Below are 144,179 nucleotides of genomic sequence, written 5' to 3'. Positions count from 1 at the left end.
CTGTTGAATCGTGGTTGCATCGGGCGGAGACTCAACAGACCAATGGGTTGTTTCGTTTGAAGTACGTTGAGTTAGTATCGGCGGTATAGCGATGACTAGCGCACTTGAGCCGGAATAATTCAGGCGGTTCTACCACAGCTGGTATCAGAGCTGTAGGTTTACTTTTACAACTGCAGCAGCTCTTAAAAATATTTTCAGGGTAAAATTTGCTTAACAGAAGAGTTTACAAATCACGTTGGATTCGTTAAGGTTGGTGCTTAGATCGTAAAGCCCTAGGGGTTTATATGGGAGTAATCATGTGGCTACTAGTATATATATATGTATAGTTAGTTCTAAATTGCAGCACGACTTTCTGTTAAAACTTACTTTCGAGCACAACCAACCCTAGATATCTATTGGTATTATCCGTTCCTCAAGGTTGAGACAAGAATGTAAGAAGGTAAGGATCCTCAGCCAACTAAGGGAGATTGGCCTTCCCGTCGGTGATGCGAACCGAACGCTGTTTCTCAAGCAGTGGCTTACTTGAGATACTGCCAATATATCAACGATTAGTTGATTATATTGGGAGTATATGGTTCGGCACAGGGTATGGTGATCGCTGTTCATACCCCGTGTTATGCGGTACCCCCGTGAATACGTTGCGGATGTAACGTATGCTAATGTCGTCCATACAGTGGAAATTGTACGGATACTGTTTCTATAGTGGCCAGTACTGTTTGGGGTGCTTTCATGTCGTGCTGCCATAAAAGGTTCATGTTATATACATATGGTTTTCTGCAGGTACACTAACCATGATTAAAAGGTTAAGACGGATAGGACTTATCGAATAGTTATTAGGGAGAGACGTATGTATTATGCCACCGAAATTAACCACGTAAGTCCAAAGATATTTGGCAATTGTTTTGGTTGTGAGGTCAAATAGTACGTGCATGCATAATCCATTATCAAACAAAATGAGTGCATTGAATGTGTTGTTCTTTTAAGGACAAATAGAGTGTTGTCTATCTTTAGTGTGGTTTCAATAGAATTCTTGTGGTAGTCTTAGTTGGGTTTTCAGCATCCTTCAAAATCTTACCATCTGAATTCTTGTTTCAGATGGTGGCTCCTTCAAACATCTTTTGGGATCATGCAGGGCATCTCCATACCAATGCCTTGCACTGGGAGGGTTTTCCCCGTCTCTTATGGGAATCACTTAGGCTATTCTTCTACACCGAGCCCCCACAATACGATGGAGTGGAGTATAGAGAGGAAGGTGTTTCCCGGTGCAGAGTCAAGATGACCATTCCTCAGCACACTTTCCGTTCTCAGTGGCAGCCCATCGAGGTCGATGTGGTTGGCTACCGTCTCGTCGACACCATTGAGACCGCAGCTCTTGAGGCCATCCATATTTTCTGCAACCAGCATCCAATGGAAGTTGCAGGGCATCTTATCGGCCTCTTCCCTGCAATAGATTCCAGTGATCCCGAGTGGAACTTCCGGATAGCTCATTATGGTCATATGCTAGGAGATTTAGCCGAAGAAACACTCCGTGGTACTATGAGATTCCTGAATGTTCAGCACCACTATCAGATTCTGCTACACCATGGTATGAGTCAGTTGACCAGTATAGCTCAAGGTCACTACAGAAATGCTGATCGATAGGTCACTCAGATAGAAGAACTTCAAGCCTTGGTCACGAAGAAAGAAGAAATTATCGCAGAGCGAGAGGAGACCAATATTCACCGGGAGGATCAGATCAATGAGAGTGATGCCATAATCACTCAACACGACACAATTATCAAGTTCCTCCAGGAGCAAGTCCACGACCTTATCCTTGAGGTTGATGATGCCCATGCTCACATCGACGAACTTCAGCAGCAGCCAGTACCTCCAGTTGTACCTGTAGCACCTGAAGGTGAAGAAGAAGAACCCGAGGAGATTGAGGGAGTTTCCGATCTTGACTCCGAGCATGGAAACCCAGAGCCTAACCCTCAGCCAGATCATTGCTCTTCTGGCAGCCAATCCTCTGTAGGCGACCTCGACGATTTCTAGGCTATTCAAATCGCCGATCTTTCAGATGTAACTAGTGTAGAATGTTGTGACATAGGTACCTAGACCCAGGGCCATTTGCTGTAACATAGATGGCATGTGTATGTATGACTTGACCCGTAGTAATCGAACCACCCTGATGTAATATATTAAGGATAACCTGTTCCTGCTTGACATCTAAGCTTGAGTCCTGTGGTTCATATCGAAATTTTTGCCTTTTGATTGAGTTGGTTAAACAGAATATGTCATCCAAAAATGGGAGCAAGAATATGCTGTTAATTAAGGACACCTCCTTTGTTTCAGATGGTTGGAGCTACACGTGGAACCCCGGAAGGTTTCCGGCCAGACCAAGCTAGCGGTTCCCAACAACCGCCACCAGCCCCGCCAAATCTAGCAAAAGTCATGGCCTGACAGACAGAACTTCTGAACCAGCTAGTACAGGCTCAGATGGGCCAATTTCATCACCAGTCCCGGGGTCGTGATGAACCCCCATCGGCCAGTTACCAAGATTTTCTTAGCACTCAGCCCCCACTGTTCCATAAAGCAAACGAGCCCCTTGATGCTGATGCATGGCTCCGCACTATAGAGTCTAAGTTCGCATTGTTATCTGCACCATGCTCAGACATGAACAAGACACTCTTTGGGACTCAACAACTTCGCGGCACTGCCCACATATGGTGGGACCATTACTACTCCATGCAGCCGGCTGGTCATGTTGTCACATGGGACTTATTGAGCGAAAGCTCAATGAATTCCTGACCTTGACTCAGGGAACCCGCACAGTTCTGCAATATGCATAGGTCTTCAATCACCTGTGCCAATACGCGGGTTATCATGCGGATACTGATGCCCGTAAGCGAGATCGCTTCCATCGAGGCCTAAACACAAAGCTGAAAGAACGGTTGAACCTGGTAAGGGCCGACAACTTCAATGAATTGGTCAATATGGCCATTACTCAAGAAGACTGCATATCAGCCCATAGGGCAGAAAAGAAACGGAAAACACCCACGCGACCCTCAACTGCGCAACCGCCAAGGTATCGGTTGGTCCAGAACCCTGCTACACGAGCACCGCCCCGGAACAATCTATCAGGTAGATGGGTAGCCAGGCCACCTCAGCAGGCTTGATTCAATCGGCCACCGACACCACAACCCCAGCAACAACAGCAGCAAGGCCCACGACCGAGCTTTCCGCCCTCCAATCAAGGAAACAACAACTATCATTGTTTCAATTGCAGCAGCCCGTCCCATTTCAGTAAGGATTCCCCTCAACCCAGAAGATCTTTCCAAGGGCAAACATTCAGCCAAACCAACAAGGGCAAGGGCAAGAAGCAGATGGTACAAGTCCGCCAGGGGAGGGTGAACTTCACAACTCTCTCCGAACTCCCCAAGGGTGCTCCAATAATGATGGGTACTTTCTCCATAAACCATCAACCCGTGATTATACTTTTCGATTCTAGTGCAACCCATAGTTTTATCAGTTCAAAGTGTGGAAGAAAAGTAGGTCTGGATCTTTATCCTACTAGGGGAACCTATATGATAAGAACTCCTGGCGGTAAAATTTCATCAAAACAAATCTATAGAAAGGTGCCAATTCAGTTGGGTAGCAATCTGATAAAGACAGATTTACTGTTGTTGGACCTAGAAGGAATGGATGTCCTCCTAGGCATGGATTGGATGACTAGGCACCAAGTAACATTAGATATCTCTACCCGAGCCGTGGAGATAGATTCACCTGAACATGAACCTACTATTCTCTATCTTTCACAATGGGAGTGCAATAACTCTTGTGCCTATGCTATAGAAGGGATTAAGTTAAAGGACATCCCTATTATTTGCGAATATCTAGAATGCCCTCGGATCGGGATATTGAATTTGTCATAGAACTACAACCCGGCACAACCCCCATCTCTAAGAGGCCCTATCGTATGCCCCCCAATGAGCTGGCAAAATTGAAAATCCAACTCTAGGACCTCCTTGATAAGGGTTACATTCGTCTAAGTGCTTCACCATGGGGTTGTCCAGCCCTATTCATGAAAAAGAAGGACAATAGCTTAAGGCTATGTGTAGATTATCGTCCCCTCAATACTGTTACAGTTCAAGTACTTGTAAGCTAGGCATATAATTTGTTAGTGTGAAGTATGTGCTTGTTAGTGTAAAGCTTGTGTGTGTTTATGTGAAGCTTTTGAAAATTTAAAGTGCAAATAAAAAGGGTATTTTTGTAATTATGGGAAAATTAGGATTGTTTTTGCAAAATATTTTTGGATAGGAGGTAACTTCAAAATAAGTGAAGGGTGGTTTTGCAAACATGTTTTTCTTACTTTATCCCCTGTAAAAAATATATATATGTTTATCCAAAAGTTTCATTTGAAATGTATGTGTTGAATTGGGTAAAAGTTTGTGTAAAGTGGTGAAAATAAGGGTATTTATGTAATTTTACAAAAATACAAGTCCTTTTATGCAAGTAGTTGAATTACAAAAGTAACTCTTAAAGTTACTTAGGGCTAAAGTGTAAAACGTGCAAGTCATCATGACATGTCTATCCAATCATTATGACGTGTCTATTCTGTCATCATGACGTGTCATAAATACTTGCATTTAGGTCCTAAATATTATGAAGTTATACTCTGTAGGACAAAAGTCATTCAAATCCAACCTTTGTTCAAAATTTCATGTGTAAAGATATAAGTTTTGAGTTTTTGAACTTGGGCCCTAAAGCAATGTTGTAGAGTTTGAAAAACTCTCCAACTTTCATTTTGGGCATTTCTTTATTAGGTTTTAAATTAATGAGAAATTATGCTTTACAGAAAGGTCCCTGCAATTTTCTAGATTTGTGCATAAGTCCTTGGGAAATCCCTTTTCTCCTTCTCTTCTGTTCTTCTTCTCTCTGACGCTTCTCTTTTCCTCCACCGGCGGCATCTCTCTCTCTCTCTCTCTCTCTCTATTGCCCTTTCTTTCCTCCATGCGGCAGCAGGCGGGCCGGCTCCAGGCGGCGGCGCAGCGCACACGCGGCAGCCCCGAGCAGAGCGGCTCGGGCGTGCGCAGGGCGGCTGCGGTGGGCGCAAGGCCGGAGGCGGCGTGCGGGGTGCGCGGCGGGGGGCTGCGGCTCGGGCTGCGGGAGCTGCTGGCGTAGGCGCGGAGCGGGCGCTGGCGCAAGCGCGGAGCGGGCGTTGGGCAGCGGCGGCGTGGCGGCCTGACGTGGTTCCGCATGGGGGCAGCACCGGGGAGCAGACCCGCACGCGTGAAGACCTGGAGGTGGCCGGCGCCGAGCCTGCGAGGTGGGAGCGGACCAAGGGCGCACGCGGCTCGGGCATGTGCAGGTACGGCGCGGCAATGCCGGAGCGAACGCGGGTCCGGAAGTAGGAAGAGGAGGAGCAGCTGCGCGGCGTGCAGGACGACGGTGTGCAGGGAGGTCACACGCGGTGCGGGAGGAACTGCAGTGCGGCGGCTGCGGGCGGATCCGCACGGGAGCAGCGGGACCGCGCGTGGAGGACGTCGGATGCCGTCGAAGAGAAGGCAGCGGAAGGCACGGCCCTAATGCAGGCAGACCACGGCCCTCGCGGAGGAGGAGAGGCGGTTAAGGCGCGGCGAGCCGGAAGGAGAGGAGGCGAAGCGAAGACGCGACTAGGCGCGACGGTCCTGCAGGAGGCTACGCGGGTGTGCCGACCGTGTTTCTGTAGCACACGCGCGTGAGCAGTGGAGGCTTAGCCCGTGAGCAGGAAAACCCTAAGGTTCGCGGAGGAGTTGGCATAGCGAACCATTCCGGCTCCATCATCTCATCCCTTAAGTCCACAACATCCAGCAGCTCCTATTCCTCGTCAATCGCCCGAGCGAGACCACAACACCTCGAGGAAACTCTTGGACCCCCCCCCCATCGAGCCTCTTCGATCCCTGTATACCGGAACATCATCGCCATGGCAAAGCCGACTACCTCCACCATGGGTCACCGTGAGAAATACCTCTCCGGCCATTCTTCACCCACTACAATCCCCAGCAAGCTTCTTCATCACCCGATGAACCTCTCCAGTTTCACCTCGCCATCCTTCCCACACTGGAACCTCATCACCGTCGAGCACTTCTCATCGCCGATCCTGTTCACCACGGGGATTCACTTTCCACCCGTTCCTCTCCACAACCAAGGCTACCCCAAAGTTTGCTCTGACCCACTGAATCTTCCTAATGCCGGCGACCCCCTTTGCTGAAACATCATCGTTATCTTCCGATCCTCTGTTTTTCCCGACCAGGGACTTAAATTGCTTTGATTTAGAAAGTTCTAGGGTGTTCTCTGTAAATTTTCCAGAACCTTCTTTATTTCAAGTCAGTGAACTTCTACATTTCATAGGAATTAGTAAGAAGTTCATAAAAATACAAAACCAGTTTTGTTTAAATCCTTAGGTTAAACTCTACAAGTTTTATGTTTTGATCTTGAGTTGAAAGTCTTTGATTTGTGGTCTAAGTTAAATATTAGGGAATGAGTGCTTTATTTGTACCTTATGTTATATGCATATGTTGTAGCTGAAAGGTAAATCATAAGATGTATGTCTCAAGTGGAGATGTGTGATATCTAGTTAATCCTTTCACACGAGTGCTCATATCCCTGCCATTAAGACTTTGTCCTTGTTTTGATTGCCATTTCCTTAAGGTCCTTTTCGTATAAGGATCCTTGTTAGTTCATGTGCATCTGCTGCTTAGCTAATACATCTCTGCAGCTATACTTCAGTGTCGGCTATCAGCTCAGCCGCTAAGCATCCGTTTCTTTTGAATCTATGATGTTTCTGTGTAACCGCTGTCAGCCGATGCATTTCTTTTCATATGCTTCTACCATCAGCTGATTAGCCGATCCGGTTGTTACCCTTCTGATATCGGCTACTACCGATACAATCCTTTGGTTCTATCCTACATCGGCTACACATAGTCGATGTATCAAAGATGCACACATGATCTTAGGGTTCTTGCTATCGGCCGATCCAAGCCGATTCTAGTTGTTTTCCATATCGGTCAAATATGGCCGATCAATCCTTAGTTTTCTCATCCTTATCCGCACACTTCTATATCAGCCGATTTATCGGTTAGGAAATCGGCTATATATCTATCGGTCACAAACCCTCAACCACATTCCAATCGGCTGCACATCTGTAGAACATATCCCCATCGGCACAAACCTATCAGCCACATCCTCTTTAGTCTAATTCCGCACTTGTGGTCTCATTAGCCTAGTCCGATATTAGTGTTCTGTTCCACCTAGTTCTTGAAACAGGTCTAACTTAGATAACCCTATCGGCTGTACGTCACTCAATTGTTGGGCTGACATAATCGAGCCGATACCACCACACCTAGTTACCTAGGATAACACTTAAGCACATCTCAATTAAGGCACAACTGCTTTAGGAACCACCCCTCTGCTAAAGTAATCGATGCTTTCATCGATCAACTAGGAACCCGATGCACCTATCAATCGGCTACACAGGCCAAAGTACACCACCCTAGATCAGTAAGCTAACACAGTAGACACGCCTCTGTTAGGCACGACCAAAACACATCAATCGGCTAAACCTGATGCATCTTCATCGTTTAAGGCCAAGACCAATGCACCAACCAATTAGATATACCAGAAATATGCTGATAATCCAATTGGCAAGATCCTTCCTTTTTTTGTACTTGAAGTATTGTACCTTCAACGTTCCTCTCCATATCAGCCGGTTTAACCTCAGGTGAACCCAAATCGACTAATCCCATTGGATCATACACAGAGACCGCTCCTGCCGATTTCTCTTTCAAATGAAAACCAGCCTATTTCCTAAGGCAAAGTAGACAGCTCCATCCTTTGCCGATTCCATCGGCTGAACCCTGTTGTTTCCAATCAACTCTTTTGTAACCTTCAGCAAAATAGCTGAGTTTAATTAGTTGTCCAACTAAAGCTCTACCCAAGTTAGTTTTTGATCTTTTTTATTGTTATGTGAGTAGTATGTTAAATGAGTGTTGGATTACAACTTTATTGTAAAGTAAGATAGTTTCGTATGCACACTTTGAATGAAATGTCGCATTACATGTAGATACGACTACTTCCGCAAACGATACCCACAAGATCTCCCAGAAGTCTGCAGAGGATATTTTTGAAGACCAAGGGAACGTCACCAAGGGATTATCGCAAGCCCCGAACCAAAGTTTGGAAGATAATAATACTAACATCCTTGACTCCAGCCCCACCAGTAAAGGCAAGTCCCGGTGCATAATTCAGTATTTCAAATTACTACATTATGCAATTCTATACCTATATATTATATCTTGCATTAGGTCTATGAGTTGAAATGGAACCCTAGATGCATAAATCCTAGGAACCAATGTACTGTACCTGAGTCCTTATCGTATAGATGCTCTGCTAATAGGACCGGTAGAAGTCGGGTGATTTCCTATCACTCGCGCGATATAGGAATTGTAATATTTACATTCCTATAATCACTATAAGGATGACGGACGGGAGTTTGATAAGGTCGCAGTGTGTGGTAGTGTGGGTTAAGCATTTGAAAGTACTAGCCACATGCCGTGAAATATGGTAAGCGGTAAGCCTAGTAACCAATCGACCTGAGGAGTGGACATACCTCCCACCACTCGTATTTTGGTTCTTCCTGTTACTCGATTTGACATGTGGGAATACGTGTTGCTGGGCAACCAGGAGTACAGTCATGTAGTCGCGCTACAGGCGTACGTCCTGCACTTTGGAAGTGCTTATGGTCCTACAGTCGCTTGTGGTGGCTCTGATCCACGAGTCGGAATGAAAGACAAACGGTTGCTTCGGAACAATCGTTGGATGTTCCAAGCGTGTGAGTTAGGTTTACCCTTGCAAGGCTAAAATTCGATTCAGGAATCGTCCATTTCTCGCGGAGATTGAGACTGCTTGATCCCTTTACCACATAGAGTAACAAGAGCAACTTTGTGATTATCAAAGATGATATTTGGCTAAAGATTCTATCATGCTTGAATAGCTATAGTTGCTTACCTAGAATGGATAATCAACTAGAACCGGAAAGCTAAAAGTTGAAATTAAGGACCTACTTTTTATTGCTTTTCAGCTGAAAACTAAACCCAGAACTATTACAAACCTTCATAAGTCTAGTTACATGGCTAAGTATACCATGAACGGGTAAGCCTTGCTGAGTATTAGTATACTCAGTCTTGCTAGTTATATGTTTTGCAGGTATAGTCTTTGAAGACCCCACTCTTCCCCTGTCTTGGCCCTATGCTCTTCCGGATGGTTGGTCCGTGGAATGGGATCCGTCCCCGGCAAACACTGATGATATTGAGTGATGTCATGCCCGGGCTTAGCATGACATCCATCTTGTCGACGTGTTGTAAATCGTCGCGTTTGTTTTCCGCTGCCAAGAACCTTCACTTTAACAGTTGTAATAATTTTTCTAAATTTGGAACTTCGTACTACTTTTGGGAAACTCTTGTAATGTAATTTTCTGTGATGTAAAATATGATGGTGACTGTATCTCTGGACTCACCTTCGTGTGAGGTAACCTTATTTGATCCTGTATTCGGTGGTTTATCGGGACGTTACCCGACAGGCCAAGAGATTATACCGTTTGAAGCACGTTGGAGCCCTCAGGAATGGACTCGTGTACTTGAGCCGGTATAATTCAGGACGGTTCTGCCACAAATGCGGTGACCATCAAAAACAAGTATCCTCTGCCCCGCATTGACATTCTGTTTGATCAGTTAGCCGGAGCTAAAGTATTCTCTAAGATTGATCTTCGTTCCGGCTATCATCAGATCAAGATCAGGTCTAGTGACATTCCAACAACAGCTTTTTCCACCAGATATGGACTCTACGAATTTCTGGTTATATCATTTGGTCTTACCAATGCACCAGCATATTTCATGTACCTTATGAACTCTGTCTTCATGCAAGAACTTGACCAATTCATAGTGGTGTTCATTGATGACATTCTGATTTATTCCAAAAATCCGGAAGATCATGCAAACCACCTCCATATTGTTCTTCAAAGATTGAGAGACCACCACTTGTATGCCAAATTCTCCAAATGTGAGTTTTGGTTGGATACTGTAAAATTTCTAGGACATACCATCTCCAGTGATGGTATATCCGTTGATCCCAGTAAAGTCCAAGAAGTGATGGACTGGAAACCTCCTACGTCAGTCCACCAGATCCGCAGTTTTCTTGGTCTAGCTGGCTATTATCGTCATTTCATTCCTGACTTCTTAAGAATAGCCAAACCTATGACCGAACTGCTAAAGAAAGGAGTTAAATTCTCCTGAGATCAGAAATGTGAAGATGCATTCCACACCCTCGGAGCACATCTTACTACTGCCCTAGTTCTAGCTCAACCAGATGTTTGAAAACCTTCTGACATCTATTGTGATGCTTCGGGAATCGGACTTGGTTGTGTGCTTATGCAAGACAACCGAGTGATTGCTTATGCATCGCGAGCACTCAGGACTCATGAATAGAACTATCCTACTCATGATCTTGAACTCGTAGCCGTCATCCATGCACTTAAGATTTGGAGACATCATCTAATGGGTACAAAGTGCCATATCTATACTGACCATAAAAGCCTGAAGTACATCTTCACATAAGCAGATCTAAATATGAGGCAAAGATGCTGGCTAGAGCTTATCAAAGATTATGATCTAGAAGTACATTATCATCTAGGCAAGGCCAATGTCATCGTGGATGCACTTAGCCGCAAGGCACATTGCTCTTGCTTATCTGTTGAGGCTTTCAACGAGACACTTTGTTGGGAGATGAGGAAGCTTAATCTTGAAATCATTTTCCAAGGTATCTTGAATCATCTCTTAGTTAAAGCTACACTTAAGGATCACATCATTCTAGCACAACAGCGTGACAAAGGGGTCAGAATCATCAAGCAGAAGTTAGCACACAGAGAAGGAAAGTACAAGTGTTTTCGAGTAGATCATAAGGGGATTTTATGGTTCAACGAGCGTATCATTGTACCCAAGGACCATAAGCTTCATAAGCAGATATTGGACGAGGCCCACTTGTCCAAATTCTTTATGCACCCTGGCAGTACCAAGATGTACCAAGATTTGAAATAGAACTTTTGGTGGACTCGTATGAAGCGAGAAATTGCAAAGTATGTCTCGAAGTGTGATAATTGCCAAAGAGTTAAGGCGAGTCATCTAAAGACTGCTGGTATTCTTCAACCTCTACCTATTCCCTCTTGGAAGTGGGAGGATATCAGCATGGATTTTATCGTTGGCTCACCCAATATCTCTCTAAGGCATGACTCTATTTGGGTAATCATTTATCGATTACCCAAAACTGCCCATTTCCTTCTAGTGCATAATACTTACAACGCCAAAAAGTATGCTGAGATCTATTTAGATCAAATCATTCGTCTCCATGGAGTGCCTAAGATGATCATTTCTGATCGTGGAGCACAATTCATCGCTCGGTTCTGGGAGCAACTTCAATACACTCTTGGAACTAAGTTAATCCGAAGCTCCGCATATCATCCTCAAACAGATGGACAAACAGAAAGGGTAAATCAGATTCTAGAAGATATGCTTAGAGCCTGCGTATTTCAATATGATAAGAATTGAGACAAATGTTTGTCATTGCCAGAATTTTCTTACAACAGCAGCTATCAAACCAGTCTCAAGATGGCTCCGTTGCTGAACTCCTTTGAGTTAGTCACAAACCGGCGAGCGTAAAATTTTTGGACCCGACCTTGTCACTGAAGTAGAGGAAAAGGTGAAGACTATTCAGAATAATCTGAAAGCCGCCCAATCTCGATAGAAAAGTTACGCTGACATACGAAGGAGACCATTACAGTTCCAAATCGGAGACTTCGTATATCTTCAAGTATCTCCCCCTCGAGGTATTCAACGATTCGGTGTAAAAGGAAAACTTGCCCCTAGATATGTCGGACCCTTTGGGATTATAGAAATCTGTGGACCCGTAGCTTATCGTCTTCAACTTCCTCCTCAATTAGTGGTCATTCATGATATATTCCATATATCTCAACTTAGGAAGTGTCTCAAAGTTCCTACCGAGATCATCGATCCCCAAGCCATCAAAATCGAATCTGATCTAACTTATATCGAACATCCAATCAGAGTGCTAGACACCAAAGAGAGAAGTACTAGAAGAGAAACCATCAAGATGTTCAAAAATCAGTGGGATCATCATACTGAGGAAGAAACGACTTGGGAAACCGAGTCATATCTTCAGCAAAACTTTCCAGACTTCCTTCAAGCCAACTCCCAAATCTAATTGTCCAATTACATTCTATTTCGGAATCTCAGGACGAGATTCTTTTTAGGGGGAAAGGCTGTGACATTCAGGTATTTAGGGTTAAGACACACTAGATTCTAGTATAAAGTGTGTATGTTTGATTTTATGTATGTGTGCTAAAACTTTAATGCAAAGGCAAAAGGATCTTTTGGTAATTCTGGAAAATTTTGGTCCTTTGGTGCAAAATGGGTGAGAATGGGAGGTAAAATCAAAACATATGAAGGTTGTTTTGCAAAAAGTCAAGAACTTACTTTTAAACCCCAAATAGAGGTGAAACTACCCAAAGGATGCAAGTGTAGTGTAGATTTTAAATAGGATTTCTTTAAAGTTTAAAACTTTGCCAAGTTTTAGGTTAAATTCAAATCTTAACTCTTTTGAAACTGAACCTTAAAGCAAAGTTGTAGATGTTGTTAAACCCTACACTTTTGCTTTTGGGCACATTTCCATTTGAGCTATGGTTTCAAAGTTAACTAGGCTTTACAGTGAAGTCCCTGCACTTTTGACAAATTGCAGATGAGTCCCCCTTGGTCTACCTCCAGTCCCCTCTCTCTGTTTTCTCTGAGCCCGACCCCCACCGCCCTCGCCGGCCATGTGCCGAGCACTTGCTGCCCCCGCGCCGCTTCCCTCTGCGCCACGTGCCGCCCCAGCACCTGCGCCGCCGCTCTCCACCCCGTGCTGGACCCCTCCCTGCCTCTCCACTTCGCGCCGCCGTCGCCCAGTGCTCTAGCAGCACCACAGCAACCCACTGAAGCTCACAAGCCCGCCCAATTTCGTTCTCCCACGCCAGATCGCTCGGACCACAACGCCGGTGAGCTCGAGCTTTCGTCGCCGCTCGGCCTCGCCATCGTCCCATCGATCCACCGCCTCTTAGCCCCGGCCAAGCATAGCACCAGCACCACGTCATCGCATAGAAGCTGTCTAGCCACTTCCCCGCCGCTCTCCTGCCCTCCGGCCACTGGAACGCCGTCGACGTCCCTCGAAGCTCCGCCGCCCGCCCCTGTTCGCCATCGATACGCCGCCTCGGTCCCTCTCTTCCCCAACACCAGCCACCCCCGTGACCGCCGTGAGCCCCTGAACCTTTTCCCCCACTTGCGCGTCACCGCCGGTGAGCCCCCTCGCCGGAATTTGATCGGCCCCGATCGGCTTTCCTGTGTAACCCGGCCAAGGACCCAATTGCAAAGATTTGAATCTTTCCAGGGGCCTTTCTGTAGAAAATCAGAACTCCCTCCCTATTCAAATCAGCCAAATTGTAAAATTCATAAGAATTTGTAGAAAAACTTAAAAATTGCCAAAACAATTTTTTTGTACTCCAGAAGTTTAACTCTACAACTTTTGTTAGTGGAGTTCAGTTTGAAACCAAATATTTTTAGAGTTATTTTAAAAGTTTAACAAAAGGGTATCTTGTGTGTAACTTTTGCATGTTAACTTTATTTCCTGTGAATTTTGGTGAGTAGCTTGTTTAGGGTATAAGTGATCTTGTGTGAAAAAGTTACCTATAGTACTGAACCCTAGTTTGAATTAATTTAAAATTATGCAAATCAAGCTAGAAATAGTTTAAATTTATTCCAGCATGTTACTAAGGTTTTCATGCTTAGATCTTTTTACCATGTGATGTTCTGCAATAGAGTGGTCCATAGTAAATATTTTGGGAATTTAAAACACTGTTTTGCTTAAGGTTTGCATTTAAACTTGAAATTTGCACTTAATTCAAATGCTTTAGTTTCTGTTTTTAGAAAATTATGAAAAATTCACAGTAAGCTCATCCACTAGAAGAGAGCTTACCCACAAAAATTCAAGGCTAGAGCCTTTGTGAATTTCAAAATAAAAATCAAACTTGTTAACCTAATTCTATTAAATCAAGTAATTTGATATTAAATTAAAGTACACCTAGTAAATTTGAATTCTAATCTCCTGTTTTATGAAGTTATATTTATCATTGGTTGGATGGTAACATTATCGTGAAATAAAATAGTTAAATCAAGAACCACCTAATTCAAATCATTGCATATCATGTAGAGTCAGCAACACTCGACGACGGAGACTACGAGCTAGTCCCGGAAACTGAGCAAGGATTTTCTGAAGATCCTGCGAATGTCGCCGAGATTATAACTGAAGCCCTGAACCAAAGTTTGGAAGACCCTGACATCCCTGCCCCTAGCCCCGCTCAAGAAGGCAAGCCCCGATGCATAACCCAATACTTTAAATTACTACACTTATACAGTTTTATACTTATGTATTTATATTATGCATTACGTCGAGGAGTTAAAATGGAACCCTAGATGCATGAATCCTAGTAAGCTATGTATTGAGCCTGAGTCCATATCGAATAGATGCTCTGCTAATAGGACCGGCAGAAGTCGAGTGATTTCCTATCACTCGCGCGAGATAGGAGTTGAATGTTTACTATTCTGCAATCGCTATAAGGATGATGGACGGGGTCATGTGCAGTATCATGACTTGGAAGGTTACCCCGTCTGTGTTGATAAAAGTTGTTAAGATCGCAGTGTGCGGTAGCTGTGGTTAAGCGTTTGAAAGTACTAGCCACATGCCGCGAAATATGGTAAGCGGTAAGCCTAGCAACCAATCGGCCCGAATAGTGGACATACCTCCCACCACTCGTAATTTGGTTTTTCACACGCACTGACGTGCGGGAGTACGTTCTGCATAGCGGACAGGAGTACGATCATGTAGTCGCGCTACAGACGTATGTCCTGCACATTGGTGTGCGTATGGTCCTACAGTCGCTTGTGGTGACCCTGTTCCACGAGTCGGAATGAAAGGCAAACGATTGCTTCGGAACGATCATTGGATGTTCCAAGCATGTGAGTTAGGTTTACCCTTGCAAGGTTTGGAAATTCGATTCAGAATCGTCCGTTTCTCGCGGAGATTGAGACTGCTTATTCCTTCTGCCACATAGAGTAAGAACAATAACTATTGTTGGAACAATCTTGACGGATGTTAATCTCTACCTTGCTTGTCTAGTATAGGTGCTTACCTAGAAGGGTTAATGAAACTAGAATCTCAAAGCTAAAATATGAAAGTAGATCATACTCTTTGTTGCTTTCAGCAACAGAAAACTAGAGCCTCTCAAATTCTCCATGGTCTAGTTATGGGCTAAGTATACCCGATTCCGGTTAAGTCTTGCTGAATATTAGTATACTCAGTCTTGCTAGTCTACTTTTCAGGTATGACCTTTAAGAACCCCACAGATGGTCCAACATGGCCAATCTCTGTTCCGTTTGGCTGGTCCGTGGAATGGGATCCGTCCCCGGCTGGCAGTGACCCTCCGGAATGACACCATGTTTCGGGCTGAACTTGGTGTCATCCTTCGCGACGTGTGTAGTCACGTGTTAATCTCTTCCGCTGTGACTCTACATAAGCTTGCATAGTTTGTGGTTTTTAAACAATGTTTGTATAAGTATACTTAAGTTTGAAATGGCTTGTAATAATATTTAATATTCTGTGAATTAAAAGTTGGTGAGCTGTTGTGCGATTGTAAACTCGCCTTCGTGCGAGGTAAACCTGCTTCGATCCTGTTGAATCGTGGTTGCATCAGGCGGAGACCCGACAGACCAATGGGCTGTTTCGTTTGAAGTGCGTTGAGTTAGTATCGGCGGTATAGCAATGACTAGCGCACTTGAGCCAGAATAATTCAGACGGTTCTGCACATATTTTTTCTTTATACATATAACCAATGTGGACTTGACCACTCCTGTTTCATATAAAAATCACAATAATTGGAAGAGAAGTGTTCTTAAAAAATCTAATCCCGTTTAGTTTCTCATACCTTCTTTGTCTCTCTCCCTTGCATTCCGCACAGGAACCTCTCCCCCACCTCATTCTCTCATCCGATCTCTGCCGTGTCAATGAGCTAGAGATTGATGGAGCATATCTACACCCATGGCCTCGTCGTGCAAGCCATCTCGTGCCACCCTATCTTCGCACGCTTGTGAGGTGGACATTTGGTGCTCGCAAATCCACATCGTGTACCATTTCATCGACACAGGGATGGGAGGTGCAGCGACACCTGGGCGTAGCATGCCCACTTTGGGAGAGGCTTTGTGCATTGTCTCATCCTTTGTGTGACGGGGCCTGGTGGAGGAGTCATGGGCCCGCTTGGAGAGAAGGTGGTGCTTAGATGCTGACAGCGGCTCTACCCTCCCGCAATGGCGTCCCTAGACAGTGGTGGCTCGGCCCTTCCCAAATAGGATGCTGATGTCGAGGTGAACGCAGAGGTGACAAGCGGCAAGCACACAACTGGGGGTGGGTCGGACGAGCTGGAGTGGGTTTCGATGAGAAAAATTATCCCAAGGGCCAACTACTGATATTTAAATTTACATGACACCACCACCCCCCCCCCCCCCCCCCCGCATATGTGCAGAGCTGTGGTTGACTATTGGGATGAACAAATAGTTATTGGAAAAAAATAGATGTAATGCGAGACTTTTAGAGGATTTCCTTCTCTAATATTGCTAGACTTGTTATATCAGTACTAAAGTTGACTTGCTGCTTTTGTTTTTAATAGTTTACATGTTCACTCATGTACTGAATTCAAGATTAAACGGTTAACTATGTAGCACCCTTCTGGAGCACCTGCAAAGGTTGTCATTACCCATAAAAAAGTCTACATAATCCTCCAACATATACATTATGGTTCACTTCACCCCCCAACCTATAAAACCGGCATTTTACACCCAAACTAGTGAAAATAATTTATCTAATCCCTTAAGGTGGTTTTGCTGAGTTGGCATGCCATGTTGGACAAAGGTGACACTTTTGCATTTTAGGCCCACTTCTCATCACATTCTCTCTCCTACCATGTTCTTTCTCTTCCTTGGATTGTGCTTCTGCCCGTTTCCCCTCCTTCGCCTATGCCATTGTCCATCATCCACCCTTCCCCCCGCCTCAGCCAACCCGTCATCCATCACTTCCTTGCCTGCATCACCGCCCATCATTCACCCGTCCCTTGCCAAAACAAAGAGGGGACAAAGAGTGAAAGGGTGCCGGTCGAGCTTACATAGTGCCTTACATGGTTAGAGCTCATCGGGAATAGTAGGTCGAGCGGTGGCGCAGGGGTGGGAAGGGTGGTTGGCATGCAGCGGCTCAGGAAGGAGAGGGGCCAACAACGGGTGGCGACACATAAAGTTGGAGGGGGAAGACAGTATGTGGCGGCCTAGTTAGGGGAGGTGCGGACGATATGGGGCTGCTGTAGTGGGAAAGGGCAGCATGATGAGCGATGATGGTTTTGGGAAGATAGAGAATGGGTAGGAGAGAGATGTGGGAGCAATGATGAAGAACAAATTGACAAGTGTGCCCAAACGCCATGGTATCATCCTTGTCCAATGTGGAGTGTCAACCCAGCAAAACTAGTCTACAAAACCACCTCAGGGGTTAGATAAATGATTTATACTTGTTCGGGGTGTAAATAATCCTATTTTGTAGGTTGAGGGTGAAGCGTCCAGGGGATAAATAGACTTATTCCAATTACCCGTGAAGAGAATTCAAGCAAAGATCATTAGGTAGCCAAAGAGATTGAATTGAATCGCAGGTATCCTTGTTGTTCATCGACTTGGAATAACATGGATTTGAATTGAAGTTTGGACAGAAGATATACTCTCACCCTTTTTGGTTAGAGGTATTTAAACATTCTTAGAACTGGTTAAAGACATAATGGTTTGACATTCAGTGATGCCATCCTTGTTTTGTCTTTCAAAATTAGATTTCTAACTTATTATTTTTGTCTAATAAAAGGAATGAACGCATGATACTGTTTGCCTAGATATGAATTTGTATTGATGAATCTCATATGTGAACTGCTTAATTATTATTCTCATATGTGAACTGCATCTTTTTTGATGTATTGTGTCCATATTGCACTTTCGGATTAACCCTTTTATATGAAGTGAGGATAAAAGTGTAAACAATATGCTATGTGTATACGAGCCTGCCCCTCAGAAGGGCTGGCTTGTGTGGCTTTGGAAGCTAGAGGGGTTGTGCGACTTGGATTGGGATGGTGATATGGTGCTCTTAAATAAGTATAATGGTTCAGTATGGGATTTAGTGATTGATTGATTGAATTTCAAAATATATCCTGCCAAAATATTTATTGACAAATTGGCAACATTATGCTCGCCCATATTTTTGCTATTCGTACCACACCCTCTCTTATGATATTTGTATTTTTGCATTGAATTAATTGATGGTCAAAATTTTGGCTGCCACATTTTGGCATCTAACCAATTACTATCTTTGCCTACATTTTGGCAAATAATTTTGGTATGCCCACATTTTGGCCTATGTATGACAAATTTTGGAAGCCAACCAATTAGGCTCTCAGTGAAAGAAAATATTAGAGCATCTCCAGCAATAGCCCCCTAAATCAAGACCCCTACTTTCTGAGTACTACTTTATGAGTAGGTGCTCTCTCTATTTTTTGCGGTCCTCTTTTCTACACTCAACTCCAGCAGGGACCCCTAATCTTAGCCCCTATTGTTTTGCTTCTATTTTAAGGTATTCTATATATCCTTCATCTCCCACCATTACAATTTAAATGCAAATATTCTGGAGTATGATAATAAACCATATTCAAATTCATAATTTCAAACATGACAATTTAAATTATTTAAAATATAAAATCACATAGCATATCAAAATGATCCACCCACACCACATGACATAAAACAAACTAAGACAACAAATCATACTAGCTTGAAATTCACCTTGGGGCTGGCGGCCGTAGCACGGCTACAGGGTCCAACGGAATCGGAGTGGCTGCTGGGACAACTCCTGCAGATTTCAGACCATGTGCGTCAGGCAGCCCCATTGCTGGGGACAACGTGATCACGGCCACGTGCGTCGCGGCAGCTGGATCGGCGAGAAGATGTCAAGCGGGCGTAGCGAGGATGCGTCTGGACCACGGAGGCAATGGAGCAGCCCCGACTGGCCGGCATGCAGGAGGGAGTTCGGGGAAGAGGAGATGGACAGTGAGTTGGCTAGGCGGCGGTGCAGAATGGAAAAGGCCATCGGCGTCATGGAACGGAAAAGGCCACCGGCGTCGCGGGAAACAACAGAAGAACAGAGGATAGCCATCCTCGAGAGAGCTCCCAAGTCTCGAGTGGAGGAATAATTTGGAGACCTTCTTAGAATAAAGGCTACAGTAGGAACCCTGCTGGACGTTGTTTTTTTATCATGGCCTCCAAATTTAAAGTAGGAGCTTTAAATAGGGAGACTGCTGTTGCTCAACGATCAAACGGTTCTAGCTACTTGAATTAATATCGATGACCGTTGACCAAGTACTAACCTATCAGAGAGAACTTATATAACAGACTGTTAAAAATACCTGTGGATCTCCCTCCTGGTCAAGGAGCCCAGAAGACCGAAATCGCAACGGTCATGGTTTTATTTCAAGTTTTCTACTCTCAAGTCTCAACTTGACAAACAAATCGACATGTTGCCAGGAGACCGTATTCATGTCCACACAGACAAAAAAGTTGTCTGCTTGCAATAGTAAGTCCAAGTAGATCATGACGTGTCAATTCGCCAACCATTCAGTATTCCTAAAGCTTAGCAGCATAGCAACCACCTACCAGAACCTTTAGTTTTGCTCTTTGCCCGGCGCCACTTCCCATCGCCATGGCCACACAACTCTACCGGCTGCTACCACTACTCTTCCTCCCCTTCGTCCTCTTCCGCCACGGCGCATCGCCGCCGCCGCTGAGCCAGCATACTGTCACTGGAGGCGACCCTGGCCGACACCCGGTCGTGCTGCTGCCGGGCAACACGTGCAGCCAGCTCGAGGCCCGCCTCACCGACGCCTACCAGCCGCCGTCGCCGCAATGCGGCGCGGCCAAGGGCAACGGCCGGTGGTTCCGGCTGTGGAAGAACTCGACGGCGATGCAGGACGCCGAACTGGCGCCGTGCCTCTCCGACCAGCTCCGCCTCGTCTACGACCCCGTCGCGCGCGACTTCCGCAACGTGCCGGGCGTGGAGACCCGCGTCCTCGGCTTCGGCTCCACCCGCGGGTTCCTCGCCGACACTCCGGCCAATCAGTAAGCCCACCGTGTCATCCTACACGTACTGCAACCATGAGCACGCCCTCACATGGTGGAGCAACTTATACCTGCTTTCTATGGCCAGGGATCTCTGCATGGGAAAGCTCGTTGAGGCGCTGGAGAAGGCCGGGTACCGCGACGGCGAGACCCTCTTCGGCGCGCCGTTCGACTTCCGGCAAGCTCCCGCCGAGCCGGGGCAGCCGTGCCGGGCGTTCTCGCAGTTCAGCCGGCGGCTCAGGGCGCTTGTCGAGCACGCGAGCAGGAAGAACGGGGGCAAGCCGGTCGTCGTCATGTCGCACAGCCAGGGCGGTTACTTCGCGCTCGAGTTCCTCAACCGGAGCCCCCTGCCGTGGCGCAGGAGGTACGTCAGGCACTACGTCATGGCCTCCATCGGTCCCGGCGGGTTCCTGCTGTCGATGCAGCTGCTCGCCTCCAACCCGAGCTCCGCGCTGAGTTCCGGCAGCGCGTTCATCGCGCTGCCATCGCCGAAGGTGTTCGGCCCCGACGCGCCGCTGGTCGTCACGCGGGCCAGGAACTACACAGCGCAGGACATCCCGGAGTTCCTGACGGCGATCGGGTTGCCACGGCTCGCCGTGACGCTGTACCAGACGCGGGCACTGCCGGTGAAGCTCAACTTCCGGGCGCCGGTGGTGCCGACGACCTGCATCAACGGCGTCGGCGTGCCGACGATGAAGGAGCTGGTTTACTGGGACGGCAACTTTAGCAAGGCCCCGGAAGTGGTGTACGGCGACGGCGATGATCTTATACTCCTGGAGAGCACGCTGGCCCTTGACACGGTGATCGGCGATGACCCGAGACAGGAGTACTACAAGTCTATCAAGTTAGCCGGCACGTCTCATGCCGGGGTTGTCTCAGATGGGGCGGCCTTGGAGCGTGTCATCAGTGAGATTCTTGGAGTACATGAGTAAATGAATGTGCTAGAGATCAACTTTGTGACCCGTTTTGTCTACCAATTATATTGGCCAATCAACCATTATATGGCCCGTAGATTGATTTTATTACAATTAAATACAAACACACAAATTGTATTTCTAGGAAGAATCAGTCAACAACAGTGACCTTGTTTAGCTAATATAACTCCACACTTTTGCGATCAATGGGTTATTAGTGGCACCACAACAAAATAGCTTAATTTCGTCGGCCAGAAACCGTCAAAAATAGCCAGAAAGCCTTCGAAAATTTATATATTCGTCGGTCGGCCGACGAAAATAGGCCGATGGAATAAAATCGACAAAAATGAACACATTTTCGTCGGCAACCGATGAAAATACATCTCTTTTCGTTGGCCAAGGCAGCCGACAAAAATACACATCATATTTTCATCGGCCAGCACAAACGACGAAAAAGATACAGATTGTTTCATCGGTCTCGAAGACCGACGAAAATAATAGTAGTTAGATTCGTCGGCTTCCCTAACCGACGAAAATACTGGATATGCCCTCTGGCCGACGAAAATACTGGGCACTTGCTAAAAAAAAGAGCTGCTGCATAATAGTTTTTCAGATTTACAAATAGCAGTTAATTAACATAAAAATAGCCATCCATAAGCACAATCATGAAATACATCATCACACAATCATGAAATACATACCATAAATGCAATCATGAAATTCATAGTCTAAATGACATATATATGTCAACCAAACCCAAAAGCACAAATCAATGAGGGGTAATATTATGTCCATTGCCACCGTCACCTGCAGAAATGTTATGCGCTATCGATGGTGGCGTGGACGGGCTGCCAGAAACTCCTCGAGGATGACTACTTGTCGAACCCAAATTATAGACAAAGTTAAATGTATATAGTACATATATATATAAGAAAATTTGAGAATTGCTAGTTATATGAAAGAATTACCACTTGTGGAGATGGTAGATGCATGTGGTACAAAAGTCAGCGGTGGTGGAGGAGGCGAAGGAAGAGGTAGCAAATTCAATTGTGATCCAAGGGTAGCCGCTAACATTTCCTAAAAACCAATAATAGATCAAGTATCTTATAGCAATGAAAAGTGCACAACAACTTGAAAAATATCAAACTTGCATAGTACCTGAAGTTGTCGTTGCTGAGCGAAAAAACCTTGCATGTACTCGTGTTGTTGTCTTGCCCACTCCTCTTGCCTCTGCATCGCCTCTTTATGCTGCCTTATCTCCTCCTGCAGTCGACTTTCCCTTTCGTAACCCCGAGAACTCCGAGAGGACTGAATAGACCTTGCCTCACTCAAAGCACCACTTGTATCAATAACGCCATTCAACATGCTGAACTTGCCATGCTTCTTCCATCCCCCGCTTGAGTATAAGGCACCGACATCCACATCACTCCTCCTCCAATCGTACTCCTCCCCATGACGTGCCACCATTTCATCACCGTATCTCACCTACTATTCAAGCAAGCAATATTAAGATAATATTCGAATCATCGCTTAATTGAAATCAAATTGTTTTACTAACCAGAGTCTGTGTGGCATTCTCACCGCAAAGCAACTCTGGCTACGTAGGATCTGCGCCGTGGTGGCCTCGAATGTATGTCTCAATATAGCTTGGGGCCACCCCATTAGTGCCTCCTGCCAAAGAAGAAATTGTGATATTGCAAGCAAATACATAATAATCAAATTGAAATAATAAACACCTACCATTCATGAGCCAAACGAAGGTGTCCATCGGCCCCATATCTTTGTGTAACCCGTGGTCCTGCTTGACGATTAGCTTTCTTCATCTTAAATTTTTCCACAAAGCTGGGTGAAGCCCAATAAGCACAAAGTGCTCACCAAGCATCTGGACACTTTCTCAACCAAGGCAAACCGCTAATATCAATTTGAAGATACTCATCCTCTCGGAGATATATCTCAGAAGCGCCCAGTTTCTTCTTCATGTCTTCATGTCTCAGAAGCAAACACACTGTATACGAGCATTGGACATCATGTCCCTAACCACCTTCATCGCTGCCTTGTCAAACACAGAACGAGCTCTAGCTTGTAGGCACTGCTCCTCCCCCTCCGGCAAACGATACCTCTCCTAAAAAGAAAAATAAATTAGTTAGACAACTTATAAATGAATCAAATAGATAGTTATACAAGTTATGACAAAAATAGTACCCAGAACTCATTCCAAACCCTCACTGCAGTCGTGACGCCCTGGTCATCTGATTGCAGCTTATAGTGCTCCCACTTCAATGCAGGCTGAAGCACACCTCTAATAGTGACCATTCCAGGGTAGTGAAACAGACAAAGTGTTCCCAATGTTGCATTCAGGGGTCTTAACCTATTTCTTCCCTCCCAACAAATATCATCCCACTGCCTACAATTAGAACACGATACCCATCATGTTTCTTACTAAAACTATATAATATATTGAATGGAACAATCACAACAATAAAATAGATTACTTACCAATCCCCATGTGGCCTAATCTGTTGACGATTTGCCGGATTGGTAGATGCATGAGTCATCACATTGTTGCCTCTAAATCTAAATATATCGTATTAGTTAGCTACCTCATATAAAATTTTTAAATGAGATGATCATAACTATCTGAACACAGGTTGAGCAGCTGTATCCTCCTCTTCCTCCTCCTCTGCATCTCCTCTCTCCTCGCACCCATCTCTCTCCTCGCACCATCTCCATCACCACCTCCATCTCCATCGCCATCCACATTCGCAACATGTTCTTCCTCCTCCACACCCCTACCTTCCTCTTCTTGCTGTTCAAAGACAAGTAGATATTTAGTGTGATTAAAGAAATTAAATTACACATGCAAACTAAATATGACTTACTTGCTGAGCCTCATCTAGACATCGCTGAAGTGTACTTCTTCGACTGAGGTGAGAACTACTACCTCTAAAGAGAGAACACCTATCCGAAGACGTGGAGCCATCATTCTTCTTTCCTTGACTCCTTGAAGACGAGGAGACATCCTTCTTTCCCTTCAAAGAGTGCACAAATGACCTCATCCTGAAAGAAATGGATTATGGATAGTTAATATCATATAAAGAAATGGTAAATAGAAGATAACAAGTTTCATAACAACAATTAGCAAATAATACACTACTAAGAAAAACTAGTTTTTACATCATATTACATGTTAAAAGTCCTTGGGGTCATTTTCTTCGGTTATGGTGTCACCATGACTAGTACCATGCCTCGTTTCATATGTTGTCAATGAAACTTTGGTTGCACGACGTGGTCGTTTTTTCTTACGGACCTCAGAAACTATTATATCACCGGTGTCACCATCTAATTTGTCAAGTGCCATCCTAATATCAACTTCAAAAGGTCCATTACACTCATCTTCCTGATATGCTTCAGGAACAGTACGATCAAGCTTACATTCATCGTAACCTTCATCTCCAGGAATAGGCAATCGACCAGGAGGATATACTTCTGAACAATCCACCATGGTTCTAAACTTTCTGAACGGCATAGATACGACATATAATATATACCATCTCAACTTGATGTGCGAGGACAAATGGATTGTAACCTGAAAGTCGCAATTTATGGTTCACCTCCACTAAACCAAGTTTTTTGTTATGCTTTACCCCAGAACCTAATCTATTATTGAACCAATCACAATAAAAAAACACAACGCTTAAATCTTTTGAACCTTCAAACTTTAGCTCCATTATATTCGGAATGACACCAATATACTCCGTGATAGAACCATCTGAGGCACTCGCGGTGGTTACAACTCCACTATTTGTTGTGGCAGCATGTGGATTTTTTGCTTCAAACTTGGTTGAACGGAACCGAAATCGGTTTATGTCATAACAACCATAACTCCTTGCAGTCGTGCTCCCATGTGAAAGCTGTCTTAGATCATCATGGACACTGCTATCCCTCATGCACTACAAGTTTTGCAATGTTGTTAACTCATAACGAGTTATATAAATAATGTGGTTAGAGTACCAATGCTTACAATTTTTCTAAACCATGTGACAAAATTGGGACCACCAAGTAAACCCTCACGCCGTAAGGTTTCAAGCTGTTTAGCAGTTGGTTGTCGTGCATATCTCCATTCTTCTTGATCAAACAACCTACATATTCTTTATTTAGCACAAGTACATCGCTACATGTGAATCACATATGAGATATATGATGTTACTTACACGAAATATTTGTCCATCTCCTCCATATTTGTGTACATATACAACAATGCAATGTTCCATTCTTGTATGCACATTTCATAAACCAAACTAGCACTGACGGCCTTACCAGTCCACTGAAACAACTTGAGATTGCTCCTTGGTGTCTCATGCGAGGTGTGGTAGCGCGGTATATGAGCATTAATGTTATTTTCTTCTGCAAAATATGTGCTCGTGTAGTATGAGATCTCCTTGAGATAGAATGCCTCAATGCATCCCTCCACTTGTGTTTTATTACCGATGGTTGCTTTAAGCCTCTTTAAGTCTTGTTCTACAAAGTACATCCACTTGTATTGTACAAGGTCCACCGACCTCAGCTTCATAAGGCAAATGCACTAACAAGTGTTGCATTACATTCATGAAACCCGGGGGGAACACCTTCTCCATCTTACATATTAAGATAGGTATTTTCTTACTCAGTTTTGTCATTGTATTTTTGTTAATTTCTTTTGCACATAATTGCCTGTAAAAAAACTTAACTCAGCCAACATTATCCAAATTTCTTCTTCGAAGTACCCACGGAGCATCACAGGCAACAACCTTTCCATGATGATATGGTAATCATGACTCTTCAAACCATTTATTTTTCTAGTTACAATGTTCACCGCCCGTTTCAGATTAACTACGTATTCATCAGGAAATTTTAGGTTCTTGAGCCAGAAAAGAACCTCTTTCCTCTCAGCAGGCTTAAGATAATACTTAGCACGTGGTTGGGTCTCAGATTAAGGGTTGCCTGAACACAGATTTTAGCTAAGTCTTGCCGAGCTTTCAAATTGTCTTTAGTCTTATCTTTGAAATCAAAAAACATACTAATTATACTTTCTACAACATTGCGCTCTTGATGCATTACATCTAGATTATATGGAAGGATCAGAGCAATAGCATAAGGAAGGCACCAAATGGTAGCTATATGAGTCCAATTATGCTCCTCTTTTACCCCTTCAAACCCATCATCGGCGGCACGCGGGGGCGGCTGGGGGGTGTGGGGCGGCGGCAGCACGTGGGGGTGGCAGCGGGGCGGGGGAAGACTCGGGCGCAGTGCAGTGAAAGAAAGAGACCGTGAGCTGGCTGAACACTTAGGGCAACTGTATTTTCATCGGCTCGAATGAGGCCGACGAAATTAGACTTATTTTCATCGGCCAAGGTTAAGCCGACGAAAATGTTACATTAGTTTCATCGGAGCTAACTAGGCCGACAAAAATAAGTGTAATTTCGTCCGCTTTGTTAAGCCGACGAACTAATTTAGTTGTTTTCGTCGGCTTGCCGTGAACCGATGAAAATAAATGTGGCTGACAAAATTGAGCTGTTTTGGTGTAGTGTGGTGGTTTCTCTCCAGAGACAAAGGTTTGCTTCGGCAGAGGGACCTCCTTCCCCTATACCATGATTTTTGGGACCTTTTGAAAAAGATGTGTTTCCGCTTCAATCAATTGATATATAGGTTTTTGCCAATCTCCTACTCCCTCCGTTCCTAACTATGAATTGCTTTGGCTTTTCTAAATACACAAATTTTTTTCATGCACCTACACATAATATATATCTAGATGCATAACAAAAACAATGCATCTAGATAAGCCAAAATGACTAATATCTAGATACATAAATTGGTTTGCGGTGATGGTCAAAGAATTGATGTTGTCCTTATTTGCCAAATAGCGCTACTTTTCACACCAATTGATGTTGTTCTTATTGTTGGTACTTTTAACGTCATTGATAAATCCACAAGCATACAGATACCGTGGTAGCTTTCACCCAGGAGTATTTCAGGGTATCGTTCCACTAAGGAATGTGAGCATACTCTCTAAGGTTCAGGGTCATCCAAGGACACCACACTAGCTAGAGAAAAGGGGTTGAGAGTTTGAGAATCAGAGATAAGATAGAACTGTCCTAGTTGTTTACTTCAGGCTAGTGGCTTCTTCCTGGATAAAACCTGGTCGCTCCAGTAATACGGCTCTAATGATATACCCGAACGGGGAGGACTACAAAGAGTGAATAGGGTTATCATCACCTGCTACCTACCCCAACTAACCATAGGGTATACCACAACCAAAGATAAAGTCTAGTCTAGACACCACATCTACACCATCTTTTACTAACTCTAGCCTCGACCAAGAACATCCATCTCTATCAGGAGTCTTAGACTAGAGCAATCCACTAAACTAGTGAACGATGATCCAGTAAGTAACTAATGAACTAGAACTATTACTTAACTAAGAAACTAAATAAAGCACAAAGGAAGTCACAAACACTTACTTTGATTGATAAGCATCTGTTGAGGTACAAGCCGGAGAAGAGTGCCGACAAACCCGGCACTTCCCCGACTTCCCCTCACTCTCTCCCTATTTTCTAACACCATCTAGGCAGCTCAAGAGAGTGAATGTGTTGTGTGTCCTAATTCTACCCCCCCTCCTCTAGTATTTATAGGCTTGGATGAGGCGGTTTGCAGCAGGTTTGGCGGGTGAATCATGCAGAACAGACTTGGAGGAGAGCTGAGGCATTTCCATGTGGAAGATGGGAGCTAGTGGGCCCACCCTTTTCTCGGCCGAACTAGGGGTTCGGCCGACCTACTAGCGCCGCCTTTGGCAACCACCTTTGGATGAGGGGCTTCCTGGTGGGTCCCACATGCAAGCATGCATGCATTGCTTGTTTTTATGGCGGTTTGGACTGGTTTGTGGGCCCCTTGATCGATGTGCTTGCGCATGATTGGCCGCATGTTTGTCACTTAGATTATGCTTTCTCTTTTCATGCATTTTCAACCCAAATACACCTGCACATATATTTACACCAGCATATGTGGAATTTGTTAGATATATGCCCTATACTATTGTTGGCCTGTGCTTTTATTCCATTTTTATGTAGGATTTGATGGTTGAAATTGGTCCGTAATGAGCGTCAACAAGATCCCCCACACTTAGTCCTTTGCTCGTCCTCGGGTGAAGGCATAGAACTAAGGCAAACATGGCTATCTTAACAAGAATCTTGCACAAACGTTATTCTTGACCTTACCTTTACTTGTGAACTTTGAAGTGCCGACCATGATGTTGCAGGCGGTTGAAGGACATAACGGTGGGTTGACCAGGAGGATGAGGAGAATGAGCGCTTCCCCAAGCGCAACAACAACAAGCAGGTCAACAACAACAACCACTCTAACAAAGGCCAGCAGAACAACTCGGGAAAGTCCCAAAAATGCAAGCCAGAGCATGAAGTCGCAGCTGTTGAGCGCAATCCACGGGGCAAGAAGTTGGAGAACAATAAAACTCAGTTTGAGAAAGTCCTGCACAAGCAATACCCGATGCACCCGAAGTCCAAGCATTCGCTCTTTGAGTGCGTCAGCCTCCACAAGTCACTCAATGCTCTCCTCCCCGATCAAGACAGCAAGCGGAACGATTAGGAGGACGATGATGAGGGACACAAGTCGGGGACCAAAGATTTCCAAGACCCAAAGAACATCATCAACATAATCTTCGGCGAAGACAGCGGCTTCCCCTCGAAGCATGCACAGAAGCTAACTCTGCGCGAGATCCTCTCTGTTGAGTCGGCCATACAGAAACATCTAAGATACAGCGAGGTCCCAATCTCCTTCTCCAGGGAGGACTAGCTGTGGCAGAACCGCCTGAATTATTCCGGCTCAAGTGCGCTAGTCATCGCTATATAGCCGATACTAACTCAACGCACTTCAAACGAAACAATCCATTAGTCTGTCGAGTCTCCGCCCGATACAACCACGGTTCAACAGGATCGAAGCAGGTTTACCTCGCATGAAGGCGAGTTTACAATCTCATAATAGCTCACCAACTTTTAATTACAGAATATTGAACATTAATACAAACCATTTCAAATTCAAGGTTAACTTATACAAACATTGTTTAAAACAACAACCTACACATGCTTGTCCAGGTTCACCGTGGAAGTAAAATTAACACGCGACTACACTCGTCGCGGAGATGAACACCACACTCAGCCTGTAGTATGGAGTCATTCAGGAGGGTGAGTGCCAGCCGAGGACGGATCCCACTCCACGGACCAGCCAAACGGAACAGAGGTTGGCCATGCCGTACTATCCGTGGGGTTCTCGAAGGTCATACCTGAAAATTTCACTAGCAAGACTGAGTATACTAATACTCAGCAAGGCTTAACCGCTTCATGATATACTTTGCCATGTAGCTAGACTCATGAAGGTTTAAAATGGTTTTGGGCTTAATTTCAGCTGAAAAGCAACAAAGAATATGAACTAAGTTTCATATTTTAGCTATCAGGTTCTAGTTTCATTAATCTTTCTAGGTTAGCACCTATACTAGACAAACAATGTAGAGATTAACATCCATCCAGATTATTCCATAATGATTACTGTTCTTACTCTATATGGCAGAAGGAATAAGCAGTCTCAATCTCCGCGAGAAACGGACGATTCTGAATCAAATTTCATAACCTTGCAAGGCAAACCTAACTCACACGCTTGGAACATCAAACGATAGTTTTGAAGCAACCATTTGCCTTTCATTCCGACTCGTGGAACAGGGCCACCACAAGCGACTGTAGGACCGTACGCACACCAATTGTGTAGGACATACGTCTGTAGCGCGACTACATGACTGTACTCCTGTCCGCTGGTCAAAACGTACTCCCGCACGTCGGTGCGTGAGAAAAACCAAATTACGAGTGGTGGGAGGTATGTCCACTCCTCGGGCCGATTGGTTATTAGGCTTACCGCTTTACCATATTTCACGGCATGTGGCTAGTACTTTCAAACGCTTAGCCACCACTACCACACACTACGACCTTAACAACTTTTATCCAAACAGACAGGGTAAACCTCCAGGTCATGATGCTGCACATGACCCTGTCCATTATCCTTATAATGATTGCAAAATACTAAACATGCAACTCCTATATTGCGCGAGTGACAGGAAATCACCCGACTTCTGCCGGTCCTATTAGCAGAGCATCTATACGATAAGGACTCAGGCACAATACATAGGATTCCTAGGATTTATGCATCTAGGGTTCCATTTCAACTCCTAGACTTAATGCAAGATATATTATATATAAGTATAAAATTGTAGTAAATTAAATATTGGGTTATGCACCGGGGCTTGCCTTCTTGAGTTGGGTTGGGGTCAGGAGTGTTAGAGACTTCCGAACTTTGGTTCGGGGCTTCAGTTAATATCTCGGCGACGCTTGCAGTGTCTTCAGAAAATTCAAGCTCGGGTTCTTGAACCAACTTGTAGATTCCGTCGTCGAGTGTTGCTGACTCTACATGATATGCAATGATTTAGTCATAGTAGCTATTACAAACCGGTTTCTAGTAGAGTACTGCAAACCTAACTGAAACAAATTTATACAGATATTATTTCAAAACTTCAAGTCTTAACGAACATTATTCAGAGATGGCAGCGGAAAAGATACAACAACGCGGCTCCTTGTCGCAAAGAAGGCACCATACTTAGCCCAAAGCATGGCGTCATTCCGAAAGGGTCATTGCCGGCCGGGGACGGATCCTATTCCACGAACCAGCCAGGCGGTAAAGTGCTGGGCCAAGGAGAACTAGCAACTGAGTCTTCGAATGGCATATCTGAAAACCACATTACTAGCAAGGCTGAGTATACTAATACTCAGCAAGGCTTACCCGTCAATTGGGTATACTTAGCCCATAACTAGACCATGAGAGGTAGAAAGGCTCTAGGTTTGTTTTGCTTGAAAACAACAAAGAGTATGTCCTTATTTCCATATTTTAGCTTTCTGATTCTAGTTCAATTAGCCATTCTAAGTGAGCATCTAGACAAGCATGATAGGTATTAAATCATACATCAATATTATTCCACCAACTGTTGCTCTTGTTACTCTATGTGGCAGAAGTATCAAGCAGTCTCAATCACCGCAAGAAACGGACGATTCCTGAATTGAATTTCATAACCTTGCAAGGGATCCTAACTCATAGGCTTGGAAACTTTCCTTTCCGGGCAACCATTCCCCTCATATTCCGGGTCGTGGATCAAAACCACCACAAGCGACTGCAGGACCATACGCACATACAATGTGCAGGACGAACATCTACAACGTGACTGTATGACCGAACTCTTGTCTGCTATGCAGAATGTACTCCCACACATCAGTGCGTGTGAACCTAAAACAAAAAAATTTCAAGTGTGGGAGATGTCCACTTGCCGGGCCAATCAGGTACTAGGCTTACTGCATACCATATTTACGGTATATGGCTAGTACTTTCAAACAATTGACCACCACTACCACACACTGCGGCCTTATCAAATTGACCAACACAGATGGGGTACCATTCCAAATCATGGTACTGCACATAACCCCGTCCGTGATCCTTATAGTGATTGCAAAATAGTAAACAATCAACTCCTATATCGCGCGAGTGAGAGGAAATCACTCGACTTCTGCTGGTCCTATTAGTAGAGCATCTACTCAATAAGGACTCGGAAACATTACATAGGTTCCTAGGTTTCATGCAACTAGGGCTTCATAACAATTCCTAGAACTTAATGCACAAGATAGATATAAAAAAATATAAGTGCATAATTTAAAATACTGGGTTATGCACCGGGGCTTGCCTTCACTGGTGAGGCTGGGGTCATTGATGTCAGTATCTTCCGAATCTGGGTTTGGGGCTTCAGAAAGACCCTTGGTGACGTTTACTTGGGCTTCAGAAATACCCTCGTCGGGTTCCGGGATTAGCTCATAGGTACCGTCAGCGAGTGTCATCAAATCTACATGATATGCAATTATTTGAAGCGAATGATTATCATTTTACCATCTTATTTTCATGATAAAGTTGTAATCCAACAAAAATACATTCAATACATCACTTCAAGACTTGACTAATTTGTACAAACAAAAAGATTTGAAAGAAACAAACTTAAGTAGAGTTTCTGGTGTAAAAACTTTATTCAAAATGACTATTAGGTGAAGGTTATTGTAGAGCTGATCGGATCTACTTAACAGCATGTTTTTCAAACAGCTTATCTAGCCAATTGGGGTTTGCATCGGCTGTGATTTTTCTTCAGCAAAAGTAGCCTATTGAGGTATAGCCAATCGACGTGTAGTCAATGAGCGTGTGGTCGATGGGTGTGTAGCTAACAGGCGTGTATTGTGCAAACAAGACCCTAGAAAAAAATAGAGACTTGCATTTGGGTCCCTAATCGACTTGAACAGAAGAAGTCGAGCGTCGATGATTAAAAACTGGTGAGGAGGCTCACCGGCGATGAGCGAAGGGTGGGGAAAAAAATTCAGGAGCTCACAGCGAACTTGGGGGTGGCTGGAATCGTAGAAGGGAAGCTCAGAGGCGGTAGTTCGACTAGATACAGAGCCGGCGCGGCGAGGTTCCGAGGGTGGGGACGGCGTTCCGGCGACTGGAGTGCAGGAAGGTGAGGGAAATTGGTCAGGGAGCTTCGGCGTGGAGATGTGGTGCTGATGGTGCTCTTGGTGAGGAAGGAGAAGAGGTGGAACTTTGGTTCGACTAGAATTAGAACGGCGGCGGAGAGTGAGATCGTCGGCGCAACGTTCTGGGCTGCGCGTGCGCAAGAGGAGGACAAAGAGTGGGTCTGGAAGGGGCAGTGAGATGCGGCGGTGCTGGTGGAGCATGAAATTGGAGAGGAGGAGCGGTGGAGATAGCTAACGGTGGTGGATAGAGGAGCTCCGGCGAAGTAGTCGAGTGGGGAAAAGAACAGGAATGCGGTGCGCGCGAGGGGATAGAAGAAAGGAGAAGTTTACTGGGCACGTTCCCAAGCTTAAAAGAGACATGCGGGCGGGTGGCAAGCAGCTGCTGGCGGTCAACGGCGCGTGTGGCGGCTCAGGCGGGCAGTGGCGCGATGCGTCTGCGCGAGGAGGAGTTAGAGGGGTCGATTAAGCGGCGGGCGGGCGAGCTAGGGGCGAGGTGGCGCAGGAAGAGCGACGAAGGGGCAGCTGGCGGTCGGGAAAAACACTGGCGATGGGCGGTGGGTGGCACTACAGAGAAACAGAGTGGGGGAAGCAGGAGGAAGAATACGAGGACCTGTTCGTAAATTTTGCAAAAGCTCAAGGAGGTCATTGTAAAGTAAAATTTCCTTCCAAACTATAGCTCTAATGAACATATACCCAAAATCAAAAGTGTAGAGCTTAAAAAGATCTACCACTTTGCTTTAAGATTCAACTTCAAAACAGTTAGGGTTTTGAAATTATTTTTAAAAGCCAACAAATCATTCAATTTCAAATAAATCCAAAATAAATTTTACCCCTTTCGATGAAGCCTTGGAGTATTTACACTTCTTATAGTGGTTAAAGAGTGAAAAATCATGTTTGCAAATCAACCCTTCATACATTTTTAAAATTACCTCCCATTTATACATAATTTACAAAAAGAACCCTAATTTTTCCCATTATTACAATAATACCGTTTAACATGTATTTAAGTTTTTAAAGGCATTCATCAAAACAAACACAAACTTCACACCAACAAGCACAACTTCATACTAGGAATTAGCGTGCCTAGCTCCTATGTACCTGAAATGTCACAGCCTCCCTCCCTAAAAAGAATCTCATCTCGAGATTCCGGAACAGAATGGAATTGGAATATTAGATACTTGGTTTGGCTCTAAGGAAGTCTGGAAAGTTGTGCTGAAGATAAGACTTAGTTTCCCAAGTTGCTTCTTCTTCAGTGTGGTGGTTCCATTGGATCTTAAACATCCTGACTGTTTCTCTTCTTGTGCTTCTCCCTTTGGTATCTAGTATTCTGATTGGATGTTCGGTATAAGATAGGTCTGGTTCGATTTTGATGGTTTAGAAATTGATGACCTTGGTAGGGATTTTGATGCATTTCTTGAGCTGAGATACATGGAAGATATTATGAATGGCTGCTAGCTGATAAGGAAGTTGAAGACGATAAGCTACGGGTCCACAAGTTTCAAGAATTTCAAAAGGTCCAACGTATCGAGGAGCAAGTTTTCCTTTCATACCAAACCGTTGAACACCCCGGGTAGGAGATACCCTTAGGTATACAAAGTCACCAACTTCAAATTGCAATGGTTTCCTTCATTTGTCCGCGTAGCTGTTTTGTCAAGATTGGGCTGCCCTTAGATTACTTTGAATAATCTTTACTTTTTCTTCTGCTTCAGTGACAAGATCGGGTCCAAAGATTTTACGTTTGCCGGTTTGAGACCAACTCAAAGGAGTTCGGCATCGGCGACCGTATAATGCTTGAAAAGGAGCCATTTTGAGACTCGACTAATAACTGTTATTGTAGGAGAATTCTACCAAGGCTAAGCATATGTCCCAATTTTTGTCATATTGGATTACACAGGCTGTAAGCATATCCTCTAGGATTTGATTTATCCTTTCCGTTTGTCCATCTATTTGCGGATGATACACGGAGCTTCGAATTAATTTGGTTCCAAGAGAGTGTTGGAGTTGCTCCCAGAAACGAGCAATGAACTGTGCTCCACGATCAGAGATGATCATCTTAGGTACTCCACGGAGATGAACGGTTTGGTCTAGATTGATCTCGGCATACTTTTTACCATTGTAAGCAGTATGCACGGGAAGGAAATGAACGGTTTTGGTTAATCGATCAACGATTACCCAAATTGAATCAAGTCTTTGGCAAGTGTTGGGTAAGCCAACGATGAAATCCATGCTAATATCTTCCCACTTCCAAGAAGGAATGGGTAAAGGTTGAAGAACACAAGCAGTCTTTGAGTGACTAGCTTTAACTCTTTGGCAAATATCACACTCAGAGACATATCTTGCAATTTCTCTTTTCATGCGAGTCCACCAAAAGTTCTGTCTCAGGTCTTGGTACACTTTGATACTACCAGGGTGCATAGAGAACTTGGACAGATGTGCCTCATCCAAAATCTGTTTACGAAGCTGATGGTCCTTAGGTACAACAATACATCCCTTGAACCATAGAATTCCTTTGTGATCTACTTGAAAACACTTATACTTTTCTTCTCCCTGAGCTAGTTGTTGCTTGATGATTTTGACTCCTTCATCATGTAGTTGTGCCATAATGATACTATCTTGAAGTGTGGGTTCAACTGCTATATGATTCAAACTACCTTGAGGAATAATCTCAAGATTGAGCTTTCTCATTTCCTAGTAGAGAGTTTCACTGATGGCTTCTATTGATAAGCAATGGCAATGTGCTTTGCGGCTGAGTGCATCCGCAACCACATTGGCCTTGCTAGAATGATAGTGCACTTCTAGATCATAATCTTTTATAAGCTCTAGCCAACGTCTTTGTCTCATATTTAGATCTTCTTGTGTAAAAATGTACTTGAGACTCTTATGGTCAGTGTAAATATTACACTTAGTACCCATAAGATAATGTCCCCAGATCTTAAGTGCATGGATAACGGCTGCAAGCTCAAGATCATGGGTAGGATAGTTCTCTTCATGAGTCCTGAGTGCTCGTGAGGCATAAGCAATTACTCGGTTGTTTTGCATGAGTACACAACCAAGTCTGATGCCCGACGCATCGCAATAGATATCAAAAAGTTTGGAATTATCTGGCTAAGCCAAAACTTAGCAGTAGTGAGGTGTGCTCTTAGAGTGTGGAATGCCTCTTCACATTTCTCATTCCAGGAGAATTTAACTCCTTTGTTCAGCAATTCTGTCATTGGCTTGGCTATTTTAGAGAAGTCTGGGATGAAACGACGATAATAGCTAGCAAGACCAAGAAAACTATGGATCTGATGGATTGAAGTAGGGGGCTTCCAATCCATCACTTTCTGGACTTTACTTGGATCAATAGAAATGCCATCACTGGAGATGGTGTGACCAAAAAATTAACTGTATCTAGCCAAAATTCACATTTGGAGAATTTGGCATACAAGTGGTGTTCTCGCAATCTCTGAAGAATAATATGAAGATGTCTAGCATGATCTTCTGGATTTTTGGAATGGATCAAAATATCATCGATGAATACTACGATGAATTTATCGAGCTCTGGCATAAAGACAGAGTTCATGAGATACATGAAATATGCTGGGGCATTGGTAAGACCAAAAGACATAACCAGATATTCATAAAGTCTATATCTAGTGGAGAATGCTGTCTTTGGGATGTCGCTGGGCTTAATCTTTATCTGGTGATATCCAGAGCGAAGGTCAATTTTGGAGAATACGTTGGCTCCAACTAATTGATCGAACAAGATGTCAATACGGGGAAGAGGATATTTGTTTTTGATGGTTACTGCATTGAGGGGGCGATAGTCCACACACAGTCTTAGGCTATGGTCCTTTTTCTTTACAAACAAGGCTGGGCATCCCCATGGTGAAGCACTTGGATGAATAAAACCTTTATCAAGATGGTCCTGAAGTTGAACTTTTAATTCTGCCAGCTCATTGGGTGGCATACGATAGGGTCTTTTAGAAATGGGGACTGTACCGGGTTGTAACTCTATAATAAACTCAATATCCCTATTAGGAGGTATCCCGGGCAAATCATCCGGAAAAATATCTGGGTACTCACATACAACAGGGATGTCCTTAAGCTTGATCGCTTCTATGGTATAAACGCAAGAATCAATACATTCCCGCTGTGGAAGATATAGAATAGCAGGTGAGTCTATCTCAACCGCTTGGGAAGAGATATCTAATGATACTTGGTGCCTAGTCATCCAATCCATACCTAGTAGGATATCCATTCCTTCTAGGTTTAGCAAAATTAAATTTGTCTTTATCAGATTGCTACCCATTTGAATTGGCACATCTCTATAGATTTGATTTGAAGCAATTTTACTGCCAGGAGTTGCTATCATATATGTTCCTTTAGTATGATAGAAATCCAAGCCTACTTTTGTTCCAAACGTTGGACTGATAAAGCTATGGGTTGCACCGGAATCAGAAAGTATAACTGTAGGTTGATGGTGTATAGTGAAAGTACCCGTCATTATTGGTGCACCCTCAGGAAGTTCGGAGAGAGTTGTGAAATTCACCCTCCCTTGGCGGACTTGTATAGTTTGCTTCTTGTCTCTGCCCTTGCTACTCGGGTTGGAAGTTGTGGCAGAACCGCCGAAATTATTCTGGCTCAACTGCGCTAGTCATCGCTAAACAGCCGATACTAACTCAATGCACTTCAAACGGAACAACCCATTGGTCTGTCGGGTCCCCGCCCGATACAACCACGGTTCAACAGGATCGAAGCAGGTTTACCTCGCACGAAGGCGAGTTTACAATTGCACAATAGCTCACCAACTTTTAATTCACAGAATATTAAACATTATTACAAACCATTTCAACTTAAGTATACTTATACAAACATTGTTTAAAAACCACAAGCTATGCAAGCTTGGGTAGAGTCACAGCGGAAGAAAAAGTGTCACGCGACTACACACGTTGCGAAAGTTGACACCAAATTCAGCCCAAACATGGTGTCATTCCGGAGGGTCACTACCAGCCGGGGATGGATCCCACTCCACGGACCAGCCAAACGGAATAGAGGTTGGCTATGCTGGACTACCCGTTGGGTTCTCAAAGGTCATACCTGAAAAATTGACTAGCAAGACTGAGTATACTAATACTCAGCAAGACTTAACCGCTTCATGGTATACATAGCCATGTAACTAGACTCATGAGGGCTTGAAACGGTTCTGGGTTTAATTTCAGCTGAAAAGCAACAAAGAGTATGAACTAACTTTCATATTTTAGCTTTCAGATTCTAGTTTCATTACCATTCTAGGTAAGCACCTATACTAGACAAACAAGGTAGGGATTAGCATCCATCAAGATTATTCCAACAATAGTTATTGTTCTTACTCTATGTGGCAGAGTGAATAAGCAGTCTCAATCTCCGCGAGAAACGGACGATTCTAAATGGAATTTCCAAAACCTTGCAAGGGCAAACCTAACTCATATGCTTGAAACATCCAACGATAGTCCCAAAGCAACCGTTTGCCTTTCATTCCGACTCGTGGAACAGGGCCACCATAAGCGACTGTAGGACCATACACACACCAATTGTGCTGGACATACGTCTGTAGCGCGACTATATGACCGTACTCCTGTCCGCTGCGCGGAACGTACTCCCGCACGTCGGCGTGTGAGAAAAACCAAATTACGAGTGGTGGGAGGTATGTCCACTTCTTGGGCCGATTGGTTACTAGGCTTACCGCTTACCATATTTTGCGGCATGTGGCTATTACTTTCAAACGCTTAGCCACCACTACCACATACTGCGACCTTATCAACTTTTATCAACACAGACGAGGTAACCTTCCGAGTCATGATACTGCACATGACCCCGTCCATCATCCTTATAGTGATTGCAGAAGAATAAACATTCAACTCCTATATCGCGTGAGTGATAGGAAATCAGCCGACTTCTACCGGTCCTATTAGCAAAGCATCTATCCGATAAAGACTCAGGCACAATACATAGGTTCCTAGTATCAATGCATCTAGGGTTCCATTTCAACTCCTAGACTTAATGCAAGATATAATATATACATATAGGATTGCATAAATGTAGTAATTTGAAATACTGGGTTATGCACCGGGGCTTACCTTCTTGAGCAGGGCTGAGGGCAGGTGTGTCAAAGATATCCGAACTTTGGTTTGAAGCTTCAGTTAGAGTCTCGACGACGCTCACTGGGTCTTCAGGAAATCCCTATTCTTGTTCCGAGACTAGCTCGTAGTCTCCGTCGTCGAGTGTCGTTGATTCTACATGATATGCAATGATTCGACTTAGATGGTTCTCGAGTTAAGAGTTCTACTTCACGATAAAGTTGCAATCCAACCATTTGATAAATACAACTTCATAAAACAGGAGATTTGAATTCAATTTCACTAATTATACCTTAGTTCAATATCGAATTACTTGATTAAGTCAACAAATTTGATTTTTATTTTGAAATCCATAAAGGGTCTGGTCTTGAATTTTTGTGGGTGAGCTTTGTTCTAGTGGATGAGCTTACTGTGAATTTTTCATAATTTTCTGAAAATAGACACTAGGGTATTTGAATTTAGTTCAAATGTTAGGTTTAAATTCAAATCTTAGGTAAAACAGTGCTATTAATTCTTGATACATTTATTATACATTACTCAATTACAGATCATCACATGGTAAAAAGATCCAAGCATGAAAACCTTAGTAACATGTTTAAATAAACTTTAACCAATTCAAGCTTGATTTGTATAAATTCAAATTAGTTCAAGCTAGAGTGCATAAATAAAGGTGAAATTTTTACACAATCTTACATATACCTTAAACATGCTGCATACCAAAAATCACATGAAAATAAGCTAAAATATAGAAGTTATACGTAAGATACCCTTTTGTTAATCTTTAAAATAACGCTAAAAGTATTTGGTTTCAAACTGAACTTACTTAATAAAAAGTTGTAGATTTAGATTTCAGGAGTACAACAAAATTTGTTTGGTTATTTTTGCATTTCTCTACAAATTTCTATCAATTTTACAAGCTGACAGCTTTTGCAAACAACACTAAAAGAGAAACTTGCAGAGAGGCCCTCGGGTTTTTGCAAATGGGACCCTAACATGAAAACCTAGATTACAATGTGGTCCTTGCCGAGTCAAGACGATGGCCGTGGTGTCTGGCCAGCGTGTTCTCACCGGCGGCGAGAGTTTGGCCGAGGGGAAACTGGTCCTACACATCTATAGGACGAGGTGCACACGTTGGTGGGTGGTGGGCACAAAGAAAGGCGGCGGAAAAAGGTCGACGGTGAGGAATGCCGATGGCCATGGCGGCGCGTCCATGTTCCCGGCAAGGGGCCGGTGAACATGGAGGGATGGAGTGCGCACGAGCATCGTGGAGTTGTGGGGATGCTATTTCGGTACCTGGTTCGGCTGGAGGTGGGGCGGAAGAGGGTCGTCGACGTGGAGGTGGCTCGGGTTTCACCGGCGGCAATGGCGACATGGTGTTCTGGTGGCTGGGGTGCCGGAGGGCGGTAAAGAAGCTGTTGGGAAGATTCTACGGGATGATGTGGTGCTGCTGGTGCCCTTGGCTGGGGCTGAGGGGCTCTGTAGCGGCGAGTCGACGGCGAGGCCGAGCGGCGGCGGTGCTTGAGCTCGCCGGCGCTGCGGGAACGACGCTCGGGTGCGGGAAATTGGAATTGGATGGGTCAGTGAGCTGCAAGGAGTCACGGCGGTGCTACTGGAGCACTAGATCAGGGATGGGAAGCAGCAGTGGCGGATGTCGACGGCGGCCAGAGGCTGCGGCGGAGGTCCGGCGAGGTGTGGTGCCCGGGAGAGGAAATGGCAGTGGAAATTCAGACGCGTGAACGCAAGAGGGAGTGTGTGGGAAGCTCCAGGATGTGCTCGGGGTCTAGAAGAAGGCATGGTCGTGCGGGAGCAGGAGTTGGCAAGCCGGCGGGAGTCGTGGCGGCTCAGACGGCGGCGGCGCGATGTGGAGAGGCGAGGAGAGAGCCAGCGCGAGGTGGGAAGCGGCGGCGCAGGTGCTGGGGCGGCACGTGGCGCGAGGAAAGGCAGCGTGGGGGCGGCAGGTGCGCAGCACATGGCCTGCGAGGGCGGCGGGGGTCGGGCACAGAGAAAAAGAGGAGGAGGGGACTCGAGGTAGATGAAGGGGGATCTGTTTGCAATTTCCCGAAAGTGCAGGGGCTCCTTTGTAAAGCCTAGATAACTTTCAAACTATAGCTCAAATGAAAATGTGTCCGAAAGCAAAAGTGTAGGGTTTAGCAAGATCTACAACTTTGCTTTAAGGTTTAATTGCAAAAGAGCTAAGGATTTGAAACTATCATTAAACTTAGCAAAGTTTTAAACTTTAAAGAAATCCTATTTAAAATCTACACTACACTTGCATCCTTTGGGTAGCTTCATCTATATTTGCTGTTTAAAAGCAAGTTCCTTACTTTTGCAAAACAACCTTCATATGTTTTGAGTTTTACCTCCCACTCTCACCCATTTAACACTAAAGGACCTACATTTTTCAGAATTACATAAATATCCTTTTCCCTTTTGCATTCAAATTTAAACACACATACACAAGATCAAACATGCACACTTTATACTAGAATCTAGTGTGTTTATAATCCTAAATACCTGAATATCACAACCTTCCCCCCTAAAAAGAATCTCATCCCGAGATTCCGGAATAGAATGGAATTGGGCGATTAGATTTGGGAATTGGCTTGAAAGAAATCTGGAAAATTTCGTTGGAGATAGGATTCACTTTCCCAAGTCGCTTCTTCTTCAGTATGATGATCCCACTGAATTTTGAACATCTTGATAGTTTCTCTTCTAGTACTTCTCTCTTTAGTGTCTAGCACTTTGATTGGATGTTCGGTATAGGTTAGATCTGGTTCGATTTTGATGGCTTGGGGATCGATGGTCTCGGTAGGAACTTTGACACACTTCCTAAGTTGAGATATATGGAATATATCATGAATGGCCGCTAGTTGAGGAGGAAGTTGAAGATGATATGCTACGGGTCCACAGATTTCTATAATCTCAAAGGGTCTAATGTATCGAGGAGCTAGTTTCCCTTTTATGCCAAACCGTTGAATACCCCGAGTAGGAGATACTTGAAGATATACGAAGTTTCCAACTTGGAATTGTAAGGGTCTCCTTCATATGTCAGTGTAACTTTTCTGTCGAGATTGGGCTGCCTTTAGATTGTTTTGAATAGTCTTCACCTTTTCCTCTGCTTCAGTAACAAGGTCGGGTCCAAAGATCTTACGCTCGCCGGTTTCTAACCAACTCACAAAGGAGTTCGGCATCGGTGACCGTACAATGCTTCGAACGGGGCCATCTTGAGACTTGTCTGATAACTGTTGTTGTACGAAAATTCTACCAATGACAAGCATTTATCCCAATTCTTGTCATACTGAAGTATGCAGTCTCTAAGCATATCTTCTAGAATCTGATTTACCCTTTCAGTTTGTCTGTCTGTTTGAGGGTGATATGCGAAGCTTCGGATTAACTTAGTTCCAAGAGCATGTTGAAGTTGCTCGCAGAACCGAGAGATGAATTATGCTCCACGATCAGAAATGATCATCTTAGGCACTCCATGAAGAAGAACGATTTGATCTAAATAGGTCTCAGCATACTTTTTGGCATTAAACGTAGTATGCACGGGAAGGAAATGGGCAGTCTTGGTTAATCGATCAGAGATTACCCAAATGGAGTCATGCTTTAGAGAGGTGTTGGGTAAGCCAACGATAAAATCCAGGCTGATATCCTCACACTTCCAAGAGGAAATGGGTAGAGGTTGAAGAATACCAGCAGTCCTTAGATGACTGGCCTTAACTCTTTGAAAAATATCACACTCCGAGACATACTTTGCAATTTCTCGTTTCATACGAGTCCACCAAAAGTTCTATTTCAGATCCTGGTACATCATGGTACTGCCAGGGTGCATAGAGAATTTGGACAAATGGGCTTCGTCCAATATCTGCTTACGAAGTTTATGGTCCTTGGGTACAACGATACGCTCGTTGAACCATAGAACTCCTTCATGATCTACTTGAAAGCACTTATACTTTCCTTCTCCTTGTGCTAGCTTTTGCTTGATGATTCTGACCCCTTTGTCATGCTGTTGTGCCAGAATGATGTTATCCTTAAGCGTAACTTCAATTGAGAGATGGTTCAAGCTACCTTGGGAAATGATCTCTAGATTGAGCTTTCTCATCTCATTGGAAGCCTCAACAGATAAGCAAGAGCAATGTGCCTTGCGGCTAAGTGCATCCGCAACGACGTTGGCCTTTCCTGGATGATAGTGCACTTCTAGATCATAATCCTTAATAAGCTCTAGCCAGCGTCTTTGCCTCATATTTAAATCTGCTTGCGTGAAGATGTACTTGAGGCTCTTATGGTCACTATAGATGTGACACTTTGTACCTATCAAATGATGTCTTTAAATTTTGAGTGCATGGACGACAGTTGCGAGTTCAAGATCATGGGTAGGATAGTTCTGTTCATGAGTCCTGAGTGCTCGCGATGCATAAGCAATCACTCGATTGTCTTGCATAAGCACACAACCAAGTCCGATTCCCGAAGCATCGCAATAGATGTCGAAAGGTTTGGAAACATCCGGTTGAGCCAGAACGGGAGCAGTAGTGAGATATGCTCTGAGAGTGTGAAATGCATCTTCACATTTCTGATCCCAGGAGAATTTAACTCCTTTCTTTAGTCGTTCAGTCATGGGCTTGGCTATTTTTGAGAAGTCAGGAATGAAACGTCTATAATAGCCAGCTAAACCAAGGAAACTACGGATTTGATGGACTGACATAGGAGGTTTCTAGTCTAAAACTTCTTGGACTTTACTGGGATCAACGGATATATCATCACTGGAGATGGTATGTCCCAGAAATTTAACGGTATCTAGCCAAAACTCGCATTTGGAGAATTTGGCGTATAAGTGGTGGTCTCTTAACCTCTGAAGAACAATGTGAAGATGGTTTGCATGATCTTCCGGATTTTTGGAATAGATCAGAATGTCATCAATGAAGACCACAATGAATTTATCGAGTTCTTGCATGAAGCCAGAGTTCATAAGATACATGAAATATGCTGGAGCATTGGAAAGACCAAACGACATGACCAGATATTCGTAGAGTCCATATTTGGTGGAAAAAGCTGTTTTGGAATGTCACTCGGCCTGATATTGATTTGATGATAGCCGGAATGAAGATCAATCTTAGAGAATACTTTGGCTCCGGCTAACTGGTCGAACAGAATGTCAATGCGGGGCAGAAGATACTTGTTTTTGATGGTTACCGCATTGAGAGGACCATAATCTACACATAGCCTTAAGCTATTATCCTTTTTCTTCACGAATAGGGCTGGACAACCCCATGGTGAAGCACTCGAACGGATGTAACCCTTATCAAGGAGGTCCTGAAGTTGGATTTTTAACTCTGCCAGCTCATTGGGTGGCATACGATAGGGCCTCTTAGAGAGATGGGGGCTGTGCCGGGTTGTAGTTCTATAACAAACTCAATATCTCTGTCCGGGGGCATTCCAGGTAAATCATCTGGAAAAATATCAGGGTATTCGCAAATAATAGGGATGTCCCTTAACTTAATCCCTTTTACAGCATAGGCGCAAGAGTTATTGCACTCCCGTTGGGGAAGATAAAGAATAATAGGTTCATACTCGGGTAAATCTATCTCCACGGCTCGGAAAGAGATATCTAATGGTACTTGGTGCCTAGTCATCCAATCCATGCCTAGGAGGACATCCATTCCTTCTAGGTCCAATAACAGTAAATCTATTTTTATCAGATTGCTACCCAACTGAATTGGCACCTTTCTATAGATTTGATTTGATGAAATTTTACCGCCAGGAGTTGCTATCATGTAGGTTCCTTGAGTAGGATAGAGATCCAGGCCTACTTTTGTTCCACACTTGGGACTGATAAAACTATGGGTGGCACCAGAATCAAAAAGTATAATCACGGGGTGATGGTTTATGGAGAAAGTACCCATCATTATTGGCGCACCCTTAGGGAGTTCGTAGAGAGTTGTGAAATTCACCCTCCCTTGGCGGACTTGTACCATCTGCTTCTTGCCCTTGCCCTTGTTGTTCGGGTTGGATGTCTCTCCTTGGAAAAATCTTCTAGGTTGGGGGCAATCCTTAATGAAATAGGACGGGCTGCCGCAGTTGAAACAACGATAGTTGTTGTTTCCTTGATTGGATGGCGGAAAGCTCGACCGTGGGCCTTGCTGCTGTTGCTGCTGGGGTTGTGGTGTCGGTGGTCGATTGAATCGGGCCTGCTGGGGTGGCCTGGCTACCCATCTGCCTGGTATATTGTTTCGAGGCGGTGCTTGGGTAGTGGTGTTCTGGACCAACCGATACCTCGGCGGTTGCGCAGTTGAGGGTCTCATGGGTGTCTTCCGTTTCTTTTCTGCCCTATGGGCTGATATGCAATCCTCTTGAGTAATGGCCATATTGACCAGTTTATTGAAGTTGTCGGCCCTTACTAGGTTCAGCCGTTCCTTAAGCTTTGTGTTTAGGCCTCGACGGAAGCGATCTCGCTTACGGGCATCAGTGTCCGCATGATAACCCGCGTATTGGCACAGGTGATTAAAAACCTGTGCATATTGCATGAAAGTGCGGTTTCCCTGAGTCAAATTCAGAAATTCATTGAGCTTTCGCTCAATGAGTCCCTCTGGAATGTGGTGCACTCTGAAAGCGGCCCAGAATTTGTCCCCATGTGACAACATGACCAGCCGGCTGCATGGCATGATAATGGTCCCACCATATACGGGCGGTGCCGCGAAGTTGTTGGGCTGCGAAGAGGGCCTTGTTCTCGTCTGAGCATGGCGCAGACAACAATGTGAACTTAGACTCCATAGTATGAAGCCATGCATCAGCGTCCAGGGGCTGATCCGCTTTATGGAACAGTGGGGGCTGGGTGCTAAGAAAATCTTGATAACTAGCTGATGGGGGGTTGTTCACGACTTTGGGACTGGTGATGAAATTGGCCCATCTAAGCCTGCACTAGCTGGTTCAGAAGTTCGGTTTGTCATGCCATGACTTCCGCTAGATTTGGTGGGGCTGGTGGTGGTTGTTGGGAACCGCTAGCTTGGTCTGCCCAGAAACCTTCCGAGGTTCCACGTGTGGCTCCAACCATCTGAAACAAAGGAGATGTCCATAATTAACATCATGTCCTTACTCCCATTTTCAGAATATATACTGCTGCTAAACAGATATGTAAGATTCACATGCTCCGTTCAATCAACTCATTCCAAGTGCAAAGATATTGAAACAAGATAACAGAACACGAGGCTTAGATTAGAACGCAGATACTGGTGATCCCTAACATCTTACATCAGGGTGGTTCGACTGCTACGGGTCAAGCCATATGTACACATGCCATAAATATATTACAGCAAATGGCCTTGGGTCCAGATAGACTACTCACTACCTATGTCACAATATTCTACACTAAAAAGATCGACAATTTTTTGATAGACTAAAAATCGTCAAGGTCGCCTACGGAGGACTAGCTACCAGAAGAGGAGTGATCTGGCTGAGGGTTGGGCTCTAGGTTTCCGTGCTCGGAGTCGAGATCAGAAACTCCCTCGATTTCCTCTGGGTCTTCTTCTTCGCCTTCAGGTGCTACAGGTACAGCAGGAGGTACTGGCTGTTGCTGAAGTTCATCAAATGTGAGCATGGGCGTCGTCAACCTAAAGGATAAGGTCATCCTCACGCGCTGCGATAATTTCCTCCTTCTCTATGACCAAGGCTTGAAGCTCTTCTATCTGAGTGACCTGTCGATCAGCATTTTGATAGTGACCTTGAGCTATACCAGTCAACTGACCCATACCGCGGCGTAGCAGAATCTGATAGTGGTGCTAGACATTCATGAACCTGATGGTACCACGGAGCGTTTCTTCGGCTGAATCTCCCAGCATATGACCATAATGGGCTATCCTAAAATTCCACTCAGGATCACTGGAATCTATTGCAGGGAATAGGCCGATAGGATGCCCTGCAACTTCCATGGGATGCTGGTTGCAGAAGATGTGGATGGCCTCAAGAGCTGCAGTATCAATGCTGCCACTGAAAATGAAAAGGTTGCTGAGGAATAGTCATCTTGACTCTGCACCAGGGAACACCCTCCTCTCTATACTCCACTCCATCATACTGGGGAGGCTCGGTGTAGAAGAATAGACTAAGTGATTCCCATAAGAGACGGGGAAAACCCTCCCAGTGCAAGGCATTGGTATGGAGTTGCCCTGCATGATCCCAAAAGATGTTTGAAGGAGCCGCCATCTGAAACAAGAATTCAGATGGTGAGATTTTGAAGGATACTGAAAACCCGACTAAGACTACCACAAGAATCCTATTGAAACCACACTAACATAGACAACACTCTATTTGTCCTTAAAAGAACAATATATTTAATGCACTCATTTTAATTATGGATGGACTATGCATGCACGTACTATTCGACCTCATAACCAAAACAATTGCCGAATATCTTCGGACTTACGTGGTTAGTTTCGGTGGCACAATGTTTACGTCTCTCCCTAATAACTAATCGATAAGTCCTATCCGTCTCAACCTCTTAATCGTGGTTAGTGTACCTGCAGAAAACCGTAGGCATATAACATGAACCTTTCATGGCAGCACGACATGAAAGCGTTCCCAAATAGTACTGTTCACTATAGAAACAGTATCCGTACAATTTCCGCCGTACGGACAACGTTAGCATACGTTACATCTGCAATGTATTCATGGGGGTACCGTTTAAAACGGGGGTATGAACAGCGATCACCATACCCTGCGCCGAACCATATACTCCCAATATATTCAACCTAAGTTGATATATTGGCAGCATCTCAAGTAGGCCACTGCTTGAGAAAACAATGCTCGGTTCGCATCACCGACGGAAGGCCAATCTCCCTCAGTTGGCTGAGGATCCTCACCTTCTTACCTTCTTGTCTCGACGTTGAGGAATGGATAATACCAATAGATATCTAGGGTTGGTTGTGCTCGAAAGTAAGTTTTAATAGAAAGTAGTGCTGCAAGTTAGAACTGACTATACATATATATACTAGTAGCCACCTGATCACTCCCATATAAACCCCTAGGGCTTTACGATCTAAACACCCACCTTAACGAGTCCAACGCACCTTGTAATTTCTTTGTTAAGCAAATTCTATTCTGAAAACATTTTTAAGAGCTGCTGCAGTGTAATAATGATTATAAGAGTAAACCTAAAGCTCTAATACCAGCTGTGGTAGAATCGCAGGAATTATTCTGGCTCAAGTGCGTTAGTCATCGCTAAACAGCCGATACTAACTCAACGCACTTCAAACGGAACAACCCATTGGTCTATCAGGTCTCCACCCGATACAACCACGATTCAACAGGATCGAAGCAGGTTTACCTCGCACGAAGGTGAGTCTACAATTGCACAACAGCTCATCAACTTTTAATTCATAGAATATTAAACATTATTACAAACCATTTCAACTTAAGTATACTTATACAAACATTGTTTAAAAACCACAAGCTATGCAAGCTTGGGTAGAGTGACAGCGGAAGAAAAAGTGTCCTGCGACTACACACGTTGCGAAAGTTCACACCAAATTCAGCCCAAACATGGTGTCATTCCGGAGGGTCACTACCAGCCGAGGACGGATCCCACTCCATGGACCAGCCAAACGGAATAGAGGTTGGCACTTCTGGACTATCCGTGGGGTTCTCAAAGGTCATACCTGAAAAATTGACTAGCAAGACTGAGTATACTAATACTCAGCAAGACTTAACCGCTTCATGGTATACTTAGTCATGTAACTAGACTCATGAAGGCTTGAAATAGTTCTGGGTTTAATTTCAGCTGAAAAGCAACAAAGAGTATGAACTAACTTTCATATTTGAGCTTTCAGATTCTAGTTTCATTACTATTCTAGGTAAGCACCTATACTAGACAAACAAGGTAGGGATTAGCATCCATCAAGATTATTCCAACAATAGTTATTGTTCTTACTCTATGTGGCAGAAGGAATAAGCAGTCTCAATCTCCGCGAGAAACGGACGATTCTGAATCGAATTTCCAAAATCTTGCAAGGCTTGGAACATCCAACGATAGTTCCAAAGCAACCGTTTGCCTTTCATTCCGACTCGTGGAACAGGGCCACCACAAGCGACTGTAGGACCATACGCACACCAATTGTGCAAGACATACGTCTGTAGCGCGACTACATGACCGTAGTCCTATCCGCTGCGTGGAACATACTCCCGCACGTCGGTGCGTGAGAAAAACCAAATTACAAGTGGTGGGAGGTATGTCCACTTCTCGGGTCGATTGGTTACTAGGCTTACCGCTTACCATATTTCGCGGCATGTGGCTAGTACTTTCAAACGCTTAGCCACCACTACCACACACTGCGACCTTATCAACTTTTATCAACACAGACGGGGTAACCTTCCGAGTCATGATACTGCACATGACCCCGTCTGTCGGAGGAATTCTCCAGCCGGGTGGCGGAAAGCACCCGCCTAATCCTAGTTAAGGATGGGTTTGGAGGAGACTTAGGAGCGCTCGATCGATGGACCGATGAACACAGGAAGGACACGAAGATTTAGAGTGGTTCGGGCCGCCGGAGCGTAATACCCTACGTCCACTTTGGTGTTGTATTGGCTGTGTTTCTGATTGTTGAAAGAACCTTTTTTTCTAACGAGTACACTCTCCCTTTTATAGTGCAAGGGGAGTGCTTACACCTTGCAGGACCCCGACAGGTGGGCCCGGCCAATAGGAGCTGTTCTACGAGAGATATAGAGGTCATCTCCTCGAGCTCCTCTCCGTAGTCCTCTCGATCGAGAAGTTGACGTGCGTATCTACAGCCAGGATATGGCCGTGTACAGCCTTGTCTTGTACAGTGTCCGGCGTCAGCGTTACCCAACAGTGGAGCCGTGCTGTCACTGTTGGGATGGGACCTTCGGTCAGAGGGCGAGAAGGAGCTGTCCCGTGGCGCGTGCACTGTTACAGCGCACGCCTTGGCTCGCCTGTTACAGGCCATCATCACGCGCGCAGCGCCGTGAAGGGACTGCACACAGTCCGCGTACTGTGCGCGGTGATATGACGCGCCGCCTTCAGACCAGGCGGGCTTACCGTGGTGTCAGCTTACCTGCCCCGTGTGTCAGTGGCAGGCAGCACCTTTTGACCTTGGCGTGCCCAACTCAGCTGTCGCATTAAATGCTGGTAGGTGGAGAGGCGACCCGTAAGGGGCCTCCGGCCGCAGGCACGCGGCGGGGTCAGCCGCGCTCCCCCCGCCGGGCAGCACATGGCGGCACCGGACCCCTTTCCGGGAGAAAGAGGGGTCCGGGGCCCCCGTGGCCGGCCGGAGCGGGCTGGCCTGTGATGGTCTGGCCATCACACGTGGCGGTCCCGGACCTCCCAGGGGAGGCCGGGTCTGCAGGGGTTACTCGAGAGCTCTCCCGCCCACGTGGGTGTGCAGAGGCCCCGGACCTCACGGAGCTCGGGGAGGGTCCAGAGACCGCGGTCCCAGCTGTCAGGTCCGGAGGCCGTATGCCACGTGGCCCAGAGGCGAGGGGGAGCGTGGATTATGAGAAGTCCCAGGGCCTGGACACCCTAGCAGGAGGTACCCTTATCTGTATGTACCGACAGAGGCCCCCGGGCCCACCTCGGGAGAGGGATGAACCCGCAGGTGGGGCCAAATCCCAGCATCGCGTCGGGTGTACAGCTCGTTCCCGCCAGGCGAGGGCACGGATGTCCTTTCGCCCGTAGCGGGATCCCCGAGGGACCCGTCTTCCGCGCGCACCGTGCGCGTCAGACGGTTCAGATTCTTGTCTTATTCGAGCCCGCCGCGCGGCTCGGGCGGTTCAGATTCTGCCCTTCCCACGACCCTCCAGCACCCTCGCCAATGACTGGTGGGCCCGAGCCCACTGGTCATAGAGTGTGAGGGAAGGGGAAGGCGGCGCTGGCGACCGCTCGACTTCTCCTCGGTCGCCGCAGGACGCCAAGGTGGGAGCAGCCTTTTGCATAAAAGGTATGCACCGAAGGGAACAGCTACCTTTTCGCTCTTGCCATCAACAGACGCCGTAGCGCCCCTTCGTCTCCGCATCACTTCTCGCGATCAGCTTCCTTGTGCCCGGCTCCTCTCTCTTCCTTGCCCCTTCGCGATCCACCCCAACAATCTCCATGGCTTCACTTCCTTTCCCGCGCCGCTTCCAGACTCGGGAACAGCTGGATGCGGTACGGCGCCTTCTGGGGTGGACCGCACCGGCAAACGCCGGGAAGATCAGGGCCGGCGAGACTCCCCTCCGCGACCTTGCCGCGGGGGAATTCGTCCTTTTCAATTCGTACATTATGTGCGGGTTGGTTCCTTCGATCTCCTCCTTCTTCCTCCTACTCCTGGAGGAGTTCGGCCTCCAACTTCATCATCTCACCCCCCACTCCGTCCTTCTCGCGGCGGTCTTCACCCATTTCATGGAGATGTTCGTGGGGGTGCGCCCCTGCACCATCATCTTCAAACATTTCTATTCCCTAGTCGGGACCGGGAAGAAACGCGGCGAGATTGGCGCATATTACTTCCAGCTCCGGCACGGGATGGCGGGCTCCTACATCGCCGCTTTCTCCAGCTCCAAGTGGGAGGAGTGGCGTGAAGGCTGGGTCATCATGGCTGACGAGCCTCATGACCGCCTGGAGCTGCCAACGGAGGGCCCCCAGAGCGACCGGAGCACCTGGAAGGCCAGGCCGACAATACCGGCGGAGCTCGACCCAGTGCTGTACCGGATCAAGAAGTTGGCAAGGAGTGGCCTGACTTCTATGATGGTGCTGGGCGACTTCTTGAAGCGGCGAATCGCGCCCCTGCAGCAGCGGTCCCGGATGGCCTACGTGTACAAGGGGCTGAACGACTGCTGCAGGATCGCACGCGGGCCCGGCGGCGACTTCACCAGGGCGGAGCTGGAGGCAGCGGTCCGGGCGATGACCGGCGAGGCGTTCATCCCGGAGTCTCTGGTCCTCCCGAGCGGGGTCAAGGCCCTGTGCGAGGACCAGGCATTGCGGTCATCGGTCCTGTCTTCGATGCCGACCCTGGACGAGGGCGGCCTGGCGGTCCGGCAACTGGGGGGCGACCCCAACCGCGGGCTCCAGATCCCTGGCGCCACACCGGACCGCCAGCAACGCCCCAGCGGAGGTGCCGGGGTGCCGGGACCCAGTGGTCCGGCCCCCGGCGGGAAGGGAAAAGAGAAAGCGCCGGTGCCAGAGCACCGGCAGAAAGACAGTGCGGGTGCGGCCCCGGCCCAAAGGAGCGGCGAAGCTCAGGGGGCGGCATCCGAGCGGCGCAGCCAAGCCGAAGGGAGCAAGTCCCGGAGGCTCCAGCGAGGCGATGGCTCCTTGGTGGGGGAGCCGGCGCCCAAGCGCCAGAAGACAACGGGGGTGGAGAAACAGAGCGGAGCTGCACCACCTCCATCACAGTACCGGCCTCCGCCGGGACAACAGGCTCCTCCGCCACCACCACCAGGGCCGCGGCCAGCGACACCACCGCCTCCGTCCGAGATCAGACCACCGTCCCCAATGCCGCCGCCAGGAGGCTCAAAGGTCGGGGACGGCCCCCAGGGGTCCGGGGGGTCCTCGGCAGGGAGGAAGGTCCCCCCGGCCGCCCGGGGCAGATGGGAGTGGTACGACTTCCCGTAAGTGGTTTTATCAAGGTTTTTCATTTCCTTTCACGGCTTCTAGTGCTTAACCAAACAGGTGGTACGGCAGGCCGCAACCTTCAAATGCTCCAACTGGGGGACCCGGCCCCCAGCCAGCGCCGGAGTCCTCGGCATCGGCACCAGCAGGGCCTCCGCCAGGAGTAGCCCCAGAAGCCTCCGGGCCCAGTGGTCCGGAGCTGGAGGCTACCATGCCACCACGTCCAGAAGCCGCCCCCCAGGAGGAGGCGATCAGGCCCACTGTGGCGGCAGAGGCCCCGGCAACAGCGCCGGGCGTCGAGGTCGGGCCTTCCCCAGCCGAACCGGCAGCTGAGGGGGTCGCTGCTACGGCGGAGGCTGCTGGGCCAGAGGCAGCGGCGACGGCGGCACCGGAGGCGGCGGAGGTGGCGGCTCCGGAGGCAGCAGAGGCTGCGGCTCCGGAAGCAGCAGAGGCTGCGGCTCCGGAGGCCGCCGAAGTCGCCAGTAGCGCCGCCCCAGCAGCGGAGGAGGAGGAACCGGAGGTGGTACTGGGAAGGCATCTCCTCCCGAGCACAGCGGAGGTCCCACTCTCCCGGCTCATAGCCAAATGCCAACAAGCTCAACTGGAGCTAGAGGCTGGCATGCGCCGGGAGTGGGAGAAGCTGGAGGCGGAGCGCCAGCGGCTCTCCGACTGGGAGATCCGCCTGGGGGACCGCATCAAGACTGTCTCCGCCCGCTACGCCGAAGAGCGCGCCAAGCTCGCACAGGGACGCGAGCTCCTGCTGGAGGAGCTGGAGCAGGCGCGCTATCGAGAGGCAGCAGCGCTCGAGCGGGAGAAGGCAGCCAACCGGCGGGAAAAGGATGCCCTCGAGGCGTAGATCGTCACGGAGAGGCTGAAGGAGGCGGCGACGGCCAGGGAGCGGGCCGCCCGGGAGCTGGCGAAGGCGGCGAGGGAGGCGTTTACAACGGCCGAGGCGCAACAGGCCTCCCTCGCAGAACAGGTGACGGCGGCAGCGAAGAAAGAAGAAGAGCTGGCCGCCCGAGAGGCAGAGGAGGTGGCCCGGCTGCAGGAGCTCCAGAAGCGGGAAGAGGCCGTGGAGGAGGAGCTGGCAGCCGGGTACCAGAGGCTCCAGGAGCGCGAGGCAGCGCTCCAAGAGAGGGAGACCAAGGTGGAGGGGCTCCTGGCAGAGCAGCACGCCGGCGCCAACCGATTAACAAGATGGGTTGGCGCGGTGAACCCTCTGCTAGAGGCGCTCGGGGCCAACCCCATCTGGGTACCGGAGGCTCCTTTACCATTCGGCGCCGCACTCCAGCTGCTGGACACCACCGCCAGGCGGCTACAGGATGCGAAGGCCGGCCTCCAGGACCTCCTGGAGACAGAGGGACGAGCAGTCGCTCGGGGGTGGCGGAGTACATCCTCACCAGCTTCCGGAGCCATGATCCTGCCGTCCAGCTGACGCCCGTCCTGGTCGGACCCCTCCGGGCGACAGCGGCCGCCGCGCGAGAAAGTGTCCAGGAAGCGGTGGACATGGTCGCGGCCCGCCTCCGGCGACGTCCCGAACCTTCAGAGAGTGGAAGTGCCTCCGGACCGCCAGAACAGTAGTGCTAGTATTTTTTAGTTATTTCTTTTGTAATATAACTTTTGTCATTGTAAGATAACCTTATAATATTACGCGTATTCAACGCAATTTTTGTGAAAAACTTAGCTGTTTTCCTGTTGTCGGTTTGTAAGGTGTTCTTGTGCATACCGAGGTCCCGTGTGGCCCCCTGGGAGGTAGTCGCGATAGGATGGGACTAGCTGCCATAGAACCGAGGTCCTGCACATGACTTAGATCGACGCTTAGTAGACGTCCCTACGAGGTACCGGTCCGGCCAGCGAAAGCCTACTACGTTGCGTAACGAGTCAGAGCACCGGAGCCATAGTTCGGGATTCTAAGGGGTCCCGGCCCCCGGGTCCATTGTTCAAGGTACAACGATACCCGTCCTAGGGGGCAGGGCGTGTAGGCTTAGGGTACGGAACCAGGCTAAGCGGCTACACAGCCCTGGACCCCGGCAAAGAACGAGCACGCTTCCTTGAAGCCAGTCCCGGGTGCTCAGTTCCTTTTCCTCCGCGAGACAGGGGTCCCGGGCAGAGACATAGTGTAGCAAACTAAGTAGGACCTTCGACATGACACAGACGCGAAACACCACGTGGGGGGTTAGCGTAACAAGATGCGAAAAAACCTTAGAATCGCATAGAGTTCAAGGACGCGTTTGAGAACAAATTTCCCCTTAAATGAATTGGTACAGAAGAGTTGTGCGATGTACGCCAGGGGCCGGATTTACGAGGGCGTACCTCTACCGCCCTGGTCCGCACGGCAATGCTACCAATTACAAAGGAAAATTTCCTCCCAACCAGGTCCTAGGGATAGAACTTACGGAGGTGCTCAATGTTCCATGGATTGGGTAGTTGCATTCCATCCTCCGCAGCCAAACGAACAGATCCGGGTCGGCACACCTTTGTCACCTTGAAGGGCCCCTCCCAGCTGGGGGAGAGCTTGTGCATACCCTCTCGGTTCAGGATCCGCCTTAGGACTAGGTCCCCGACCCGGAGCTCCCTACTGCGCACAAACCGTTGGTGATAGCGCCGGAGCGCTTGGTTGTACCGTGCGTTTCGGACTGCTGCTCGCCATCTGCGCTCGTCGACGAGGTCCACATCTTGACGACGCTCCTGTTCCTGCACTCCCTCATCAAAAGACCGGACTCGCAGAGAGCCCATGGTGATCTCCGGGGGAAGGCACGCCTCGGCCCCGTAAACCAAGAAGAAAGGGGTTTCCCCTGTTGCCCGGCTAGGTGTGGTCCGGTTCCCCCATAACACACTTGGGAGTTCTTCAATCCACCTTGCGCCATGCTTCTCAAGGTCACAGTAGGTCCGGATCTTGAGCCCTCTGAGGATCTCGGCGTTGGCCCGCTCAACCTGGCCATTACTCCTGGGGTGCGCCACTGAGGCGAAACAGAGCTGAATGCCCATATCCTCACAGTACTCCTGGAAGTACTGGCTCGTGAACTGGGTCCCATTGTCTGTGATGACGCGGTTCGGGACCCCGAACCGGCACACAATTGACCTGAGAAAAGCAGTTGCTGACGCCTTGGTGATGTTGACCACTGGGGTTGCCTCCGGCCACTTAGTGAATTTGTCAATGGCAACATAGAGGTACCGGTACCCGCCAACGGCCCTAGGGAAAGGTCCCAAGATATCCAACCCCCATACCGCAAAGGGCCAAGAGGGAGGAATCATCTGCAGAGCCTGAGCTGGAGTGTGTATTTGCTTTGCGTGGAACTGACACGCTTTGCAGGACCTTACCAACTCAGCTGCATCCTGGAGTGCTGTCGGCCAGTAAAAGCCATGCCGGAAAGCTTTACCAACCAGCGTGCGGGATGAAGAATGACTTCCGCACTCGCCTCCATGGATCTCCGCAAGCAAGTCGCGGCCCTCTTCCTGGGTGATGCACCGCATGAGGACGCCGTTGGCGCCACGGCGGTAGAGATCCCCTTCTACCACTGTGTATCGCTTAGCCATCCGGACTATGCGCTCAGCAGATGCTTGATCTTCAGGAAGGTAATTATCTTTCAGGTAGTCCCGGACCTTAGAGATCCATGCATCGGGACCTTTCTGAGAAACTGGGCGTGGCTCCCCGAGGTCTCCGGGACCCTCAAGGGAGCACACGACCCTTGGCGGGCTCCACGGATGGAGCGCCGCCGGGACCGCCAGCTTCGAGGTGCTAGTCCGACCCCCTTCGCCAGGTCGGCAGGCTGGGCGGAAGGCTTCAGCAGACGTCTCTGGAAGATGCCCTCAGGCACGGGTGCCTGGGTCGATGCGCTCGCGGAGAGTGCATCAGCTGCTGTGTTGCCTTCGCGTGGAACATGTTGCAGTTCCAGCACAACGAAGTCCTTCTCGAGCCTCTTCACATGAATGAGGTAGGCCGCGAGCTGGGGGTTGTTGCAGCAACACTCCCCCCGGACTTGCCTGACGATGAGTTGGGAGTCCCCTTTGACCAGGAGCTCTCGGACCCCCAGGGACAGAGCCGCCGTGAGTCCGAAGATTAAGGCCTCATACTCCGCCATGTTGTTGGTGGCCTCAAAATCAAGGTGCACCATGTATTTTAGCTGCTCGCCACGTGGGTCGATGAGGACCACGCCAGCCCCGGCCCTCTTGCTGCGGGCGGACCCGTCAAAGAAGAGGGTCCAGTGAGGCCTGGTGAAGACCGGAGCCCTGTCTTCCGAACGCGGGGGGTTCGTCCCTTGGTCCGGACCCCGGAGGCGTTTGGTGCCGGCGTCCATTCCGCGATGAAGTCAGCCAGGATCTGGCTCTTGACGGCGTGACGCGGCTGGAAGTCGAGCTGGAACCCCACGAGCTCTGCAGCCCACTTGGCAATGTTGCCTGTGGCGTTGGAGTTGTGGAGGATGGCCCTCAATGGATAGGCGGTCACCACCACAATCTTGTGGGCCTGAAAGTAGTGGCGGAGCTTCCTGGACGCAACAAGTATAGCATAAAGGAGCTTATGCGTTTCAGGATACCTGGCCTTTGTCTCATGAAGGACCTCACTGACGTAGTAGACCGGCTTCTGGACGGTCCTGACTCTGCCAGGTGGACTGGATCCTTCAATTTGGGCTGGGGACCCTTCAGCCCCCAAGCTGCTCAATGCTTCTCCGGGTCGGAGCCCGGCCGGACCCTCCGAAACAGAGCCAGTTGCTGGAGTGGAGGAGGCCAGACCTCCTTCTCCCGCAGGGGGGTCCACAGGGGCCCCCTGCGAGGGAAACTCGGACCTCTCGGTGACCAGCACCATGCTGATCACTTCGGTCGTTGCTGCAAGATAAAGAAACAGTGTCTCACCTGGGTCCGGAGCGACCAGGACCGGCAAGGAGGTAAGGTACTGCTTCATCTCTTGGAAGGCACGTTCTGCCTCTTCGGTCCATACAAACGGGCCGGACCCCCTCATCAACTTGAAGAAGGGAAGCGCCCTCTCCGCCAGCCTCGAAATGAAACGGCTGAGGGCTGCAAGGGACCCCGCCAACCTCTGTACATCTTTGAGGCGTGCAGGAGGCCTCATTGCCTCGATCGCCCGGACCTTGTCCGGGTTGGCCTCGATCCCCCGGTGGGAGACCAGGAAACCAAGGAGCCTTCCCGCCGATACACCGAAGACGCACTTCTCGGGGTTAAGCTTGGTGGAAGTCGCCCGTAACTTGTCGAAGACTTGAGCTAAGTTTTCTAAGAGGGAATTCGACTCTCTAGTCTTGACAACGATGTCATCAACATACACCTCGACTATATCTCTAACCAAATCACCTAGAGTGATGTTCATTGCTCGAGCAAAGGTGGGTAGAGCATTAAGCAACCCATAAGGCATCACTATATAACAATAAAGTCCATCCACTGTTACAAAAGCTGTGTGCTTCCTATCATCACAAGCCATCTTGATTTGGTGGAAACCAGAATAGGCATCTATGAAGGACAGCAAATCACACCCGGAGGTGGAGTCTACAATCTGGTCTATACGCGGAAGTGGATAAGGGTCTTTTGGACATGCCTTGTTTAGATTGGTGTAGTCGATGCACATCCGAAGCTTCCCGTTGGCCTTTGGGACTACAACCGGGTTGGCCAACCATTCAGGATGGTAGACCTCCTCGATGAAGCCAGCCTGCAGCAGCTTGCGGACCTTTCACGGATGAAGTTTTGCCGCTCGATGGACTGTTTGCGTGGCTTCTGCCGGACCGGCCTGGCGCAGGGTGGATCTTCAAATGATGCTCAATCACCTCCCTAGGGATCCCGGGCATCTGTGACGGTTCCCAAGCGAACACGTCAACATTTGCCCGGAGGAAGGCGATGAGCGCGCTTTCCTATTTCTCTCCCAGGTTGCCACCGATGCGGGTGGTCTGGGAGGTCTCCGCTCCGACCTGGACGATCTTCACGGGGACATCGTCCGTATCGGACGGATGGACCTTCGGTGCCTTGGCCAGGGCCTTGGCTCGTGAGGTCGAGGGTCGGACCCCTGGTTGCCAGCTGCAGGGGCAAGCCCCGTAGCCAGCGCATGGAGCTTTTCGACCGCTACAACAGCAGCGGCCCGATCGCTTTGGACGGTGAGGACGCCCGCCGGAGAGGGCATCTTTAGGACCAGGTACCCGTAGTGGGCAACGGCCATGAACCGGTACAGGGCCGGTTGCCGATGATGGCGTTGAAGGGGAGGTTAACTTCCGCGACCTCGAACTGCACGTTCTCGGTACGGAAATTGTCCTCCGTCCCGAATGTAACCGGTAAGGTGATGGTCCCTACCGGGTACACGGGATCGGGGCCCACTCCTGAGAATGGGCGTGATGGAGCCAGCTTGGACTCTGGGATCTGCAGGTGCTTGAACGCCGCATAGCTGATGACGTTGAGGCCGGCGCCTCCGTCGATCAGCACATGGTGAAGGCGTACATTGGCGATGGTGGGTGCCGTGATGAGCGGCAGCACCCCTGCACCCGCCATGTTCTCTGGGCAGTCGGATGGCCCAAAGGAGATGGTGATGCCCTTCCACCGCTGGTGGGGCGCTGCCCTCGGCACCCCTGGTTTCACCGAGAGGACCTCCCGGCGAAGGGCCTTCACGTCCCGTCGGGAGACGAGCTCCGAACTGCCACCGTACATAACGTACAGCTTTTTGCGGCGCTCATCCCCGCCGGACTCGGAATCGGACTGCTGGAAGAGTCCCTTGAGGTCTTTATTGGGGGTTTGATACCCCAACTCCCTCTCAGTCGCAGCAGCGTCGGCATCAGAGGCCTTCTCCTTGCCGGACCGCCGCGGAGGGGAGGAGCCTTCCTTGGAGGCTTGGTCACGCCTCTTGCTGAGGCGTTCCGCGAGCTTCTGGATCTCGCGGCACTCAGCGGTGCTGTGGCGAGCCCCAGGATGAACAGGGCATGACCCGGGGTCAGTGCGCTGCTGTCGTGGGCGCTTGCCGCGGGAGTTCTGGCCCCCGGTCGTTGCAGCCGCAACGGCCGGACCCCCGACCCGTGACTTGTCGAAGCCACGGTTCTTCTTGTTCTTCTTCTTGCCGCTGCCAGGGGCAGCGACACTGGGCCCGCTCGTTTGAGCAGGTCCTACCTGAGTTGCAGAGTGCCACGCACGGCCTTCTGCAGCTCAGGCGCATTTGTCCGCCAGAGCGAACAGGGTGGTGACGGCTTCCACCTGGTGGGTCGCCAGCTTCTCTAGCATCTTCTCGTCTCGGACCCCCTGTCGGAAAGCCGTGATAATAGATGCATCGGAGATACGTGGGATGGTTCCACGTACCTTAGTGAAGCGGGAGATGAAGGCCCGGAGGGTTTCCCCGGGTTGTTGCCTCACGGCGTGGAGGTGGGCTTCCACGCCATGCTGTTGGTACGCACTGGCGAAGTTCGCCGTGAACTGTGCGCAGAGTTCTCCCCAGGAATGGATGGATCCCGGGGTAAGGTTCATGAGCCAGGTCCGGGCCGGCCCGGTCAAGGCTACATGAAAGTAACTTGCCATGACGGCTTCGTTACCCCCAGCCGCCGTGATGGCGGTGATGTAGACCTGCAGGAACTCTGACGGGTTGGAGGACCCGTCATATTTTTCCGGCAGGTGAGGCCGAAACTTGGACGGCCAAGCGACCACACGAAGGTGGTCTGCGAGCGCTGCACAGCCCACGCCCGATACCGGCGCCTGGGCTAGTCCTTGCGGCCTGGCCGCAGCCGCATCGAGCTCGGGCGCAAGGTCCCGACCCTGAATGTTGAGCCGTCGGTTGCGTGCTCGCTCGATGGAGATCCTGGCATCCTCTCCCGCATGCCTGCGGTTGAGCTCTGCCCGGAGGTCCCAGTCCGTGCACTCCTTACTGATGGTGAGTGCACAGAACCGGATGCGCCGCCCTGGCGACGGCGCTGCCTGGATACAGACCCCCCCGCTGAGCCTGGGGAAGCCTGTGCCAGGTTGAGGAGGCGGTCGACGTCGTCACGCCATTGTCTGTGTGCGTCTGGCGACGCCGCTTCGCCAGGGGGGTTGCGGAGCAACTCCCTGGCTGCCATGAGGGGCCCGCTGGTGGGAGCACCGATTGGGCCACAGAGGCTTGCATCGCCGCACATGGTGGAGCAGCGCGCGGGCCACCCTGGAGGCGGGATGGCGCGAGGCGTGTGGCGCCGTCGACGCCACTTCTTCACCGATCAGGAGGTCATGGTGACCATTTTCCTGCGCCATTGAAGTCGCGAAGGTCGTCCGAGCGCAAACCAAACTCGCCCCCCCTATCTGGCGCGCCAAATGTCGGAGGAATTCTCCAGCCGGGTGGCGGAAAGCACCCGCCTAATCCTAGTTAAGGATGGGTTTGGAGGAGACTTAGGAGCGCTCGATCGGTGGACCGATGAACACAGGAAGGACACGAAGATTTAGAGTGGTTCGGGCCGCTGGAGCGTAATACCCTACGTCCACTTTGGTGTTGTATTGGCTGTGTTTCTGATTGTTGAAAAAACCTGTCTTCTAACGAGTACACTCTCCCTTTTATAGTGCAAGGGGAGTGCTTACACCGTGCAGGACCCCGACAGGTGGGTCCGGCCAACAGGAGCTTGTTCTACGAGAGATATGGAGGTCATCTCCTCGAGCTCCTCTCCGTAGTCCTCTCGATCGGGAAGTTGATGTGCGTATCCACAGTCGGGATACGGCCGTGTACAGCCTTGTCTTGTACAGTGTTCGGTGTCAGCGTTGCCCAACAGTGTAGCCGTGCTGTCACTGTTGGGATGGAACCTCCAGTCAGGGGGTGAGCCAGCGCTGGCTCGTGCCATGCGCACTGTTACAGCGCAAGCCTTAGCACGCCTATTACAGACCATCATCACGCGCGCAGTACCGTGACGGGACTGCACACAGTCCGCGCACTGTGCGCGGTGATACGACTTGCCGCCTTCAGATCAGGCAGGCTTATCGTGGTGTCAGCTTACCTGCCCCGTGTGTCAGTGGCAGGCCGCACCTTTTGACCTTGGCGCGCCCAACTCAGCTACCGCATTAAATGCTGGTAGGTGGAGAGGCGACCCGTAAGGGGCCTCCAGCCGCAGGCACGCGGCGGGGTCAGCCCCGCTCCTCCCGCTGGGCAGCACATGGCGGCACCGGACCCCTTCCCGGGGGAAAGAGGGGGTCGGGGCCCCCGTGGCCGGCCGGAGCGGGCTGGCCTGTGATGGTCTGGCCATCACTCGTGGCGGCTCCGGACCTCCCAGGGGAGGCCGGGTCCGCAGGGGTTACCCGAGAGCTCTCCCGCCCACGTGGGTGTGCAGAGGACCCGGACCTCACGGAACTCGGGGAGGGTCCGGAGACCGTGGTCCCAGCTGTCAGGCCCGGAGGCCGTATGCCACGTGGCCCAGAGGTGAGGGGGAGCGTGGATTATGAGAAGCCCCAGGGCCTGGACACCCTAGCGGGAGGTACCCCTATCTGTGTGTACCGACAATGTTATATGTTGAAATTTAAAATAGAAACTAATAATTTCTCTTAATCACTTGTGCAGGAGCTGGATTGTTGTGGAGGGGAATAACACACGCCACGTCAATGGCATCCTCGGTCTTCTGTGCAGGGAACACTACCCTGGTCTGGTTCAGTATGCCGGAGTGACGGGGCCGGCTTACACGTTCGACCACAATACCGCCACCCCTGATGCCGAAGATCGGGACGATAGGGTATTCAACAACAAGGCGGAACGGGTGAAGCAAGAGCTTTGGGTAAGTGCTCGATACATCGTATTCTCTGCACATTCTTGAAAACTAGTTACAGACTTCTCTATTTACATGCATTCATTTGTATGCATGACTTCTTCAGATGCCAGGCGGGATTTGAGGACATGGCGGATGTGGTGGCTACCAAATGCTGTAGGAAACTAGTCACGGACATGCACTACGAGGCGCGTGTCCAGGCCATTGTAAGTTACTACGGCACCGTCCTTGGCCAAAGGGTCACCAAAGTGCAAGCAAGAACCATGACGTTGACTCAGGAGCAGTACTTACAGGTAAATGATTCCTTGTTGATGTCATCGTCAAACATCAATCTCTTAATCCATTTTTTTGATGTTATGTAGATGATTCCTTCTTGGTGCGCCTCGTATCCCGAGTGCTGGCAACAAATAGTGCAAAAGTGGTGCTTTGACGAGTGGGAGGAGACGCACAACGCTTGTCGGGAGCGGCGTTTGATGATGCCTGGTGTACCACACCATCAGGGCAGCCGCAGCCTCTCCAGATACGTAGAAGCATGGGTACGCGACTTCATTTATTTAATGCAACACTCCATTATGCATGATTTGTAATCATCTTGCTATTTTTCTCGCAGTCGTCCTCACATGGTGGCGAGCCTTGCTCTCTATTCAAGGCATATGCTTTGTCCCACAAGGGCAAGGCGACGTCCGACGTCAACTACAATCCAGAGGACGGGCCCGAGGCGTACAGCAACCCAACCGTCCACAATCGCCTCAGTGAGTACACATCGATGGCAAGGGAGATCCATGGGCCAGAATTTGATCCGACCACCGAGGATCTTGATGGGGAAGTCATCATGAGGGTCGGAGGAGGTAAGAAGCATGGGCGGTACTGGATTGCCGACGGCACAATCGACTCGTCCTCTACTCCCACTCTATCTCAAATTCGAGCAAGGAGCACTAGCGTGAGCCCAGGCGTACGAACTCGGCTGGACACTTCACAGTTACAGATAGAGACACTCCAGGTTATTTCTTCTTTATCCGTCGTTCATTGATTACTATATACTTTTTCTTTGCATTATTGTAATATCGGCGTGAAAATTTTGCAGGGCCAGCTGGTAGAAGAGAGGAGGCAACGTCAGGAGCTGGAGGAGAGGATGAGGGCCGAGCGGGACAGGATGAGGGCCGAGCGGGAGGCCGAGCAGCACAGGATGAGTGACATTCTTGCTTATATGCAGACTCTTGGCGCCGCAACGGGTGTAGCTCCGCCACCTTCGCTATTCATGACTCCACCTCGACCGCCGCCTCCACCTGCTGATCCGTTTTCTACTCCTGTGAGTATGGATAAGTTTTAGTTATGTATGATCGTCATTTTTCTTGTCTCACGTATGCAATCTCTCCTCCTTTACGCAGAATCAATCGGCGGCCTCAAATGACCCTAATGTTTCTCCGGATCAGCCTAATTGGCCGCCTTGGTGAACTTCGTGGTTGAACTCATTGCAATAACTTCGTGGTTGAACTGTTTGCATTAAAACTATTTTGAATTGCTTGTGAACTTCATCGTTGAATTCTTGTAAACTTTGTGGACGATTATTATTCGTGTTTGTGTGCTAATATATGTATTGCTTCTATGAATTTGGTTGTGTATATATTGCATGCTTGAAATTTGATTGCGTGTATATGTTGTATATACTGTGCAAAATGGAAAAGAACAGGCTGTGTAAAAAAAAATCCCAGCTTTGCCGAGTGCCGCGCAGCAAGCACTCGGCAAAGACTGGAGCCTTTGCCGAGAGTCACTCAGAAAGCGCTCGGCAAAGCTGGTAGCCTTTGCCGAGTGTCTGCTCTGGGGCTCTCGGCAAAGTTTTGAAATTTTGCCGAGTGCCTCCTGCAGGCGCTCGGCAAACCAGCATCCTTTGCCGAGCGCTAAGGCCCCGTCACCGTTCCACGCGCCGTCAGTGCACTTTCGTTTGCCGAGCGCTGGCTCCGGCTCTCGGCAAAGGCTTTGCCGAGCGCCCGTGTAAAGGTTCTCGGCAAAGATGCCTTTGCCGACGGCTCTTTGCCGAGTGTCGCGCTCGGCAAAGGCTTTGCCGAGCGTTTTTGTGGGTTTGCCGAGTGCCTCGGGCACTTGGCAAAGGGGGCGCCTCCGGTAGTGTTGTATGTCTCCGGCGGAAGAACTGTTGGGGAACACGTATAATAAAAAGGAAATCTCAAGAAAATGCACAGAAAGCAATGCGAAAACGTCATCTTTCCAACAGGAATATAAAACAACCGATCGTTTAAACAGACAGCATCGTGTACCAGTCGTAGGACATGCATGGGATCGCATGCAGACTGCTACACTCATTGCAGATCGCCAAGGCTCCTCCGATTGCAGGTATGCACACGCTGTCTTTTCAGATGTTGCTTGATAGATTCACTGTGCGTCTATGACACGGAGGCTCAACGAGGACGTGCGAGAACCCGGCATCAGACCATTTTTGCACGCAGCTTCGGACGTTACATGTCCACGCCGATCGAGCCGATCAATTACGCCAAAAAAATGACGATCAAAAAGAAGATGGGAAATGAGCGACAGATCTCCCGAATAATCTCGTTGTGTGCATGGCCCATGTCATCCTGATCAGGAATCCAAGCATCCGGCCGCGAGGCCTTAGCTTCTTGCAATGTGAAGAAGAGGAGGAAGACCTCTGTAGTCTGTAGAACGAACCTCCAAATTTGGCGTCCACTTGGCTGACTCTACCGCTATAGTGACTGTGAGATCGAGCTAGAGACGCCTATTAAATTTATATACCTAGCACTTGTACCACCAACCGAGGGAGGCAGGCAGGGCCAAAAGGATTCCTGTGATTTTTTTTCAACATTTGGTTGACTGAATAGATCAACTAATATGAGATACTCCGCTCAAGGAAAAAATTATATGAGACACTGAACCTTAGTTTAAGATTGGCGAATTGTGCGATGAACAGTGCAGTGACTAACTGAAACTTCTCTAAGGGATGTGGCTTGGTCCCTGTTGTTTGTAAAATTTGAAGCTTCATCATATGGTCATGATGATGGAACACAAGGGACCCAATGGGAGGCGGAATGCTTCTACAAAGCTCAATCAATTGGATAGTATGTTGCTAAGAAGATCTAGCTGCACATTGGATAGTATGTTGCTCAATGAATTGTAAGAAGATCTAAATACACACACATAGCTCCATTCATCCATTGCAATACTGGTGCTAGGATCGGAGCATGCAGTTTGCAGTCATGCACCAACACGACAGGGCATCAGCACATCGATGAACAGTCGAGCGGTGGCCATCACGTGCAAACACGAATGAGCGAACAACTGCGGGCAGCTTCCAACTTCAGCGATGGCGACGACGGCAAGCGTCCACGGTTCCTAGCAGCCCAAGCAGGCAGCGCCAGTTGCCTCTAGCAAGGGCGCCGGCCGGCGCGCCGCGATGCCACCGCCCGTCCCCGACAACGATTGGGGGGCTGCCAGGCTGGGCAATGGCGAGGGAGGCGGACGCGGTTCGAGAGACTCGGCGGGGTAGGGGACGGAGCGGATCTCCGTACATGACGGCGAGGCAGCGCGGCAGTCGCTGGAGCCGCGTTGGAAGCGGAGGCAGGCGTAAGGCAGTCTTGGCGGATGGACTATTATGAATACAGCTAGGGGTTTTGTGTAAATAACCGGATCACGATTATTAATCGCGATCCAATTTAGGAGGTTTTATGTAAATAATCGGATCACGATTATCAATCGCGATCCAGTTTAGGGGGTTTTATATAAATATCTAGAGGGCTTTATGCAAAACAAGTTGAAAAATGCAGATGGCGCCGGCCGGCGGCCACGGCCGTCTCCGAGTTCACGCCGCTTTGGCCTCGTGCCCCGCCAGCCTGGATCCACACTGCAACCATCCGCACGCACTCGAACAATGAGACTGTGCACCCAAGGACTTCCACGCCGCGAGCTCAATCCAATCCAGGCGGCGCGGCGCGGTGCGGCCTGGCTCCACGGAGTGCGCAGCAGCATGGACGACGGCTCCATGGCCGGGCGCCCGGGCGACGAGGCCCTCCAGGCTCCAGCCCCTCCTCCCTCCCCTCCAAATCAAACTATTCTAAGTTTGACTAAATTTCCTCCCTCCCCTCCAAATCAAACTGTTCTGAGTTTGACTAAATTTATAGAAAAGAGTACTAATATTTTGAATGTCAAATGAGAATAATTAGATTCATTATTAAATATAATTGTATAATTTACTTATTTGATGTGTTACATGCTAATATTCTTCACTATAAATTTGGTTAAACTAGACTGCTTTGAATTAGGATAAAATAAAATGCCTTACATTTCAGGACGGAGGGAGTACGTGTGACATAAATTAGTTATTTCTTCTCTACCTCCCCCAAAAAGAATGTTTGAGCAAATATGCAATGCATTGTAAAAATATATATGGACAACCATTTGTTTTTGTGCTATAGATATCTATATGCAAGCATTGCAGCTTGATTTGCTGTTGGTGTACTGAAGAAAACTGAAAAGTATCAAGGTAGCCCAGTGCAGGAAACACGAAAGGTCGAATTGTGAAAAACATTTGTTTGGTTCAGGATGCCTCTTTTTGAATGCATACCCCACTGCATCTATCCATAGGTTTTAAGAATATTGATGTCAAAGATTGTTTTTTCTGAGGAATTGTGATAACTTGATTCATCGATATTGGTAATTCAATGTGCCCACCCGCTGGTGTTTGCTTTTTCAGAGTCTTTGAAACATCTGAAAACATTTGTTTGGTTTCAGATCAACACATTGCATTTCTACGTTGGCTTCAGCCAGTTCGTCAGTTAGGTGGCAGCAAGTAATTTATTCCTGTGTTTATCAGATGAAGCGAGTGAGAGATTATTCCTGAGCACCGAGTTGCAAGCATAGCATCAGAAAATTGAAGAACAGTGACGCGGTGAACATCACGACTTCACGAGCATCACGGGACGGACGGACAAGCAATTGCCCGCGGCTTTGGCGACGGCGACCAGGTCACGATACCAGCATGGAGGCACATTGTGAAAAGACGAAGCCGCCCCTGCCCTGCTCCTTTCTCTCCCACTCCGACAGCTAGGTGGGCCCTACTTGTCAACTCTCCTGCGTTTTTGATTAAAAAAAGTTTTGCCGGTGGCTCCAATTTCAGCAAAATGACTCCTCTTCCGGTGATGCACATTCCCAAGTGTGAGTACTAAAATGCAGATTTTTCTTTTACTGGATTTTTCTGCTAGATGCCCATCGAAAATACTAGTTATTTTATCTTTTTGTTGACAAATACTACAGTCAACATAAATTAGTTGATGATCAGAGACTCTTCAGCTGATGCCATGTTCGGTTGCAACAGATGTTAAGTTCCACTACCTTACCTAGTTATGCACCTGATTTTGCTGTGCCATTGTCGAATAATAAGGACTTCTTCAGTGATGCCATGTTCGGTTCAATAAAACCTTCATCTTCAGTCTTGGTTCCTGGTCGGCACTTTGCTTTGTGTTAATGTCCTGATCAACTGTTTTTCGTTATCTTTGCAGTTTGCAGTCGTTGCTGTCATTCCGTGACGATTTATTTGAGTGAAGGAAAACATATATGCAAGCTGCAGCAGCTAGGGAGAGAGCCTTGTGTACGCTGGTGCTAATGGATCTGACCAACAAGATGCAGCGACAGGGGAGAGCAATGATTGCCGGTGCTAGTGGATGTTCTTGACAAGCGTCTGAACTTTTGTTCAGTGTTGGCATTACTAGAAATAAGATGGTGATAATGCCCTGCAGTTTCTGATCCACTGACCCCAGATAATCTGTGTTGATTGCCTTCTTGGGTTGGAAAGAGAGATTATCTCGAGTGTCCACATCAGATAGTTCCGTGCAGCCATGGATTCGCAGGGAGTGAACAGTGAAGGTTGTCACTGCCATCTGCTTCTTCATGCTACGACAGGAACAAGGAGGCCGTGGACGCGAGATAGCGCACGGAGCTGAGCAGCAACCCTGAGGAGCGCGGCACACACGGCCCCAAGCGTCCGAATGATGCACACGCCGGTCGCGACGCTCGGCTCTGGCGCTACGCGGTGGTGGGTGACCTTGGCGGCGGCAGTCCAGCGCAGCCTCTCCCGTCGCTGGTGCCCTCCGCCGAAGCCAAGGTCTTGAGTGGGAGAGAAGCTGGAGGTGTTCTCCATCCGGAGCAAGGAACGGCGGAATCGTCCGCGGGCTCGCTACCAACACCGGCCGTCGCCCACCAGCGCCCGAGCCGGTGGCGGGGGAAGAGGTCAAGAGGAGGAGCATTTTGCAAAATAACCCCTCGTTTAGATCCATACTTTACAGAAAACCCCTCATTTGGATAGCGATTACTAATCGTGATCCGAAGTTTGCATAAACCCCCCTGAATCTAATAATCGCGATCCAAATATTTATAAATAACCTCTAGCTCGGGATGCGATTTTTAAAATTCGTTCCCGTGTGCGCCTGCTGTCGTCGATCTCTTGTGCCCATGGCTTCCGCGTCCGCCGCGAGATTCGCCGGAGATCCGCACCGCCCTGTCGTGCTTCTCCTCTGCTGATTCACACCGTCTTCCCCTTCTTTGCCCGCGGAATCCTGGATGTCGAGCTGCCCCAAGTTGGAGAGGGTTTATTGAGACTGTCCGGCGCTGGACCATGGCATGGGCGCATGGCAGCTCGACAGGAACCGCGCCAGCGAGCTTTGCCGATTGAGGGCACGCCGCCGGGAGAAGCTGCGCGACGCCTTCCCCAGGAAAGCAGTTTAGTTGTCGATCAGATAATCTCATTAAGCCGATTTGCACTCCTTTTTTGTGCTTCAGAGGAAGTAATTAATCTTGAGCCGCGCGTGGTGTGTTCAGTCGATCAGAATCTCAGCTCTGAACATCATCAGTGCATTTGGAAAATTACTGAAGGGACGAACATGATAACACGAGAAACGGTGACCCTTTTCCTGATTGATTAATCCTGATTCCTGAGCCGACGACGACGAGAGACTGGAACTGAACTGACGACGACGATCGCACGCTGAAGTCTGAAGCTTATGAGCTTCGTTTCAGAAGAACAGTGAGGGAGCCAGGAATACATTGAGCTGCTGCTGGCAATTTTGAGCTTCGTTTCAGAAGAAACAGGATTGGACGGCGAGTCGGCGACCGTGTGAACTGATTTGAAAGTTTCAGGCCAGCGATCAGTTTTTATTTTCTCTCAGCTCCTTTTGGTGTCTGTAAAAATGCTGACTGCTACAATTTGGTGGAGGGAATGTGTGTCAACCAATACTTTGGAATTGCTTCTATTTTCCAATTGAATTACATGAGGCTAAAACTAACCGATAGGATTTCTTTTTCTTTTTGGCTGTTGCCCGTTCTCAACCAGGACGACCAAGGTCACACAAGTACAGAACTGCTTCCCTAATTCATCAAAATGTTCTTTGTCGCTAAATACAGAATCGATGATGGCTGATGAGACGCGCCAGCGCATGAACTGGAACACTCACCTCGCCGGCCACTCGTTGCGACCATCATGGCCGACCTCCGCAGCACACGAGATGTCCCGGTGCCTCCCTCTCCCAGACGACGACGTCGATCTCGGGCATGTGCTGGCGATCCAACGAAATCATGGAGGAAAGCAAGCTCCGATTTGCGCGTCACGCAGGGAATGAAAAGTCGGCCGTCTATGCCTGTGCCCGTTGCAGGCTTGCAGCGAGATACTCTGACACAGCGAAGGGTATAAATTAGGAAGGATCGTAGACAAGGCAGAGTGGCCCACCTCCGTGAACTGAATCCCGCTACAGTGGTGCCGGCGCCGGCGGCGCGCGGTGCACGACGCCAACCAATTCAACGTCAGCCGTCGGGCCTCTCTCTCTCTCCTCTTCAGTCCTCGAGGGTGACTGGCGTTGTGCTCTCGTCGGCCTTCACGCCGCCGCCGCTGTCTATCCGTGTCCTGCGCGAGTGAGGTGATCGACGCTGAGGGTCTGCCGGGGGAGCTGATCCGCGAGCTCCTCAGCTCCGCTGATTCCTGCGCTGCCGCTGATGGAAGATTTTCAGAACGCCCCCTGATTTGGATCCGAGTATTTGAAAAAAAATCCATTAATTTTTCATACAGACCTCTAGTTTGGATCGCGATTAATCGTGATCTGAATATTTGCAAAAGGGACCCCAGTATTTAAATATACCCTCCTAATTCGGATCGCGATTAATAGTTGCGATCCGAATATTTGCAAAAAGGACCCTATTATTTGCATGTAGCCCCCTGGATGGGATGGGAATTTGGCAGCCGTCGCGGAGGGGTTCAGTTCAGACTCCGAAGGCAAGGCAGGAGCGGGAGCGGAGCGAGGCGGCCATGGCGGAGCTCGCTGCGGACCAGCACGTCCGCTACATCGTCACCGTGGGGAAGGTAACGCACCCGTCCACCTCGCCCTCTCCCCCGTCTCCTCGACTTCTCCCGCGCTTCCGACGCCCGCCCTTCTCTGCCTCTTCGATCGGCTTGATGTCCTAGATGTGGATAAGGTTGCTGATTGTATCGTTTCCAGATCTTGAATTGGGTTCACACTGTTGGAGTATCGGGGAGATTACAACTTGGGGCCGGCCCGATCGACGGCGACGCTGGGGCGAGCAGCGGCGTGGGGTGGATCTGCACGGTGCTGCGGAGATGAGCGGCCGGTGTGGTGGCTGCCTCTTCTACGGGCGGCTCGTTGCCCCGCAGCTCTCGGCCTCACAGCTCCTGCTCTTCTAGCGGCGCCTGCGATGCCTCCCAAGTCAGAATGCATGGCGCGCGGGCGAGGCTCACGAGGTCAGCGTCACAGAGGCCGCGCGAAGGACGCCCAAGCGATAGGCTGGCGCTTGTTGCAGGCCACACCGCCGGATCACCAGCCACCAGTTGCAGTGGTTGGTTAGCAGGGCAAAAGCTTAAAGCCTCAAGCAGCGGCCAGCAGGAGCGAGCAACTAAAGCAAGGTATGCAAATCAATAGATGCAATTTCCTGTTTCTGTATTACTCTGTGTTAATGGTTCAATGTTATCATGCATCAAATGTACAGTTACATACTGCGGTGTACCAGAACTATCTGTTCTCATATGGCATCAGTAATTATCTCTCTTTTACTGTTCTTCAAGTAACTAGAGATAGAGCAATACCGAAAAGCTGACTATCAAGTGACTGATTAGATTGGGAGAAAAGCTGGTTTAAACTTTAAAACCTTAATAAATGGGGAAATAAGATAATCTAATGGAGTTATATGCATGACTAATGAAACAAGCTGCGATGAACTTGACAATTACATGGCACAAAAGAAGTCAGGTAAACATTGTGTATGAACATGGAATAGGTGTTACTCTAATAGAGATTGCATAGATATTATTCATTTCTCTACGACTGAACTTTCTCCACTTGAGGTCTTGGTTCATCTGAATTTTTCCAAAACCAATGCAATATTAGGAAGCTGAGAGTAGTAGCTTCTAGTAGAGATGTTTTCATTTTAATTAATTTCCCCTGCTCTCATTTTTTCCCCCTCTCCCCCTGCTGCACTACTATGCATCGCTATCAGATAATCATAATTGCGTCTTCTTTATCTTGCAGTTTGTTTGAACAGGTACAGCTATAACCACAAGAGTCTTCAATTCCTATGTAGCCCTGCATTGTTCGTGCATGCTTGGTCAACAATGGATGACCCAGACCTCAAAAGGAAAGCTGCTCTTGGTTACTCAAAATGTTAGCTATCTCATAATTAAGGAGCAGGGAGGGGGCACCCATTCCTCACTGAACCACCAACCACCAGTGGCGGATCTAGGATGCAAAATTGGGGGGGGGGGGGGGTCCCCGGATCCACCCCTGCTGACCACACCACAGGGCGGCAGCAAGATTACTGAACTGAGGTAAATTGCTTCTCACAGCCATGACATATATACATTCAAGGACTTCAGTTTAATTTCCAATTTCTCCAATAGAGAACAATTAGTAAATGAAGGCTTTAGGCCCTGATTGGTTTAGAGCCAAAACCTGCCCTGCCAAAGTTAGGACGGGCCCAAAAATTGGCGCTCGTTTGGTTCAAAACCAAAACGTAGGCGCGCCGAACTTTCTGGGCAGTATGGTAGTGTTCACGTTGCCGACGTTTTGGCTGACGTGGCCAGGCTCCCTCTTCCCTCCCTTAACTATTGCAGCGCAGCCTCCTCCTCTCGCAGGTCGCAGAGCAGCCAGCCTCCTCCCCTCTCGCAGCGCAACCAGCCCCGGAGCCCCCCACCATCTCTTCTCCTCGAGTCAACAACAAAGCACCGGACTTCCACCACTCACTCCCATCGCAGATCAAAGGGCCCTACCTCAAGTACAGATGGGATAGGAAATAAAATCTTTTATCATTTGAGGACCTGGGGTATCTCCGTTGATCTGGTGCACTCTCCTCTCCAATCAATCCATCTATTCCAACTAGCATGTGTTCCTCCACTACAACCATCAATTTTCTAGATTTAACTTTCTAAATTATCTTCTGTTTACAGATCCGCTGCACCAAAGTGCTGACGAAAACATTCGTGAACTGAATCGACAGCTACAAGATCTGTTGGTCCAAAGATTAAGGTACATTTCTACGAAATCCTTTCTCTGTTCAAACTTCAGATCGAAACAAAAGGACATTATTTGCTTTTTTCATCAGTATGGATTGTTAGGGAGCGTGAGGGATTGCTGGATGGAGGATTTTGTTGCGTAGCCACCTGGGCAGCATGATGGCCTGCAGTTTGGACTGTAAATTATTTCCTAGTCCTACTGGTTTCAGATGTAGCTCCACGAATTACCAACTGTATAATCCCATAAAATTTCTTGTGTTAGATTTCAGACTTCCGATAGCTAACCACTTCAAACTGTCCAAATATTGTCCATCAGGTGTTTGTCCGTCCACTTCCTTCAGGTTGTCTGCACCTCTCCATTGATAGCATTTCTTGAGACCTTTATCCAGTACTATTTACCAATTACTGCTAGCTTTTTGGTTCTGATTTACTTGTCTAAAGCCTGAGCACTTGCCATAGTATCATAGGTAAGACACTTGCCACCCAAAGCCATAGTATCCTGCTCATATTCTGTGCAGACCTTGCAAAGAAATCCTCAGCTTCTCATATAATTTAAATAAGTATTTTGTGAAGTCCTAACAAAATTATCATAATGTGAAAGTATTAGCAGACAAGTAGATATCTTAGTATATTTTTTATTATCATTACCGTAAATTTATTCACGCTTGATGGACAATATTTCAGTTAATGTGTTTACCAAAGAGAATCAATTTACTGGCTGCTGATCTATGCTATGCACTAGTTCTTCCTGTGTCATTTATTATTTCAACAATGTTTTACTTGGCTGGTGATATATGATTTGCAGCCTCTCTTTTTTTTCTTTTTGCTTGTGGATGTTGGATATAGGCATGTACATAGATGGACAATAATCAGCATGAATTCCTTTATTACTGTATGTGGAGGCAAAAGGCCCTAGCTGTTCTTGTTCTACTGTTGGTCTTCTGGTGGAGGAACCAAAATGACAAGAGGACTAGAGCCAAACGTGTAAAGTATGCTCCTCTTATGCAGAGGGATATCTGGCGTAGTAGTGAACTAATTAGGTTGGTTGACACCTCCGACGGAATATGTATGCGCGAGCTGAGGATTGCCCGGTCTGTGTTCTACAAGCTTTGTTCTGGGCTTAGGGACGGGGGGCTATTACTTGATACATTTCATGTTTCAGTGGAGGAGCAAGTGGCTATGTTTTTGAAGATTGTTGGGCAATGTCACACACACTCCTCTGTAGCCATTGCACAGTGGAGATCTGGATGGACAGTTAGTAGGTATTTTAACGTCGTCTTACGTGCCCTTGTGAAGTTGGCTCCTGAACTAATTTATATTAGATCAACTTCCACACATCCTAAGATCACCAACAGCCCAAACGGATTTTATCCATATTTTGAGGTAACTCTCAGAAGTGCATGGACATATTTTTTAACAACTTATATGCAAAAATGCTTGACATAAGTTTTTGTCATTGTACATAGGGATGTATAGGGGCACTTGATGGCACTCACATCAGGGCATGTGCGCCTGCTAAATTTGTGGATAGGTTTAGGGGGCGCAAGTCGTACCCCACACAAAATGTCTTAGCGGTTGTCAACTTTGATCTGCACTTCACTTATGTCCTAGCTGGGTGGGAGGGGTCTGCTCATGATTCTCATTTTGCATGATGCCCTGACTCGTCCAAATGGGCTCAATATCCCAGAAGGTATTAATAAATTTTGAAAAATGGTACATGGTATCAACATCGTAAACTAACAATATACGCTATTTTAACTTTGGTTGTAGGGAAATTCTATTTGGCTGATGCTGGGTATGCCACTAGGCCAGGCATAGTGCCACCCTATTGCGGTGTTCGCTATCACCTAAAAGAGTTTCACGGAGCCCATGACCCAAAATGTCCAAAAGAGCTTCATCGCCATTCCCAACTTAGGACAACAGTTGAGCGGGCATTTGGCGCTCTCAAGAATCGCTTCAAAATTCTTAGTAATAAGCCATTCATACCCCTGAAGTCACAGCCAAAGGTGGTCATTGCCTGTTGTGCCCTTCATAATTGGATACTGGATGATGGAGCTGATGAGTTCATATATGATGAGCCAACTTGGTATGGCCATCTACCTAGGAGTAGAAATCGTGTCACCGATCGAGAGGCTGATGTACGTGAGTGGGCTACCAAGCGTGATTCAATTGCCCAGCAGATGTGGAATGATAGACTTAACAATAATGTTACCGTTGAAAATTAGTGTGTATTAGCTGCAGCTGCCATCTTTTGGGTTAGTTTGGACAGTTAATATCGTTTCTGTTTGTGTACTTTGGTGGCTGTGTAGCCATTTGGTCTGTATACAATAGCACTGAACTTGTGCTTTGCAATTTAATAATATGTTTGCTTAGTGGTGTAACTTTCTTCTGTTCAACCACAACATCGTCTGTTATATACTTAATATGGTTTGAAACTTATTGTGAACTTTCATTTATAGCATGGTTAAGAAAAACAAAGTTGGACGTGCTGATGTTGTATATCGTGAGAAGTACAAAACATGGACTGATGACAGCACTGAGTTTATGCTTCAGTGGTATGTTGACTACCAAAAGGACAAACCTGCTACCTTTAGGTGGAAGCAACACCACCATCATCTGTGTAGAAGCTTTGAATGCCAGATTTGGAATAGGAGCTACCAGACATCAGCTTATCGTCAGTTCAGGGCATTAAAGGAGAAGTGGAACTGGATAAGCCAAGCTTTGGCCAAGAGTGGCAATGGTTTTGATGCAGCGTCTCGCAAGTTCAATCTACCATATTCAGAGAAACCACCTTCCAAGCTTGGGGTAAGTTTATCTGTTGCATACATTTATGTTGACGAAAATTCACTATGACATGTACATAGTCACTAGCTTTTGCAATAATGTGTACTTAGTTTCTGAGTTCATGTTTTGGACTCACTGGTTAGTATTTATTGCAGACTTTTAAATACAACTATCTTACTCGACCTATCAAATTCTTCCAGCTCATGGAAGAGCTATTTGGAGAATCTGGCCAAGCTAATGGATCCTTAGCTATTGACCAATACACTTCAGATGCAGAAGATGATAGATCTGAAACAGAGACTGATGATTCATTTACTGTTGAGCATGGTGAGAATGATTCTGACACTATTGCTCGTAGCAATTCACCTGATCTAGCCTTCAGTTCTAGTCTCAAGCACAAAAACATGAAATCGCCTATGAAGAAGCTTCGAAAGCACAAAGAAAAACGTGCCAACGCACTAGAGAATGATAAAATTGCATCAAGTATTGTCATGCTGGCCAATTCTGTTGCATCCAGTGCCCCTGCACCTGCTGATCCTTATGCTAATCTTTGGAAGCGTATTGAGGATATACCTTTCCCACCACGGGATAAGGTTGATATTGCAACCTTTCTTTCCAAGCCGGAGCAGATGTACTTGCGCAACTACTTGAATGCTGCATCTGATCAGTCATTTGGATCCTGGGTAACTGATTACTTAGGTGCCAAGTATGGGGCTAGTGGTGGGTATGCATGTGAATTTGGTAGCTCTGAGTGAATATGGATGCTGCAGCTTTTGGTATTTTGGACTTGCTGTAGGTGGACATCATATCGATGCACTTGCTTATGCTATTTTGGAAGTGTTGTCGGTTGACAGGAGCATGTTTCTGTAACTTGTGCGACGTAGAACTACTGTAGGTGGTCAAGAAAGATGTACTCCTCCAGCATAATATTATTTTGTGTTGATCAAGGTGGCTGGACTTCCTGAACTCATTTGTATAATATGTAAATATATCATCAGTAGGCCCGAACAGTTGTTATGTAAATGACATGTTCTAATATTATATGATAGCATGAATCGTGGACAGTGGCAAGTGGCATAGGTATTTTGACATCAAAATTAGTTGGCGGCCAAAATTTTGGCTGTTATATTTTAGCACCCAAGCAGGTACTATCCAAAAATTCTTGCCCATGTTTTGGCACCCAACCAAGTGCTATGCAAAAATTCTTGCGCATGTTTTGGCATCCAACCAAGTGCTATCCAAAAATTCTTGCCCATGTTTTGGCCAATAAATTTGGCATGCCCATGATTTGGCCAGCCCATGTTTTGGTAGGACAGATTTTGGCCACAAACCAATCAGGCCCTTATTTCCTAGGAAATTTTTCCTGATCATACTATGCTATTTTTCCACACAAGGGACCACGCCTGAGTTTCATTCCTCAGATGAGCAACGAGATTACAAAGTTGATCATACTATGCTATATCATGCTACATAGTGCAGAGTCTTCTGTTTGACGTTGAAGTTTGTTCTGTTTATTGCCTTTTTTTCTGATCATACTTTGCAGCTATTTTAAGTTGAAGTTTGTTCTGTTTGTTGCCTTCTACTGCGCTGTGAATGTTTCTCGGAGCTTAACACCCTGCTTAACTACCTGTTGCAGATTACATGTCCTCCCCAATCCCCATGCTACATTGAGCTGATCTTGTCGGAGCCAGTAAAGAAAGAGTACGCGGTTACTCTTTGCTCCTGACTATGCAAAGCTACAGATGGACAAACATTGTTGTGCTAAGGTGGTCGTTCTTCTGTTCGTCAGGCTTAGGGTGTGTTCGGTACCGGCCTCTAAAGGCCTGATCCTCTAAACTTTAGAGGATCGGTACCGAACGGCCCACTACTCCGCGCGCTGGGTATCGTTTAGAGGCCGAGAAACTTTAGAGGCCCCGAGGGCTCTAACGGCCTCTAATGCGTCGCCAGTGCCAGCGCTGCCCCCCGTCCCCCCCGCGCCGACGCAGCCTCTCTACCCCGCACCCCCCGCGCCGCCGCCCCCAGCTCCTACCCGCGTGCTCCTTCCCCCGCGCCGGCGACCCCTGCTCTTCCCCGCGCGCCGCCGCCCCTGCTCCCCCCCGCGCCGCCGCTCCCTCTGTCCCCCCCCGACCCCCGCCCCGCCGCCGTCCCCTCTCTCCCCCCCCTCCCCGCGCCGGATCTGTCGCCCCCTGTCTCCCCCCCACCCCTCCGCGCGCCGCTCCCCCGCTCCTCCCCGCGCGCGGCCCTGCTCCTCCCCCCGCGCCGCCCTGCTCCTCCCCCGCGCGCGGCCCTGCTCCTCCCCCGCGCGCGGCCCTGCTCCTCCCCCGCGCGCGCCCTTCTCCTCCCCCCGCGCCGCCCTGCTCCTCCCCCGCCGCGCCGCCCTGCTCCTCCCCCGCCCGCGCCGCCCTGCTCCTCCTCCGCGCCGCCGGCCCTGCTCCCCGCCGCGCCGCCCTGCTCCTCCCCCCGCGCCGCCCTTCTCCTCCCCCCCGCGCCGCCCTGCTCCTCCCCCGCGCGCGGCCCTGCTCCTCCCCCGCGCGCGCCCTTCTCCTCCCCCCGCGCCGCCCTGCTCCTCCCCCGCCGCGCCGCCCTGCTCCTCCCCCGCCCGCGCCGCCCTGCTCCTCCTCCGCGCCGCCGGCCCTGCTCCCCGCCGCGCCGCCCTGCTCCTCCCCCCGCGCCGCCCTTCTCCTCCCCCCCGCGCCGCCCTGCTCCTCCTCCGCGCCGCCCTGCTCCTCCCCGCGCGCCGCCCTGCTCCTCCTCCGCGCCGCCGGCACTGCTCCCCGCCGCGCCGCCCTGCTCCTCCCCCCGCGCCGCCCTTCTCCTCCCCCGCCGCGCCGCCCTTCTCCTCCCCCGAGCCGCCCTTCTCCTCCCCCGCGCCGCCGCCCTTCTCCTCCCCGCGCCGCGCCGCCGCCCCCTGGTCCTCTCGTGCGCCGCGGCGGAGGCCGCCGAGGCCGCGGCCGCCGCCCCCTGTCGAGCGCGCCACCGAGAAGCAGAGGAGTCGGATCAAAGCTTTATTAGAGGGTTGTTCGTAAAGACTAGAGCTCTTGATGTTTAGACCTCTAATCTTTGGAGCTATTTTTTAGATCCCTCTAAGGGGAAACGAACACACCCTTAGTCCCACATTGCAACCACTAAGGCTTAGTCCCAAACTGCTCTGTAGAAATTGTATGGGGATCCTGCAAATCCGTGTTACACGTCACTTTTCTGGGTGTTAACTTCGCTTCTTGATTACAGAGTTGCTAATTTAGACCTTTCCTTCACAACCTTGCCGGAATGAACATAAATCTTTTTTTTTAATGGTGGAATGAACACAATCTTTATGAACTCATGTCCATCCTGTTGCTTATGCTGCTTCTGTTTTGTAGCACATAACAATCTGAGTTTTGTAACTGCTCACATGGCAGGCTCGGGCTGAGGCCAGGTCAAGTTCGCTGCTAGGGCGTTTCTGGGTCTCTGTAGGTTCTCGTATTTTGCCCTCTGTACCTTTTCATTACTGCACGTCTGCATAAAATCGACATGCAGAAAGCAGTAGATTTCGTTGTTAGCTGCTGTAGTATCACCCGAACGTTTGCTGTCATCTTCTGAAATTAGCTTTGCTATTTTGCTAGATGTGATCATTTCAAAGCTCATGTATTTTTCTGCAAGCTCTCTCTTTTACAGTGGTTCAGGTAACCTGAACACCACACACGTTTGCTTGCAGTACTTTGCTGCGTCGGCGCTCTTGCCATTGCCCGGTCTCTGCATCACAAGATAAGGAAGGCGGAGGCTCGACATGCTGCTGGGCCCGATGCTTGAGCGACTGGCTTGGGCCGAATTGGCGCAAAAAATTACTGCAGCCCTCTCTGGTTATACTTTTGGGCTTCTTCTTGATCGTGAGCTGGGTGGGCCTTTCAAATTCTGTGAGAATTATTTAGAAATTCCGGAGAAAACACAAGAAAAAGATAGGACGGTGAGCGATCTGATTCGGAGATCAACAGAACGAGCGAGATGAGTGTCAGGGAGACCAGGTGGTTGTCGTTGCTCCTCGTCACATTGGATCTCTGATACCTCGACCTCAACCTGAAACCCTTTCCGTTGGACAGGTTGGAGTTTCCATTTCTGTATCCATGCATGGCTTCAGAATTTCCTTTGGCTACAATGCAGCTCGTCTTAGTTCCGGGTGCCACACGAGTTTTTTTCCCCCTTTTCTTGAAAGAACGGCACACACAGTTTACTTGGGCCAAGAACTGTGACTGAGGTGTGGCTTTGCGTATTGGAGACGAGTGCCATGTATAGTAGTAGACGAGTTCCGGTTCACGGTGCAATCATCAACGCAAGCTGCTGCAGCACCGCCATCAGTTGTCCCTGGCAAATCCAAATGCAAAGACGCAACAATTTCATAGACGAACACAAAATTGATCAAAGCAAGATTGCTGTGTAATATAACAAGCGCCTTTTGCCGTCACCGGTCTCGGCCGCGCCGCAGATGGAGGCGAGGCAGATCTTGGAGCAGTCGCCGGCACCGAACGCGGCGATGGGCACGGTGCAGGACTCCACGCACTTGATTGTGCAGAGCCACGCTGGGTTGCCCTCCCTGCAGCCAGGGTAGCAGCTGCCGAAGCACCCACAGAACCCACTGTGAATCCGGCCACCTGCTGCTGGCCTGACACGGACAGCATGACGAGCATGCACCACACAGCAGCAGCTGCAACTCTCTTACCTTCCATCCGTCTCCCCTCCCTGCAGTAGAGCCAGAGAATGTTCAAGAGGATCATTCGTTTTGCAACAGCATCAATGTGTTGCAGAAACGAGTGCAGATGAAATCAAACGCAGGGAAAGTTGAAGTAGTAGGAGTAGGATGCTTACCAGTGATTGTTCCTTCAGAAACTGGGACTTGAGGTGTTCTTTCTGTTGCGCATTTTGTGTGGTGACATTCAGATAATGACGTCCATTTATATATACCACTGGAGCGAAGGCTTGGAATCTTGTTCTGATGCATTCTTGCACAAGCTTTCTAGAGATCGTTATGCAGACTGAAAGAGAAATGGAGGAGTACCACGCAAGTATGCCAGATTCAGGCCAATTTCAGCTTGTTGGGCAAAATATTTTTTTGTGCTTGTATGGCAGCATACATTTGATCTCACTGTTTTCAGGAAAGAACGTCGTGATTCGTGACACAAGCGAACATGTCAGATGTCTCAAAGTTGGTATGGACAACATAGTCATGCATAGAGTTAGGGTCATGAATTCATGACCAAGCAGGAAACCTTCCCCATGAAAAGGATTCCGACAATACAGGAAAAGCTTGCGAAATGATAGTGGTTCGACACATTATCACAAAGAATGCATTGTGTTGGAAATGCACACATGCACATTGGTTGGTTAAGTATCTGAACCCAAGTAAGTAGCACGGGTAGGACAGCTGTTGGCGCTGCAACACTCTGATCTGAATCATTTCAGATGTTCAGTTGTGGATTTAGTCTGAAAATGGAGAATTAGGACAAATATGGCAGCTTCAGGAATCAGGATTCAGGACAGCTTCAGCATGTGCAACAAAAGAAATATCAACTAGTATACTGCAGCAATTTGGAGGAAGCGAACACAGAATTTCACTATGTTCGGCAAACCAGAACCCTGCTGTGATACATCAGAACTCAGGACAATATGCAGATTTGCCAAAGTTGATATAAATTTGAATTGTATCAGAATATGATTGTGGGGGGTAACGTAATCGATACTTACCCGTGGTAATAGGGTACAAAGACCGGTGAACCTGCGTAATTTGAGGCAAATGTTAGAAGAAATAAATTGCAGCAGCATAGCAGTTGACAGCACTCGATCAAAGCAGACCCGTCAGAAACAGGTAGCACAAATGGTGAGACCACAGAGATTTTTTTTTTATTACAGATCATAGAGATTTATGTGGACATGGATCAGGATCTTCACGGACATGCTGTTTCCTATTTCATTAGATCGAGCCATCGAGGACAAGATGAAGCCGCGGTATTGATGAACAAACCTGCCATGGCTGGTGGCATGGGCTCACATTGGTTGTGTATTGCAGAAATATTTACAACTTGCCCAGACACCAATGTTAGCGTAGGGGAGAGAGAGACTGGTTGCAACTGCTTTGGCAGCAGGTTAAGTGGTTTACCCGCTTCAACAGGGACGGACTCGGAACAATCCACCTGACTTCGCCTGCAGATAATAATGAAAACAGTTCAGCATCGTGGAATCATATGCTTTCTATCAACAGGCCGGAGAAAAAGATTCAAGATCATAAGGCAACACTTCAACTGCGTGGGTTAGAATAAAAAAAAACAGGGATTACATGAAACTCAAGCGTACAGAGTTCCATCATCTTCAGCAGATATCATAACCTTTTAGTGGTTGTGCCAGTTGACATGCAAATCAAAAGGTTATGCTACTTCGCGATCAAATAGTGAATGGTGTTCTAGGGAACAAGAACAATCCGAGTTCCAAGCTTTCTGGAGTAGATACACACTACATCTCCACCTATCCCTCGCGTGGCTACTGCTCTGCTCCGTGAAGCTGAACTTATGATGATTGATCAATTGAATAATCCTATGTTCCTACTGCAAAATTACCCTGCTTTGTCTGAGAAATTACTGATTTGATGGCTGTCCTTTTCATAATCTTATTATTCAGGTCTTGTCAGAGGACGAAAAATAGTGTGGAAGCACTGTTCAGGCGAGGAAAAGCTAAATCTGAACTTGTCCAGACAGAATCAGCCAGGGCGGATTTCCTGAAAGCAAAGTACTCTCCAAGAGACACGGAGATCCTTCGGGAGCTTCGGTTGGTTGCGGAACAAGGCAAGGCTCTCTACCAAAAGCAGGAGGAGCTATACAATGGTCTCTTTGGGCCAAGGCCTGAAGTGAAACCAAAGAAGGCAAGCTAACTCGCTATTTTCTGGCAGTGGCTGTTGTCCTTGATTCGTTATCTGGTTCAGATGTTCAGTAAGAATGAGTAAGGTAGTTTACCTGAAAATTGTTCAGAATAGGTGCTTGAGATTCCATGACTAGCATGACCAACCTGAAAATTATGCAACAAAAAGCATCCAAACTTTCTTGAACCATTAACATGTAAATTGATCCCTGTTATAAAGATAAGTGCAACTGAAAATAAGATAATTTTTCCTTGGTGATAAACTTCATACCGAAGAGCACTATCATGATAACATTTCTCTAAACAAAGGAGACCGTAGAATATGGTAAGTAAATTAGAGCATGAGACAGAAATAATCACTGCAATAGACAGACAGAATCACTCCAACAAATTTACGCGCCACATAAAGATGTCTCAACACAGTTGAGAATCCAATTCCTCTGAAAAAAAATCCTCATTTATTGATCTCCTTAAGAAAATGATACTTTTCAGGCAGGGACTTTGCATGGTGCTGATATTCCTCCCTCGACAAAACTGATATTAGCAAGGAAGTAGTGGCTGCCTCAAGTGAGAAGTTCATCTCATCAATTTTGGAGAGGTAAACCCCAACCCTCATTATCTCACCTCTATGCAACAGCCTCCTAACTAGAGCATTTAGCATACATGAGTCTGGAGTGCATCCACTCTTTTCCATTGCTGAAAACAGATTGTCAGACTCTTCTAGCAACCCTTCTTTTATGAGATTCTCTATCATTAAGTGATAGGTCACAACATCTGGACCTAAACCATGGGCAGAGATAGCAGTGAACATATCCATAGCATCTTCCTTTCTGCCACTTTTGAGCAAAGCATCGATTATAATATTGAAGGTAATGATGTCAAGTTGAAAATCCTTAGAACATAGACTCTGAAATATTTTAAATGCCTCATCAACACATTTATTTTTGCAAAGACCATTCAGAATTGTGCTGTACATGTAAATGTTCAGCTGCATTCCACTTTTGATCATATGGAGATAGAGTTCTTTTGCTTCAGAAAACTTCCCAGACTGAAATAAACCATGAAGTACAATGTTATAAGTGACAATTCCAGGCTTAACTTCATTGCTCAACATTTCTCTGAATAGTCTAACTGCATCATCTATCCTGCCAGCTCTACAATAGCCATGAAGCAAAGTAGTAAAAGAAACGGTATCTGGTTTCAAGCCAACTCGGACCATAGCATCAAGTAACTTCATAGCTTCCTTCATGCTACCAGCTAAGCAGTAGCCATCTATTAATGTATTATATGAGATAACATCAGGTCTCACACCTACATGTACCATCAAGTCAAGGAGACTCTGAGCTTCCATGACCCGTCCTCCATTGCAAAGGTTACGCATTATTGTGGTGAAGAACGTGGCATTGGGATGGATCCCTTGATTCAGCATTTCAGAAAATAATTCCTCGGCCTTCTCCCAATTCTCAACAGTGCACAGTCCATAAACTAGTGAGCTAAAAACAACGATACAAGGAGTCACCCCTTCATGGATCATCTGATCGAATTTAAGCATTGCCTCATCCACTCTTCCCAACTTGCAAAGTGCATCTATTAATGCTCCATAGTTGACTACATTAGGACTCAACCCTTGCTGCCTCATTTGGTCAAATATATGCATTGCCTCATCTATCATACCACCTTTAGCATACGCACAGAGAACTATGTTAAAGGTATGATGGTTAGGTGAAACACCATTTTCTACCATCAAATCCAAGAGGCCACGCATATCAGAAAGAGCTCCTTTGGTAGCATAACCATGAAGCAGAACGCCATATGTAGTTACATTAGGTTTTGTGCCCTTTTCAATCATAGAATCAAAAATCTTTCTAGCCTCTGTGCATCTTCCACTCTTGCAAAGGTGATCCAGCAGCAAAGTACAAGTGACAGTATCTGGCTTATGACCATGCGCGGACATTTCTTTGAGCATTCGAACCACCTCTTTCCCCTGTCCTGAAGAGCAATATCCATGGATCAGACAATTATATGTCCGATTGTCTGGCTTGACACCTTTATGAATCATCTGCTGAAGGACACCCTCGGCCCTGTCAACTGCTTGAGCTTTGCTCAGGCCATCAATGACTGTGGTGTAGGTCACAACAGTCGGCGAAATCCCCCGGTCATCCATTTCACGAAATAGGTTGTAAGCTTTGTCCACCTGACCGTCTCTAAACAAGCCATTGATGACTGTGTTGTAGGTCACAACAGTCGGCGAAATCCCCCGGTCATCCATTTCACGAAATAGGTTGTAAGCTTTGTCCACCTGACCGTCTCTAAACAAGCCATTGATGACGGTGCTGTACGCCACGACATCTGGTGGGCAGCTACCACCTCCATCATCGGCCATCATGTGGAGCAGCTCAAGTGCCTCCTCAGCTCTCTTTTCGTTGCATAAACCCTTTAGAACTGTGTTGTATGAAACTACATCTGGCGTGCAGCCAAACTCAGGCATTCGTCGGAGCAATATGTCCATGGCCTCAGACACGCACTTTCTGTCACAGACACCTTTGAGCAGTTGATTGATGACTATGCCATTCACCCTCCAGCCTGTCTTAAGGATGAGGCCAAAGGCGGCGAAACCAAGCTCCAGGCGTCCGATGCGGCAGAAGCGGTTGATGAGGATGCTGTAGGTGTGCAGGTCGGGAGATACCTTGTCGGAGCAAGCACGGGCCATCCGGTTGAAGAGGGAGGGGACGAGCTCAGAGGAGGAGGAGCCCCTGCCCTGGGCGCGAGAGACGGCGGTGAGGAGCTGGTTGAAGGCGAGAACCGAGGCCGGCCTGGCGTGGGGGAGCAATTCGTCGAACATCTTGACGGCGTCGTCGAGGCCGAGGCTTCCCGAGCGGACGCGGCCAGCGATGGCGCGCTCCAGCTCCAAGCACCGGTCGCGGGCGGCGCTCGCGCGGCGGGACATGTCGGCGTGGGGAGGCAAGTGGCCCGGGCATGAGAGGGAAGGACGACGCCGCATGCGCCGGTGGGGGCTGGCAAGTGCAGGGCGCGCTGCGGCGTGGAGTGGGGTGGGTGAGGGTCAGGAACGGGAGTTGGTTGACAGCGGCGGTGGGCGCGGGTTGGTTGGGGCCGGCAGGCGGCGAGGACGGTCGACACCGGGGAGCTGAGAGGGGGTTGGGCCGCTACGGGTTTTGCAGGTTGCTCATTGCCGCCTGCAGCAATGGCCGGTGTTGAAGAAGATGCCCCACGTTCCGCAACCAAGATGACACTGCAAATCGTTTGATCTTCGTGTTAGACGCGGCTGGGATAAAATATAGTTGCGACTCTTTACGATGTTTGTCAACCTTGGACTTGCGCTATAGCACTGCTAGAAAATGGAAGGAAGAAATAAATCAGAAGAAATCAATCCAGAGCCCAGAGGACGAATAGAACGGAAAACTCACCGGAGATTGCAGCCGGCGCTCCTCCTTGCCGGCGGGAGGCGCCTGCGTGCGTCCTTCCGAGTGCGAGGGTGCTGTGCGTGCGTGGGGGCCGGGATAGCAGGCTGAAGTGCTTCGTGGGCTGGGCCGTGTCCTAAAAACATTCAGATAGTGTCCGGCCCACGTATTGAGTTATTCGGCGATTTTATTTTCTCCCGCGGATACTCCCTCAGTCAAAAAAAAAATGCTACTCCCGTTTTCCGAGAATACAGAAAATTTCAAATTTGATCAAATTTATAAAAAAACTACTAACATTTATGTCTCCAAATATATTATACGATTAATCTAATAATACTTATTTTGTAATATAAATATTAATACTATTTCATATAAATTTGGTCAAACTTTAAATTATACGATTCCTTAGGAAGCGAGAGTCGCATCTTTTTTTAGGATGGAGGCAGTACGTATCAGTATTGTATCTGTATCCAACACGTATTGGATACGCGATACGTGCCCTTCCAGCTGTTTCTGGGTAACAGAGCCTTGAAGGAGCAGTAGTAGTTCATGGACATGGAAAGCAGTAGTAGTTCATGGACATGGAAAGTACAGGCGCAAATCTCTGGAAGGCAATGAAAGACCCATCCATCTTGCAGGTTCCTTCATCCTTGTACCCCTTTGCTTGCAGGTCCAAGATGCCACTTTGAAGTCTGAACGGTGAACGCTGCCATTGCAGAAGACGCACAGCACCATGACGCTGCCATCGCGTCCATAGTTGCCAATGCACTTAGAAATGGGAGCCAAGAATATACTAATATACCAGAAGCACATAAACATATTCAAACTATAGCAAACCTGACCGCCTGAGGATGCTCTAATATAGAAGTAAATATACTCTAAAAGATATGTGCAATCCTTGGATAGGGCTTGTGCATTTTGGAGAGGTAGATCAGCATGGACTCCACCAACAGGGCAATGCAGGCGTAGCCACAGAAAAACCTAGCAAACAAAGAAAGAAAACTCATACAGACCGTAAAAAGCATCAGAAAAAGCCTATTCTATATGTTGACCATGAAAAGTGAATTAAGAAAGTATAATTCGAAAATGGATCTCAAGAATATGCCAGGATGCTAGCCTGTAAAGCGTATCAACTGCTGCAAGTTCCGAGTCTTTGAAGTAATCACCTCAAGGATAAGGAGGCTCCCATGATTGATTTTACCCCTGGGTGTGCAGGATTGCATAATAAATTATGCAACTAAATGAAGAAAATAAAGTGGTAACCATTAAGTTGTAAATTGTTTTCTACTGTAAAATAACTTTTTTTTCGTGACGGTGTCTGAGCACGTTTTTTATCAAGAGGAAGAGTTACAGTGACGCAACTACGAGAGATAGTGCTGAGTTATGAAACACCACTCAGCTAGTAGCACGCAACCTAGCAAAAACAATCAAGCAAGAAAAATGGAGGAAGAGAGAACACACTCAGCCTCACGGAACCACTAAGATGACGCTAAACAATTGGACCTGCTAAAGATACATCATCACCATAACAGCGGTGGCAAAGCATCCACTAGACAACGCGATCAAACCATCTGCCCCAACAGCAAGAAGGTGGCAAAGCATCCACCAACAGAGAAAACCATGACAGCAAAGTATCCGTCAATACGGACAAGCAACTGCGGCAAAGCATCCGCTATTGACGGGCATCCGTCAAATTCGAATCAACAAGTCGACCGCTGGAAATCAAAATGAACGACTAAGGCGACCTGAAGACGATGACCTAAGCTACCATGACGATGGAAGTAACATACAAGCAGATGCAGTGAGAAGCCTCGTCCAGGAGGAGAAGCTGCCCGCCACCACCACACACACCATCGATCAGCCCCTGCGCACAGAGCCGCCATGGGGTGGATCCGTCAACCAGCGACCGCGGCCACGGCCGGCGGCGAAGCCAACCCACCGCCAGGAGAGATATACGCGGGGAATAGCGGGGGATGCTGACGGACCGCCCACCACCACCGGCGGCCCCCGGAGCCGGCGGAGACGGGGCGCCAAGCGGCGGGCGGCGCGCAACCGCACGACATCATCATCGACGCCGCCAAGCGCCGTTGGCAGGGACGCACCGGACCAACGGCCGGTGGCTGCGAACCCCGGCGAGGGAGGGCCGCCCCCCCTCCCCCGACGACTCCCGCCGAGAGAGGGGGGCACGACCAGATCCAGCTTGGGGGAGCCCGAATCCGGTGAAGGGGATGCCGGATCCAGCCCCTGGCGGTCGGCGGCGGCGCACAGCGGAGCAACACCCACAACCATGGTTTTTGAGGCTGGGGAAACAGGGAGAGGGGAGGAAGAGAGGAGGCAAACTGAGCTGGCTTCGGCTCAGCCGCTGGCCGCCGCCACCGCCTGGCCGGTCGCCAGCGGCGGCGGTGTCGGCCACCGGAGGCGGTCTAGGGTGGCGGATGGGTGGCTGCACGGAATCGCCCCCCGAGCCGCCAGGGAGGGCGACGCGGGGCAAGAGACGGGAACCAAATTCAGACAGCACTTGATGTAAAATAACTAGCTACTAGGACCAAAAACAAGATAATTTTACCTGGTGCAAAATTTGATACTGAAGACAAGGATACCATTTCTCTATAGAATTTCATCAAACAAAGGAGACCACAGAATGTGGCCAGTAAATTAAAGCACGAGACAGACATAATCACTCAAACAAATTTACATGTCATTGGGTATTGCAGAAATATTTACAACTTGCCCAGACACCACTGTTAGAGTGGGGGGGGGGGTAGAGAGACTCATTGCAACTGCTTCGGCAGCAGGTTAAGTGGTTCACCCTCTTCAACAGGGACGAACTCAGAACAATCCATCTGACTTTGCCTGCAGATAATAATGAAAACAATTCAGCACCATGGAATCATATGCTTTCTATCAACAGGCCGGACAAAAAGATTCAAGATCACAAGGCAACACTTCAACTGGGTGGGTTAGAATAAAAAACAGGGATCATATGAAACTCAAGCGATGCGAGCCGGAAGAGGGGATCACCCGAAGAGCTCAAACAGGGCCCCTGCATCATCTCCTCTGAGGGGCGACACTGGCGACGCCCCAACCTCCGCCGCCGCCACCCCTCTCTCGGCCTCCTCTCCACCTCGCCGCCGCCAGGGCAGGGCACCGAAAGCCCATGTGCCTGGTAGGAAGGCGGCAGCGGGCCTCCTTCTGTCGGCCCGGGGTGCTCCCACACCCGGTCAAGGACGCGCCGACATCGGGCATGGAGGCGGTGGCGGCGGCCCAGGGCGGCACATCCGACGTCCTAGGGATCGGATTCGACACCCCCGGGGCCGGATCTACGCGGAGGCCGGCGCTGGCGCACGCTGGCGGCGCAAGTGTGGCCGCAAGTGTGCGTGGGCCCACAGGAGGGGTGGACACGCGCGTGCGGCGCGTCGTGGACGCTTGGGGGCCCGCGGGAGGCGGACGCGCGCGGGCGGCGCATTAGCCGGGAGCCGGGACTAGGGCCGGTGCCCTCAAGATGGGAGGTGGCACCTATAGTGGTGGGGCATGCGCCTCGTGGCTGTTGGCGGCGAGTGCCCGTGCCGGCAGTGATGGTCGGCGACGACCTCGACGTGCTGTGGTGTAATGTGAGCGGTGGAGTCAGGTCCGGCCCCATGTGTTGTCTGGTCGGAGGGGGTGATGGCCGACGTAGCTATGCGGCTGCGCGTGCAGCCGGCGCATCAATGCCCCTCTGAAGAGGCTTCCGTGGGGTGGCGGGACAACGGCGCTGTTGGGATGGTCGGCGTGGGGTCCAGCTTATTGGCCCGACATTTGCGCTAGTGGGGGTTCATCGGCAAAAGCCTTGGCGACGGCGACGGTGATAGGCGCCGCTTTCCCTGTTGGGGGCGTCGTGTTTCCCCCAACGTTGTGAAAGGATCTTGATGTCGTCTAGAGCGGGCGAATAGGTAAATTACAACACTAGTTGCAACTGTCAGCATCACAGACCGGTCAGACCGGTCCAAACCAGAAAGCACACAAAATTCGGAGTTACTTTCCTCCTCAAACTCTAACACAAACCAAACTTGGTGAAGTGCTTCTGTAGATATTTTCTAAAGTTTCTAGTAAGTCACTGCACATAGGACAAGCACAGCCAAGTAGATTGATGCGAAATAAAATTAGTAAGTGCTAGAGAATAAAGAGCTGAGACAAACCAAAGTAGACATGAGGATTTGTTTCGTGAAGTTCGGATTCACTGTTGTGAACCCTACGTCTCCGTTGACGAACTTGTTGTGCTTGAGTCTATTTCAACTCGGTCCCTTGAGCTCGGTCTATTTCAACCGCTCCTTATTTTCCACTAGATATGATCTTTTCCTTTGCGGAGGTAAGATCTCAACCTTCACAAACTTGCCGCTGCTCACCACAAGCTTGGGAGCTTGTCGGCGACACCTAGCCATCTAGGAGGTTTCACCTCCAAGAGTAACAAATGCTTCACGAGTTGCCTTGATGTCAACCACGAGTGCTCAAGATATGGAATGCTCTGTAGTGCTCTCACACACTCAATCTCTCAACCCAACTCAAAGGTTTGCAACCAAAATAGTACAACTCACAAAGAGAGCTTGGGGAGAGCTTTCTGGTCAAAGAAATAGCTTTGGAAAGCTCAGGAACCAGAATGAACCAGCTGCACACGAAGGAGAGGGCTAAAGGGTATAAATAGCCAACTTCCCAAAACTAGCTACTGTTCTGTCAGAGGCCAACCGGTCAAACCGGTGTGACCGGACGGTCAGATCTGATTTCAAACTCAACTAGCCATTAGTGCTCAGATCGATCAAATCGGTGTGAGCCAGAGCAAAAACTCCACCATGACAGAGAGGTTCACCTCGTGGACCAACCCAAAACTTGGTCGGCCAGGTTTCTAACAGTTAGTAGCTAGAGGTTTCTCTCAAGGATTCTCACTTGGGTAAACCTATGAGCACTTTGGATGTTGTCAATCAACCAATGTTGCATCTCTCTTAATAGTACGACATACCTATACTCAAGATTAAATAGAGATAGCCAAACAACCACTTGAGCTTGTATGTCTTTACTTTTGCCATACTTTATCTTTCTCATACTTGGGACTTTCAACATTGCTTATCATCTTGAGCACATCCAACTTGAGCCAGTAACTTAGAAACCTTTATGATTAATATTGCTTGTATTGATATCTAAGCCACTTGACTATATGATTCAAGACTTGACTTGATGCTTCAAAATTCTTCAAGTACTAGCCACTTTACCCGAGCAAAAATATCATGATCCAAGTCGTCACTTGACCATATTTTGCTTAGTTCCTCATTGCATAGTCACTTGCTTGATTCCTTCATCTTGTCTTCGTTAGTGGTAAAATGTGATATATCTTGTCATCCTGTGAAAAATGTGATATGAGAAAGTATAAATTACTGTTAAAAAGGTAGAATTAAATTTAAATGTGAAATGAGTGTAATAGGAACTAGAAATAACCATTTACTTGTTATTACCTTAGTTAGTGGTAATATCTTTGCTTCCGCTGTTGGTGGGCAAGATGAAGAGGACATCTTTGATTGGAGTAGACTACTATATTAATTTCAGAGAACCAGAAAGTACTGATGTGCAATGTGCCGACATATAAAAAATGCTATGCAAATGGAGAAGAGGTGATTTTGAATAGGAAGAGAAGGTGAAAATAACAAATATATCAAAACACTAATCATAGAAGAGGAAATAGGCCATTTTGTTTTAAAAAATTACGTGCTAGAAAACAATGCAAGCCCAATAGCCATTCTTAGTTTTCAATCTCTGCCTATAAAAAGGAAAAAACATTTATACCTTTAATTCATATATATATATACATATGGGCATATGTACATATACATATATCTATCTAACCTGTATTTGCATATAACTATATACATGTATATATATTGAAACAAGAGAAGCATTGCATTGACATTACAAAGAAAAGTAGGAACAGGATGAAACAGCAGCAGTAGCTTACCATGCAGGTCAAACTTGCTTCACAAAGGATCAACAATTCCAATAAACTCTTAGTAAACCGACCAATTTGACCGAATAACTATTTTCTGAGGAGAAAGACAGGAAGACATAAACAAGAGTAAATTGTCATAATGCAGCTATGCAATTCAAAATAAAATTACAAGTACAACCCAAGAGACTAAACAACTGGATTAATAGAAACTATGTATTATATGTATGTATTGGTACAGAGGAAGCACTGTTCAATAAAACTTGCACTGAAAGACAAATTAGGAAATGACAAAACAGTAATAGCTTAATTACTAGATAGGTGCAAGGTACTCTCTGCAGAAGTTCGGCAATTTCTAGGTTCTTAACAAACTGACCAATTTGATCCAAGATCCTTACTGTAAAGAACAGTAGGAAACCACAAAGAAAAGTATGTTATTGCATTACAGTTGTATAACTCAAAACTAAACTAGAGATACAACCAATGGACTTAAAACAAATACATGGTTACCAAAAGAAAATAGACAACAAGCAAAGAGATCAATTCACCACTGTCAGACCCGGGGCCACGGGACTGTGTACATAGCGTAGTTTAAGATATTAAGTCCGTCTTATCTCTTATTTATCTCGTTTATCTCTTATTTATTCCATTTAAATAGGAGATAAGGCTAACCGATACAGGGGGAATCTACTCAAGATATGTTCTGGTACGATTCCTTAGCTGGTGTTGGTTAGTATCTTTGTAACCCTGCCCTCTCTGATATATAAGGGAGGACAGGAACCCCTCTCAAAACACGATCTCTAGATCATTCTACACCAAAAGCAATACAAACCACCATGCAGGACGTAGGGTGTTACGCATCTTGCGGCCCGAACCTGTCTAAGCTTTGTGTTCATTGCACCTTCGAGTTCCTGATTTCGGCGTCTCCTTACCCAAAACTTACCACCTTGGGTATATCCCTCGGTGGGCAGCCGGTTAAACACCGACAGTTGGCGCGCCAGGTAGGGGAGCGCGTCGAAGATCCACCGGCGAGCTCGATGGCATCTTTCCAGTTCACTAGTTGGAATCAACTCCGACTAGTCGAGCTTCATCAACAAACCGTCGTAGAGCGCCAAGAGGCACAACTGGTGACTCAGCAACAGCAGATGACAGATGGATCACCGAGCACATACTACACGTATTGAACAGGGAAGATCCCTTTTCTTTTTTTTCTACATTGGATACAATCCGTGGCTGTTACTAGCAAGGATTATTATACTGATCTATCTTTGCTAACGTGATCTTTGCATAGTATTCTCATCCGTGCGGAGCTTGCTGGGGAGCTCTCACAGACAAGGATGGCACGAGGCTGTTGGTGGCAGCGAGGAAGTTGCATAGCAAACTAACCCAGCGCCGTGTCATGACTCTGCAACGGAATTCCGCCGCAACTGGAGCTGGTTAGGAGCGAGTGCCAACTAGTTTGCCTCATCAGACGCACTGTCGCCGACCTCGACTATTCAGCTCGACTTCACCTCGCGCTGCAACGTCGATGCACCGCGGCCGTCGACCTCGACGACTCGGTTCAACTTCGGCTTGTGCCGCAATATCTGCGCGCAGCAGTGACGGGTTCGACTACTTCAACTTCGCAAGGACGATCGGCAGCCCGCCGACGACTACTTCAACTACTCGTCTCGACTTGAAAACTAGTCGGAATCGACTCCGACTAGTCGAGCTTCATCAACAAACCATCGCAGCTCCATCAACGAGCTCCACGGCTTTGTCGATATTCGTCCACGAATCAAGCTAAGTGATTTATACCTTTTCCGACTTGTTCTTCACAGGATCGGCTACCTTTTCGGGTACGCCTCTCGATGGGCATGAAACCCTCGGGGGCTACGCCCTGATCGACCACTCCTGGGATGCTAGACCGACAGCCACAGCTTTGGTGCACCGAGTACTGGAGGCTCTTCCACAGACTTAATGCACCGAGTGCTGGCGGCTTTGCCATGGCCTTAGGACACTGACTACGGAGGCTACGCCACAAGGTTGTGTTCTGAGTGCTGGAGGCTTCATGGGACTACACCCTATGGAAGTATAGATCTTTGCGTGTTGCCACACACGCTCTCGCCGACTACTTATGCGTGTATGTCTCTCGACGGGTACGAAACCCTCCAGAGCTACACATCGCTGACTACTTTATGCGCACCGCGCATCCTCTTTGTCGCATGATGACTTCTTTGTCTTCTCTTAACGGTTGCTAAAGTACTCGGGTAGCACACGCCTTAATCCGTGAAACCTCGACTCTTCTGTAAGCCTATGCTCCTACGCGTGTATGCGGCTAAGTTCCCTACGCTATGGTCTACGGCCATCAGGGATCAGGTGCTTAAACGTAACAGGCTAACTGTCCGGGGAAATTACATGGCCTAACAAGAGCAAGACGCGAAATTTTTACACCGAATAAATTTTGGTTCCTTCATATTATTACTGAGTACTACTCGGTATCTTCGCATTATGCTACATAATGTATGCATTGTCTTTTTTCAGATCAAGCTTCGGCAACAACCCTCCAGGCAGCACGGCGTGCCATCACAGTTCCGCTAGTTCCCAGGCTCAGGGGCTGGGCAACGCACACTACTCGACATGGCTCCTTCGGCTCACCTGGCTCGTAAGCTCGAGGGCTGGACGCCGCAAAACTACTCGAGGACGACTCATATGAAGACTGAGAGTGCAGAAGAAACCCTAAGTCACCGCGCGGTTAAATAAACCAGCAGGAGGCTTAATTTCACTATGCAGAAGGCGAGGAGTTTTTTCTCGGAATTTTATTTTTAGCCTGCATGCCACGACTTTTGGATCCTTATCTCCAAATTTAGGAGATTTGGATTCAAGGCTCGGGGGCTATGGGATACGTGGCATCGACTACTTATTTTTTCAAATTTATTTGAAAAGTAAGTAAGGGAGATTCAAGACTAATGGGATCCTCAGCCTGATTCTCCGATTCAACCTAAGGCTCGGGGGCTACTCCATATGGAGTGCGATTTTTCAATCGCACACCATATTAGAAATAAAATTCGGGGCATGAGCACCTCGTAGCTTCGATGCAGCCAAGCAAGTACTCGAAGAAGGACTTCAAGACGAAACTTCAGAAGAAGTCGAAGACTGCTTTGGAAGTACTCGATAAGCCTGCAGTACTCAGCTACGACGAGCTCGGGGGCTTGTCAGACCCGGGGCCACGGGACTGTGTACATAGTGTAGTTTAAAAGATTAAGTCCGTCTTATCTCTTATTTATCTCGTTTATCTCTTATTTATTCCGTTTAAATAGGAAGCTGTAAGTTATTTAAGATTCAGCTTTTATCTAGGTTAACATAATATCTATAGGTCTACTGTTCTATTCTAATTTCAGCAAAGTGATAATAATTAAGACCACATAGGATAATAACCTTGTTTTGCATTTCTCCCAACCCTTCAATATGGTGGATGTACAGAGGAAACCATTTATGATCTCACAATATGTTGAATATATGGAATTCATTTTATTTGCTGAATTACAACACTGAGCTTTTAAAATGTTCTAGATTATTGCTGAATAAATATTCAAGGGTTGATGCTTAGCAATGGTTCAGTTTAATTGCTTTCTGTCTTTCATGTATGCTACCGTAATATTGCGCTGTGGCTAACTTGTGATTCTGTTGATGAATTGACTGTTACTATCAGGTTGACAACGAGTGCAATAAAGCTGAGCAGTGGCTAAGGGAGGGGTTGCAACTTCAAGAATCCTTGCCCAAGAATGTCGACCCTGTACTTTGGTCCTATGAAACTAAGAGAAGGGAAGAAGAGTTGGATATGTATGTGTCCTTCCCTCCCTATGGCCACTTAACAGCCGTTTGAGCTCTTTGGCAAAAATATTTGTTGTTTTTGTTCCAGATGGTCTAAGAAGCTTTGCCTGATTCCGCTTGTAGGTTCTGTCAAAACATAGCAAGGCACAAGGGCTCTCCAGCAAGAACGGATGGCAGCAGGGGTTCAGATCACATGCCTACACCAGATAGAGATTAGATGTTCATGAGGTTTCTTCACTGTACGACCATGATTGTCTTACATTCTGTAGCAATATATGAATGAATTGAGTTTTTGCTAACACCATCGTATAATCCACCCTGTACTATACGGGGCCCGCCATTGGGCAACTGCGTCTTGGTTCTCAAGGTTCAGGGTGCAGTTTTCACTTGAGAGCCTACTAATCATGGTTATTGATATCTGTGAATTCTTTTCCTGTACCTCGGAGCAAAGTTGTTGTCTGCCTCAGTTTGTGCTGAACGAAAAGAGCCAAAAGAAAATTTGTACGCAAGCCACATGAGGATAAGGGGCTATTTAGCTTGGCAGATTTTATTGTTTGTTGATCCAAGGAAATTTCCCTGCATAGTTTTTCTTTCTTATTTTTAGAAGACCTTGTATAGTGTACATTGCTCATAGTTCCTTCATTTGAAATTTGAATATTGTATTGTATGGGCGTTCCTTTTCTGATGGAGGTGTGTGGTTGAATACTGTGTTGCTCATAGCGATCCAACGAACTAAATTTGAATATTACTAGGATGGTTTCTACTTCAGAATAATTTAGTTTGCTAGTTGTGGTTGATGTGCAAATGTTTGTAAGTAATGGTTTTTCAAGCTAATGCACTTAACCTATTTTAGGTCACACAACTGCTAGTGCTGCGACCGACGATCATCCCTGCGGCCCTGCCAGAGTTACCCAGCGGAACATCAGCCCCGTGACAATCTTCATCCCTGTGAGCTAGCGCCTTCCAATTTCGTCCTGCCACCTCCTATTCTGAACCACTGTTAGGAAAAATCATAAAATGAATAGTAGAGGAATACCCCCAACATCCACTATGCTTCATGGATACATAAAAATTTAGTTCTTTTGTGGCTGCAGAATTGGTGGTTGGGCTTACAACCAAGTACCTATAGAGCACCCTTCAGCGAAGGGCCGGGCTGATATATGTAGGGATGGAGATGCTGAGAGGGCAAGCAAATGAGGAGTAAAGAGTGGCCATTCAAACCACGGGAGATAGATGAGCCTGTTGGAAATAAATTATGTTAAAATATTATGATCTTCACTGTTAAGAAAACGTTTAAACCATCTAAACGTGATTAAAGAAATCTAATGATAAAACCCTAATGGGCTGTGATCAGCAGGCCCATTAGGCCTGTTTCCAGAGGCTGGCCCCCAGCCCCACAGTGCCTATAAACATAAGGTCGTGGTTAGCACCAAAATGACCTACTTAATCTTAATCTAAAACCCTAGCCACCGCTAGTCTGATCGCTAAGGGCATTGGAGGGGTTTGGAAGGCCAAGCACTCCCGTTGGCGCCCGGAGGACGCTGATTCGCCGCTGCATCTCCTACACCGACAAGAACGCCTGCTTCCTCTACGGATCAGGCGTAAATGGCTGCTGCTACTGCTAACGCTGGTATAATGATTACCGTTTATTCCGCATTAGATTGATTTGTCATAAACTAGGTTATATTTAGATTCTGGATAATCTTGCCGTTAATTTAAGTTTTGGCAATTCTAACAATCGGTATAAGGAGCCATCTTAACCTAGTCATGCACGGTCAATTTTTGAGCATATTTATGCCTCTGTTTTCGTCGGTTTAAGATGCAAAGGTGCTGTGCAGATTAGATCCTATTGCACAGTTAAGGTTGATTCATGTTTTAGACGCAATTAGTTCCTGCAGAAAGGTTTTTATATGTTAATCATGCTTGATTAGATCTAATCTAATTCGGTTTATGTCAAATTTAAGTTTAATCTTGATCTGTTAATGCTAAGTGTCTCGGATTAGATGCAAATGTTTAACATTTATTCTAATTCATGGTTAAACCGAGACAAAAATTGATGATTAGCTATGCAATTAAGGTTAAGGCATACGGCTAATTAATCTGTTTCCAAATTAGATCACTGTTCATGTTTGATTTCCGCAAAATTAGATTCAAAATCATGAACAAGATGCATAAGTAAGCATTGAGAGGAAGGGGAATACAAAGCTTAGATCGCGATTTGAGAAATCCCTAAATCCCTTACTGTGCGCTGCACTGCTCGGCCCTGTGTCCGTGCGGCGCCAGCGCTACGGGCCACGCAGCTCAGCCTGAGACCGCACGGCAGGCTGCACCCACGCGCGCCGCCCCGAGCACGGCAGCCTGCGCCCGCCCGCGTGGCACCCGCGCGGCCGCCTCGCGCGCGGCCTTCCCCGCTCGCCACTGGGCCCGCGTGCCGCCCAGCTCGTCGCCCCGCGCGGCAGCCAGCGCACCGTCCCGCGCGGCAGCTCGCGCGCTGCTGGGGCCCGCCCACGCGGCGTCCCGCGCGCCAGCTACGGCGCCGCCCGGCTCAGCCACCCGCGCGCCAGTGCCGCTCGCGCGATGCTGGGCCCGCTTGCGCGCCGTGCTGCGCGCCAGCGCAGCGCTCGCCCCCCCCCCCCCCCCCCCCCCGAGCGTCAGACCGCGCGCCGCCGCGCACCAGCGCCGCCCGCGCGCGCCGCCTCTCTGGCTGAGTGGCGGCTGTGCCGAAGGGGAAAAGAAATGAAGTGAGGTGTGCGTTAGGGTTTCATTCCGACCACATATTTTTATACGAGCTGCCGTGAGTTTCTGGCCGTTCAATCGGAATGGAGCGTCTAGATTCACCCGCATTAGGGTTTTCGTAGGATTGGCCAAATGGGCCAAATGTGCAGATTGGGCTGCGCGTATAGAGGGATGTTTTGGGCTGTTTTACGAGTTTTAGCCCAGTTAATGTTTAAATTCTTTTATTTATTGTTTCTTATGTTTAAAGCTAAAGTTAATTGCTGTTATGTTTAAAGTTTTAATTATTTCTGTTGCACTTATTATTACCAACATTATGTTAATTAATTTCCATAAGTTATGTAAATTTTTTTAATCCTATTTTAGTTACATTTATTCACTGAAAATTATGTTCATCCACCATAAGCAATTAATATACACTCTATTTAAATGGAACCATCGGGAAGTTTATTTAGAGCACTTATAATTAATTCTAACCATCGTTGATTTAATTATGAGTTTAATGATAAATTTCGTTTGTTTTCCCCATCGGTGATGCAAATTGAAATTTATGTATGATTTTAATCAGACCATCGTAGGGTTAATTTCATACTTCTTATGCGCATCTTAATTGTGAGTTTAATGAAATTATTGTTCTCATAATTTTTCAGTGAACACTGTGACGGGCTACCTGAAATCCATTGAGCCACTGAATGGCACCAACTATCCAAGCTGGTATAAAGATGTTAATGTTGCCATTGCTGTGTGTGAGTATGATCTCGCCTTACGTCAAGACAAGCCAGCAGAGCCTGCTGATCCCGATGGTGATCGTACTGCCATTGAGAAGTGGGAGAGATCAGACAGGATGGCCAACATGATCATTAAGAACACGATCACTCCGGCCATCTGTGGTGCTATTCCTGATAAGGTCCAAGATGGTAATGATTTGAGCGCCAGGGCATATCTTGCCAAGGTGGAGGAGAACTTTAAGAGTTCTTCCAAGACTTATGCTAGCACCCTGATCATGAAGATGCTGACTTCACAGTATGATGGGCAAAGTGGAATCAGGGAGCACATTATGAGCATGTGTGACATGGCAAATAAGCTGAAGACACTGGATATGGCTATCTCTGATGGTTTTTTGGTGCACTTCATCATGACTTCTCTGCCAGTACAGTACAGTCCCTTCAAAATAAGCTACAAGACTCAGAAGGCGACTTGGAGCATGGCTGAGCTCATTAGTTACTGTGTTGAGGAAGAAGAAAGGCAGAAAGCTGAAAGGATGAAGGATGCTGTCAACATGGTCAGCGAGCGCTTTGGCCGTGTTAGCATGAATAACACTTCTAAGCATCAGGCTGAGTCTGGCAGCAACAGGCAGCATAAGAAAAAGTTTAAGGGCCATAAGAGCAAGGCCGTGTCACATAAGAAGACCTCTAATGAGAGGCTGTGCAAGTTCTGCAAGTCACCTAAACATGAGCAGAAGGAATGTCATGGATTTAAGGAGTGGCTTAAGAACAAAGGTACAATTACTGATTATGTATCTTTTATTGATGAATCGTTCTTAGTGAATTTTTCTCCTAATACTTGGTGGATTGACTCAGGTGCCACTGTGCACATTTCCAATTCACTGCAGGTATTCAGTTCGATCCGAACTATAAGAGGGTGGGAGCGAAGCCTAAGAGTGGCTGATGGCAATGAAGTGAAGGTTGAAGGCATTGGGAGCTTCGATTTGGAGTTACCAGGCGGCTTCAACCTTAGTTTGCATGATGTTCTTTATGTTCCCAGTTTGAAGAGAAACCTTATTTTTGTTTCGCGTTTAGATAAGACGGGACATATTTGTGAGTTTGGCAACTCTGTGTGCAACATTAAATTCCATAATTTAAGTGTGGGCCTTGGTCATTTGCAAGGCGATCTTTATTTGCTCTCTTTTGGTAATGTTTATTCTGCAATGAATGTGGATGATGTATCGCATAAGCGTAAGCGTGATGATGAGACTTCTTTGAAATTGTGGCATTGTCGTTTGGGCCACATTTCGAGGGGGAGAATTGAGCGTCTCATAAGAGAAGAGATACTTCATTCATTAGATCTCTCAAACTTAGATCAACAATGCGTTGATTGTATTAAGGGGAAATTCGCTAAGACAATTAAGAAAGGAGCTACTCGGAGTTCGGGCCTATTAGAAATAATTCATACTGATATTTGTGGCCCGTTCCCAGTAAAGTCTGTTGATGGTTTTGATTCGTTCATTACTTTCACAGATGACTTCTCTCGTTACGGTTATATTTACCCCATTCGTGATCGATCCGAGTCATTAGATAAATTCAAAATATTCAAGGCTGAAGTGGAAAATCAGCATAATGTCACTATTAAATTAGTGAGATCAGATCGAGGTGGTGAATATTATGGGAGACATGCTCCATACGGCCAAGTACCTGGATCATTCGCTAAGTATCTTGAAGAGAATGGTATAAAGGCCCAGTACAGTATGCCGGGCGAACCACAGCAAAATAGAGTTGCTGAGCGTCGTAATCATACACTAATGGATATGGTACGTAGCATGCTTAGTTATTCTACTTTGTCTGTGGAGCTGTGGATGGAAGCATTAAAAACAGCTGCGCACATACTAAATCGTGTTCCTTCCAAATCTGTGCCAAAAAACACCTTATGAGTTGTGGTTTGGGAAGAAACCATCGCTTAATTATTTACGTGTGTGGGTGTGTGGGGCTGTCCAGCCGAAGCTAAATTATTTAATCCACAGCAAAAGAAATTAGATAATAAGACGGTGAGCTGCTATTTTATCAGATACCCTGATAAGTCCAAAGGATACCGATTCTACTGTCCTGATCGCCTCACTAAGTTCGTTGAGACCAAGCAGGCTGTATTCCTAGAGGATGCAGGAATCAGTGGGAGTTTTCCGAGGAGGGAAATTAATCTTGAAGAAATACGGGCTGAGCTTCCCATCCCCGTAATTCAAGAAACAGTAACACCTTAGTTAGTTCCGCTGTTTGTTCTTTCCGTTCAGAGTACACCATCTGATCAGATTCCATCTGATCAGATTACGCCTCCTGTTCAGAGTACTAGTGCTACTCCGGCTGTTGAAGTAGCTCCTGAGCCTGCGAGCGAACAACAAGCTGAGCAAATGGCGCCTAATGCTGAAGATGAGAACCCTGTCGAGGTGCCTCAGGCTGCACCTCAACCAGCACCTCAGCCTGTAGAACCATTAAGAAGATCACAGCGGGCTAGAAAAAAGACAGTTTTCCCTGATTATGAGACATACTTAAGTGAAGATATGTATGATATTGGGAAAGCTGATGATCCGAACACGTTTAAAGAGGCAGTATCATGTGAGAACTCTACCAAATGGGTTGAGGCCATGGAAGAAGAGCTTAAGTCCATGAGTTCTAATGATGTTTGGGATCTGGTAGATATTCCTAATGGAGTCAAACCAGTAGGCTGTAAATGGGTCTACAAGACTAAACGTGATTCCAAAGGGAATGTCAAACGATTCAAAGCAAGGCTTTAGCCAAAGATTTTACACAAAAAGAAGGGGTCGATTATAATGAAACTTTCTCCCCTGTGTCTAAGAAAGATTCATTCAGAATTGTTATGGCGCTAGTAGCTCATTATGACTTAGAGCTACATCAGATGGATGTCAAAACTGCGTTGCTGAATGGTGACTTGGATGAGACCATCTTCATGGCACAACCGGAAGGTTTTGTTGTGAAGGGCAAGGAACATTTAGGATGCAGACTTAAGAAATCTATTTACGGGCTTAAGCAAGCATCAAGACAGTGGAACCTTAAATTCGATCAAGTGATTAAGAAATTCAGATTTAAGGAGAATGATGTGGATAATTGTATCTACACTAAGATAAAGGGTGGTAAATTTATAATTCTGGTGCTTTATGTGGATGATATCCTATTAGCGAGCAGCGATAAGCGTATGCTGCATGAGACAAAGGGATTTCTTTCATCCAATTTTGATATGAAAGATCTTGGTGAAGCCTCTTATATTCTGGACATTGAGATACACCGAGATAGGACCAAAGGAGTACTAGGATTGTCTCAAAAGGCATATATTGAGAAAATGCTTAAGAGATTTAATATGGATAAGAGTAAGGCCACACCTGTTCCATTAGCGAAGGGCGATAAGTTTAATGAAGCCCAATGTCCTAAGAACCAATTGGAATCAGATGAGATGAAGGACATACCTTATGCTTCAGCTGTCGGAAGCCTGATGTATGCACAAGTCTGTACGCGTCCTGACTTGGCTTTTGCTACCGGAATGTTTGGAAGGTATCAGAAGAATCCCGGGAAGGTCCACTGGGTTGGTGTCAAGAAGGCATTACGTTACTGCCAAAGCACTAAAAACTTCATGCTCACATACAGAAGATCAGATAACCTTGAAGTTGTGGGTTATACTGATGCTGACTTTGCTGGATGTGTGGATAGTAGGAAATCTACGTCAGGATATATTTACACGTTAGCCGGTGGAGCTATATCATGGAAAAGCTCTAAGCAAAGTTTAGTTGCAGCGTCGACGATGCAAGCTGAGTTTGTGGCATGCTATGAAGCAACTGGACAGGCTGTTTGGCTTAAGAATTTTATTCCGGGCCTCAAGGTAATTGACAGCATTACGAAACCTTATACTGCGATAATCAGTCTGCAGTATTCTTTTCGAGTAACAACAAGTCAAGTGGTGCTTCCAAACACATTGACCTTAAGTATCGTGTTGTGAAAGAAAGATGCCAGGATCGAACCATTAAGATTGAGCACATAAGAACTAATTCTATGTTAGCGGATCCGCTCACTAAAGGCTTACCACCGAACGTGTTTAAGCAGCACGTTACTAATATGGGTTTGGTGGATAGTCTTTAGGTCCTGGTTTAGGGCCATTATAACTCCCAACTAATGAATAAGCGTTCTACCGAGGTGTTTCAGTGAGACTGTGGGTAATAGGGTCCCAGTAGTGCATCAAGCTACTGACGACGCATTGGTCCGGTACTTTCTGTTACTACTAAGTGTGAACATTAGTATGATACGAACATTAGCCTTAACCGTTCGATCAAGTGGGAGAATGTTGGAAATAAATTCTGTTAAGATATTGTGATCTTCACTGTTAAGAAAATGTTTAAACCATCTAAACGTGATTAAAGAAACTTAATGATAAAACCCTAATGGGCTGTGATCAGCAGGCCCATTAGGCCTGTTTCCAGAGGCTGGCCCCCAGCCCCACAGTGCCTATAAACATAAGGTCGTGGTTAGCACCTAAATGACATAATTAATCTTAATCTAAAACTCTAGCCACCGCTAGTCTGATCGCTAAGGGCATTGGAGAGGTTTGGAAGGCCAAGCACTCCCGTTGGCGCCCGGAGGACGCTGATTCGCCGCTGCATCTCCTACACCGACAAGAACGCCTACTTCCTCTACGGATCAGGCGTAAATGGCTGCTGCTACTGCTAACGCTGGTATAATGATTACCGTTTATTCCGTATTAGATTGATTTGTTATGAACTAGGTTATGTTTAGATTCTGGATAATCTTGCCGTTAATTTAAGTTTTGGCAATTCTAACAGAGCAATGCGCTCTCTCTCACACACACAATCGAGGGAGGGTAAAAATCAATGTTTGGTGAGACAACACACTGTACTTAGTCTTGAGCAAAGGCAGAGGCTAAACGAAGGTCTTATTCAAAATGGAACTTTAATAGAAGAATGATTCCCCAAACGAAGCCTAATTATGAAGTATCTCCTATATTCTAGGTGACTAAAATCTCACGAAGTTTCAGGTAGATATTGAACTGAAGGTTCTAGCAACACGTAGTAGCAAGGATGAGATTCCATTGAGCTCACGATCCAGTCCATCTGTCCATGCATCAGATGATATGGACCTGGGCATTTGTCAGCTTCGTCTCAGCTCCTTTGGACCAAGGGCATTTTGTTTTAGTAGTACATGTGCTGTAAATTAAATATGCTGATTAGGGACATTGCAACTTGAGGGCGACCAGATCGACGGCGAGCAGCGGCGTGGCGTGGGTCTGTACGGTGCTGCGGTGACGAGCGGTCGTCCCTTGCCCAGCACCTCCGCCGACGCGCGGAGCAAATCCTCCAACTGCCGCAGCATGCTCGAGCTCTATTGATCCTCGACGGAGCTCGATTCGTTCGTGCTCGAGATCGATTGGACTAAGCCAAGCAACCAATCACTACCTACAAGTGCTACTAGTGCGTCACGCACTCACTACGCAAGCTAGGAGAAGTGGAGATTTCAGGATATATTGGCTCTTTGTTTGATGCCTTTTTTGTCGCGCGATCCACCAGCCGTTGGCGCTCTACTGGATTTTTACTTGGTCTTCGATGGTGGACCCATCCCAGGTTTGATTTTTCATACTCGCCCCCTATATGTCCCAGTTTGTAGAGGCAATTAATCATTAAGTACTAATGCAACACAACATTTTAGTCATGGAGATCTCAGCGGCTCCGTTGGTAGTCGCCAGAGTAGATTGGTGGCAATTTTAGACATGGATATCTCCTACCACAAGCAGCTAGTGTAATCTTTCCCATCTGTCAAGCTGATTTCAGTTTAGTCTAGGATATAAGACACTAATTTTTGGCAGCTTAATTAATTCGCATCTTGAGACTTCGTTTCCTGGAGAATCTTTCCCAGCATCATCCCAGATGACCCTCACGAAAACCTGTGTGCGTTCCAGCTGCATGGTTTGCATTACAGTAATGATGTTGAGCACTTGATCTTGTACCAGCCATACAAAGGTGGAATCGATCGAAGCAAAATAACTATCTCTTCAGTTAGGTCTCCACGGCATCATGCCTGCCGCACCGTTGCGTGTCCCAATACTTGCATTGCCGAGCTATCGATCTGTGTAATCATAAGCCGTTTTGTTTTTTCTCCAAATTTCTGCGGTTTATGGATCATTGGGAAGCAGTTCGCTGGTGATGGGTAGATTCCAACTTCGCATTCCAAAATTCTTATGTGGATGTAACATCGACTCTTAAATTGAAGTTGAGAGAGGCGGAAGGGAAGCGAAAACCTGTTCACTAATTAGTGTATGACAAAGTGATGGAATGATGGAAGACGACCGTTTTTATGTTCCTCCGCTTCCACCTCCACTAACACGAGATAGGACTTATGCCTCCCCTCCTACATGAATAAGCTTTGAAAGTTACCGGAATTGCCTGACGGACTGTTCCCATTTGTGTGTAGAGCTCACCTTGAGGGACTCCGACACTGCCGAGCAATAATCCCCTATGTCCCTGAGTTTCTGATCTTTTTTCATCCAAATGATGCTGCAACGGAAGCAAAACAAACGATTTCTGCATGATGATCTCCACAGTATAATCTCTGCCGCGCCTTTGCATATCCCGATGCCTGCCATGCCGAACTATCTATTAGGGCGATAACAAGCTAAAATTTCCTCTAAAATTTGCTGTCCATGGTCCACGAGGGAATGGGAGAAGAGGAAACTTCAAAGTTCAAGCTGAGTTCCAGCACCGGCTTAAAAATGATGGGACTGGAACGGGGGAACGAAGAGAACTAGAGAAGGCAGTAGAACAACCCCAAAGTAAATGGAGCAGCTAAGACAGTAACGAGGGCACAATTATTTTCTGCAAAGGGTGCAGATAGTAATGCAGACTGAAGTGAAGGCTAGGCGTGTGGAGTCAGCTCGTGATGTGTGGAGGGTAGGACAGAGCATGGAGCGCAAGACTGAATGAAGCTCATGATTATCGATCTCCTTGTGTTTTTCTTGTCCTCATCCGAGCTAGCTAGTTTGGTCTTAATTCGTTTTCTTGACTGAGGTATCCAGATTTTTAGCTCCCTAACTTTACTCTTAATTGCCACAGTACTACAGTAGTACAAACATCATTATATTAAAGAAAGTAGTACAGACATGACTCTTGGGCCGTTTTCTCGTGCCTGGCATGATTCCTTTTTTTTTCAGTCTGCACGAGACTCCAGGGCCGAGAGTCATGCCTCGTGCCCTGGCCGAGACTCTTGGTATGGTGGCCTCTCAGCTGTCTTATCCTACGGCATGATCTGCCTGTAGGCCTCCCCAGCATGATGTCCCTCGCAGCTTTGCGCATCCCAATACCTTCCATGCCAATCCATTGACCAAGGCAATAAGCTAAAATTTCTCAACTTCAATTTTTGTGGTTCATGGATCATTTATCGTGGCCTGAGAGCCTCACAGCTACAAGCAGGTCGCTGGTGCTGGGTGTAGAAGACAGCGGGCGAGAGAGAGCCTCGCAACTCAGATTCCACAAATCTTATGTGAGGACTCGATCATAAAATGGTTTGGGATTGAATGCTGGAACGAAAGCACGCACCAACTCTTCAAAGGGTGCAGATAATAAATGTGCGGACTGAAGTGAAGGCTAGTTCAGTTTTGAGGATAGAACAGCCAAGGATTCTGGACGGATGAAATTGCATGCGGATTGCGCAACGACGGTGGTGGTTGGATGCCGACGACGGCTACGCCTTGCACCACCGGAGATGCGATCTTTGCCGAGTGCCAAACCGTTTGCTGAGAGCAAAATATCGGGCACTCGGCAAAGACCCCTTTTGCCGAGTGTAGTCCTCGGCAAAGAAAAACACTCGGCAAACAAGTCTTTACCGAGAGCAAAACACTCGGCAACCACGAACACTCGGCAAAGAGTGGCTATGCCGAGAGCCCGGCTCTCGGCAAAGAAAGGTGCTCGGCAAAGAGTCGCCGTTAGGCACCGGCAGCTAACGGCCGTTAGCTTTGCCGAGTGTACTCCACAGGGCACTCGGCAAAGAACCAATTTGCCGAGCGCCGGCAAAAGACACTCGCCAAAGAGAGGTCTTTGCCGAGTGTCTGCGCTGACACTCGGCAAACATATTTTATTTTTTTCTTGTTTTTGCAACCAAACTTTTTGTATTGTGATTATACGTTAAGTTGAACTATATATACAATTTTAGCCCATTTTGTTTGCTATATTTAGTCAATTTATTTCATTTGATTGAATTTCTTGAGATAATTCAAATTTGAACTGCGAGTCGATCAAGGAATTGAAAAAAGTGAATCGAAAAATTATATTCATATTATTGAGCGTACGTTGATGCCATATCCATGAACGGACAACAAATTTTAAAGATTATGTTCACGACACGTAACCACAAACTTAGGATCCAGTTGTTTTTAAATTCCATAAAACGCAAATTTGGTCAGAAAATTATGAAACTTATCGTGATGTCATGATATCATATGGTGAGGTTGTGGTAAAATTTTGATATGGTTTCGTGAAAGTTTTAACGTACGATGCTTAGAATGCGAAACATATGGAAAGAAGTTTCATTATCACATGTGAAGGGCGTATAGATTTGTAAGCATCATACGTTACAACTTTCACGAAACCATATCAAAATTTTATCACAGCCTCCCCATATGATATCATGACATCTCGGCAAAGATGCCTTTGCCGACGGCTCTTTGCCGAGTGTCGCGCTCGGCAAAGGCTTTGCCGAGCGTTTTTGTGGTTTGCCGAGTGTCTCGGGCACTCGGCAAAGGGGGCGCCTCCGGTAGTGTTGTATGTCTCCGGCAGAAGAACTGTTGGGGAACACGTATAATAAAAAGGAAATCTCAAGAAAATGCACAGAAAGCAATGCGAAAACGTCATCTTTCCAACAGGAATATAAAACAACCGATCGTTTAAACAGACAGCATCGTGTACCAGTCGTAGGACATGCATGGGATCGCATGCAGACTGCTACACTCATTGCAGATCGCCAAGGCTCCTCCGATTGCAGGTATGCACACGCTGTCTTTTCAGATGTTGCTTGATAGATTCACTGTGCGTCTATGACACGGAGGCTCAACGAGGACGTGCGAGAACCCGGCATCAGACCATTTTTGCACGCAGCTTCGGACGTTACATGTCCACGCCGATCGAGCCGATCAATTACGCCAAAAAAATGACGATCAAAAAGAAGATGGGAAATGAGCGACAGATCTCCCGAATAATCTCGTTGTGTGCATGGCCCATGTCATCCTGATCAGGAATCCAAGCATCCGGCCGCGAGGCCTTAGCTTCTTGCAATGTGAAGAAGAGGAGGAAGACCTCTGTAGTCTGTAGAACGAACCTCCAAATTTGGCGTCCACTTGGCTGACTCTACCGCTATAGTGACTGTGAGATCGAGCTAGAGACGCCTATTAAATTTATATACCTAGCACTTGTACCACCAACCGAGGGAGGCAGGCAGGGCCAAAAGGATTCCTGTGATTTTTTTTCAACATTTGGTTGACTGAATAGATCAACTAATATGAGATACTCCGCTCAAGGAAAAAATTATATGAGACACTGAACCTTAGTTTAAGATTGGCGAATTGTGCGATGAACAGTGCAGTGACTAACTGAAACTTCTCTAAGGGATGTGGCTTGGTCCCTGTTGTTTGTAAAATTTGAAGCTTCATCATATGGTCATGATGATGGAACACAAGGGACCCAATGGGAGGCGGAATGCTTCTACAAAGCTCAATCAATTGGATAGTATGTTGCTAAGAAGATCTAGCTGCACATTGGATAGTATGTTGCTCAATGAATTGTAAGAAGATCTAAATACACACACATAGCTCCATTCATCCATTGCAATACTGGTGCTAGGATCGGAGCATGCAGTTTGCAGTCATGCACCAACACGACAGGGCATCAGCACATCGATGAACAGTCGAGCGGTGGCCATCACGTGCAAACACGAATGAGCGAACAACTGCGGGCAGCTTCCAACTTCAGCGATGGCGACGACGGCAAGCGTCCACGGTTCCTAGCAGCCCAAGCAGGCAGCGCCAGTTGCCTCTAGCAAGGGCGCCGGCCGGCGCGCCGCGATGCCACCGCCCGTCCCCGACAACGATTGGGGGGCTGCCAGGCTGGGCAATGGCGAGGGAGGCGGACGCGGTTCGAGAGACTCGGCGGGGTAGGGGACGGAGCGGATCTCCGTACATGACGGCGAGGCAGCGCGGCAGTCGCTGGAGCCGCGTTGGAAGCGGAGGCAGGCGTAAGGCAGTCTTGGCGGATGGACTATTATGAATACAGCTAGGGGTTTTGTGTAAATAACCGGATCACGATTATTAATCGTGATCCAATTTAGGAGGTTTTATGTAAATAATCGGATCACGATTATCAATCGCGATCCAGTTTAGGGGGTTTTATATAAATATCTAGAGGGCTTTATGCAAAACAAGTTGAAAAATGCAGATGGCGCCGGCCGGCGGCCACGGCCGTCTCCGAGTTCACGCCGCTTTGGCCTCGTGCCCCGCCAGCCTGGATCCACACTGCAACCATCCGCACGCACTCGAACAATGAGACTGTGCACCCAAGGACTTCCACGCCGCGAGCTCAATCCAATCCAGGCGGCGCGGCGCGGTGCGGCCTGGCTCCACGGAGTGCGCAGCAGCATGGACGACGGCTCCATGGCCGGGCGCCCCGGGCGACGAGGCCCTCCAGGCTCCAGCCCCTCCTCCCTCCCCTCCAAATCAAACTATTCTAAGTTTGACTAAATTTCCTCCCTCCCCTCCAAATCAAACTGTTCTGAGTTTGACTAAATTTATAGAAAAGAGTACTAATATTTTGAATGTCAAATGAGAATAATTAGATTCATTATTAAATATAATTGTATAATTTACTTATTTGATGTGTTACATGCTAATATTCTTCACTATAAATTTGGTTAAACTAGACTGCTTTGAATTAGGATAAAATAAAATGCCTTACATTTCAGGACGGAGGGAGTACGTGTGACATAAATTAGTTATTTCTTCTCTACCTCCCCCAAAAAGAATGTTTGAGCAAATATGCAATGCATTGTAAAAATATATATGGACAACCATTTGTTTTTGTGCTATAGATATCTATATGCAAGCATTGCAGCTTGATTTGCTGTTGGTGTACTGAAGAAAACTGAAAAGTATCAAGGTAGCCCAGTGCAGGAAACACGAAAGGTCGAATTGTGAAAAACATTTGTTTGGTTCAGGATGCCTCTTTTTGAATGCATACCCCACTGCATCTATCCATAGGTTTTAAGAATATTGATGTCAAAGATTGTTTTTTCTGAGGAATTGTGATAACTTGATTCATCGATATTGGTAATTCAATGTGCCCACCCGCTGGTGTTTGCTTTTTCAGAGTCTTTGAAACATCTGAAAACATTTGTTTGGTTTCAGATCAACACATTGCATTTCTACGTTGGCTTCAGCCAGTTCGTCAGTTAGGTGGCAGCAAGTAATTTATTCCTGTGTTTATCAGATGAAGCGAGTGAGAGATTATTCCTGAGCACCGAGTTGCAAGCATAGCATCAGAAAATTGAAGAACAGTGACGCGGTGAACATCACGACTTCACGAGCATCACGGGACGGACGGACAAGCAATTGCCCGCGGCTTTGGCGACGGCGACCAGGTCACGATACCAGCATGGAGGCACATTGTGAAAAGACGAAGCCGCCCCTGCCCTGCTCCTTTCTCTCCCACTCCGACAGCTAGGTGGGCCCTACTTGTCAACTCTCCTGCGTTTTTGATTAAAAAAAGTTTTGCCGGTGGCTCCAATTTCAGCAAAATGACTCCTCTTCCGGTGATGCACATTCCCAAGTGTGAGTACTAAAATGCAGATTTTTCTTTTACTGGATTTTTCTGCTAGATGCCCATCGAAAATACTAGTTATTTTATCTTTTTGTTGACAAATACTACAGTCAACATAAATTAGTTGATGATCAGAGACTCTTCAGCTGATGCCATGTTCGGTTGCAACAGATGTTAAGTTCCACTACCTTACCTAGTTATGCACCTGATTTTGCTGTGCCATTGTCGAATAATAAGGACTTCTTCAGTGATGCCATGTTCGGTTCAATAAAACCTTCATCTTCAGTCTTGGTTCCTGGTCGGCACTTTGCTTTGTGTTAATGTCCTGATCAACTGTTTTTCGTTATCTTTGCAGTTTGCAGTCGTTGCTGTCATTCCGTGACGATTTATTTGAGTGAAGGAAAACATATATGCAAGCTGCAGCAGCTAGGGAGAGAGCCTTGTGTACGCTGGTGCTAATGGATCTGACCAACAAGATGCAGCGACAGGGGAGAGCAATGATTGCCGGTGCTAGTGGATGTTCTTGACAAGCGTCTGAACTTTTGTTCAGTGTTGGCATTACTAGAAATAAGATGGTGATAATGCCCTGCAGTTTCTGATCCACTGACCCCAGATAATCTGTGTTGATTGCCTTCTTGGGTTGGAAAGAGAGATTATCTCGAGTGTCCACATCAGATAGTTCCGTGCAGCCATGGATTCGCAGGGAGTGAACAGTGAAGGTTGTCACTGCCATCTGCTTCTTCATGCTACGACAGGAACAAGGAGGCCGTGGACGCGAGATAGCGCACGGAGCTGAGCAGCAACCCTGAGGAGCGCGGCACACACGGCCCCAAGCGTCCGAATGATGCACACGCCGGTCGCGACGCTCGGCTCTGGCGCTACGCGGTGGTGGGTGACCTTGGCGGCGGCAGTCCAGCGCAGCCTCTCCCGTCGCTGGTGCCCTCCGCCGAAGCCAGGGCAGCCGTGAAGATCTTGAGTGGGAGAGAAGCTGGAGGTGTTCTCCATCCGGAGCAAGGAACGGCGGAATCGTCCGGTGGCGGGGGAAGAGGTCAAGAGGAGGAGCATTTTGCATGGATCCATACTTTACAGAAAACCCTTCATTTGGATAGCGATTACTAATCGCGATCCGAAGTTTGCATAAACCTCCCTGAATCTAATAATCGCGATCCGAATATTTATAAATAACCCCCAGCTCGGGATGCGATTTTAAAATTCGTTCCCGTGTGCGCCTGCTGTCGTCGATCTCTTGTGCCCATGGCTTCCGCGTCCGCCGCGAGATTCGCCGGAGATCCGCACCGCCCTGTCGTGCTTCTCCTCTGCTGATTCACGCCATCTTCCCCTTCTCTACCCGCGGAATCCTGGATGTCGAGCTGCCCCAAGTTGGAGAGGGTTTATTGAGAATGTCCGGCGCTGGACCATGGTATGGGCGCATGGCAGCTCGACAGGAACCGCGCCAGCGAGCTTTGCCGATTGAGGGCACGCCGCCGGGAGAAGCTGCGCGACGCCTTCCCCATGAAAGCAGTTTAGTTGTCGATCAGATAATCTCATTAAGCCGATTTGCACTCCTTTTTTGTGCTTCAGAGGAAGTAATTAATCTTGAGCCGCGCGTGGTGTGTTCAGTCGATCAGAATCTCAGCTCTGAACATCATCAGTGCATTTGGAAAATTACTGAAGGGACGAACATGATAACACGACAAACGGTGACCCTTTTCCTGATTGATTAATCCTGATTCCTGAGCCGACGACGACGAGAGACTGGAACTGAACTGACGACGACGATCGCACGCTGAAGTCTGAAGCTTATGAGCTTCGTTTCAGAAGAACAGTGAGGGAGCCAGGAATACATTGAGCTGCTGCTGGCAATTTTGAGCTACGTTTCAGAAGAAACAGGATTGGACGGCGAGTCGGCGACCGTGTGAATTGATCAGAAAGTTTCAGGCCAGCGATCAGTTTTTATTTTCTCTCAGCTCCTTTTGGTGGCTGTAAAAATGCTGATTGCTACAATTTGGTGGAGGGAATGTGTGTCAACCAATACTTTGGAATTGCTTCTATTTTCCAATTGAATTACATGAGGCTAAAACTAACCGATAGGATTTCTTTTTCTTTTTGGCTGTTGCCCGTTCTCAACCAGGACGACCAAGCTCACACAAGTACAAAACTGCTTCCCTAAGTCATCAAAATATTGTCTTTGTCGCTAAATACAGAATCGATGATGGCTGATGAGATGCGCCAGCGCATGAACTGGAACACTCACCTCGCCGGCCACTCGTTGCGACCATCATGGCCGACCTCCGCAGCACACGAGATGTCCCGGTGCCTCCCTCTCCCAGACGACGACGTCGATCTCGGGCATGTGCTGGCGATCCAACGAAATCATGGAGGGAAGCAAGCTCCGATTCGCGCGTCATGCAGGGAATGGAAAGTCGGCTGTCTATGCCTGTGCCCGTTGCAGGCTTGCAGCGAGATACTCTGATACAGCGAAGGGTATAAATTAGGAAGGATCGTAGACAAGGCAGAGTGGCCCACCTCCGTGAACTGAATCCCGCTACAGTGGCGCCGGCGCCGGCGGCGCGCGGTGCACGACGCCAACCAATTCAACGTCAGCCGTCGGGCCTCTCTCTCTCTCCTCTTCAGTCCCCGAGGGTGACTGGCGTTGTGCTCTCGTCGGCCTTCACGCCGCCGCCGCTGTCTATCCGTGTCCTGCGCGAGTGAGGTGATTGACGCTGAGGGTCTGCCGGGGGAGCTGATCCGCGAGCTCCTCAGCTCCGCTGATTCCTGCGCTGCCGCTGATGGAAGATTTTCAGAACGCCCCTGATTTAGATCCGAGTATTTGCAAAAAAAATCCATTAATTTTTCATACAGACCCCTAGTTTGGATCGCGATTAATCGCGATCTGAATATTTGCAAAAGGGACCCCAGTATTTAATATTTGCAAAAGGGACCCCAGTATTTAAATATACCCTCCTAATTCGGATCGCGATTAATAGTTGCGATCCGAATATTTGCAAAAAGGACCCTATTATTTGCATGTAGCCCCCTGGATGGGATGGGAATTTGGCAGCCGTCGCGGAGGGGTTCAGTTCAGACTCCGAAGGCAAGGCAGGAGCGGGAGCGGAGCGAGGCGGCCATGGCGGAGCTCGCTGCGGACCAGCACGTCCGCTACATCGTCACCGTGGGGAAGGTAACGCACCCGTCCACCTCGCCCTCTCCCCCGTCTCCTCGACTTCTCCCGCGCTTCCGACGCCCGCCCTTCTCTGCCTCTTCGATCGGCTTGATGTCCTAGATGTGGATAAGGTTGCTGATTGTATCGTTTCCAGATCTTGAATTGGGTTCACACTGTTGGAGTATCGGGGAGATTACAACTTGGGGCCGGCCCGATCGACGGCGACGCTGGGGCGAGCAGCGGCGTGGGGTGGATCTGCACGGTGCTGCGGAGATGAGCGGCCGGTGTGGTGGCTGCCTCTTCTACGGGCGGCTCGTTGCCCCGCAGCTCTCGGCCTCACAGCTCCTGCTCTTCTAGCGGCGCCTGCGATGCCTCCCAAGTCAGAATGCATGGCGCGCGGGCGAGGCTCACGAGGTCAGCGTCACAGAGGCCGCGCGAAGGACGCCCAAGCGATAGGCTGGCGCTTGTTGCAGGCCACACCGCCGGATCACCAGCCACCAGTTGCAGTGGTTGGTTAGCAGGGCAAAAGCTTAAAGCCTCAAGCAGCGGCCAGCAGGAGCGAGCAACTAAAGCAAGGTATGCAAATCAATAGATGGAATTTCCTGTTTCTGTATTACTCTGTGTTAATGGTTCAATGTTATCATGCATCAAATGTACAGTTACAAACTGCGGTGTACCAGAACTATCTGTTCTCATATGGCATCAGTAATTATCTATCTTTTACTGTTCTTCAAGTAACTAGAGATAGAGCAATACCGAAAAGCTGACTATCAAGTGACTGATTAGATTGGGAGAAAAGCTGGTTTAAACTTTAAAACCTTAATAAATGGGGAAAGAAGATAATCTAATGGAGTTATATGCATGACTAATGAAACAAGCTGCGATGAACTTGACAATTACATGGCACAAAAGAAGTCACGTAAACATTGTGTATGAACATGGAATAGGTGTTACTCTAATAGAGATCGCATAGATATTATTCATTTCTCTACGACTGAACTGTCTCCACTTGAGGTCTCGGTTCATCTGAATTTTTCCAAAACCAATGCAATATCAGGAAGCTGAGAGTAGTAGCTTCTAGTAGAGATGTTAACTTTTCATTTTAATTAATTTCCCCTGCTCTCATTTCCCCCCCCCCCCTCCCCCTGCTGCACTACTATGCATCGCTATCAGATAATCATAATTGCATCTTCTTTATCTTGCAGTTTGTTTGAACAGGTACAGCTATAACCACAAGAGTCTTCAATTCCTATGTAGCCCTGCATTGTTCGTGCATGCTTGGTCAACAATGGATGACCCAGACCTCAAAAGGAAAGCTGCTCTTGGTTACTCAAAATGTTAGCTATCTCATAATTAAGGAGCAGGGAGGGGGCACTCATTCCTCACTGAACCACCAACCACCAGTGGCAGATCTAGGATGCAAAATTGGGGGGGGGGGGGGGGCTCATTTTCCTCTTCTTCCTCCTCCTCTCTTTGTCTTCTTCTTCCCCTTCTTTATCCATGGTTGAAAATTGTTTTGCCCCCCCCCCCTTCCGACCACACCACAGGGCGGCAGCAAGATTACTGAACTGAGGTAAATTGCTTCTCACAGCCATGACATTCTACATGTTCATTTTCAGCAAACATATATACATTCAAGGACTTCAGTTTAATTTCCAATTTCTCCAATAGAGAACAATTAGTAAATGAAGGCTTTAGGGCCTGATTGGTTTAGAGCCAAAACCTGCCCTGCCAAAGTTAGGACGGACCCAAAAATTGGCGCTCGTTTGGTTCAAAACCAAAACGTAGGCGCGCCGAACTTTCTGGGCAGGACGGTAGTGTTCACGTTGCCGACGTTTTGGCTGACGTGGCCAGGCTCCCTCTTCCCTCCCTTAACTATTGCAGCGCAGCCTCCTCCTCTCGCAGGTCGCAGAGCAGCCAGCCTCCTCCCCTCTCGCAGCGCAACTAGCCCCGGAGCCCCCCACCATCTCTTCTCCTCGAGTCAACAACAAAGCACCGGACTTCCACCACTCATTCCCATCGCAGATCAAAGGGCCCTACCTCAAGTACAGATGGGATAGGAAATAAAATCTTTTCATCATTTGAGGACCTGGGGTATCTCCGTTGATCTGGTGCACTCTCCTCTCCAATCAATCCATCTAGATCACATCCTAAGATCAACTTCCACACATCCTAAGATCACCAACAGCCCAAACGGATTTTATCCATATTTTGAGGTAACTCTCAGAAGTGCATGGACATATTTTTTTTAACAACTTATATGCCAAAATGCTTGACATAAGTTTTTGTCATTGTACATAGGGATGTATAGGGGCACTTGATGGCACTCACATCAGGGCATGTGCGCCTGCTAAATTTGTGGATAGGTTTAGGGGGCGCAAGTCGTACCCCACACAAAATGTCTTAGCGGTTGTCGACTTTGATCTGCATTTCACTTTTGTCCTAGCTGGGTGGGAGGGGTCTGCTCATGATTCTCATTTGCATGATGCCCTGACTCGTCCAAATGGGCTCAAAATCCCAGAAGGTATTAATGAATTTTGAAAAATGGTACATGGTATCAACATCGTAAACTAACAATATACGCTATTTTAACTTTGGTTGTAGGGAAATTCTATTTGGCTGATGCTGGATATGCCACTAGGCCAGGCATAGTGCCACCCTATCGCGGTGTTCGCTATCACCTAAAAGAGTTTCACGGAGCCCATGACCCAAAATGTCCAAAAGAGTTTTTCAATCATCGCCATTCCCAACTTAGGACAACAGTTGAGCGGGCATTTGGCGCTCTCAAGAATCGCTTCAAAATTCTTAGTAATAAGCCATTCATACCCCTGAAGTCACAGCCAAAGGTGGTCATTGCCTGTTGTGCCCTTCATAATTGGATATTGGATGATGGAGCTGATGAGTTCATATATGATGAGCCAACTTGGTATGGCCATCTACCTAGGAGTAGAAATCGTGTCACCGATCGAGAGGCTGATGTACGTGAGTGGGCTACGAAGCGTGATTCAATTGCCCAGCAGATGTGGAATGATAGACTTAACAATAATGTTACCGTTGAAAATTAGTGTGTATTAGCTGCAGCTGCCATCTTTTGGGTTAGTTTGGACAGTTAATATCGTTTCTGTTTGTGTACTTTGGTGGCTGTGTAGCCATTTGGTCTGTATACAATAGCACTGAACTTGTGCTTTGCAATTTAATAATATGTTTGCTTAGTGGTGTAACTTTCTTCTGTTCAACCACAACATCGTTTGTTATATACTTAATATGGTTTGAAACTTATTGTGAACTTTCATTTATAGCATGGTTAAGAAAAACAAAGTTGGAAGTGCTGATGTTGTATATCGTGAGAAGTACAAAACATGGACTGATGACAGCACTGAGTTTATGCTTCAGTGGTATGTTGACTACCAAAAGGACAAACCTGCTACCTTTAGGTGGAAGCAACACCACCATCATCTGTGTGTAGAAGCTTTGAATGCCAGATTTGGAATAGGAGCTACCAGACATCAAGCTTATCGTCAGTTCAGGGCATTAAAGGAGAAGTGGAACTGGATAAGCCAAGCTTTGGCCAAGAGTGGCAATGGTTTTGAACTTTTGATGCAGTGTTTCGCAAGTTCAGTCTACCATATTCAGAGAAACCACCTTCCAAGCTTGGGGTAAGTTTATCTGTTGCATACATTTATGTTGACGAAAATTCACTATGCCATGTACAAAGTCACTAGCTTTTGCAATAGTGTGTACTTAGTTTCTGAGTTCATGTTTTGGACTCACTGGTTAATATTTATTGCAGACTTTGAAATACAACTATCTTACTCGACCTATCAAATTCTTCCAGCTCATGGAAGAGCTATTTGGAGAATCTGGCCAAGCTAATGGATCCTTAGCTATTGACCAATACACTTCAGATGCAGAAGATGATAGATCTGAAACAGAGACTGATGATTCATTTACTGTTGAGCATGGTGAGAATGATTCTGACACTACTGCTCGTAGCAATTCACCTGATCTAGCCTTCAGTTCTAGTCTCAAGCACAAAAACATGAAATCGCCTATGAAGAAGCTTCGAAAGCACAAAGAAAAACGTGCCAACGCACTAGAGAATGATAAAATTGCATCAAGTATTGTCATGCTGGCCAATTCTGTTGCATCCACTGCCCCTGCACCTGCTGATCCTTATGCTAATCTTTGGAAGCGTATTGAGGATATACCTTTCCCACCACGGGATAAGGTTGATATTGCAACCTTTCTTTCCAAGCCGGAGCAGATGTACTTGCGCAACTACTTGAATGCTGCATCTGATCAGTCATTTGGATCCTGGGTAACTGATTACTTAGGTGCCAAGTATGGTGCTAGTGGTGGGTATGCATGTGAATATGGTAGCTCTGAGTGAATATGGATGCTGCAGCTTTTGGTATTTTGGACGTGCTGTAGGTGGACGTCATATCGATGCACTTGCTTATGCTATTTTGGAAGTGTTGTCGGTTGACAGGAGCATGTTTCTGTAACTTGTGCGACGTAGAACTACTGTAGGTGGTCAGGGAAGATGTACTCCTCCAGCATAATATTATTTTGTGTTGATCAAGGTGGCTGGACTTCATGAACTCATTTGTATAATATGTAAATATATCATCAGTAGGCCCGAACAGTTGTTATGTAAATGACATGTTCTAATATTATATGATAGCATGAATCATGGACAGTGGCAAGTGGCATAGGTATTTTGACATCAAAATTAGTTGGCGGCCAAAATTTTGGCTGTTATATTTTAGCACCCAAGCAAGTACTATCCAAAAATTCTTGCCCATGTTTTGGCACCCAACCAAGTGCTATCCAAAAATTCTTGCGCATGTTTTGGCATCCAACCAAGTGCTATCCAAAAATTCTTGCCCATGTTTTGGCCAATAAATTTGGCATGCCCATGATTTGGCCAGCCCATGTTTTGGTAGGACAGATTTTGGCCACAAACCAATCAGGCCCTTATTTCCAAGGAAATTTTTCCTGATCATACTATGCTATTTTTCCACACAAGGGACCACGCCTGAGTTTCTTATTCCTCAGATGAGCAACGAGATTACAAAGTTGATCATACTATGCTATATCATGCTACATAGTGCAGAGTCTTCTGTTTGACGTTGAAGTTTGTTCTGTTTATTGCCTTTTTTTCTGATCATACTTTGCAGCTATTTTAAGTTGAAGTTTGTTCTGTTTGCTGCCTTCTACTGCGCTGTGAATGTTTCTCGGAGCTTAACACCCTGCTTAACTACCTGTTGCAGATTACATGTCCTCCCCAATCCCCATGCTACATTGAGCTGATCTTGTCGGAGCCAGTAAAGAAAGAGTACGCGGTTATGTACACTCTTTGCTCCTGACTATGCAAAGCTACAGATGGACAAACACTGTTGTGCTAAGGTGGTCGTTCTTCTGTTCGTCAGGCTTAGTCCCACATTGCAACCACTAAGGCTTAGTCCCAAACTACTCTGTAGAAATTGTATGGGGATCCTGCAAATCCGCGTTACACGTCACTTTTCTGGGTGTTAACTTCGCTTCTTGATTACAGAGTTGCTAATTTAGACCTTTCCTTCGCAACCTTGCCGGAATGAACATAAATCTTTTTTTTTTAATGGTGGAATGAACACAATCTTTATGAACTCATGTCCATCCTGTTGCTTATGCTGCTTCTGTTTTGTAGCACATAACAATCTGAGTTTTGTTAACTGCTCACATGGCAGGCTCGCTGCTAGGGCGTTTCTGGATCTCTGTAGGTTCTCGTATATTGCCCTCTGTACCTTTTCATTACTGCACGTCTGCATAAAATCGACATGCAGAAAGCAGTAGAAATTCTGTGAGAATTATTTAGAAATTCCGGAGAAAACACAAGAAAAAGATAGGACGGCGAGCGATCTGATTCGGAGATCAACAGAACGAGCGAGATGAGTGTCAGGGAGACCAGGTGGTTGTCGTTGCTCCTCGTCACATTGGATCTCTGATACCTCGACCTCAACCTGAAACCCTTTCCGTTGGACAGGTTGGAGTTTCCATTTCTGTATCCATGCATGGCTTCAGAATTTCCTTTGGCTACAATGCAGCTCGTCTTAGTTCCGGGTGCCACACGAGTTTTTTCCCCCTTTTCTTGAAAGAACGGCACACACAGTTTACTTGGGCCAAGAACTGTGACTGAGGTGTGGCTTTGCGTATTGGAGACGAGTGCCATGTATAGTAGTAGACGAGTTCCAGTTCACGGTGCAATCATCAACGCAAGCTGCTGCAGCACCGCCATCAGTTGTCCCTGGCAAATCCAAATACAAAGACGCAACAATTTCATAGACGATCACAAAATTGATCAAAGCAAGATTGCTGTGTAATATAACAAGCGCCTTTTGCCGTCACCGGTCTCGGCCGCGCCGCAGATGGAGGCGAGGCAGATCTTGGAGCAGTCGCCGGCACCGAACGCGGCGATGGGCACGGTGCAGGACTCCACGCACTTGATTGTGCAGAGCCACGCTGGGTTGCCCTCCCTGCAGCCAGGGTAGCAGCTGCCGAAGCACCAACAGAACCCCCTGTGAATCCGGCCACCTGCTGCTGGCCTGACACGGACAGCATGACGAGCATGCACCACACAGCAGCAGCTGCAAGTCTCTTCCCTTCCATCCGTCTCCCCTCCCTGCAGTAGAGCCAGAGAATGTTCAAGAGGATCATTCGTTTTGCAACAGCATCAATGTGTTGCAGAAACGAGTGCAGATGAAATCAAACGCAGGGAAAGTTGGAAGTAGTAGGATGCTTACCAGTGATTGTTCCTTCAGAAACTGGGACTTGAGGTGTTCTTTCTGTTGCGCATTTTGTGTGGTGACATTCAGATAATGACGTCCATTTATATATACCACTGGAGCGAAGGCTTGGAATCTTGTTCTGATGCATTCTTGCACAAGCTTTCTAGAGATCGTTATGCAGACTGAAAGAGAAATGGAGGAGTACCACGCAAGTATGCCAGATTCAGGCCAATTTCAGCTTGTTGGGCAAAATATTTTTTTGTGCTTGTATGGCAGCATACATTTGATCTCACTGTGTTCAGGAAAGAACGTCGTGATTCGTGACACAAGCGAACATGTCAGATGTCTCAAAGTTGGTATGGACAACATGTTCAGTAAGATTGAGTAAGGTAGTTTACCTGAAAATTGTTCAGAATAGGTGCTTGAGATTCCATGACTAGCATGACCAACCTGAAAATTATGCAACAAAAAGCATCCAAACTTTCTTGAACCATTAACATGTAAATTGATCCCTGTTATAAAGATAAGTGCAACTGAAAATAAGATAATTTTTCCTTGGTGATAAACTTCATACCGAAGAGCACTATCATGATAACATTTCTCTAAACAAAGGAGACCGTAGAATATGGTAAGTAAATTAGAGCATGAGACAGAAATAATCACTGCAATAGACAGACATAGTCACTCCAACAAATTTACGCGCCACATAAAGATGTCTCAACACAGTTGAGAATAAAGATGTCTCAACACAGTTGAGAATCCAATTCCTCTGAAAAAAAATCCTCATTTATTGATCTCCTTAAGAAAATGATACTTTTCAGGCAGGGATTTTGCATGGTGCTGATATTCCTCCCTCGACAAAACTGATATTAGCAAGGAAGTAGTGGCTGCCTCAAGTGAGAAGTTCATCTCATCAATTTTGGAGAGGTAAACCCCAACCCTCATTATCTCACCTCTATGCAACAGCCTCCTAACTAGAGCATTTAGCATACATGAGTCTGGACTGCATCCACTCTTTTCCATTGCTGAAAACAGATTGTCAGACTCTTCTAGCAACCCTTCTTTTATGAGATTTTCTATCATTAAGCGATAGGTCACAACATGTGGACCTAAACCATGGGCAGAGATAGCAGTGAACATATCCATAGCATCTTCCTTTCTGCCACTTTTGAGCAAAGCATCGATCATAATATTGAAGGTAATGATGTCAAGTTGAAAATCCTTAGAACATTGACTCTGAAATATTTTAAATGCCTCATCAACACATTTATTTTTGCAAAGACCATTCAGAATTGTGTTGTACGTGTAAATGTTCAGCTGCATTCCACTTTTGATCATATTGAGATAGAGTTCTTTTGCTTCAGAAAACTTCCCAGACTGAAACAAACCATGAAGTACAATGTTATAAGTGACAATTCCAGGCTTAACTTCATTGCTCAACATTTCTCTGAATAGTCTAACTGCATCATCTATCCTGCCAGCTCTACAATAGCCATGAAGCAAAGTACTAAAAGAAACGGTATCTGGTTTCAAGCCAACTCGGACCATAGCATCAAGTAACTTCACAGCTTCCTCTATCCTGCCAGCTCTACAATAGCCATGAAGCAAAGTATTAAAAGAAACGGTATTTGGTTTCAAGCCAACTCGGACCATAGCATCAAGTAACTTCATAGCTTCCTTCATCCTACCAGCTAAGCAGTAGCCATCTATTAATGTAGTATATGAGATAACATTAGGTCTCACACCTACATGTACCATCAAGTCAAGGAGACTCTGAGCTTCCATGACCCATCCTCCATTGCAGAGGTTACGCATTATTGTGGTGAAGAACGTGGCATCGGGATGGATCCCTTGATTCAGCATTTCAGAAAATAATTCCTCGGCCTTCTCCCATTTGTCAACAGTGCACAGTCCATAAACTAGTGAGCTAAAAATAACGATACCAGGAGTCACCCCTTCATGGATCATCTGATCGAATTTAAGCATTGCCTCATCCACTCTTCCCAACTTGCAAAGTGCATCTATTAATGCTGCATAGCTGACTACATTAGGACTCAACCCTTGCTGCCTCATTTGGTCAAATATATGCATTGCCTCATCTATCATACCACCTTTAGCATACGCACAGAGAACTATGTTAAAGATATGATGGTCAGGTGAAACATCATTTTCTACCATCAAATCCAAGAGGCCATGCATATCAGAAAGAGCTCCTTTGGTAGCATAACCATGAAGCAGAACGCCATATGTAGTTACATCAGGTTTTGTGCCCTTTTCAATCATAGAATCAAAAATCTTTCTAGCCTCTGTGCATCTTCCACTCTTGCAAAGGTGATCCAGCAGCAAAGTACAAGTGACAGTATCTGGCTTATGACCATGCGCGGACATTTCTTTGAGCATTCGAACCACCTCTTTCCCCTGTCCTGAAGAGCAATATCCATGGATCAGACAATTATATGTCCAATTGTTTGGCTTGACACCTTTATGAATCATCTGCTGAAGGACACCCTGGGCCCTGTCAACTGCTTGAGCTTTGCTCAGGCCATCAATGACTGTGGTGTAGGTCACAACAGTCGGCGAAATCCCCCGGTCATCCATTTCACGAAATAGGTTGTAAGCTTTGTCCACCTGACCGTCTCTAAACAAGCCATTGATGACGGTGGTGTACGCCACGACATTTGGTGGGCAGCTACCACCTCCATCATCGGCCATCATGTGGAGCAGCTCAAGTGCCTCCTCAGCTCTCTTTTCGTTGCATAAACCCTTTAGAACTGTGCTGTATGAAACTACATCTGGCGTGCAGCCAAACTCAGGCATTCGTCGGAGCAATATGTCCATGGCCTCAGACACGCACTTTCTGTCACAGACACCTTTGAGCAGTTGATTGATGACTATGCCATTCACCCTCCAGCCTGTCTTAAGGATGAGGCCAAAGGCGGCGAAACCAAGCTCCAGGCGTCCGATGCGGCAGAAGCGGTTGATGAGGATGCTGTAGGTGTGCAGGTCGGGAGCTACCTTGTCGGAGCAAGCACGGGCCATCCGGTTGAAGAGGGAGGGGACGAGCTCAGAGGAGGAGGAGCCCCTGCCCTGGGCGCGAGAGACGGCGGTGAGGAGCTGGTTGAAGGCGCGAACCGAGGCCGGCCTGGCGTGGGGGAGCAATTCGTCGAACATCTTGACGGCGTCGTCGAGGCCGAGGCTTCCCGAGCGGACGCGGCCAGCGATGGCGCGCTCCAGCTCCAAGCACCGACGCGGGCGGCGCTCGCGCTGCGGGACATGTCGGCGTGGGGAGGCAAGTGGCCCGGGCATGAGAGGGAAGGACGACGCCGAATGCGCCGGTGGGGGCTGGCAAGTGCAGGGCGCGCTGCGGCGTGGAGTGGGGTGGGTGAGGGTCAGGAACGGGAGTTGGTTGACAGCGGCGGTGGGCGCGGGTTGGTTGGGGCCGGCAGGCGGCGAGGACGGCCGGCACCGGGGAGCTGAGAGGGGGTTGGGCCGCTACGGGTTTTGCAGGTTGCTCATTGCCGCCTGCAGCAATGGCCGGTGTTGAAGAAGATGCCCCACGTTCCGCAACCAAGATGACACTGCAAATCGTTTGATCTTCGTGTTAGACGCGGCTGGGATAAAATATAGTTGCGACTCTTTACGATGTTTGTCAACCTTGGACTTGCGCTATAGCACTACTAGAAAATGGAAGGAAGAAATCAGGGAGGAAAAAAAATGCAAGGAAGAAATCAATCCAGAGCCCAGAAGACGAATAGAACGGAAAACTCACCGGAGATTGCAGCCGGCGCTCCTCCTTGCCGGCGGGAGGCGGCGCTCGGGCGGGCGGGCGGCGCCTGCGTGCGTCCTTCCGAGTGCGAGGGTGCTGTGCGTGCTGGGGGCCGGGATAGCAGGCTGAAGTACTTCGTGGGCTGGGCCGAGTCCTAAAAACATTCAGATAGTGTCCGGCCCACGTATTGAGTTATTCGGCGATTTTATTTTTCCCGCGGATACTCCATCAGTCAAAAAAAAATGCAACTCTCATGAGAAGTTAAAAAATTTCAAATTTGATCAAATTTATAAAAAAAATTACTAACGTTTATATCTCCAAATAGATTTAATATAAAAATATATTATATAATTAATCTAATGATACTTATTTTGTAACATAAATATTTATACTATTTTATATAAATTTGGTGAAATTTTAAATTATTTGACTCCTCAGGAAGCGAGAGTTGTATTTTTTTAGAATGGAGCAGTACGTATCAGCATTGTATCCTTATCCAACATGTATCGGATACGCGATACGTGCCCTTCCAGCCGTGTCTGGGTAACGGAGCCTTGGAGGAGGAGTAGTAGTAGTTCATGGACATGGAAAGTACATGCGCAAATCTCAGGAAGGCAAGGAAAGACCCATCCATCTTGCAGGTTCCTTCATCCTTGTTCCCCTTTGCTTGCAGGTCCAAGATGCCACTCCGAAGTCTAAACGGTGAACGCTGCCATTGCAGAAGACGCACAGCATCATGACGCTGCCATCGCGTCCATAGTTGCCAATGCACTTAGAAATGGGAGCCAAGAATATACTAATGTCCCAGAAGCACATAAACATATTCAAACTGTAGCAAACCTGACCGCTTGAGGATGCTCTAATATAGAAGTAAATATACTCAAAAAGATATGTGTCCATTGATAGGGCTTGTGCATTTTTGGAGAGGTAGATCAGCATGGACTCCACTTGCAGGGCAAAGCAGGCATAGCCACAGACAAACCTAGCAAACAAAGAAAGAAAACTCATACATACCGTAGAAAGCATCAAAAAAGCCTATTCTATATGTTGACCATGAAAAGTGAATTAAGAAAGTATAATTCAAAAATGGATCTGAAGAATATGCCAGGATGCTAGCCTGTAAAGCGTATCAACTGCTGCAAGTTCCGAGTCTTTGAAGTAATCACCTCAAGGATAAGGAGGCTCCCATGATTGATTTTACCCCTGGGTGTGCAGGATTTCATTGTGCAGGATTTCATAATAAATTATGCAACAAAATGAAGAAAATAAAGTGGTAATCATTAAGTTGTAAATTGTTTTCTGCTGTAAAATAATTTTTTCTGTGATGGTGCATGAGCATGTTTTTCATTAAGAGGAAGAGAATTACAGTGACACAACTACGAGAGAATCCTCATAGTGCCGAGTTATAAAGCACCACTAAGCTAGTGGCACGCAACCTAGCAAAAACAATCAAGCAAGAAAAATGGAGGAAGAGAGAACATACTCAGCCTCACGGAACCACTAAGACGACGCTAAACAATTGGACCCACTAAAGATACATCATCACCATAATAGCGGTGGCAAAGCATCCACTAGACAACACAATCAAAGACGGCACAGCATCTGCCCAAACAGCAAGAAGGTGGCAAAGCATCCGCCAACAGAGAAAACCATGACAACAAAGTATCCGTCAATACGGACAAGCAACTGCGGCAAAGCATCCGCTATCGACGGGCATCCGTCAAATTCGAATCAACAAGTCGACCGCTATTTGACCGTTGGAGATCAAAATGAACGACTAAGACGACCTGAAGATGACGACCTAAGCTACCATGACGATGGAAGTGACGATACAAGCAGATGCAGCGAGAAGCATCGTCCCAGAGGAGAAGCTGCCCGCCACCACCACACACACCATCGACCAATCCCCACGCACAGAGCCGCCATGGGGTGGATCCGGCAACTAGCGACCGCGGCCGCGGCCGGCGGTGAAGCCAACCCACCGCCAGGAGAGATACGCGCGGGGAATAGCGGGGGACGCTGACGGACCGGCTGCCGCCACCGGCGGCCCTCGAAGCTGGCGGAGATGGGGCGCCAAGCGCCGAGCGGCGTGCAACCGCACGACATCATCGTCGACGCCGCCAAGCGCCACCGGCAGGGACGCCCCCAGCACCATCATCACAACTAGGAAGCGACGCACCGGACCAACGGCCAGTGGCCGCGAACCTCAGCGAGGGAGGGCCGCCCCCCCCCCCCATCACTCCTGCCGAGAGAGGGGGGCACGACCAGATCCAGCCTGGGGAGCCCGGATCCGGTGAAGGGGATGCCGGATCTAGCCCCCGGCGGCCGGCGGCGGCGCACGGCGGAGCAACACCCACAACCATGGTTTTTGAGGCTGGGGAAATAGTAAGAGAGGAGGCAAACTGAGCTAGCTTCATCTCAGCTGCTGGCCGCCACCACCGCCTGGCCGGTCGCCGGGGGTGGCGGCCACCGGAGGCGGTCTAGGGTGGGGGACAGGTGGCGGCACGGAATCGCCCCCCGAGCCGCCAGGGAGGGTGACATGGGGCAAGAGACAGGAACCGAATTCAGACAACACTTGATGTAAAATAACTAGCTACTAGGACTGAAAACAAAATAATTTTACCTGGTGCAAAATTTGATACTGAAGACAAGGATACCATTTCTCTATAAAATTTCATCAAACAAAGGAGACCACAAAATGTGGCCAGTAAATTAAAGCACGAGAAAGACATAATCACTCAAACAAATTTACATGTCGTTGGGTATTGCAAAAATATTTACAACTTGCCCAGACACCAATGTTAGCGTGGGGGGGGGGGAGAGAGACTCGTTGCAACTGCTTCGGCAGCAGGTTAAGTGGTTCACCCTCTTCAACAGGGAGGAACTTAGAACAATCCATTTGACTTTGCCTGCAGATAATAATGAAAACAATTCAGCGCCATGGAATCATATGCTTTCTATCAACAGGCCGGACATAAAGATTCAAGATCACAAGGCAACACTTCAACTGGGTGGGTTAGAATAAAAAACATGGATCATATGAGACTCAAGCGATGCGAACCGGAAGAGGGGATCACCTGAAGAGCTCAACAGGGCCCCTGCATCGTCTCCTCTGAGGGGCGACACGGGCGACACCCTAACCCCCGCCGTCGCCACCCCTCTCTCGGCCTCCTCTCCACATCGCCGCCGCTAGGGCAGGGCACCGAAAGCCCGTGTGCCTGGTAGGAAGGCGGCAGCGGGCCTCCTTCTGTCAGCCCGACGTGCTCCCATACCCAGTCAAGGACGCGCGCAGACATCAGGCATGGAGGCGGCGGCGGCGGCCCGGGGTGGCACATCCGACGTCCTGGGGATCGGATTCGGCACCCTCGGGGCCGGATCTACGCGGAGGCCGGCGCTGGCGCACGCTGGCGGCGCAAGTGTGGCCGCACTTGGGGCCGCAGGTGTGCGTGGGCCCACAGGAGGGGCGGACACGCGCGTGCGGTGCGTCGCGGACGCTTGGGGGCCCGCGGGAGGTGGACGCACGCGAGCGGCGTGTTAGCCGGGCGCCGGGACCGGGGCCGGCGCCCTCAAGACGGGAGGCGACGCCTATAGTGGTGGTGCATGCGCCTTGTGGCTGTTGGCGGCGAGTGCCCGTGCTGGCAGTGATGGTCGGCGACGACCTCGACGTGCTGTGGTGTAATGCGAGCGGTGGAGTCAGGTCCGGCCCCATGTGTTGTCTGGTCGGAGGGGGTGATGGCCGACGTAGCTATGCGGCTGCGCGTGCAGCCGGCGCATCAATGCCCCTCTGAAGAGGCTTCCATGGGGCGGCGGGACAACGGCGTTGTTGGGATGGTTGGCGTGGGGACCAGCTTCTTGGCCCGACATTTGCGCTAGTGGGGGGTCATTGGCGAAAGCCTTGGCGACGGCGATGGTGATAGGCGCCGCTTTCCCTGTTGGGGGTGTCGTGTTTCCCCCAACGTTGTGAAGGGATCTTGATGTCGTCTAGAGCGGGCGAATAGGTAAATTACAACACTAGTTGCAACTGTCAGCATCCCAGACCGGTCAAACCGGTCCAGACCAGAAAGCACACGAAATTCAAAGTTACTTTCCTCCTCAAACTCTAACACAAACCAAACTTGGTGAAGTGCTTCTGTAGATATTTTCTAAAGTTTCTAGTAAGCCAGGATAAGCACAACCAAGTAGATTGATGCGGAATAAAATTAGTAAGTGCTAGAGAATAAAGAGCTGAGACAAACCAAAGTAAACATGAGGATTTGTTTCGTGAAGTTCGGATTCACTGTTGTGAACCCTACGTCTTCGTTTACGAACTTGTTGTGCTTGAGTCTATTTCAACTCGGTCCCTTGAGCTTGGTCTATTTCAACCGCTCCTTATTTTCCACTAGATATGATCTTTTCGTTTGCGGAGGTAAGATCTCAACCTTCACAAATTTGTCGCTGCTCACCACAAGCTTGGGAGCTTGTCGACGACACCTAGCCATCTGGGAGGTTTCACCTCCAAGAGTAACAAATGCTTCACGAGTTGCCTTGATGTCAACCACGAGTGCTCAAGATATGGAATGCTCTGTAATGCTCTCACACACTCAATCTCTCAACCCAACTCAAAGGTTTGCAACCAAATTAGTACAACTCACAAAGAGAGCTTGGGGAGAGCTTGCTAGTCAAAGAAATAGCTTTGGAAAGCTCAGGAACCAGAATGAACCAACTGCACATGAAGTAGAGGGCTAAAGGGTATAAATAGCCAACTTCCCAAAACTAGCTACTGTTCTGTCAGAGGCCAACCGGTCAAACCGGTGTGACCGGACGATCAGATCTGGTTTCAAACTCAACTAGCCATTAGTGCTCAGATCGATCAAATCGGTGTGAGCCAGAGAAAAAACTCCACCACGATAGAGAGCTTCACCTCGTGGACCAACCCAAAACTTGGTCGGCCAGGTTTCTAACAGTTAGTAGCTAGAGGTTTCTCTCAAGGATTCTCACTTGGATAAACCTATGAGCACTTTGGATGTTGTCAATCAACCAATGTTGCATCCCTCTTAACAGTACGGCATACCTATACTCAAGATTAAATAGCGATAGCCAGACAACCACTTGAGCTTGTATGTCTTTTCTTTTACCGTACTTTATCTTTCTCATACTTGGGACTTTCAACATTGCTTATCATCTTGAGCACATCCAACTTGAGCTAGTGACTTAGAAACCTTTATGATCAATATTGCTTGTATTGATATCTAAGCCACTTGACCATATGATTCAAGACTTGACTTGATGCTTCAAAATTCTTCAAGTACTAGCCACTTTACCCGAGCAAAAATATCATGATCCAAGTCGTCACTTGACCATATTTTGCTTAGTTCCTCGTTGCACAGTCACTTGCTTGATTCCTTCATCTTGTCTTCGTTGAGCTTAGCTTTGGTTTACCATCAACGATGAATAGCCAACTTTAAATCCATATCTTTATATGCTTAACTCTTTTTTTTTGCAATTACACATATTTATCAAGCCATTTTTCATGATGCCAAGCCCAAGATAGAAACCACTATAGATATTCATAACCATTTGTTTCTATTCCCATTGCATATTGCTTGTCATTCTTCAATACATTCCTTTATCTGGTTGCATATCACATAAGCCAATACCATGAATTAATTCACAAATAATTCCTGCTTAATAACTCTTTAATAAACATGTTAGTTCTTTAATCATTTTGTCATCCAATTCACCAAAATCCATTAGAGGACCTCAATGCACTTTCATGTTGACATCCAAGGGTGAAAACCCGATCAGTTCGGACGTGCGATGGTGGCGTGTATTGCTCCCTTCCTGAAGGCATCACATTTGGATTTCGTTGTGGCTTCGATGTCTCCTTGGGTGGTTGCACTCGCTTCTCGCGCCCAGTCGATGTGTGGAGGCGGATTTGACAACGTGAAGTTGGAACTGCTGCGTTGGGATGTGGCTCAGCAACGATGGCATACGGCAACCCTCCGCCATAGGCTTGGACTCTACCGGGGGTCTATATCCGCTAGGGACAAGGCCTGGGTTCATGATAAGAAGTTGGAGCTGCTCTTCGTGGGGTGTTCAAGCTTGGCAATGATTACCCGCTTGCTTCGGAACCGTTGGTGATTATCAGTTGTGGCCGCTTGCTTCGGAACCGTCGGTGCGTTGTCTGCCATGGAAAGTTGGAGCTGCTGGCAGCTTTGTTTCCTCGCTCGGCAACGATGACTTATGCCAATGTATCGTTTTTGTGCTCAACCGCATCATGTGGGTCGGTTAGCCCCTCGGAAGTCTGTTTCTTGTTGGACTAACCTTTCTTGTACATATTTGCTTTCGTCTTAATTGAACGGCAGAGCTCCTGCCTTTTGTTTCCCAGGAAACATGAAACTTGAGCGTACAGAGTTCCATCAGCTTCAGCAGATATCATAACCTTTTAATGGGTGTGCCAGTAGACATGCAAAGCAAAAGGTTATGCTACTTCACGATCAAATTCAGGAAAAGAAAAACGTGTTTATGCATGCGCATTCCTCAGGCAAAACATCAACTGATGATTGATAAACTCTTCGAGTAACCAGTCACTATTCACTGCATATGTCAAGTGCAGAGTAAGAATACCTGCAAGGATCAGTTGATTACTTGATTTTAGGGCTCAGGTAGTTGTAATGTAGATCCCTGAGGAATCAGTTTATTTGAGAAAAAAATAGTTGTTGGTTGCAAGACTCTGATCCGAGTCATTTCAGATGTTGAGTGTTAGAATTATTCTGAAAGTGCAGAGTTGCACACGAGTACTGTGCGCACGCCCTTGCGCGCCCATTTTCTTCTAACATGATGCATCTTGCTAATATAGTGGGCATGCCTTTAGTTATACAACATAGGGGTACATCATGCCATTAGTTATACAATATAGGGGGTACATTTATTTATAACAGAGGTACATAAAAGCCTGGACTACTAATTGATAAAAGAGAAGATTAACTGTATGGAGATTTCTACTTCTTCTACAAGATAGCATTTTAATATTGCCTCCTGTGAAAAATGTGATATGAGAAAGTATAAATTACTGTTAAAAAGGTAGAATTAAATTTAAATGTGAAATGAGTGTAATAGGAACTTGAAATAACCATTTACTTGTTATTACCTTAGTTAGTGGTAATATCTTTGCTTCCGCTGTTGGTGGGCAAGATGAAGAGGACATCTTTGATTGGAGTAGTTTGAGAGAACCAGAAAGTACTGATGTGCAATGTGCCGACATATAAAAAATGCTATGCAAATGGAGAAGAGGTGATTTTGAATAGGAAGAGAAGGTGAAAATAACAAATATATCAAAACACTAATCATAGAAGAGGAAATAGGCCATTTTGTTTTAAAAAATTACGTGCTAGAAAACAATGCAAGCCCAATAGCCATTCTTAGTTTTCAATCTCTGCCTATAAAAAGGAAAAAACATTTATACCTTTAATTTATATATATATATGCACACACAAATACATATGGTCATATGTACAGATACATATATCTATCTAACCTGTATTTGCATATAACTATATATATGTATATATATTGAAACAAGAGAAGCATTGCGGAGGAGGATATTACTTTAAAAATAGTTTCATTTTCCATTCATGTCTACTATACTTATAAAAATGACAATTTTTGTGATAATTTTATGTGCTCGATTTAGAGACACACACATTAAGTAAACTTGGTGCTCGAAATAGAGCCCTTTTGATGGAAAAAGAACACCATACATTTGTAAAAAAAAAGAGCAGTTATTTCCCTTTTACCTTTTTTTTCAAAAGCTGGTCACTTGGAGTTGGAGCAATGAATCTCTGCTGTGTCTGCAGATCAAAGCCCACAGTCCGCACAACACACTGTACCTGCGTTTATCGGTGCCAAACGTTAGAACAGCGCCGAAACGGAATAAGGGGCAAACATTTCCCCACGTGACAACCCTGCTCACTCCACTCGCAATCCAAGGCTGCCGCATCGCTCCCTTTCGCCTTTCCTTGCCAATTTGACCACCACCCGAATCGCCCGTCCACCATCCCATCCATGGCTGCATCCGCAACTCCGAATCTCGCACAAAAAAATCTCTCTCCCCCTCTCGCCTACCTCCAGCTCCGAGCCCGTGACCGCGAATGCCACGCAGAAATTGCAATCGTCTTCTTCCTCCGCGTTCCCCGTCTGTCCCCGTCGCGCGGTAACCATCGCCGCTCCGGCTGCCACCCCCCTCGCTCCTACGCTTGCGTGCGTGCGTGATGCACGCCGGCACGGCTGCACATGTTCGGCGCCAACTACTTGCGCTGCTGTCGCGGGACAAGACTGCGGGGTCGGCTCTTGGACTACGCCTATAGTTGTCAATTCTGAATCCTGATACAGCAGCCGTCAAGCTTTCTTCCAGGGAGGAGAGAGAAAGAGAGGGCGCTCCCCATCCTCTTCTTTCTCCTCTTCGTGCCCACCTGGGCCACCTCAAAACCAGCATCTTGCTTTCCCGATGGTATTAGAGCTCCACCCGACCGTACCAGCGTCCAAGAACCGGGTGTGAGGAACCTCTCCCTGCCGCCGCCCAATTCCGCCCCCGGTCCCGCCGCCCATTGCGCCAAGAACCGATGCAGCTCGCCGCCCAAAGATTCCGGCTTGCGACGGTGCCGGTGCTCTAACGCCGATTCCGGGGAGGAGATGGAGGCCTGAAGCTCGCGGGTTAGGAGGAGGCCAATGGGGGCGCTTCGGTTGATGCTTCCGCTCTTGGTGCTGCTCGCCGCCGCGGCGAGGGCCGTCGCGGCGGCGGGACGCGGCCGAGCGAGGTGGCCGTGGGTGCGCTCTTCACCTACGACTCCACCATTGGCCGCGCGGCGCGGCTCGCCATCGAGCTCGCCGTCGACGACGTCAACGCCGACCGCACGGTGCTCGCAGGGACCCAGCTCAAGTTGATCACCCAGGACACCCACTGCAGCGGCTTTCTCGGGACCATCGAAGGTTGGCTCTTTGCTTCCTCTCTCAAGAGCTATTTTTTGAAAGCTTCTCTCTCAAGAGCTATAATTGGAGTAATTTCTAGCTGAAAGATTGAAGTTCAAATAGCTTTGTTTTAAAAAAAGAAAATGAAGTTGCGGTTTTTTTTTGGCAAAAACCCGATGGTTTGGATTGGAGGTCAGCTCTAGCGGACTAAATCTTTGCTAATTCGAAGATCAGTGACTGCTGAAGTAGCCTAATTGCTGTTCTTTTAATTGGATTGATCTGGCCTTTTGTTCCAACAATTCACAAAAGTTGAAGTGATGACGAGGAATTAAAAAAGGCAGCTTTAGCACTACTGCACTAGCAGTGAGAACAACTGACCACATAGAGCAACAACAGTTTTAATTTGGATGCATATTATGTGGATGAGAATGAATTGCCTCCTGGTACCTCAGCAAACATCGGTAGTTTCCAGGTATGCTGTTAACTCATTGATCTATAAAGATGATTATATAGTCTTTTTTTTTGCTCAGATGTATGTTCCATTAGATTCTTCCGATACTAATATTATTTTACTTCTGTATCAACACTATATCCTTACAACTTGCGAGACAGGTATACTTTATTTCATCACCAATGTTTCCGTAAATGTTTGTGAATGCCTACCTCCTTCCTTATAGTGCCAGAAAATAACTTGGGCACCTGTGCCCAACTTTTTCATATGTGCTGCTGGTTGGTCATCTAATGAATGCTGTAGCTTATAGATCTTCTGATGAGGACTTCGAGGGCCTTGTGCCTACTTAGTTGTCCTTGGTAGGTCAATGAATTAAACTTCAAGAGTGATCAAATAGCTGCGCATTTACAAATGACCTTCTTGGCGTTGATATTAATGCATAGCTTGCCTCTTCTCAAATGTCTGTCTTCAAGTTTGTGTGCGTATCACAAATTGTAATTTGATCATTTTTCTTACAAAAACATGACCATTAGAACTGTAGGGTTCGTAGAAAATGTGTTGTCTGCCTCAACTGCCATTAGTTTTTGAACAGTTTTTATGTGTATCGATATAATAAGTAGGGTTTCCTTGATAATTTTGGCTCAGTTTGCTTGGTTTACACTACATGGATCGGAGAAGCCCTTCAGCTGTTATCTTTGAATCATTCCTCGCTAACATTAGGTTGTTGAGAAGGTATTCATACAGTACATCTGCCATTATAGTGATGCTTCGAATTTTTTTCTTACAAAATTTTCACCCGTTTACCCCACAACACTGTTTTTGTTACATAAATGGTAGGAGCACTGTTCTTGAATAAGAAGAAAGAAACATAATAAAAAAGTTACCAGCTACCGAGGTAGCCAGGTCACAGCTTTTTCCCCGGAAAAAGATCACAGAAGGGTACATGGCCTGAGAGAGCTGGGCAAATCGCCCTACAACATTCAGTACCGGATTTACCTTCTTTGCCGAGTGCCTGGGCACTCGGCAAAGGATTCTTTTGCACTCGGCAAAGAACGTTCGGGCACTCGGCAAATAATTTTTTGCACTCGGCAAAGAACGTTCGGCAAAAAATCTATCGGCAAAGAGGTCTTTCCGAGTGCTTTTGGTCGGGCACTCGGCAAAGAGAAGCACTCGGCAAAATATAATCGGAAAAATTTCAAAAAAGAAATATGAAAAAAATTTATTGGGGGAGGCATGCACAGCCAGCTACTGACCCATCTAACGGGTTGCATATTTTTTTTCAGAAATTTTCTTCTGCACAGAAACAACTCCCTCTACCACTGCACCATTGGATCAAGTGTGTCAACAGTACATTTTTATTCTGCACATATTATATTAACCGAGTGTAAATTATTTGTTTGAGATAGTAAATAAATTCAAATGAAAAGGTTGTTAACTACAAAGTGGCATTACTTTTTAAGATCTACAACTTTTATTTTGGTAGTTTCTTCATCCGAGATCGTTTACAAAATTTGAATTTCAAAATTGAAATCTTCAAACGTATTTTAATATGCCACAATGATTTCAAATCAAAAAGTTATCAACTACAAATTTTCATAACTTTTTGAGATCTGCAACTTTAATTTTGGTGGTTTTTTCCATTCAAGGTCATTTGCAAAATTCAAATTTTAAATTTTCTAAATTTAGATGTAGTTTTTGTTGACAAGATGACTTCAAATTAAAATGTTGCCAACTGTAAAATCTTATAACTTCTTAAGATCTACAAAGTTTATTTTGGTTGTTTTGTCATTTCTTCATCTGGCATGATAATTCTAATATTATTTACAAATCTTATATATCTCTCTTATAGTTTCATAAACTACGAGAGAGATATATATGTTTTGTGAATAAATTTATATTTATTTTATCAAATGAAGAAATGACCAAAACAAAAATTGTGCATCTTGATGAGTTATACAACTTTGTAGTTGAAAATATTTTTATTTAAATTAATTTACTACTTCAAAATATGATTTGAAAATTATCTTTACCTAGTGTTCTAAAAAACACTCGGCAAAGAGACTCTTTGCCGAGTATCTAAAAAAGGCACTCGGCAAAGAGTCTCTTTGCCGAGTGCCCGAAAAAAACACTCAGCAAAACACTTGACACTCGGCAAACATCTTTTTTCCGGTAGTGATTATTGCTCGAAGAAATTCTGTCTGGCTCAAAGTGATTTTATATGTGTGAAAATTCAGCACACATGTGCTCTTTCTTTGCTCTTCAGCAGACGTGTGCTGAGAATAATTGTCCTTGTTCGATTAGCATATCTATATATGCACTCTGAGATCAAGAAGCATAATTTGCCGCACTTGCCATTGAAGCAATCTTGATGACTTGATGTGTCAGCGCAGTCTAACTGGTTATATCTAGTAGGGGATTCTCCTCTCATGTTTCGTCAAAAATATACCACTGGTACAGGAGAAATTTTGCCTGAACATTTTTAAATTAGTTTGTATGATGTATGTTGAGTAGTGTACGGTACACTTATTTTTTAATGCAATGTGAATTGCCAAATTTCAAAAGAAAAAAAAATCTCGACCACAGGGAGAAGAAGATATCCTGCTAGCTTTGTCTTTTTTTTTGTATGTAGTGTACGGTCTTCACATGCTGGGAACGAAGAAGTCAAGAACGTACCACGAGCGAAACACCCATTTAGATCTGATAGTTATAATGCTACAAGGAATATATTTTGGCAGTCAGCTAGGTAAGTGTACAGTAACACAAAAACATAAGTAGAAACCAAATTGTTGGTTAGTCAAAGCAAATTGATTTGTCTAGGCCTTTTATTTACACCATTTAGACAAGGATGAGGATCCTGTGCGCTGCGGACACGCTCCATTAGAGGCGTGGTAGAACCAAGCATCCTTCATGTGAGTTTCAGCCAACCGTTGATGACAGCACTTATATGTCCATGTCCCAATACCTCCCATCCCGATAGAACAGTTGTATATGAAGTGAGATGCATATTGTAGTATCTAGTACTTCTTGCAACAGAGGGAGGGGGAGAAATGGAGTGAGATTTATAACATGGGAAATAATTGGACCGAGCCGATTTTGACTGTCAAAACAAGGATGATAGCCTGTAATGTATTGGTGGGACTTGAAAGAGTAGGACGACCAGGGAATATAGGAGGGAAGTGATGAGATATTCAGGTAGCGATGCATTTGAACTGAACCCAATTGCAAGCTATAGCCTATATGTAACTTTTGTTCAGAGTCACAGTGGATGGTGTATGTGTTTAAGAATATTGGATATAGACAGTCAGGGGTCAACACTACTACAGAAATAGTCATCCATCCAGCCCATTTATCCCGGGAGATCCATGTTCATTTCATAAGGATATTTTTATGCATATATTACACATCTGTTATATACTTTCCGATATTTTCAGATTGCCAGCACTCACTGAATTATTGTAGCTCGATTCAGTTTTGTTTTCTTTTTTTTTGCAAATAAGAGAAGATGTTATGATGGAAGCGAAGAGAAAATTGTAGCAGATCCAAGTGCCTCATATTGTCATTGATCGGTTTTAAGCCATGTAGTCATACAAGAGCCACTTGCTCCATTGATTATATTTGGAACCACTTTATTAAAAAAAATTGAGAATACGAAGCCAATCGCTCCATTGATCAACTCTCCACTTGCTGCAACAATTTTCCTATGCTGTTCTAATTAAGAGCCACAATATGAAGCCATATCGGATGAGCATGAGCCAGGCAAACTTGCAGCTCACTGCACCGACATCGATTCGTCACAGCTGGCGAGATAGAAAATCGGTGCGCTTCCGGTTGTTGTGATATGGCACTGGTGATTGCTCAGACCCTAGTAACGCTGACATCAGGGATGGAAGCTAAAGAGATGTCTGGAGTGGCAATCCCGCGAACTAAGTCACCGTTTGCTTGACCACCTCTCATGAGCCTTCAGTAAATGTGGCCGCGTTGAACTTAGATGGATTCATGGAGTAATATTAGCCATGAATGGAAGATCTCTCCAGCACTGCTGCAAGTCCCGGTACCTCCCATGCCGAACTAACAAGTGGGCAGCACAACAGGAGACGTCGATTGACCGATGACCCTAATTTGAACTCACTACGCCAGAAGCCCTAATCTGAGACGCGCTTTAGGCAAAATGCTAGACGAGCAGGGGTCGCGTCCCGCATTACCGCGTCGCAGATTAAAAAGTAATCTGAGACGCGCCTCACACAGGCTTCCCTGGGAGCCAAATGCGAGACGCGCTCTAGGCTAGGCGGGTCTCGCATTAGTCACAGATGAGAGACACGCCTCACTTACGGCGCGTCTCGCCTTGGATTCAAACAGGCTTTCCTGGGAGCCAAATGCGAGACGTGCTCTAGGCTAGGCGGGTCTCGCATTGAGGTGGGAATAAATGCGAGACGAGCCACGTTAAGGCGTATCTCAGATCTCAAAATGATCAGAGACGTGCCCTCCCACGACGCGTCTCGCATTTGTCTCTTACCCTCCTCCACCCCACGCAGCGCCGCGCCCGCATTTTTAGCGCGTCTCTCTTTCTGTAATCTGAGACGTGCCCTTAGAGGCTTGTCTCAGATTGTTTGCTCCTATTTGCTGTTTTGGCGTAGTGACTATATCTGCATAATTTTTGTTTGCTTGCCGTGTGAAGATGATTGGGGTGAGGAAATAAAGGACAGGAACAGAGAGGTTGTGCAATGACAGATGGGTCATTCGATAGAGTATATAATGAGGAGATATATGGAGTTAAGAGAGGAGCGTAGACAAATGATCCATCTGGTGAACTTGAAGGAGAGCACGTGTGCACATTTATAAATACAATTTAAACTTCCTTCATATTAGAGTGGTCATTTTTCCAAAAAAAAATACTCCATCTGTCCTAAAATATAGCTACATTTAGAATTGTTCAAAGTCAAATTTTTCATATTTGACCAACACTATCCCGAAAATAATTAATTTTAAATAGAAACGGTTACATGTTATGATAGTTGGTTTTATTATGAATCAACTAATATCATTTTTATGTTATCAATCTTTATGATTTTTTGCTATCCATAGTTAAAGTTTAAAAGTTTTGACTCGGGAAAAACCTAAACGTAGTTATATTCTAGGATAAAAGGGTACTAGTTTCTGTTTTTTTTTCATGTAGACTAGTTGCAGATATTTACACTGCATATTATAAGAATGAAGGTTGATATCTGTCCATGTGCCATAAGTACCAGTTTCGTTGAAGGGCTAAGTTCAGATCAGTGTGTTTTTGGCAAATATGAGGTGCCATTCAGATACAATGCGCGTCACTCATGTTTTTTTCGTTCTCATCTTCTTTCTGAAAAAGGAAAATTTACAGGAACCAGTGCTATTGTTTTTAGGAGAACAAGCACCTCAGGACGTACTTCAGAAACTGGTTGATTGAGACTCACGAGCATTGCCACAACAAGACAGAGATAGGCCATGTAAACTAGTAATTTGTTTGTACCACAACTAATTATATCAACATCTGGATCATGAGGTAGATGTAGCGTCTTGTGGGAATCACATCACCCAGACTTCTTGCTGCATGTTTTACAAGAAGATTGTAACCCGTTGATTGAGTAATAGAGAAGAAGCTCTTGATCGCAAAAAAAAATATGGATCATGAGGTTATGCGATTTCTCAGGAGATAGCGTGATTATGCCGATCATGAGGGTAGAACGTGAGTTCAGATCGAAAGTAGCCAGACAAGGGTGGATTTAACAATATTGGCATTTTTGTGGTTATGGACATGTGGGATTTTCCTTGTAAACACCTTGCATTTCGGTGAGTAATGTTGATTAACAGGTTAGCAAGCATGAATAAGATGCACTGAACAAGCAGCAAATTTAGATAACAAGGGTGGCGAGTGTATGAATGATTCGGAAATTCGCATAATGCACCAATTTTGGGCACATATGAGGTGTCTGAAAATGAAATACGTGCTATGCTGTTTCCCTTTTTTTCTTCTTCTTTTTTGTTTTTAAAAAGCAAGGCAACAGAAGGTGGCAATAATTAATTTCATGAAATAGTACACACTGTGATATATGCTGTTTTTCAGGGTCAAGACTTCGGCAAGCTAAGTTCAAGGCAGTCTTATTTAGGACAAGAGAAGCAGCTTTGGACATAGCTCGAAACTGAGTGACTGGAACATGTGATTGAGCTGCCAGAATAAGCAGCCTCGCACTTCAGAACGTCGGGTTCATCAGCAACTCGAGGCTAACACTGCAGCTGCATGTTCATATGTCCCGGTGCCTCCCTTGCCCAACTAATAATCAGACAAACAAAGATAGCAGAACAAATGAGGACTTTGCATGTTCTGCGTCTGATACTAACAAGACAAGCTGGAGCATAAATAAGGACGGCAAGAAAAGTGTACACGTACGTGTAAAGGACGCAGGGGCAGTTGAGTTTTATAAAGAAGAGTTTGTACGTGAAAACAAGACTGCGTGAGTAGTATAGGCCACACTGTGGCACCTACTCATTTACTGGCTGGAGAGGTTGCAAATTAAGACGTATATAACGACAATACAACGACAGCGCATATTAAAGTTGAGAACTTGATACATTATGCAAGTAGTAGCTGGTCTTGCATGCAAGACAACATATAAAAGGATAAAAGCAAGAGAGTGGAGGACAGGGTGGACACTGGCCATCAGCAAAAACAATAATTAGAGGTTGTATTTTTTTATGTTGGGCCCACCTGTTAGTCATTTTCATCTTTTTTTCGAATAAAAAAGAAAAAAACAGAAACGGCTAATTTTCATAGCTTATTTGTAGCATTTTCCTAGTTAGAACAACTGGAGATGAAAAAGCTAAAAATGTTACATACTGTGAGCTGTGAGGGCATGTGTCGGAGCCGCAACCGCAAGACATGCTGAGTTCGAGGCAATCTTATCTCGGGGCAGTACCAGCCCTTCTAGAACAGAACACGCTTCTTGAGCATCGATCTGTTCTGTGCCTCCAGGGGACAGGCAGCCCAGTTGCAGCTCTGGATGTCCCGGTGCCTCCCGTGCCCAGCTAACAAATTGACAGCAGACGTGCTGAAAGCAGCTGAGGAAAGAGGAATCTCCATCCTCATCATGGTGACTGATGATATGAACGATCATCCACGCATGCATGGCGGAGGAAAGGGTAGGGCCACTAGGGCCATGACCCCAGTCGTCAGCCTGTTTTTTTCTATAGCATGAAGGCTCAGTCTAGCCTGCATAGTCGGCTCATGGAGTGGCCCTAGGCGTTGGGGAGCATTGCTACAATATTGCTGATTACCTGTTACTCTCGAACACAGGTTCAAACCTATTATTCCCTCTAGGTTTCTGTCGTGGAATACTATTGCAGTGAGATAGACAAGAGAGGTGAGGTGAACAGTATAAATAAGAATTGAGGGCCTTTGTAAACGCAAAAAAGCCGTAAACGCAAAATTTTCAAAGGAATTTTGCTTATTTGAAGTACTAAATGAAGTCTATTTACAAAACTTTTTGCATGGATGGGCTGTAAATCGCGAGACGAATCTAATGAGCCTACTTAATCCATGATTTGCAACAGTGATGCTACAGTAACCATCCGCTAATTATTGCTTAATCATGGATTAATTAGCATCATTAGATTCGTCTCGTGATTTACAACCCATCCATGCAAAAAGTTTTGTAAATAGACTTCATTTAGTATTTCAAATTGGTAAGATTCCTTTGTAAAAAGTTTTTTTTTTGCCTTTACAGGCCCTGAACTAAACAGGCGCTGAGTGTAGATAGACAGGTGAGTCAATCAAGTCTTGCAGGGCGACGATGCATGTGGGAATAATGGTGAATCTAGTAATATCATTTCTACCTAGGTAATCTTTATAGTTTCTTGCACTTTATTAATAACCAAAGTAAAAAATGTTTGGTTTAGGACAAACTAGAAGTTATTATATTTGTGAATAAAGGGAGTAATTTACAATCTAATAAATGGTTGAGACACGAGACCTGACAGAACAAGGTCGTGCTGGCAGCGGCGAATAGGAAGTGAGAAGAACAGCAAGGACTAGGAATTGAAGAACTGAGGAATTGGATTGATAACAGAGTAGAGTTATTTGTGCACTTTTTCCTTGTCGCCTCTTCCTCTCCGATCTCTCCTTGTATTACAGATTCTGAGATTAATTCAACCGATTCGGCACCACACACATGCCAGCCAGCTACTTCATCTCGTTGGCCTTAACGCATTTGGGTCCAAAACCACGCTTCTGGTTGGGCTGCCTAATCCCAGAGCTGTTCCGTGGCCCATCAACACTTGATGATGTTGGTTTTTTCATTTTTTTAATTTCGTTCTTAGCAAAAGCAAATTCAATTGGTGGAAGGTTATCCCAATCAAATGATTGAGACACACATTTTTTCTCCCTTGAGTTGATTGGGGCATGACGTTGTTTGGGGGTCTAGTTTAGCTAGTAGTTAGATGTCCTTTGTGGTCGCTGTTTTTTGTTTGCATTGGTTTTCTGAATTATATTAACCGTGTGTTTCAGGGTTTTGCAACAGGATCGTTGATTTGTAGTTGTGCCCCACTTTATCAATGCAATTCTGTTAGGATGCTCTCTCACCCTTGACCAATCAGAAAAGAATCTCACAACCTAAATGACGGAGGCATCAGATTGGGAGCTCTGACAAAAACGAAGCTCGCATAACTCTGTAGCACATCTCAAGGTAATCATCACTGCAGTTCCACCTTGTTGGCATGTCCCGGTGCCTACCTTTGCCCATCACCGTAAGTGGTGCAAGAAAAGCAATTGCACATCCTGAATTTGTCAACTTCGATGTCCAGTCATATGGTTAGGGTTGAGTGCTACCTTTGCAACCCAGAGCGTGGCGTAGCCCTATGTTCCGATACCTCCCATGCCAAACTGTGACAGAGATTCCAATGGCGACCGATGATGAGTAGAATAGGGGAAAACGAGCTAGGGTAGCTAAAAAGAGAGTGGTGTTATCCGCATGCAACTAAAGGCACTACAGGAAAACAGCCAACTTCCGACGGCTAAAACAATCTTTCGACGGCCCCGTCGGAAGTTAAGTAACTTCCGACGGCCGAGGACACAGCCGTTGGAAGTTATTTATCTTCCGACGGCCGCAGACAGAGCCGTCGGAAGTTACTTAACTTCCGACGGCTTCAGACAGAGCCGTCGGAAGTTAAGTAACTTCCGACAGCCTAGGGCGGGCCATCGGAAGTTGAGGGCCGCCGTTACCCCCGCCGGGCTTGCGTTTTGTCAACTCCGTTTTCTTTTCCACATTTTTCCCCTGCTAGCTGCGCCGCCGCCCCCCAGCTCGGCCCGCTCGCCGCGCCGCCGCCCCCCGGCCGCGCCGCCCGTCCCCGCGCCTCCCGGTGCCCCGCCGCCCGGATCCGCCACTGCCCGGCGCCCCGCCGCCCGGCCGCGCGGCGCCGCCTGTCCCCGCGCCGCCCGGCCCCGCCGCCGCACGGCGCCTTGCCGCCCGGCCCCACCGCCGCCAGGCCGCGTGCCTCTGCCCCGCCGCCGCCAGGCCGCGCGCCTCTGCCCCCGGCCGCGCCGCCCCTGCCCCCGTCCGCGCCGGCGCCCCCGGGCCGCGCCGCCGCCTGGCCCCGCCGCCACGCCGCCGCCCCCCGGCCGCGCTGCCGCCTCTGCCCTCGGGCCGCGCCGCCCCTGCCCCCGGCCGCGCCCCCCAGCGCCGCCGCCTGTCCCCGCCGCCGCCCAGCCGTGCCGCCCGGCCTCGCCGCCGCCCCGGCCTCCCGCCGCCCGGTCAGCCCCGCCGCCGCCCGGCTGCCCCCCCCCCCCCCCGCCGCCCGGCCGCTCCACCCGGCGGGGACGGTGATGCGGGGACAGTAGCTGGTGATGAAGGGGCAGGAGCTGGAGAGGCTGGGGCTGGGGCTGGAGGGTCAGAAGCTGGAGGATCTGGAGGGTAGGGTCGGACACGTAGGCGGCGGAATCCAACCGCTGCCTAAACCTCCACGAGAAGAAGAAAAGTGCGTGATCACACCGAATGGAGATGGGTTAATATATTTTTTCTATGTTTTAGTACATAATCCTATTCCGAATTGATTATAATTGTTTTATATACTTG

At 47.3% G+C, this 144,179-nt stretch overlaps 4 protein-coding genes across 33 annotated transcripts; 2 read left to right on the top strand and 2 right to left on the bottom strand.

Moving 5' to 3' along the window:
• The first annotated feature begins 19,918 nt into the window (after nt 1-19,918).
• LOC112897440 (lecithin-cholesterol acyltransferase-like 1) lies at nt 19,919-21,385 on the top strand. Its single transcript, XM_025965730.1, has 2 exons — nt 19,919-20,357; nt 20,446-21,385. The coding sequence occupies exons 1-2, from the start codon at nt 19,942-19,944 to the stop codon at nt 21,287-21,289; spliced, it is 1,260 nt and encodes a 419-aa protein (XP_025821515.1). The 5' UTR covers nt 19,919-19,941; the 3' UTR covers nt 21,290-21,385.
• A 49,121-nt stretch (nt 21,386-70,506) lies between these two features.
• On the top strand, nt 70,507-118,854 carry LOC112897176. 25 transcript variants are annotated; one of them, XR_003229597.1, is made up of 10 exons: nt 70,507-70,659; nt 70,796-71,217; nt 71,840-72,135; nt 72,426-72,646; nt 72,754-72,832; nt 72,909-72,997; nt 73,082-73,160; nt 73,666-74,202; nt 74,286-74,509; nt 74,590-75,200. XR_003229597.1 is itself a non-coding variant. In XM_025965415.1 (9 exons), the coding sequence occupies exons 6-9, from the start codon at nt 72,976-72,978 to the stop codon at nt 118,543-118,545; spliced, it is 1,047 nt and encodes a 348-aa protein (XP_025821200.1). In that variant the 5' UTR covers nt 70,507-70,659; nt 70,796-71,217; nt 71,840-72,135; nt 72,426-72,646; nt 72,754-72,832; nt 72,922-72,975; the 3' UTR covers nt 118,546-118,854. The 25 variants fall into 25 exon arrangements, 16 of the variants coding, with proteins under 16 accessions (XP_025821200.1, XP_025821199.1, XP_025821189.1 ...); XR_003229596.1 differs by having other exon boundaries at nt 73,082-74,202; XR_003229599.1 differs by having other exon boundaries at nt 72,909-73,160; nt 73,982-74,202.
• Nucleotides 81,453-85,959, bottom strand: LOC112897175. 3 transcript variants are annotated; one of them, XR_003229593.1, is made up of 3 exons: nt 82,754-85,146; nt 82,578-82,629; nt 81,453-81,774 (listed from the first exon to the last, which is right to left on the bottom strand). XR_003229593.1 is itself a non-coding variant. In XM_025965402.1 (3 exons), exons 2-3 carry the CDS (start codon nt 85,481-85,483, stop codon nt 81,736-81,738), a joined length of 354 nt encoding a protein of 117 aa, XP_025821187.1. In that variant the 5' UTR covers nt 85,484-85,732; nt 85,908-85,959; the 3' UTR covers nt 81,453-81,735. The 3 variants fall into 3 exon arrangements, 1 of the variants encoding a protein (XP_025821187.1); XM_025965402.1 differs by lacking the exons at nt 82,578-82,629; nt 82,754-85,146 and adding exons at nt 85,169-85,732; nt 85,908-85,959; XR_003229592.1 differs by having other exon boundaries at nt 82,578-85,146.
• A 1,128-nt stretch (nt 118,855-119,982) lies between the features above and the next one.
• On the bottom strand, nt 119,983-124,804 carry LOC112897174 (protein Rf1, mitochondrial-like). 4 transcript variants are annotated; one of them, XR_003229591.1, is made up of 5 exons: nt 124,692-124,804; nt 121,321-124,500; nt 120,938-121,214; nt 120,543-120,816; nt 119,983-120,441 (listed from the first exon to the last, which is right to left on the bottom strand). XR_003229591.1 is itself a non-coding variant. In XM_025965401.1 (3 exons), the coding sequence occupies exons 2-3, from the start codon at nt 124,226-124,228 to the stop codon at nt 121,706-121,708; spliced, it is 2,418 nt and encodes an 805-aa protein (XP_025821186.1). In that variant the 5' UTR covers nt 124,229-124,500; nt 124,692-124,804; the 3' UTR covers nt 121,416-121,705. The 4 variants fall into 4 exon arrangements, 3 of the variants coding, with proteins under 3 accessions (XP_025821186.1, XP_025821183.1, XP_025821184.1); XM_025965401.1 differs by lacking the exons at nt 119,983-120,441; nt 120,543-120,816; nt 120,938-121,214 and having other exon boundaries at nt 121,416-122,396; nt 122,502-124,500; XM_025965398.1 differs by lacking the exons at nt 119,983-120,441; nt 120,543-120,816; nt 120,938-121,214 and adding an exon at nt 124,577-124,596 and having other exon boundaries at nt 121,416-124,500; nt 124,692-124,754.
• Between the last annotated feature and the right edge of the window lie 19,375 nt (nt 124,805-144,179).

The sequence above is a fragment of the Panicum hallii genome, chromosome 6, assembly GCF_002211085.1.
Source record: "Panicum hallii strain FIL2 chromosome 6, PHallii_v3.1, whole genome shotgun sequence".
In the NCBI taxonomy this organism is placed as follows: domain Eukaryota; kingdom Viridiplantae; phylum Streptophyta; class Magnoliopsida; order Poales; family Poaceae; genus Panicum; species Panicum hallii.
This window is presented reverse-complemented; position numbering and strand designations above follow the sequence as displayed.

Bases quoted from the DNA above. Each gene is read 5' to 3' on its own strand.
- LOC112897440 (XM_025965730.1), top strand. From the start codon at position 19,942: ATGGCCACACAACTCTACCGGCTGCTACCACTACTCTTCCTCCCCTTC. The intron at 20,358-20,445 runs GTAAGCCCACCG...TTCTATGGCCAG, and splicing joins GCCGACACTCCGGCCAATCA to GGATCTCTGCATGGGAAAGC.
- LOC112897176 (XM_025965412.1), top strand. From the start codon at position 72,976: ATGATGGCCTGCAGTTTGGACTGTAAATTATTTCCTAGTCCTACTGGT. The intron at 73,161-75,278 runs GTTGTCTGCACC...TTTCATTTATAG, and splicing joins TGTCCGTCCACTTCCTTCAG to CATGGTTAAGAAAAACAAAG. The intron at 75,625-117,945 runs GTAAGTTTATCT...TATTTATTGCAG, and splicing joins AACCACCTTCCAAGCTTGGG to ACTTTGAAATACAACTATCT.
- LOC112897175 (XM_025965402.1), bottom strand. From the start codon at position 85,483: ATGCGGCGTCGTCCTTCCCTCTCATGCCCGGGCCACTTGCCTCCCCAC. The intron at 81,775-85,168 runs GTATCTCCCGAC...TATTATCTGCAG, and splicing joins CCCGTGCTTGCTCCGACAAG to GCGAAGTCAGGTGGATTGTT.
- LOC112897174 (XM_025965399.1), bottom strand. From the start codon at position 124,228: ATGCCCGGGCCACTTGCCTCCCCACGCCGACATGTCCCGCAGCGCGAG.